The sequence below is a fragment of the Chaetodon auriga genome, chromosome 22 (genome assembly GCF_051107435.1).
Source record: "Chaetodon auriga isolate fChaAug3 chromosome 22, fChaAug3.hap1, whole genome shotgun sequence".
Classification (NCBI taxonomy): Eukaryota; Metazoa; Chordata; class Actinopteri; order Chaetodontiformes; family Chaetodontidae; genus Chaetodon; species Chaetodon auriga.
In genome coordinates, this window is record NC_135095.1 from 10,650,546 (window position 1) to 10,770,345 (window position 119,800).

Consider the following 119,800-nt stretch of genomic DNA (forward strand, 5'->3'; position numbering starts at 1 on the left):
GTTAACCGCTCCATCAACACACAGATTCACCTAAATGAGGATTCACTAGTTGTGTACCAACCACCAGTTGGAACCATTTAAAGCAAAACATCCAACATCACATCTATGGTTTAACCAAAGTTTGATGTTCAGTTCTCAGATTGTTTCATCTGAATAGTCAGGTAAAAGCCACCAGTGGTTCGCACTAGAGAAGCAAATATTAAATTAAAATGGGAAATTTGCACAGCAGGAATGTTAAGACTGACTTTCCGTCTTGCTGATTACGCTGTAACCCCTCAGATTTATCTTGTGACCCCTTGGGGCTTCTGACTCCAGGTGGGATTCTAACTGTGTCTTCTGTGAATCACTATGCATGTAGTATTTGTGTATGTTTGCGAACCTATAACCACCTACGCCCATAATCATGCAGCAAAATGTCAGCCTTGGCATTTTGCCTGTTTGAATACATTTCTGTTTAGATGACCCCGTCGTGATATTTCCAAAAATCCACACTGCAGAACATGCTGAGGAGATGTGAAAAGGCCAAGTTCATTAAACATTCATGCAGCGGCCTGTGGGGGATATCCTCCTCCAGAATTCAAAATATAATATTCATGTTGTCTTCTTCCCTCCTTCTCCTATAACCCCAATCTTTCTTTTGTTGTAGAAAGTGGGTCAAACAAACGTTTCGCGAGGGTAGACCCAGAGCATCTGTGGTACAACCCCCCAAAACCCACTAAACACACACCGCATTAACAACTAGATGACGCATTCCTTAAATACACATTCACATAAACATTCCAAAAACACACACGTCGTGAAAAGCCTTCCCTGCTCACGGTCACACCTCACACATTCTTGTTCCCATTGCTCAGAGATGTCAGTTGGGAATCTTACACAAGCAACAGTATCTGTTCTCAGTTCAGCTCTGATTGTTTGAGTAAGAGCATACCAAGCAGTATTAGCGGCCAGTATCCTTGCATTTCTGTGAATAGAACATCTGTATCCTTCTCAATACGGCAATGGATGAGGATGAGCCTTCCTTAATTACATAACTGGTCGGTTATGTTCTGGCAGCCTTTTGGGTTTTATGCAGTGGATTGAAAGCAATACAAGTTATAAGTTTTCATAAGCCAAAAGGAACTGATGCAATCTAAGTTCTCCTTTATTCACTGTAAAGTTTATTGGCATTGGGAGTTTTGTGCCTTTGTAATCAAAGGTATTAAAAAAAAAGGTTGCTCCGATTACCTCACTATTATTTCTCACTCTCTGTCATCGGCTTTTTTCTCACTCCCGCCCTTCTTTCTCTCATCCACTGCTCCAAAATGCCAAATTTTTCATGTTTCTGCATGAAGTATTACTTCTCTGGGGTGAGTCATCACCAATACTTCAATGCCATGCTAAGCCTAGGTTAGGTGGGGTGGTGCAAGAGTTTCCTGAGGTGTTTCTCTGCCTGTCAATCGGGTTTTTCAAGTTTGACAAAACTCTGTTGTAAGTGCAAGGAGAGCATGTACAGGACAGGCTGAGTTTATGTTCAAATTAGTTTTTTGTTTTTTTTTTTCAAGTTTAGTTTTGATATTACCAAACATAGCGAGAGAGGCTGTTTTCCCTTAAATATGTGAGTGCAGCAACATGCCCTTTACTGAAAATCTGTAACCTCTCAAAGCGATTTTATTGGACTGTATTGAATTGAAGACATATTTTTCACTCTTAAGTGTATTACCAAAACTTTTGATATGACAATACTTAATAATAAAATGCAAAAGTAGCAAAGCCCTTAAATTTTTTGCATCTAAATGATTATTTTCCATGTAATTAAATGCAAATTAATGCAAAGTAAAATGCAGTTGTTGCATTTTATCAAGGCCAATATATTGCAGTAAAGCTTGCTCTGACAACAATATTCATCCTAATTGTGCAGAAATGAAGAAATAACCATGTATAGACTGTGTTTTCATCATGAACAGCAGTGTTTGGTTAATGTGCAGTGTCACTCACAACAGGTGTTACTTGTGACATTCGAGGCTGTCATCTCTCTCAGCTCCATGGTAACTTTCTCTACCCCCATACTGACCCGGCAAGAGATGATAAATGACCTGAGTTAGTTGACACACTCCTGCACACATGCGCAATACATACACCAACACATGCCCACATGAAAACATGCACATACAGTATGTTCATGTTTATATGCAAACAAACAGATACAGACATCAACAAACACACAGGAATCAGGGCCGAGGTGAAACACTGAAGTTCTTTTGTCACAATCAAAATTAAATATTGTGATTGGAGGAGAAGAGAAACCCCTCTATTACATGCGGACTGACAGCTTACCTCCAATTTTAATGAAATTTGTGCTTGAATAATTTACCACCAGGTGACATTTCACACCTGTCTGATTTGGCAGGTGATAACATCTACGGCGATACAAACGTATGCAATGGTTAAACTAAGATAAAGTCATTTGAATATGAGGTCTACATGGAGTATGAAGACGCCATGAGTTTGTTTACACACTGTGCCACATATGAATATATCAGAGTCAAAGGGGGCTTGTAATTTGGGTCATGAAGATTATGGAAGAGCTTGTTTCAAGTTGAGCTCTGTGTTAATCTATGCAAATCAGAATCCCTTTATTCATCAGTTACATTAAAAATATGTTAAGAAGTTTGACTGTGTGAAGTCTACCTGCTACAGACATATATAATGTTTATAGAATTTATTTATGGACAGTTTTCCTCGTACTAATATGTAATTAGCAAACTGATTTCAAACATTCCACATCAGGCTCAGCGAATAAAGGAACAAACCTGCTTTTGATAGCTCTAGTCTTTTTCTTTATAGGTCGGACTGGGAAAAATTCATTTCAAAGTGTAAAATATTTATACAAGCTGCACAAATTCGGGAAATAGAAATACCTCTGGCATGTATTCGTCACAAGGGAAAGTCTTTTCTTCTGTATGACTTCTCAAAGACTGCAATCCTGCAAACAAGCCCCATTTATTAGCCTGACTGAGCATGTTGCAGAAACACCCGTAGGCACATTATCGAGAAGAATGAGCTATACATGCTGCCCTCGTTTGAGGCTACGTACAACAGCCTCTAAATATGTCTGTTTAATTATTGAGCACTGTTTATTGTATGTCAGGTGTGAAAAGCCTGTGGTTTGTAATATTCTAACAATCCACCGTACATCAAGAACAACTGGGTTGTTTCGTTTTGGATCCTGGAGAAATACTGAAATGCATACTTTGAAGCACCTCTTATCCCGAGGCTATCTATAGTAACTGGAGCAGTCTTAATTCTCTTTCATTTTATTTTATTTATAATTTATTGCAAGGAATTAGAGAGACCTGTGTACCATCCCAGAAGCAGGGGGGCAAATCATTTCATGTCCCAGTTTATCATGTTGGAAGTCACAGGGTCCAGATAGCAGCTCAACCATGACCTGACCTCTCTGACTTCGATAAAATAGCACATTATCATCACGAGGGAAATTGTGATTTCCATAATTATTTCATGAACTTCTTATATTGTCCATTTAAAGCCTAGCCTTATCTTTGCTTTAATTCTCGGCTCAGTAATTCTTGTCACAAGAAGTATTGTATGTTATTATCTTCCCAACTTGCACCTTATTTCTTATCTCCTCCCCGTTCTGCACTCGCACACATTCCTGTCATAAAAGCCACGGGCGGACAGGACCAAACCATCTGCACGGACAGTGTGCTGGGAATTATAATGTCATTCATCAGAACTTCCTCACCTGGCTTTTACCAGAATTTATTTACACGTTAAAAATCATTGCATATAAACATTTTATAGTTCGCCGTATCGAAATTTCCTCTTGGTGATTATGTGGGACACCGTTGGGAAACGTATGGCCCCCGTTCCCAGATAATGGACTCGTCCTAACACTGCCATGTTGGATGGAAGTGACTCTGGGCTCTGGCGGCCGGACTTCCCAGGAAAGTTTTTAGTGTTTTCCGTCTTCGCCCAGTCGCTGCAGTTTTGACCTTATTTTAAAGAGGAGCGGGACGTCGCACTGCGTTCCTGAACGGCGTACATTTCGTGGCACCCCAGTCTTTCGGACCCCCGGGAGAAACCGAGCCGGTGTGAGGGGGTCGGAGGAAGGCCACGGATGACCGAGGGATTGTTTATGTATCTTTTTGGATCTCACATAACGAGTTACAGTCGGTGCATACTTTATAAATTGATCACCAATAATGAGTGGACATCCGCCGCAACGGCGGCAAACGAACGTCGGGTCGATACTACTGACAACGCAAGAAAATGAGAGCCTTTTCAACTACCTTGGCAGGAAATGCATCGTAAGTTTTTCCCATCAAATTGTTGTGTGATAGCAGGCTAAGAAAAAAAGCTAATAGAGCTAACTTGTACCGTGTTTCCTGTCCCGAGACGGGAGATAAGGCTAGCTGTGAGGTGTAGGTTCACGGTGTGTTTGTGGCCTACAGTTTCATGTTGTGATTTCGGAGGTTAATGCGTGTTTTTTCCCTGGGAAACACTTGAGACTTCTGATTGAAGAGGTCGGTTTGTTTTGACAGCGGAGGCGACGGGAGGGAGGGCTGGGGGCGAGCGACCGACCGAGTCCCGTTTGGGAGGGTGACATTTGGGCAGCAGCAAGTTTCATTCGAGCCGTAGGCCTCCGCTGGTACGCCTGTAACTTCAAGGCTTGACACACCTGAAATCACCCAGGAAATCCTGAAATTCCGCTGTCACGTCGCCTCAGCGCACCAAGCCTCGCACTGGCAGAGAGGAGTTAACAGTCGGGGGTTTAGGAGCTGCTAAAGCCATCAGCAGGGCAAAGCAATGATTTTTGCACTGGCATTACATAACATAGCTGAACCTTGGTTGTTTTCGGGAAGTGTGTCCACCGAGAAGAATGTGCCGAGCAGACTTGGCTGAGGGCAGCAGCGCTGACTAGCCAGAAGTCCTCCTAATGCGAGACTCCCAAAATCTGACGAGAAAGCAGTGGGAGTAGCCTGCTGTACCAGTGTGACCGCAGTCGAGATCGGTAGTGCAATGTCACGATTCAATATTGTGATAGCCTGAAATTACGTAACGCGTCGAGCATCCAGCTGACTCATTTTTGTGTGTCCTCCTTGTGCACTGTGTCTGCAGCGAGCCCCGTACCCAACAGGCTGCATCAACACCATTACACAACATAGCTTATTCTTATATCTCCTCTACATCATTGACTTTCTCCCTCTTCATGATCTTGCAGAGCAGGTCTTTCCCTCTCATAAGTCAGCCATCCCCACTGGCTGCTGCAGCTGAATATTAACCATCCATTTAAACAAGCTCCGCAGGTAAAACTAATATTAAAAGAGCTTCAGACCAAAGGATGTTTGCCTTCCAGAGTGCATTTAATTTTTTCTGTGGCTCACCACAGTCAAATATTGCCCACACACTGAGTTAATATGGTAGCACACACACGGATCCATACCCTGATGTGCACTGTGGCATAAGTGGTTTAGAGCTGCCAGGCTAAATCGATGACTTGACAGCTATTGAATCAAACAATATTGTGATAATTGATGAATCGGTTTGAGCAATTTTTTAAGACAAAAAGTCAACTTCAGCTCGTAAATGTGACTGTTCCCTGCTTTCTTTACTCCTATATGACAGCAAAGCGAATGTCTTTGGGTTGTGGACAAAAGAAGACATTTGAAGATGTCAGTTCGACCATTTTTCACCATTTTCTGACACTTTATAGACCAAACAACTATTCGATTAATCAAGACAATAATCAACAGATTAATCAACAGTGAAAATGATCCTTATTTGTTGTCCTAAAGCGTTTGCCTTCTGCAGTGTTGTTAGAAGTATCTAGCAGCAGCAGCAGGCACAATGACTGTGACCCTTTGTTTCATTTAATGAATGTCATGGTCCATAAATGTTGCATGCGTCACCGCCACCTTTTTAAGGTAGTAACGCACTTGCATGTCACTGTAAAGTTTGCTGATCTTGTTCTCAGCAATCAGGGCAATCATTGCTAAAATCAGCCTGTTTCCTCAATAAGGTGTGTGTCTTTCACAACCCAGCACATCCTCTCAAAGTTCCTCTTAGCAGCACAGTTTTCCTGCCTGATTTGGACAATCAAATTACTCTCCTGTCCGAAGTTGGTCAGTAGAAACTCTGTCACCCAGTGATTTCAACCAGAAAGAATGTGGCACCGTCACCTGGTATCAATGTTCTTTAAAGATGAGATATGTTTCGAAGTCAAAGTGTCAGATTAATGGATTAAAGTTTGACTGTGTTTGGTGTGGCATAATGAGGTTTGCTCCATAGATATGGGTCAGTCTGAGAGGAGCTGCATTCAACAAGCAGGTAAGACAAAAGCAGACAAATCTGCCCTGCTCTTGCATAGTGTAGACTTTCACGCAGCCTGTTCTCAGGTTACTTCCTCATACTGATCATAGTTTCCTCTAATTGTGCGCAGTGAAGGTGGAGCGCTTGAGTTACGGAGAAATGGCTCTTCCTCCACATGTCAGTCAAGCTCTTCTCATTCTGGGAGCCGGTCATGCTCTTGGTGCGCCAAGTGCCCTGTGTGTGTTTGCATGTTTGCTTTGGAAAGGCGACATTTCCTGTCCCATGACACAGTATGTCAGGCCCGCGTGTGGTCACATGGTGGAATGCCTCCACCTCCTCCTTCATGTGAACACACAGGTTCCTGATGCGTGCCTTTCTACACCTATGTGACCTGTTTGAACCGGTGACAAGTTCCTTCTGCAGTCAAGCAATTGTGTCACTCAGCATGTGACAGAGACATGGAGTCAGGGACATTCCTCGCTCACGAACAGTCCAACGCAACGTTGTGTGTCTGCACAAGTCTTTGCATGCAGAGGGGCTGTGAGACAGACTGTGTGTGTGTGTGTGTGAGAGAGAGAGAGTGAGAGACTGTTGGAGAGGGAGGTCGGAAGAGACGAACATTGTGTGTCTTCCTGACCAATCTAATTAGAATGCCCACCACTGATTTAGTGGTTGACTGAGCCACTGTGCATTATGTAATGTACTTGTTATGCAGAAAATGTAAGAATCACAGAGTCACCTTTACTTTGTGTCTTTGTACTGTCTTCTTTTTAAGATGCACAGCTCCAGTTGGCTCCTGAATTAGGCTTGATTTATTCGAGCTTGTTTGTATACTAGCTAATTTGAGAGTAGCAGAGCTCTGCTTGCAGTCTTGGCAGTATGGAGGGAGATTTTATGTCCAACAGTGACTCAAAGGACAACTTTTGCACAGCATTGCCTTTTAATATTGTTGCTTTAGTAACATAGAAACAATTTTTTTCTTTTTATTCTTTTCTTTCCATTCATATGGTGAGACAAGTGTTCATTCAAATCATTAAGAAATAGATCGGTTATTTTTCTTTATTTCGTGATGTTTGTTTCATTAGGAAAGAGAGATGCATGCAGGTACACACACACACACACACACACACACAGTGGTCTCAGTCATTGGATTTACTCATTGGTATTCCTTCTGCTGTTTTCACCATCAGCAACACTGTCTGACTGGGCAAAAGGTGGAAGGGGTCCAATTCACACTGTGTGTGCGTGCATGTGTGTGTGCGTGTGTGCGTGTGTGTGCATCCAGAATGCCTGATCAGCAGTCCCATCCTACAGGAAGTCCCGTGGTCGGCCTCCTGTGGTGATTTGTGCTGGAGGAGTGGAACATGACTCCTCTTTTCCTCCTCTTTAACTCCTTTTCTAATTTTCTCTCTGTCCTTTCTCCTTTTTTGTCTCACCTTACCCCTTTCATGCCCTCCGCTCCTCTTAGTCACATTTTTCATGTTCCTTCAGCCGTCTTCAAGCCTGTTTTGCATCTCTGATTCTTACTGTACATCACTTCCCTCCTTTCTTACACCTACACTCTCCCTTTCTCCTTCTCTTTCCTACACTGCCTTCCTGCCTCTGCCACCTGTCCTCTCTTCTGTTTTGTCACTCCTTCCCATCTTTTTGTCACCTTTCACTTCCTCTCTGTAGGATCTCGTGAAGAGGTGTAATGGTGCCTAATTTGTGCCAATGTGGAACATCTTGGCCAGATGGATGATGATCGACATTCAGATTTGAGCTATAGTTAGCTTCTCAGAAAGCAAGAATGTCACAAATAAAACTCTTCAAGGCACTGAGACCAAAATTGCAACTCTCAACTTCACACACATTTTGTTCACAATTAGGCCTGATTATTCGTCTTGCTTTCACCAAATGTCCAATGTGAACATATATTGAACATGTATTTCAGATTTTTCTGCGTGCTTCTCTCTCCTAACTTTAAATGTTGTTGATAAATGGTTACAACCATATCACTTGAGAAACAGCTGCCACTCCTTAAGCAAAGAGTGATTCAGTGAATGATTCACTTTCAAAAAGTAGTTAGTTAGCCATCTTATATATAGATGTCTAATCTGATACCACTCTGCCATGTGACCTACCTGCGTTTCTACCTTACATTGCATTTTGGTCACATGTCTGATTTGTGTGCTTTCAGATCTTGTGATCGCACAAAGGTGGAAGAGCTTTATATGTCCCACCACTACTTTCAGGGGAATTGACACCATGGCATCCAAATATTACTTGGTGTATAATTAGTACACATAGAGGCATTAAGTCACGGAGTCTTACTTAGGATATTCTTTCTTTGGTGTTACCTCCACAAATTAGCATCGACTTCTTCCTGTGCATGTAAACTACAGTTAAGATGTCTCCATGGAGGCCGTAAAATACAGAAAGGTTAAGGTGGTGGCCCAGCGTCCCATTGATGAAACCTTTAAGAATTATGTGTGGTGCTTTCTAGTCTCCTTGTTGTGACTGTGCAGCACAGGTGATGAGGTTCATCCTTGTGGCAGAAAGTTTTTTTTGTCGAGTTGTGATGACGCCACAGACAGAGTTCCACTTCCTGCAGCCTGTGGCCCCGTCAGGAGCAATCAGCGCTCCACGGGTGAATGAAACCCCAGGCCCTCAGAGCCTCGACGCCATTACAGTCGCCGTTAGAGAGAAGCAGAACTCATGTTATTCTTTTGATCTTGTTTTTATTACTAATCCAAATCCAAACAATCAAGGGCTGTAAAGCTGCCAAGACACTGAATGTTTGTATAAAGATGAATAAAAATATCTTGCACATGCAGTGCAGAAAGACAAATTGCCTCTCTGACAGCATGGTTTTAAAGTCTGTTAGTGCTGGAGGTGGAAAAAAAGGTGGGAAAAAACAAAATTCATTTAAACCTAATCAGATTATGCAAAATGTGTATTGTTAGCCAACAGATGAACCAAATAGATCCACCAAATATTCATAATTTATTGATTGGTAGTAGACTGGGCTACACAGCTATAATCAGTATCATAACATTGCTGCATGTAGCTAATGTTGTGGGAGAGCACACTTCGTTCTGTGGTGTCATTCATACTGTGAGGTTATACTCTGATTCACAAGGCATGTTGTATCAAAATCAGACGTAGATAAGTTGCCCTTTTAAACTGCAGGAAGTTTTCCAGGAACCTTTGTAGAATCAGGAACTTCACCTGCGTTTTCACTGTAGGAACGTAGTTTCAGGTTTTGTTCCTCTGTCTTAGTTCTTTCACTCAGGAAGTACCCACTCTTGAGCTGATACTTTTCACATTCATCCAGCAACAAATGACAACACCAGGCCTCTGTATATTGTTTGAAGTGTGCGGTAATTCCTGGAACTACCGAGTTGAAAAAGGCCCCAAAGATCACCAGGCATTTCCCGTGTGGGTGCTTTCATCTGTGTGGTAATGACTGTGAACCCTGGACCCCTCCGTGTGAGAAAATCCCTGCAGCAACCTGTAAAACCTCTGGGAGTCTGATTTGGCCTTATGATCATAGATGGTCTGTGTGTGTGCGCACGCTACAGGTGTGTTCCAGTGTGTGTGCGCGTGCATGCATGCCTTTCTTTTCTGCCTTTAACTCCCTTTAACAAACTAAACCCTTAACTAAAAGGTGATGTGTGGCTTATCAGAAGAATTCCCAAACACAACACAAATTGGCTGCATTGTCATTTCTTAGGGATAGTCCACATGTACACTGGTAATTTTTTTAACAGGGTTTTTTCCCCCTTTTTTCTCAAAGAAAAAAAAATCCCATCTGCAAAAGCACTTTAAAGAAAAATCTCCCTCCACACGAGAAGGCTAAAACACAAAAGTATAGTGGAAGAGTAATTGTACATTTATATGTGAACTTAGAAAATGTCCTGTTAGCAATGTTGGCACCTGCACTAAATTGCCTCATGTCAAGACAGGAGATAACGGCGCACACTCTGACTTCAAACAAGGGAGATAACAGCGCCACTTTGAAGGCACAAGCCTAAAACTCCATTTTCCCTGCCCACACGTCAACACTTCAACAGAATATCTTCACCCTGGAAGGAGATTCCAAAGGGTCACTTCTTAATCTTGTGTTAGAGTCAAGCAAGTGGTGCTTATGGATAGGTCAAGTCTCCAGGAAATTCGTGTGTTTGTGCTTTTGTGCGTGTTGGGTTGCTCAGTCTTAATATAGTGTGCTCCCTTCAGCTCCTTGGTTCAGGGTGATATGTACCCTTGGATCTCACTTGTCGTCATCAGTGTCAATCTGTCTCTTAAAACAAAATTTGTCGCAGTTCTTTGTTCCTACAGTGGTACAGTTAGAGGGACAAAATGACTTGTCTCAGTTACTCCCACTGCTCTCATTCTGCTTAGTGGATGTGTCTCTTGTCATTGTCATATTTTCTGTGCTGCTTGTCAGGCATGTGGCAGTGATGGACTCTTTTGTGACAACTGCAGGGCATATCGACTTGACCCCCCACAGAGTCACTGTGACCCTGTCACTCAGTCTGTGGTCATTACACTTAAATGCTGCCCGTCAAACACACGCATCATGAAAAAGCTCATGCAGTCAGGTCAGTTGTGGAACCTGTGTGAACAGCTGTATTTAGATCATTCTTTGAAATTCAGGTCAGGGCACAGCAAGGATGTAACCATTCTTGTTCTGAAACAATTTTTTTTTATAGCTCTGTGTCAGCATCCTGTTTTAACAGAACCATGAAACTGCACCTTTTTATTGATCTCCCCTCTCTTCCTCACATACCTCACAGTGCCTGCAGACAAAAAGCCACACAGCATGCTGCAGCAGCTATCATTTGTCAGGGCAGGAATGTTGTTAGGTGCACAATGAGTCCAGTTTCTGCAAGACACTGGCTTTAGAGTTACGTCATCACCAAACCGATTTTCTGCCCACAGACAGATAGGCCGCTTGGAGGATTTATAAAGACACTTGGTCCTAAAAGATGTACAGCATAGCCCAATTTTGCCAGATGTGCATAGCATGCACTCTTTGCTTCTACCATTTGGAACACCCTTAAAATCCCCCTCCATTGAAAAATATGTTTTTCTTTTTGTTCCGTCGAATGTTTGAGCTTCACTGTGCAGAGTGATGTACATGCAGAGTTTGACACGAGAAGGCTGTTTTCACATTCATCTGCTGGACGTGGAAACTTTCTCTGTGCTGATTGAACATCCTAGTTTAAAGCGGTGGGCCTGCAAGCATGAATCGTGACATCAAAAATAGCCAATTTCTTAGTTAAACTGTTGAAACAACACGTATTTCCATAATCATAGATGCAATTTTAAGGATTTCAACACGAAAATAGAACTGTATTTAGTGAAAAATCCATATCAGAAATGCATTATTAGTGAAACCACAGCGTTTTATATGCATCTTAAAACATATCTGGAGGGGATCTTTAAAGATGGCAGGCTTCACTTCATGTCTGAGTTATTGGACTTGGGGACGCGCCACTGAGGAGGCAACGATCCATAAATCAATTCCCACATTGGTTCACAGACTCAGTGGAATAAGTGCTATTCTGTGTTATACAGTACACACAAACTGTTGCTGCTGTATTTCCATCATCACAGCTCACAGATGGTGAGTTTTGTGAACATGGGCGTTAGGGATTTAAATAGTTGATTAGTTCACAGAGACCTCGAGGCTTATATTACTACCAACTTACATTAGTTAATTAGTTTATAGAGATCAATCTGTTAAGATTCTGTTACAGAAGCTTGGGGTGTGCTGGTTTAAAACCCCTGTGATACATTTGCATGGTTACATGGTTACAAAACACACTCCCCTTATATAAAATGCCTTCAGCAACATGGAATAATCGTGACTCTCCCCCTTTCTCTCTGTCTCTCTGCCTGCAGACATTGTCTTCAGCGGTGGTCCAGGTGTTCACAGCAGACAGGAACTCCAGCTGGAGCAAGAGATGCTGCGGCGTGGCCTGTCTGGTTAAAGACAACCCCCAACGATCCTACTTCATCAGGGTCTTTGACATCAGGGTAAGCAAATAGAAAGCAGCTCTGCACCTTCCATCATTGTGGTTAATGGGTGTACTCGCTGGCGGATGATGATGCTCACCACAGTTAATATGCAGTGGTGGCGTACCGCTTTTTGATATTCATGACGACTCTATATTTTTGTAGTGGAATCTGTGGGATGGCCCGTGGCATTAACCTGTCTGTGGTTGTGATACCGAATTCATATCCTTCATTCAGCCTCCTGTTTGTGTTTTCCCACAGGACGGTAAGGTGACGTTTGAACAGGAGCTGTACAACAACTTCTCCACCTACCTCCCCAGACCGTACTTCATGACATTTGCTGGAGATGTGAGTTTCCCTTCTCTTCCCGTCATGTGAAACAACCTTATCTGTAGAAATCCTGCCTTTTATGTCACATCCAGAGCACTTAATGTGACAAGACGGCGTTATTTGTGGGGCAAACATCTTAGCTGGTGGGCACAGTGGCTCAGACTCCAGCAGACCGTGAGGTATGTGGGAGTGATTGTGGTGATAAGGCTGGAACTGTTCACTGCAGTCACATCCTGGAAACAGGTCTGGAAATTCAGCCATGGAAATGAGGTGGTTAGACAGGTATTTGGCTCGTCACAAACATATTTGTATTGAATATTCAATTCCTGTTGTGCTTCGCGTGTGTTTACAGGCATGTCAAGTGGGTCTGAACTTTGCCAGCGAGGAGGAGACTAAGCGTTTCCGTGGTCACGTGGGAGAGCTACTGGGGAGAAGACAGAGGAAAACTGGTACCACCTTGCTGCTTCTGCCGCTGCTGACCTACCAGCAAGCTTACCTCCTGATCTAACAGAAAAAATGACAAGATTAGCAAATTTTGATCTTGTGTTTAAAAAAAAAAAATGAATGTAGTAACAAGCAGTGTGTACTTTGGTGTCTTTGAAAGGTGTAATAAGAGGTTTTATCTGACCTCTGTGAGATCAAATTAATGTCTAAACTTGTCATTTTTTGCAGTGTTCCACTACACAGAACCAGGCAAAAAAAAAAGTCTACATTTCAGTACATGAAAAACATAAACCCAGAGGTGCTAGACTGATGCTTTCAGCAGCAAACTACTGCAGCTGTTGCCATTTTCTATGTATTGAAAATGGTTCAGGACTGTTTTTTTTTGCCTGGGTCTGTTTTCTATATCATCCAGTCTTCTTCTTCTGATCTATTCCTTTGATAACACACATTGCCGTTTCAGATTTACAGTCTGCACACACGTCATTAAGCTTATACATGTGCTGCCCTGCAATAGCAGATTGTATAATTTTTACGAAACTCTGTTCTTCGTCTCCTCTTTCTTATCTCTCTGAGGAAATGAGCCGTGAATGTTTGTGTTCAGCCTCAAAGACCGAGGATCAAATTGAAAACATATTATTTGTGCGAAGCCTTTCAGATGCATTCTTAAACTTATTATTGCCACTCAAGCTTTAACTTTTCTCCTCACTCGCTTGATTAAGACCGTCCGTCTTCCTGCTTCCTCTTCTGCGGGTCATTTCCTGACCCTTCAGACGGATCCTTCTTTCATCTCTTCCCCTTCAGTCCTCCTGTGTCGGGTGCCTCATGTTATCTACAAGGCTTCCTCTGTTTGACCTTCAGCCATCAGCATTTTGAAGTGCGTGTGTGTCCGTCAATGTCTTTAACGTATTAGTATTTAAATTCTTTGTAGTAATATATATATATAGAAAAAGATAGAGATGTATTGTCATCTATAGACCTTTGGAGTTTATGTATGGACATAATATTAGCTGTCGTGTGTTTGTGTGTGTGTGTGTGTGTGTGTACTGGAGCGTCAGATTTACGTCTCCTAAACGCGCTAACAAAACACTTTGCTTGGCATTTTTTCCGAACACCTTTCCATCCTGTGCATCCTCATGCACAACCCCGCCGAGCCCTGCTCTTTAAAACCAATGAGCTCTCTCGTCTTTGTGCGTCTGCGCTCCGACAGACTCACGTTCGCTTCTCACTAACACAACCCAACGCCACACTGCAGGATTGTAACGGTTTCATTTGTCTGTGTGTTCACAGAGAAGAGACGCGACCCTCCGAATGGTATGTGTTCCACTGTTTTCATGCTGACAACTTCAGAAATAAACAGAAGAGAAGCGTAAAGGCAGAGTCAGAGCTGTGTCTGAGCTTCAGGATCATTCACATTTTTGTTGCAGTTTTCCCTGATGCTGTGCAAACTTCAGATTCTGTTCTATAGCACTTAGCAGGTTTTAAGTATGCATGTTAAAAACATTAGTATGCTGTTGACATACACTACTGTCCCACAATGCAGTGCACAAGGAAATGGAGGAGCTGCTCATAGTGTTTATTCTTTGGGAAAACATTTTGCTTTCTCTTTGGGAAGTCAAGCCTGCCTTCGATATTCTAAATTTGCAGTGCGATTGATGTGATGTGAAAGGCTTGTATTTTTAAGTATAAATGAGTAGTATGTAGTACATTGTGTAAAATGCAAGTACTATGTAGTTTGGCAATTGTCTCATCTGCTTCCTGTCCCCCACTTTACTGTACTTTTACTGCAACGAGTGTCTGCAAGAGTAAGATCCAAACAAGCTAGGAAAACAACAGGTTGTCTGGTTGTAGACACAAACAGGCTTCATATACATGTTAATTAGTATGTTTTTGTTGTGCATAATTTTGAATTGCAGACAGTCAAAATGAGTGGAGTTGTGTAGAATAGAAGAGAAAGAAGGCATCTCAATGCTCTGACAATACACACAGTGTAACATTGCTCTGCCCAGTCGTGCAGTCTTGATCTGTGCTTGCCCTCCATGGCCTGACCCTCACTCACAATGATGACTAAACAGATATGTGGACATGCACACATTCGTTTTTGGACATACAGCATAAGACACGCAGCCTCGTTTTACACAGGAGGGAACCAGTTTTGGACTGACAGACAGCAAGATTTGACCCAGCTGGCTTATTAATATATCTGAGTGTGTGTGTGTGTGTGTGTGTGTGAGTGTGTGAGAGAGAGCATGCAGCCGTGCAGAGGTCATTACCACACAGATGACACTTTGAGCTGCTGCTCGTATTCAGAGCTGCTTAGCGGCATCGGGCCCGTGGGTGCTGTGCTGTTGGCCATGCGTGGACGGACACCATATCTGTTCATACACGACGCACCTGAACCACCTTATGAACCGTTTTGGTTGAATGTTTGACTTTATTTGAGGTCTGCCTGTTCCATTCACCTGTTCCCATGATGCTGTCATGCATAAATGTTTATGCCAGTTTGTTCCTTGGATGGTTTCAGTTTCTGAATAAGTGCGTCTTGTGTGCGAGCTGGTTCATTTCCAGAGGAAGTTATCCCTGTCCTCCCTCAGGAACGTCTTCTCTGCATCTCCATCTGTCTCACTCTCACTTCCCATTACCACATCTTAGCTCTGTCGCTGTCCGTCATCTTCAGTCTGCTTCTTGCTTTCCTTCTCTTCAACCCTTTCCAGCTCTCCCCTTCTCATCATTTGTCCCCATCTGCCCTCTGCTCCTTCATTTAATGTCTTCTTTCCTCTCTTTTTCTCAGCCTTTCTTACGTTTTCTCTCACCCCACAGACTCATCGTGCTTTAGAAACCACCGAGATTAACGTGGGATTATGCACGGATGGGTTTTAATGGTTATGTAAAATCCAGCTCTAAATCCAAACTGATTTGCTGGGATTAGGTGCATTTGTGTGTTTTGCAGGGAGAGGGCGGAGACGGTAGAGTAGATGGGTGGGGAAACGAGCATGGCAAGCCAATCCCAGCATCATAATCTAACAGTGCACCCTGCTGAGATGGACAGCGAGGGGGAATAGATGATGATTGCAAAATAGATACAATATGCAGCGCTCAGACACACAGATAAAGCGGGGAAACGGAAATTTGGTGAACAATTTGCATAGAAGAAAACTGTTGCTGTGATGGAAGGAATGCGAGAGGAAGAATAAACTTTGGCTGGCTAAGTGTTGGCTGGCTCTTTCCCCTTCTGATGGCATTGCTGGACGTCTGCCTTCACAGCTCAGACAGTATGCGTGCAAACTCCACCAGATGTCTAATGAGGATATTCATTGAGTAAATGGAGACTTCTGCACCAAGTCCGTCATAAGTTGGCTTATTTTCTGTGTTTTGGAAACCTTTTGGGATCGTCTTGGCTTTCAGGTTTCAGTGAGTAAGAAACCTTTTACTGAAGAAGACCAGAATCAGTTCTGAAACAAGTGTTTCTACCTGATTACAAAGTTGGGTTAAAGAGGAAGTTGTCCCTTTTGTGGAGGTCTTGGATCCCAGATTTCTTTCTTGACTGAGAAAGATTACCTTTTGTCTCGATATTCCTTGGCATCTCCACCTGAGCTTGTTGTCACCACATCGCTCATGCCCAGTCAGTTTCTACAATGATGTTCTGCACCACCTTCCTATCCGCTCCGTCCGAGGAACTTAACTGTGAGGGCAGTGGAGGAGGAGGAGCAGTAGGAGGTGGAGGTTTGGGCCCAGGAAGCTGCCTTTCCTCCTTACACTGCCTGGTGCTCCCGCAGGACGAACTGTACCCGTCTGTCTCCGACCCCACCGCTCGGCTCTCCGTTTGCTCCAAAGAGCGAGCTCACAAGTTCAAAATGCTTCTCGATGTCAGCATGACCACCTGCGGAGCTGGCAGAGATGGCGGCTGCATTTGGGACAGGGTGAGAAGGCGACGCAGTCGGTCAGCCTCGCCTTTGCCCAGCAAAACTCCCAAAAGTCCCTGTAGTGAGAGTGTTAAAGGTACGTGCTACAGCGAAGGCACTGGGAGGAGCTGTGCTAATTGAACTGACCCCTCAGTGTTAATTGAATTCCATGTTCTTTGGCCGCATGTGTTTTGTTGGCGTCACTGTTAGTGTCCGCTCAATGTTACTGCTTGTTGGCACTTCACATCACCATGTGACATGACATGGGTATGTATGGGACACCTGGGTCAGTTTTGAATTGAGTTTTATTCTTTGGTGGTTTGAGATTAACATCTCCCGTTAAATTAATGATTTTTACATAGCTGGCAGTTTGAGTGAATGATTGATTGAGACGTGCACCATCTGCAGAAGTGAACTCACTTGAATAAATGGAATGAATAAGAGCTGAGAATTAATGTGGTCCATTCGTCACCAAACTGTCAGAAGAAGTTTGAAACAGATTTAAACCTCTGTGTCTCAAAGATGTCGTAAGCTTCGCTGGTTGGATGTGTGGTTTAGTGTCAGTTTTCAGTCTTAACCAATTCTCTCATGTAGTTCCCAGATATTTTAAGCTGTTTTCACACCCACACACCCAAATAAACCTCTCTGTGCCAAACTCAGTCTGTAATAGGCAGTAAATAATGGATTACATAATTGGAGGAACAACGCTGGCCCTGAAAAGCCCCATGCTTGAATTTTTCAAGGTCATTTCTTTGCTAAATTAACAGTGTGAGTGTTGTCACAGTTATGCCAGATATGTCATATGTGGCCCATTTTTGAATGTATTGAACATTTAAAAAGTTTTCATACTCCTTGAGATGCAGTTTGTACATTTTAATGAAACTGCTATTCTGTGCGTTCCACGTGCTGTGTTATTTTGTTATTTAAGCCATAACTTTTTTTTTTTTTGTTATTGTCATTTTTAAGGTCCGACGTTGCCCATGGCTACAGTCGACATCAAAAACCCAGAGATCAGCAGTGTTCAGCGTTACCATAACAACTCTCAGGTGAACAACATTGTGCACTCCACCTTCCCCAAGAGGGAGAAAAAGAACAAGGGGAAGAAGAAGCGGCTGACCAAGGCGGACATCGGCACACCGAGCAACTTCCAGTGAGTCACCGCGGGCGCTCGCAGGGTGGGGTTCATCCTACTTTGAGGGCTGTCTGTCTATATGTGGCGCTACGTGGTAAAAGTCAGAGGATTTGATTCTTACTTGGAACACTTCACCCTTTAACAGAGCTACACTGCTGCTGGTCAGCGTGATCATCTGTCCTAATGTGATTTCATGAGAGATACAAACACAGGATAAACATTTGTAACTATGAGCCCAAAGCACAACATCACATGTCCGTAGGTCTTTGGGTTCATTGTAGACATGTTTCCTATATGACATATTGGCCCCGGAGTCTTATATCCCTCTTGTCCATATAAGTGCTGGTGAATCTGGGCGAGGAATTAATCCCAGCTGTCTTTATTCAGAATCCAATCCTATACAGTGTGTACTATGATTGGTAAAGCATCTGTGCTGTGCTCTCAGGGATGGTCAGCGGCAGCTCGCGTAGCTTTAATGAGTTACTGCAGGTTATGAGTGGGCCATCTGTGTTAAAAAAAGCAGGGGTCATTCTAGATTTGACAGCAGTTTGATCGACCTCGGCATGCGTGTCTCACCTCTTTTTCCTCATTGGGTTTTCTTTCATGTGATCTCACATGCTCTCCGTCTTCTCTCGCAGGCACATTGGGCATGTAGGATGGGATCCAAACACAGGCTTTGATGTAAGTGCAACACAAGAATGGATGTGCGTGATTGTGTCTGTGTCCCTGCACTTGTTGGGGGAATATTTGACCTCCAGATATTCTTAAAACTTGGCCCCTGCTTTTATCTGTTTGTCAGTCAAACATCTCTCCTCCAGACAGATTTTTCAAATTTAATATCGGCTCCAAAATATTAAGCCGAGCTGCGCGGCCAAGTCATCAGGAGCGTTACACAAGGAGATTTTGGAGGGAAGGGAATCAACCTGCATCTGCATAATCCATGGACTCACTCCCAAAAAAAAGCGTCATCAGTAATTATTCTGGATGCTGGATGACGAGCATGAGTTCATGCAGGTCAGAGGATTCGGCTCGTAGATGAAAAAGATGAAATTCAGATGATTTGGTTTCATAAGTTTAATGCTTTCAAGGACTTAGATTGATTTGAATGGGTGACGTCAGGTGAGCGAAGCTTGCTCACCTCTCAAATCCTCGGGCTTAAAGCTGGAGCACAAATGACTGGATTCACAAATGAGTAAGGGCTATATATCTCAGAGTCTTACCAGCTATATTTCTCTTTTCCGATCCTTACGCACCGCACATCCTGTAGAGGAAGTGCTTCGTAGAGATTCCATCCCAAAAACAGTGACCAGTTGTCATCGAAATTGGCAGAAATTAGTATCTAAAAATTCATCTGTAACTGCACCAGGATATGGCATTTAGCAGAGTTAACCTGGAAACAGGATGTAGTGACAGTTAAATGAACGGCGTTCTGTTTATCTTCTCTGCTGGCAACAAAACACAAAATGAAAAACAGAAGCAGCTGAAGGAGGAACTGTCATTACAAATAAAAGCCCTGCTGTCTAACTTGTATTTAAATCTAGGTTAATGAGGACTATTTTCCTCCTGGGTGGCAGCCTTGAAGTGTTACCCCTTCACCAGCAGGTGGCAGCATAATGGCTGATATTGTGGTCTCATTTTTAGACATCTTCATAAAGCGAGAGTGATAGCAAAGTCTCATCCTCAGTCTTTCCTTGAGTGAACCAGTTGATATGTTTGAATAGATTTCTAACAGCCACTGTCAAAATGGGTAATCCACAAATGTCCCTTTTTAATCCTCAACACTTAACGTGTCAGTCACGTAACGTGTTACTGAGCTGCAAAGCTCATAAATACAGATTTAAAGCAGTGAAATCATATCACATCACTAACATATTGAGCACAAAATCATGCATGAGCAGGAATGTGCTCAGACGTGAGCAGATACAAGAGCAAAGCTGCTCTGTTGTAGCAGTAGGGTTTAGTTATCGTGGAGAGGAGGCTGGTATTGTTTTAAATTCAGAAGCCCATAATGAATCAGCTGGTGATGATTTGGCTTCTTCGCTCAGGAGGACACCAGTCTGATTAAATAGACACATGTCTCATCTTCCTCTGTTTCCTATCTCCAGTTGAATAACTTGGACCCAGAGCTGAAGAACCTGTTTGATATGTGTGGCATCTCAGAGGCTCAGCTGAAGGACAAGGAGACATCTAAGGTCATCTACGACTTCATTGAGAAGAAAGGAGGCGTGGAAGCTGTCAAAAATGAGCTACGGAGACAAGGTAAGACAGACACACTGCTGAGACTGCACGCAGTATGAGAGTTTTGGCACCAGGACGTAGAAAATGTCCAGTGAGACTGTTGTCAAATGTGATCTATGCTGACATTTTTGCAGCACACTGATCATGTGGAACACATTTTAAAGGGTGATTGTCAATTTAAGGCAGCCTTAACTAGTGTGGTGGTTGTGTCCCCAGGTCCGCCCAGGTGGAGCGGTAGGTTTCTATGCATGACCCGCTGTGACAGCTCATGACTGTGCATGTGAAGACTGTGATATAACCTAAGAAGTCAGTTATAGTGTGTGCGGTTTCTGCAGTGACTGAAGTCAACTCAGTGTTTTTGCTGTGTCGTTTGTACTTGAGTTGGATGTTCTATCATCAGCTGACTCTGCAGCATTATGACGACAACTGGAGGCACAAGATTCCTGTACGAGGTTGCTTCATCGCGCTAGATATCTGTCATTATTATGATGCAATGATTTGTTTTCATGATTAACTTCTGACTTTCAGACTCTTGCTCTCGTCCATCAAAAACTATGCATATATTCTACCATAATTTTCAATAACAAGATTAACATCAGTTACATGCAAGAAGGCTGCCCCCAGTGGCTTGGTTATGTAACTGCATGATGCTTTTACACTAGCAAGAATCAGGAGACTGACATGCATTTTTGATTACGTTATCAGATTATTACATTGATTAACTGTAACATTTTTTGATGATTATTTTTTGCTGTTTAACTTCCATGTTAGTCAAACTTGTAAACTCTAACTCTGGTCCGTCATATTGTAACCAGCAGTTAGACCAACGTAACAGGATGTTTCTAAATGAATACCTTCTTTTTACAAATTGGCAATGGGTTTTCCCATTTCTTTTTTTTGGGTTTTCAGTTCGACTTTCAGAGCACAGCTTCATCTCATCAATATCAAATGATATTAGGAAAAAATGTGGACCAATACTTTGTCATAGTTTTTGTGAATTATATGCAAGAAGGCTGCCAGCAGTAGCTTCATTATATGATCAAGGCTTTTTTTTTAATTCATAAGTTTTCTTTTTATCTTTCCAGCTCCTCCACCCCCTCCATCCAGAGGCGGTCCTCCACCCCCACCCCCACACCACAGCTCAGCCCCTCCTCCCCCTCCTCCTGCTAGGGGGCGAGGTGCCCCTCCACCACCTCCTCCCTCCAGAGCTCCCATCTCTGCGCCCCCTCCTCCCCCTCCATCCCGACCGGGCATGTCCGCTCCACCGCCTCCACCGCCCAGCCGAGGCTCCCTCCCGCCTCCCCCACCACCAGCCCATGCCTCAATTCCTGTGGCGCCTCCCCCGCCGCCTCCTCCCCCCTCATCTTCAATGCCATCCAGCGCCGGCGGACCGCCTCCTCCCCCTCCTCCTCCCCCACCTCCTGGCCCCCCACCCCCTGCTCCCCCGCTTCCTACGGAGGCTAACGGAGGGGATAGCAGTCAACCCTCATCCGGGAAGTCGGCGCTGCTGAGTCAGATCAGAGAAGGCACCCAGCTGAAGAAGGTGGAGCAGAAGGAGAGGCCAGTATCCAGCACCGGCAGAGATGCACTTCTGGACCAAATCCGACAGGGAATCCAACTGAAAACGGTCAGCATTCGTTCATCACACACCTCTCCATCACCTCTCTATTAACCTGCATGCTGTGCTTTAACTGTGGCTGCTCGTTCTTTACAGAGGGATGATAACACCGATTCAACCCCTTCCATCCCGGCCCCCTCGGCAGGCATTGTCGGGGCCCTGATGGAGGTGATGCAGAAACGGAGCAAGGCTATTCACTCTTCAGGTACAAAGTAACACTGAAACACACTTTCCCCATGGAATTTGTACATGCTGTTGTTAGCACCGCACTTAACGTACTTCAGTTAAACTCACATTACTTCATTCAGCTTTCAGTCCAAAGCAACCAACAATAAGTGCTGATTTAGAGAGCTCTGGCAAAAAAGATGCAGGGTTGCACATCAAAAAAGTTAAACGTGGCTCAGCTGCTGCCGCTCTGCAATGGAGCATCGTCTACACATTCCACATTCTGCACATTCCAGATAAAACTACTGTGCAGTTGTTTAGTGTCTGATTTCTGCATCATAGTTTATGGCCTTACTTTTATATGAAACAGCATTGATTTGAGTATTTAGAGGCTGAACGCCAGTAAGAGTGTTCGTCCACCTGCAGATGGCACTCACAGCTCCATTTGATATGAAAACCAAATTTCAATCAAGTCACTGAATGACTGAGAGGCAGCTATGAGAGGATTTTGTGGAAGTGGTTTATTTCACATTTCATCTGAGTGGATCATAGGAACTGAAGTTACGTGCTTTGAGAAGTTAACCTTGAAAAAAACAGCAGTTGCTTGACACCAGTCTCTCAGACTTAGCGTCAGTTACTTGATGTCAGCTGACACGCTGTTGACTTTCACTTTCACTTCCTCACCAGTCTCAAACAACCTTGTGATTTCTTTTTTCCTCCCATTTTAAGCCTCAGTGGAGGAAACTCTTCTTCTCCGCTAGAAAGCAGATCTTAACATTGATTGAAGTAGAAGTTTTACTCTTCAGTGGAGAAAAAATATACAATACAGATATGTGACATTTATAATGGCCGTGCTTCCACAGAAACATACCAATGTTTTCTGGAAAAGGAAAAATGTTTTGTTTTTTTTTTTAGTCTGTTTTTATTTTTTCATTCCATTGTAAGAACATGATTTCAGCTGTTTCAGAGGACTTGTGAATGTCTTCCTCTCTTCCACAGATGAGGATGATGACGACGATGATGATGAGGACTTTGAAGATGAAGATGAATGGGACGACTAGCGATATTTTTGTTTTGTTTTTTTCCTCCCCTCCCTGACCCCTGGATGATTCTGACACTAAAATTGTTCTTTCTAAAAGGAGATCTTTAATTTCAAAATTCTAAATGTAAATGTTCTATCAATTTGCTGTATATTTTTGTTGCCTTTATGCTTTTTTTATTAATCTGTGCAATACCTCATTTAATCTGTACATGTTTGTCACTCTCATATCTTAGATTGTCTCCTTATCTCCGTCTTTTCTGTCTCTGTCGGCTCCATCTCTGTCTCTTGATAGGAATATGTCACATGTCTCATTTTAACTATGTGCGGGTTTTTCCATTTCTATGCATCTCCCTCTCCTCCTCCCACGTTCCCCAACTCTTTGATGTCCATCACCTCCATCTGTCACTCAGCCATCCTTCATATCTGCTGCCTCCCATCAGCCCATCACACATGTTCCCGCCCCGTCACTCTCCCGTGTTCCCACTCCCCAGACTGACATGTGCAATTTTACATCAAGTTGTCTCTTGAACCTTAGAGTTGAATGTTTTTCTTTTTTTGTTTTTTCTTCTTTTGGTCAGTGATTGAAGGGGGAGGGCTTCCGAAATGAGTTTCCACAAATCCTTCATCAGTTGTGTCATCATTGTTCGTGAGGAGGAAAAAAAATTGAACTATTTTCATACCCTATTGCTCTCTAGTTTATTTTTACTTATTCAAATGATCCTAGTTTAGCACTCATATTTTCTTAAAACAAAGAAAAAAAAGGAAAATGCTCTTTTTTGGAATATTTAGCTTCATTTGCTGTCGACTGTAAATTTGCTCCAGAGTTTGAGTCTTGTTATATTTTTGCACAGATTGAGAGAGGAGACTCGCTGCATGAATACAGGACATTTTCAGGTCTGTATCATTATTGAACATACATATGCTTTAAGTAATGAGGGCAGAATACACTTGGACATGAAGCATTTTAAGCCGTTAACCAACCACACTACAAACAGTTCAGTACATGCATAGAGGTAGCCCACCGCGTCATGGCTGGCTACCTTTTGTGAATTTTAGTTCTTTTTTTATTCGTCACACTGCAGATTCAGTTCAAATTGTGTTTTTCTTTTAATCCTCCTTTTTTTTTTTTTTACAGTAGCAAGCAGAGTATTAATACAGTAAATGCCTTGCTTGAGGAATAAAGACATTTTAGTTTTACACACCGGATGCTTATAATGGGTCCATATGCTAAGTTACTGTACAGGAACAGTGGGGCTAAAGTAGTGTTCCTCCTGTTGTAGACACTAAGTGCTGACACAGTATAGAGAGAAACACTAGGTTCATGGCATTATTCAAACAAGTATCAATATTTTCTTGACTATTCAATCATGAGGTGTAATATAGGAATTGCTTATTAAGAAGAACAGTGGCCAATTATTCCCTACAAAGACTGAACAGTCAGATATCAACGTGTATTTTACCCAGACTGAGTAATATTTCCCAGTAGTTCCTAATATGTGGTTATTTAAAGGTGGGTTTGTCACCAAGGACGCTGAAAATCTGCTTCTTTATTTTTTATTAACGGTCAACTGCAATGGCATGACCCATCCAGTCTGGCTCAGAAGAAAGTAAAAGTTAGGCCTAATGTGGAGACTGGACTTAAGCATTGCTTGCTAACCAGCCAGAGTAGATACGTGTCTCTATGTTAAAGGTATTGTAGCTTACAAGACAGCAGCCAAAAGTGACCATAAAGCAAAAATCCTAAATGCTAACGCCTTCTATAACACTAAAGCAAATGGAGAAAAATCTGTCACAAAGACACATCTGCCCTACAGTTTGCTAACATTAGCTAGCGTATGCTAACCGGTCATACAAGACCAAAAAAGGCTGTAACAGCAGAACCCTTGAGTGTATTGAATCGAGTAAGTGTGTGTCATTGCTAATGAATTCAGCTTTTCATTTTGCAAGCGGAAGAAGGTTATTTCTTCTTTCAAAAGTTAGAATCTGTCTTTAAATCATTGCATTGAGGGGCACCAGAGCTGCTAACTGCTAACCCTTTCTTTCTGTATACATGAAGCTTTGCCCTATGGGGTTTCTCTATGGCAGTCATGTTAGCTCTAGAGTAGTTTTGGTTTTGGGTAGCCTAATTAAAAAGTCGTTTCCTTAAAATAAAGAATTCATTGTAACAGCATTACCTTACTTGGAAAGCTAATTAGCTGCCTAGCACTTAGTGGCTAGGACAAAGAATTTAGCATTTACAGTAGCATTCCAAACAAGAGATGCTAATTATGCACATGCTAACAAGTAGCATGCTAATATGTTGCGGGTTATAGGAGCGCCAATACAGAAATGTCTCAACAACAATGCAACAAATATCCATCAAAAATAACACAATGATGTGAAGATATTTTAAAACTTTTTTTGTTTTGTTTTGCTGCTCGTAAAAGGGCCATGTTCGTGTCCTCTTTAAATTTTGTCTTTGAGAGACAAATTGCCACTTGTTGATGTAAGAAATTACCTCTTGTCAAATATAAAGATACTTTTTGGGAAAATCCTAGCCATGTTTTTGCCGACAATAGCTTCTGTAGGTAACTCGGTTAATAAGATGTTATGGACGCCAAGCCTTATCAATGAGGCTTGACAAATAATGAACTCTTACATTGTACACTCCAATAAAAGGTTGATATTGACATACTTTGGCATTTGGGCTTCTTTTACCGTCACAGCCTGTTTTAATGGATGTTTCTTCACAAAACTTTAGTCATGGGATGCATCATTTGGGAAATAAAACTTATTTCCTGTGAAACTACTGGCTTATTTCTCTATTTAGGGTTTAGACGTCTAAACTTTTTATAGTGAATATCGATTCAAGTCACAAACTTTGTGTACACACAAGCACGATCATGTCTGTCAAGTAGCCTATGTAATTTGAGTGTGTGTGTGTGTGTGTAGCGATGAATACAAGCACCTGCAATGGACAGATCTGTTAGCAGCTGAGCAGAGGATTATCAGCTTTTACTGCTACCATTTCAACCCCCCTGAGCCAGGTAGAAATGAAAGCTGCGAGAGTGAGGGACATGGCACAAGTACAGCTGGTAAAAGAGGGATTCAGGTTTCTTTGTTGGAATAAGTGTAGACCTCCATCATGTGTATCTATTAATAGCAACGCACAGCTATAGAAGTGGATCTTTATATGTGAGAGATACAGAAATAGTTCCTGTTTTTGTCATGAGTCCATCTGTTAACCTTGTTCTCTCATGGAACAGACTGCACACAGGAATTGGATATAAAGTCCTGCATCAGGATTTCTTTAAATCATTTTATGTGCATGTGAGCTGAAAAATACTCAAACTGTAAGAAAAGGCGTGACAACACAAAATGCCTCCAGCGACTATCCTCCAGGGAAAAAAGGCAAAGTGATTAACTAAAAATGACCCTCTCAGTGATATTTTTAGAAGTCGCTGCAAGAGCTGACCCTGTGATTAAGTGTGACCAACACAATAATGACCTAACAATTCCATTCCTCTGCCATTTATTTTTAGTTGATGTGCACATCAGCTGACACCACACTGACCCTGTATCAGTTCCCTCTGCTGCAGTGCTTATGAGAGGGATTAGAGCAGGTATGGCACTTTCCACCAGTGCGGCAGCTTCCACAGAGACCCTGACCAACACATGTGCAGGAACGAAAGCATTTATAGAAGCGACAGAGGACTACTTGTCTTTTGACTCTGTCACTTCATACACTCAATGTTTACTTCTAGCTGATGCAAAATTTCTTAGTTTGAACAAAGAGTTTTTGAGAGTTAATACGAAATGGGGTCTAGATAGCATGAATAATGTTGTACATATTTTAAAAATCAAGCATTATCACATGATTTTGTTGCCATTACCATGCAGCCAGATGCCCACTAGCCTGATCTTAGCTAAGTAAAAGATCATAAGTAGAATAATGGCTCAATTACTGGTGGTGCTAAATTTGAATTTTAGCAGTTCAGTACAGTGGAATAGTTTTAATTTGAAATTCCACAACATTGCATGCACACACTGGAAAGGAATGTGAAGGTCAAAGGGCCTCAGTGTGAGTGAGAAGCTTAGAGGAGATTCTGTAGCTCAGTGTTAAATGAATACATGCAAACTTAACAATTTTGTTGTGGTTCTGAGACTGGTGTTACATCTCCCTGTGGTGCATGAAAACCTCTGTCCTGTCCTGAAAACAATCTTGGATTGGAGGGTAATGCAGTGACCACCCTGAGTGCAGAGACCCCATTTACAGACAGGAAGTCATCACATTATACGGATGAATTTTGTGGAAGGATCCCCATATCGGCAGTTTGACAGATATGACAAAGTGTCTGTGTTTGAATAGAGGAAGTTTTATTCTAAAGACACTCGGCATAAGGAATTCATTGTGCACACTGAGCTGCTGTGCTTGGGAAGGACATTAAGATGGGGGAGTGAATGCATTTAAAACAGGAAATCACTCTAAAAACTTCTGGTATACTTTGGGAAATGGTCTGCTATCATGTCATTTGTATTTGTATTTGTATATGTTGTTGTTGTTGTTGTTGATGTTGCTGCCACCCCACAGGCCCTGACTGTTCAGTCTTTGAACAGCTGAACTGTGGATCCAGGAGCCAGGGAACTCTTCCAATACACATAAACAAATGCAGGACCAGGATTAGGATGACCAGTACTAATAGCTCACATCTCTCAGTCTCTTGCTTTCACTCATCTGTCACCCCCCGTCTCACATGTTCTTGGTCTCTCCCTCCCATCCTGTCACCTCTCTCTCACTGTTTGATGTCATCTGCCTCATGTCAGTCTGCCTCTCTTAGCCAAGCATCCACTTTTCTTGGTTTGCTAAATCCATCAGCTTTTGGTCCTGTCCATCTCAAGTTGTAGACTACAGAAACATTATTTAGATCACTTAAACTACTTTCTAGTCTGTTATCTCACTTAAAGCGAAGCCAAGTGACAGTTGTGGGATAGGAGAGTCATAAAGTCATCCTGAGCCATTGGTCATACCAGAGCAGCTTTCAAAAGCTGCATTGTCTGGCCTCAAAGGTATGATGCAGCCCACATTTGATCCTGTGTTTAAAGTGGTGTCAGTGGTACTCGTACTCAGTGTCTATTCTTTCCCTTCACTTGTCATGCATTGTGCATTGTTCAAACAAAGTGCGCAAAAGCCCTGCTCTAATACGTACTGACTGGAGTGGGTGTATTGTGAGTGTGTCAGAGTGGGAATATGCATCAGTGGTGCTTGACCGGTGAGCTGACTCACTGATAAAAACATTGGCTGTGTGCATTTCCTACGCTGCTGCATAACAGCTTGACCCTCTTCTTTCAAATGGAACTCATCCAGTAACCAAAGAATAAGAAAACAGTCCACATACAGTACTCAGAAAAGTAGTATTGTAAACACTCTATATTTAGAAATCAACACATAATTCCACCTACAACAGATCATATTTACAATTTTACAAGAAAACGTTGAATTAGAAAACTCATCAGTCAACTCATCAAAATACAAATACCATTTTCAGTTATGAATTAATACTTAAATAACTTAAGCATGAGTAAAAGGTAAAGTTATTGTTACAGTGCAAATTTCCAGTATATTTCCTTTCTCATGAGTAAGAATTCAGTTTTCACCTTGTGTTTTCATCATTGTTTGTCACTCCATTATCATCATGATGCAGACTCCCCAGTATCCATGGCAGCAAACAGACCTTTTCTTTATTTCTGCTTGTATTATCGTAGATGATCTGGGACTTCCACCTGGAAAATGGCAACTCTATGTCAGTTTTCAATGTAGGCCATAAAAATATTTCTAAGGCATTCATGCTTTTGAAGAATGGCGGCACTGGCAAAGATAGGAATGAGAGGAATGGACATGATTCAATGGTCATGACTGAGAAAGATCAAAAAGTTAGCAATTAGGTCTTCTGAGGCATGGGTACAAGAATGTAGTTTTCAAACCACACTTCCCATGTCATGGCCTCTTTTCATTAGAGGAAGTAAAACCAATTATGGTTAATTTTTTTCTAGCCAGACTACAACTTCCATCTGTTGTGTAATTCTCATGTTGCATCATCAAAAAACGTTCGTGCAAGTTAAAGAAACATATTTTACATTTGAGGAGATATGCTTTCTTGACATGAGTTAGATGAGAAAATAAACACAACTCTCATTTCTGTATGATACAGGCCTGCTGTGCACAATGCCATAGACAGAAACAGGTTAGCTTAGCTTATCTTAACATAAAGACAGGAAACAGGGGGAAACAGAAACAGGTTAATAACATCTTGTTTGTTTAATCCCTGTGTGTAAAACTAACTGGTTGTGGTTTCAATAGCTGTATCATGTTAATTAGTGAGCTCTGGAGGAGTGTAGGCAGAGTTTGCTACCTTTGGACAGAGTCAAACTGGCTATATCCCCCTGTTCTAAGTCTTTATGCTATGCCAAGCTAAGCAGTCTAGGATTCTAAGTCTGTGATTCAGATACTAAGTATTCAGATGCTTTCCAGGAATCGTGAATGCAGTACATTATACAATATACTCATTTACATGGGCTTCTCATTATGATTGTTGTTTTGCTTGCGAGCCCAGACTTTGCATCAAATCTGTGCGTGATGTCCTCAGTGGCGTCAACAGATGAAGTGTTAGTGGGCTGTTTTGTTGAATGTGTGCTTTTGGTGCGTGCTGCGGTAACGTGTCATATCTGTCTTTATCAAAGCTCCACTGAACAGTTTTCTATAAATACCTGCACTAAGTGGCAGGAATTTCACAGCTAGACCCTGCCATCGGAGGGCAGAGCTGATTTTCCACTCTAATAATGAAACAAGCTGTTGTAAAGCTTCAGCCGAGGTACTTCTTTTCTCTTGTGATAATAACACAAAAACAAACAGTAACAGTAGAATGCTCTCTTATTTGTTTGTCTCATTGTGCTTGTTTTCCGTCCATCTTTTTTCTCTGTATCATCTCATCTTCCTCTCAGGGTAAGAATACTACTTGCCAGGCTTGGCTGACATTATTTTTGGCTATCATTTGGCTTTTCTGTATCTCTCGCTCTCTCTGGCTGTAGAAGCATTGTGATCATGCCACAGTGCTGGCTGGTGGTAAGCAGCCTTTTGCCTGCCCACCCCAGTGTAGAGACAGTACGAACCATGTCAGCCACAGAGATGACTCAGACACCACTGACTCTGTGTCATCCTCATCTAAATTAAACTACTTGTTCAGTTTGCCTGTGGAAGGACACTGCAGTTTCGAATTAAGTACATTGCTCAAGCACTTCTATTTGATGCAGTAAATGGGGGACAATACCACTTATAATGCTGATGACTAAAAACAATTAACTGCAAATTTGGACCATCGCATAGAAAACATCATTTAAACATGTCTATTGTTGCAGTAATCTTTCCACTTACCCGTTTCAAGTGACGGATGCTGCTGTTGCGAATGGACTCCATCAGCTGGTCGTGGGCTGACCTCAATGGCGTGGACGGCCTGCTGCTCTCCTCCCCTCTCCTCTCCACTGACACAGGCCTCAGTGCATTCTTGAGCTCCTTCAGGATGCTACTCGTTTCATCTTTGCCGGACACCTTCAACTTTCCCTTTTTGACCTTCTTACCTTTAGTCTTTGTCACGTTCTTTCTGCCCACCTCGTGCGCCTTGATGACCTCCGCAATCATCCTGGTGGGCTTCTTCTCCCGCTGAGGGGGAGGCGGTGGTGGAGGTGGTGGGGGAGGAGGAGGAGGGGGAGGGGGAGGAGGAGGTGGAGCAGGAGGAGTCTGTTTCTTAGCCAGGTCACTGCGGGGCAGCTTGGGTGAGGACCAAGGAGAAGCTCTGGGTGAGCTGCAAGGTGATGAACGAGGAGTTCCTTTCTAGAGATGGAGGGAGGAAAATGGTTAATTACAAATACGTTTATAACCAGGAAATTTCAGTGTTCTTGCTTATGCTGAAAGTTGCAGGAGTACAGTAAGCAGGGTAAAACTGAAGAGCTCGTCACTGTTAATCACAGAAATGTGGGTTTTGAAAAAAATGTAGAACAAAAGAAAAGCAGGATGCTCTTGTCAGCCATCCTTCCAGACCAATCGAGAAATAATCCTATTTTATAAGACATGTCTCATAATGGAGCAAAAGTACCAGTGCAGTGGTTCTGGGGTTAACAGCTCCCTCTGACACCCCCTGTTGCTGCTGCTGTCTCTGCTCCTGCAGCCGTTTCTGTCTCTGGAGGTCCTGGTTCCTGGTCAGGATCCCTGTCATGCTCATCCTGGGGCCAGGTAGGTTGAACTGGTAGCCTAGTTTGATCAAGGTGCAGTTTTCCCTCAGAATCTTCACCATCTCCATCTCCACCTGTGGGGGGAATTTTGAGGAAGGGAGACATTTTATACCTTGTTCATGCAGGTAGACCAGAACTGCAAAGTAAAGTGTGGTTGATTTGTTCAATTGAGACAGAGAGACAGAAGAGCTAACCTGTCCTCCACACATGTGTCTCTGGTTGTGGAACCGAAGCTCAATCAGGGTGTTGTTTCCTGGCAGTGCTTGAACCAGAGCCATCACGCCCTTCCCAGTCACATAGTTGGACTCGATATTCAGGCTGGTGATGGACGAGTTCTCCCTCAGCATCTTAGCAATGGCGAGAGCCACAGGATCGTCGGCTCGGGTGTTCGCGAGGCTAAAGACCCTCACGTGAGTGTTGGACCTCAGTGCTTCAGCAAATCTGATGAGGGTTTCCTAAGAGACAATTAGGTTGTTTTTATTGTCCAGAACATGGAGAACTTGTCACCACTACTACACAGAGGTCAGAGCATCTCTGATGACATATGAAGTGCGAGGCAGTCTCCTCTTGCCACCCCATATCATCGTAAAATTAGTCAAATAACCCTCTTAGCTAGGCTGCAGCTTTCCATTGAGTATGCTACAGGTTCTTGCTGTGGGTTCCTTGAGACAACAGAAATCTAATCAAAGCTGTTAATTGAGGACACCAGGATTTTCTTCATTTTCCAGTCATACCAAGGGTTCGTACCATATATGTAACTATGCCCTCATTACATAACCATGGCAAGATGCCTGGTTCTAAAAATAAACTGGCGTACAATCAAAAGTTACTCAACAGTAAAGAGCCAGATGCTAGCAAGCTGGAAGCGAACAAATGTCTACCACCGACCAAACCACACTTCCAAACTCATAGCTAATCTACTGCATCGATGAAAGAGTGGAAGTTCGATGAAAGTCTTGATCAAGGAGGTTGTGTACAGAGCTGTTTGGTCGTCTGTGCGTAAGTTAGCAGGATGGTACAAACACTTGTGTTTGTCATAACTGAACGTAGGGCAGGCCTGTTTGAGCACTGATGTGAACAAACCTTTAACAGCACTGCATTCGTACCTGTGAGATATCGTCAATGTTGTTGAGATTGACCTCTGTGAGTTCAGCGTCGTTGCTAAGCACTCGTTGGAGAGCTTCATCGACGACCGTTGGGTTTCTGGTCATGTTTGGATCGGCAGGTGGAGGAGGAGGAGTCAGTCTCATAGGCTCCACCCTCTGTGGCTTCAGTAGCATCGGGGTGTCAGCCCTCGATGCCCCAGAATCCTTCACATGTTCAGGTTTAAATTTATTATCTTCTTCCTCCTCTTCCTCCTCTGTTACAGCTTCCTCCTCGTCTTCACTCTCCTCTTCCTCTTCTTCATCATCCTCCTCCTCTTCCTCCTCCTCTTCTTCCTTCTCCTTTTGCTCTTCATGCTTTTCTTGTTCTTTCTCATTTTCAACATCTTTTTCATCTTCTGCTCCGCTATTTTCTTCTGTCACACACTCCTCCTCTTGTTCTTCATCCTGTATTTTGATAAAGAAAACTATTCAGTGTTTGAAATGCAACAAATGCGGTTTGTGAATGGTTTCCTTCCAATTAGTACTTCAGTTGAATTCTTAGTTTTAACTTTGTTAAGTAATCTGTCTTGAATTCTATCTGATACAATCTCAAACAAGCTGGCTTTGCCTCTGGCACATTCTACAAATGCCAAGTAAATTAAATTACTGACCTGTTTGGGGTTTCCTCCACTTATCTCGTCCTCAAGCAGTCTACGTGTCTCATTTTCCCAATACTTCATGAGGGCCTCTCTGCTAAAGGTGCCTGTTGGGGTCTTATCCGTCTGGTCTCTCTGTCTGAGTCCTATGGGCACATTGGCATCAGGATCAATGTCCGCAAGCTCTTTTTCCAACTCAGCCAGTTCTTCAGGGCTGAGGGAAGCCAAAAGCTCATCCTCATCGACATCTTCGTACTTACTTAGCTCTCGACGGTACCCGAAACAGCTCATGGCCAAAGTGTGATTAGAACAGACCAATCAGTTCTTAAGTTGCATATAGTTCAGTCTAGAACCGAAAATGAAGCAGGATAGAGTTTCCAATAGAAGACAGGGTCCGCCGTGAGGTTGCTGGAGATCCACAGACATAAGGGATCATTAAAAATTCAGAGTCCAGTTGGTCCTTGCTGGGTGAAGATGGTTGGAAGTACTGGATCCAGTCAAAAGGTGCTTCTGATGAGAGCCCACTCCAGTCTGAACCGGATCAATCCTGGCTGGTTGTATTGCTGTGAGGGAGAGTCTATGTGTGTGTGTCAGTGTCCTCTCCTCTCTAATCTCCACAGCTGCTGTTGAGGCCTTAAGAGAGGGATCAGAGGGGAGCGGACCAGAGTGTGGGCCCCATGATGCAGCGTCTTTTTTGGGAGGCAGTGCTCTGAGAGACAGAGCCACAAAAAGCATGTGAGCTCACAGACGGTGTCCTCTCAGCGTAGCAGACTGTCACCACGGCCTGAGTGGCTTTGTTCATGGCCTAAAAAGACCAGCTGGACCCAACAGAATAGAACAGGAAAGATAAACAGAGATAATGTATCTCCCCGAAAACAGCATGGCTCACTGCAGGTCCATCAGCAAAGACAGGTCGGCACGTCTTCCTTTGTTATTGTCAGATCTGGATAGTTTTAAAACTTTCATGACGTGGCCGAGATACATATGGAGGCAGGGACATAGAAGAGAGCTGATTGGTTGGTGGATGTGTTATTATGATCTTTTTTTCAATAGATATAGCTTATGTGACCTCAGGACAAAGGTATGAGCTGAGATATGTGGTCTTCTTCTGTTTGGTTTTCACTTGTCTTCCCCTGACTGGTTGACGGTCTTTTTGACATGAGAGGTACAAACAAACACAGCAAGAATATACACAAAAATAAAATGGATATTTTTTTAAAAAATGTAGGTTTGCTTGAGAGCAGATTTACTCTTACTGGACATGAATCGCTCAGTCAACATGATGACTCCAAATCTTTCAGTCTGGTGCAGAGACATGAAAGAACAGGAATTATGCCGACTGAATGAAGGTCTTTTGAGCAGCTCATAGTTCTATGTGTCATGCTGTTCAGCATTGAGTGACAAGTTGTGGTTATACTCAATCTGGCCCGACACTGTGGTTGTATTAACACACAAAGAGAACGAAAACACTTATATCGCTGCTTATATTTCAGCTTTAGTCATTAAGATCCAGGATACACATCACTACATTCAGATCCAAAACATTTTAAGACTCACAGGTTGCAAAAGTTTTTTCATTTTTATTACAAAATAACAAAACATACTAGCAAAACCATTTTATATTTAAGTAGCAATACTATTATATTTTTTAATTTTTAAACCCCATATTGATTACACACAATAAGTACACTTTTTCTATGTGAAGCATCAACTTGGTGCATGTGATTTCTTTCTTGTAAAGCACTTTGAGCTGCAATTCCTGTGTGAAAGGTGTTATACAAACAAAGTTTATTATAAAGACAGGCCAAAGGGAGAACAATGTTGTCCACCCACTCAGGTGTTTTCACTTAACCTGCTGATTAGACCTCTTCTCAAGGCTGTGTGGGCACAGTCACACTCTGCTTGATTGACATTTCTCCCAAGCACTGTTGCACCTGTTAGAGCGGGACAACTTGCACTTAGATCGCTCTGATTGGTTGCTGTGGTTTGGTGACCTCATAGAATTACCTGCCCACCTTCTCCTTGAGCAATGGTCTAATTAGCGAGAAGTGAAGGCACCTGTGTGGGTGTACAGGGCGCTAAAGCTTTGTGAAACATCCACCCCTAATATCACTCGATGAATGGTAATTTTCCATGTTTGCAGCGTAATCTAGACTATAATAATATTGCACAAGACAGGAATAGAAAGAGAGCAACAAGGCAACACAACTTTTTCCAGTTGTTGTCTAAAATATAGTGCATATGTTCAGGGACAAATTAGGAATTCTTTCACAGCTGATTGTCAAAGAATGTATTCGAAAAATGAGTTGGGAGGAGTCTGGGAGAAAATATATTCTCATAAGGGCTGTGTTTAAAAAGTGAGTAGTGCTTTTTCTTTAATGTTTCAATCACAGAGGTATAAATAAAAGGTTTTCATGTAGAGGAGAGGTCACCACACAGGTCATAGTCTCTGTAGGTCACGTAGGTCTTCAGTCTCGGAGGAAAAGGGACAGCAGCCATGGCTTCAGGGACATTCAGCGTCCTGAGGCTCATGTGACCTCTGATAACCAGTCGACACAAGTGCTGCAGAGACCGTGGCTCACCTGGAGAAACAGAAACATATACCCTCTCCTTCTTAAAACTTTTTTTTTAAAATGCCAGTGGATTAACAGTGTGGATCTTTTTTTGGAAAAAAATAAAGTTTTACTCAGTATGTCAGAAATCTCATCCCACTCAGGCGTCCTCTTCAAGATGCGTTTGAGTTTGGGACAGATGCTGACATGGCTGACGTAGTCCAGGAGAATCCTTACGATGCTGCCAACCAGGTGTGTCAGCCACGACACGGATACAAACTCACAGAACTGGAAGAGTAAAAAACATCAGGGATTTGAGTTATCGCACATGTTGGGTTATTGGCTCATTGATTGGTTGTCTTTGTGTGTGTATCGTTCCACTCTGTATTACTCTACTATGCCGTCTACAGCAGATGTGTGTACATGTGTGCCTGCATTTGCTCTCACTGTGATGACGTTTGGTCGACTGTAAATCTGGTAGGCTTGGTCATGGAGGTCGGTCCAGGTGCTATCCATTTCATCACTGTTACCATGGCAACATTGGAAACACCTACCAGACAGTGTTGCAGAGATGAAATATTCAAGCGTGCAGTTTTATAAAAGACCTTTCAGTGCTTGAATCTGTTAAATATGTCAGAACTCCTTCACTTCACAGATGGTAGACGTACTTGTGAGCTTGATATCCACTGTTGAGCAGCAGTCGCAGCATGGCATGGTCCCTCAGGCTGTACTGCAGTGCTGTGGGGAACACTGTGTTGCTGATCACTCTGAAGTAACAATTCACCTCTGCTCCATAGGACAGCAAGAGCTTCACCAGATCGTACCTGGAAATGGCCAAACAGAGAGGCGCCATCGTTTACTCCCCCACCACACACGTTAAAATGGATGAGCACACATGCATATGTATGCTGCACACCTCTCAGCACGTATGGCGACCAGGATGCATCGTAGTGGGTCCAGGTCAGTTCTCGCTCCTACTTCCAGCAGCGTCTCAGCACAGGTCACGTCACCATTGGAAATGGCAAAGTACAGAGGGGACTTCCGGAGGTCGTCGTAGTTCTCTGAAGAAAATTTAGTTTCAAGCAGGGGACAAGCTGCCTAGGGCCAGTTTATAAGAGGCATTATGACCCTGAATTATTATTGTATGATTTAATAAGATTCATTTCTAAGGTCTTAGACTGACAAGGCTTATCGGGAATCTTTGTTTAAAGATTCATATGTGTGTGGGAGAGTTAGCATACCAGAGATGTGTGTGCCTAGCAAGGCATTGACATTGTATCCTTTCCGGATAAGCAGCCGCAGACACTCAACCTGTCCCCCGTCAGCTGCCGAGTGGACGGGGTCCTGGCCTGAGAGACGGATAGCTTTCTTTGTGGTGATGGGGATGAGAGTCCTCAGGGCTCTACAGGGTGAGAGAGAGCGGGAGGCAAACAGGAAGAGAGTGAGGGACAGAAACAGTGAAAAGCAAATGCTAAAAGAAGAAAATTGTTCATTAGATTGTGGTTTGAGCTACAGTGTTGTTTGGTGGCGGGGCTGAGAAACAGTGATAAACAGAAGGGTCTTTGTGGAAATGGCCACAGTGAAAACACTGCAGAGCTGTGAGGTGCAGAGAGAGACATGTTTCAGTCTGCAGTTTCATCAGTTTGGCTGCAAAACAGGAGGAGAGGAATGTTAATTTGTCTCCAGTCATTCCTTCTGGGACTGGATGACCCTTTAAAACTCAGATCGTCTCAAGCTTTTGGCATGAGAATATTGCCACATTTAATGTGTCAGGATGATTAGGTGCACTTTTGCATTGTCCCACAGCTTTGGGACACGGAGGTCAACTCACAGGATGTGTCCCTCATATGCAGCTCTGTGGATGGGCAGCTGGTAGGCGTAGCTGGCTACATTCGGGTTGGCACCGTGCTGTAGGAGCAGCTCGATACAGTCCAGGTTTCCAGATCCAGCTGCGTCATACAGGACTGTGTCTCCATTACTGGCCTGAGCATTCACGTCACCACCTAGTGGATCGCATGGAGAGGACAACAAGGTCTGATGAGTGAGAAAAAAACATTTCACTCAATTGCTAATAAAAATACAAACATGACATGACATGACGACCATGCTGTATGAGGATATCCAAAGCTTCAGTGTTGCCATATTCAGCAGCGATCCCCAGAGGAGTCACCCCATGACCGTCTCTGGCAGTTACTTTGGCTCCATGTCGAAGCAGCAGCATCAGAATAGCTGGACAACCGACCTGGTGGGAGAAACAGGAAGCAAGGACATGAAGAAGGAAAGATGGTGGAGAAGAAGGAAGTATAGCCAGTGTAGATGCAGTGCTGTTCACCTTTGCAGCTTCATGGGTGGCGGTCCATTTGGTGAGACACACCTGCTCCACAAAGGCCCCACCCATGATGAGGGATAAAACCGTGTCGTACGATCTTTGTCTCACTGCTACAAAGTGTAGGAAACACAAGGAGATACCGTAAAAAGTCACACTAATGAAGGAGTTATTGTGATAAACTTTATTATTGTAATGTGGCAAACTATGAATAACCCCATTTAGGAATATGCTGTTAATAAGGGATAAGCAACTGACTTTGTGTGCATTGTGTTGAGTTTGTGTGGTACCGATCAGCAGAGGAGACTCGTTCCTGCTGTTGGTGTTGTGCGGTGAAGCTCCGTGCTTCATCAGCATCTTGACGTTATCCACCAGGCCGGCCTCTGCTGCCAGGGTCAGACACGTGTCCCCATCCCCTGTCTGCTCCTCCAGGGTCAGGTCTGTGGACGTCGACACTGCTGCAAAAACACCAATAAGAGTAAAGCTGCACACACTCTACCTAGATGCTCTCTTCACTTCGACTTAACGCCCAGCCTGCTCTCACCCTGCAGCACCACGTCCAGGATGTCTTGCTGTGGCTGCACAGCTGCTGCGTGCAGAGGCAGCCGGCCCCTGCTGTCGCTCTCTCTGTAGGCAGACACACAACCTGTCAGCCCCTGCAGGGCACACACATCACCTGTGGAGACACAACCAAGACCCATGCAGGACACACGGGGAAACACTTTGAATACTAATGGTGTGGTCCTCGCCGGTTTGAATGGAATATTGTGCCAGAACAATGATACATGGAGATAATAGGAACCTTACCTTTGTGAATGGCTGCCATTATCTTCATAAAGTCTTCACTGTTTGATTCCTTCCTAATGAGCCAACGGAGAATAGTGGGTCAATTTAGCTAAATCAGTTTTACCCTAGAAACACTATGATAGAGCTTCACAACAGTGTTACAGCTGATTAACAATCATTTAGTCAGGATTTTCTTTCTTTTTGTAAAATGAGTTTACTTTAGAAGTACGTTTGACAGGTAGTACCACCCATAATCCTTTGAGTAAAAGCATTTTGCACACAATTTGGACTCTCTCCTACCTGTTTGCTTGTATCGGACATGGCAGCTTGTAGGCATCTTGAATGCTCTCTCGAATGGCAAACTCAATAAGTTCTTCATTAATGCCTTCCTGCTCAAATTCATCCATGTCTATATCAAGGGACACAACGACAAGCATTACTTTACACGTGTTTCCCTGTAAACACTAAGCTTCTTTCAGCCGAATCTTTGATTGTCATAAAAAAAAGCACAAAATAACGTACTTAAATCATGTTAAAGTCACATGTGTCCATGCTTTGTGCTTTCTCCACGGCTGCAGGCATGCAACGTGTTTATCAGCAAAGCGCTGCTGGCACAGTGTCGCCCATGTCCACGCTTGAAAGGGTGTCATATGTGAGTACACTCGTATTAAATCAGTCATATCTGAGATGACACCACAAAGATGACATTTTATGTTAGTCACATCAATCTGTCTCACCTGTTGATCTGAATGTGTGCCCTCCGGCACTCCGGCTTTGCGGGCCGTGTGTTTGTGCTTTGCGGGGTCCTGAGCCGTCTGGGTTATATTTAGATGTGACCTGCTTCAGGCGACCTGACTCAGCTCGGAGTGTCACGTTTTCGCTTCCAGCTCCAGCGAACAGTGCTCCTTCCCTGACTGCTGCACTGTCGCTTCATTCAAAGGTCAGATGTAAACAAAACACACGTAACTTGTTTGTTAGTATTTATGACACTTAATTTAACGAGCATCACACGTACAAAATATTCTCACTATTGTTGGTATTATGTTCACACATCCCACACAACAGTTATCATAAAGGTTCATCATTTTTAACACATCTGATGCTTTTTTTTTTCTTGAATCTTCTCCTATTGATGTGAGAGTGGAAATCAATAATCAGTGTTTGTCATTAAAATATTATGTAACATCTACATGCTCATACAAGCAATTCAATAACAGCAAAAGGGTATTTAGGTAAATAAGATAAAACCTGGTCAAAAAATTTACATAGATTGTGATTAAAAATGCAAAATCAAAGCACACATTCACACACACACACAACATTAACAAATCGACATCATCATCACCTCCTTTTCACTTTCTAAACAACAGCTCAGGGAATAACCTTGGCATATTCAAAGTGAAATTTCAGAGAACAAGCGCCCACTTTCTCCTGACGACCAAATTGATATGTGGGAGTTTGTGGAAAAAGTCTCAGACGGCGTCAGTGTGTGACACAGTGACTCAGCCTGTAGGCGGCCTCTCCACCGCGTCAAAAGACTTCACCAATCTGTCTGGAGTGAAAGCAGACTGCCAGCCCATCCTCAAGTTTCACTGCACGCTTGGACATCACACACATGCACACAATGAGCTCTGTCTCTGAACTGAAAACACTGAATTTCATGCACTGGATTTGAGCAACCACGGATTCTTGCTCCATATGAGGAAGAAAGTGAGTAGCAGAATGTCTTTTTTTCTGTTTTTTTTTTTTTTTTTTACACAGATAGTTGGTCTTGTAAAATATATATGTAGAGTAGTACAGTGATGCAACTACATCTTATAGCTTAATTCTGACTTGTGCTTGTTAGATAGCAGAATATTTAAAGTAAGAATTTACACTTTTTTTTTGTATTTTCTTTGTGTCTTGTCAGCTTTTTTTCTTGCAATGAAATACAACTGTGTGATGACACAGGATGTCACTGTGTTTCCACTGTGATTTTGAGTGTGAACTGAAATATAACCTATTTGGAAACTGTCCTTCATTTTTCTTTTCATTTTTAATTTTAGTGAAAAAAATTACTAAGAGTAGAAATACTCAAATTAGATAATATTCCTGTAGTATTTAGAATTGGAGTTCATTCTAAAAAAGATGAAAATACTCCTGATGAAGAGTACTTCCTTTAACAGTTGTAGTATTTCTGCTGTAAGATGTTTTTTAGTGCATTAAGAGGTCTGCAGTAACTGCTCCAAATACTGTTGGCTTTAACAAGGGGGGAGTAAAATGGAAGGACCCAGTTTGCTTTCACTCAATATATTGAAAAGGGAAGATCAGCATGTAATCCGACTGCATGTTCACTTCATTCTGCTGCTAGAAAATATTTTTTACGAGAATGAAAATTCCTTTGAAGCCAGCACATTCCTGCCTGTCACACTGGCAACTCTGAAGTCTGTCCATTCATCACGTGTGAGCTCTGTGTGTGCTCTGCATTTAAAATCTTAATGCCTCACTGTAGCTGTTACTTATGTTCTTTGTCATTTTGCACTCCTGTGCATTTGGTCTCTAACTCAATGGTGCTGAAGTGGCTCTATTTATTATGATAAAAGAGGTAAAAAAGCATCTGCCGTGCAAAAATTGGGAATTTTGGATTACGATTTTATTTTTATTGACAATTAATCTGCAATGATTTTCTTGATTATGTCATTTATGTTAAAAGAAAAGTGAAAAAAAAAATTGTCCAGGCTACTATCACTAACAGTCCAAGATCTAAAGATATCTTGTTAACTGGCATATATGACAATGAAAAACAGCAAATATTCATATTTGAGGAGCAGCAGTTTCTAGTTAAAAGAAACATGACATCCAGCATTGTGTAAAAACAAAATCAGCATCAGCTGATTGTAATCATTTCTATAAAGTAGCTCACCTGAGTCCTTGGTAACAAAATAAAAGCGCTAAACTTTAAATCCTCTGTTTAAGAAATATATTGTGCTCCTGCAGTAAATTAATTAGATAACATAAAACTTTGAAGAAGGTTGAAATATTGGTCTGATTTATCTGCTTTAACACAGTACGCAAGATTTTTATTCAGCAGCATGCATGTGAGCATTCATTGATATACAATAATAAATACTTTTTATTATATACCTACTGCAATGTAAATACACTGTATGTGTTTACATGTTATATGAACTTTCTTGTCCTTCAGATCTTGAAAGCACCTTGTCTCCTCTTGAGTCTCTTCACAAGTTTGAATCTCTGCTCTGCAAAATTTGGGACGCCGATAACTGATGATGTGAGCAAGCTGTCGTTACTGGTGAGATTACTGATCACGTTCATATATGACATTTGTATTTTTGCCATATGGTCTTTTAGTGTGTGCTCTGTATGTTGAGAAGCTGTCCCTTTGAGATCACTTATGTCTTTCTTTCTTTCCGTTGTAGAAGCAGAATATCCCCTCTGATTATGAGATTCCTGTTAGTTACATTCCCAAAGAAGTGGTATGTATGAAGAGGTCAAAGCAGAAATAATGTGAAACAGTCAAACACACATGGAAGAAACTGGTTTTAATACTGAATGAGGGCTGTTAATTTCCCCAGGCTGGCACGTGCTGGGTGGTGTTAAATATCTATCCTTTGGAGCAAAGTCTTCGGAAGCTGGCCAACATGTTTGGTGCCATCTCCTCCAACAAAGAAAGCATAATTGTCTTCATTGCCATGCTGAAGAGTTTACGCTTCACCTTTGACCACGAAGAACTGGTAAGTAATCAGCAAGAGGGTTTGCCTGGCAGCATGGAAGACATCCATGTTGTCACTGTCCCGTTGCCTGCCAGAATGAAATGAATTTGTACATATTTGTAATTCTAATTTAATGATTTGAATTCTGCTTCTACGACCACATAATGTGCAGTGAGCTTGGAAAAATGTCAGTATTTAACAAGCACATTTTACATCATGAGTTCATGCTTTGCAGAGCGAGAAAAGGGACAAATCTGAAACATGGATTGTGCAAATAAGCGCTGCAGCTCATTTTAGGGGGGAAATGTTTTGGACATTTAGGGGCTGCTTTGCACATCTAATTGCGTAATTGAGTTATTTCAGGATTGCTTGTTGTTGTCTGATCCCCCAGGAAACAGCGATGCAAGTCTTCCAGTGTCACTATCGTGAAGGGAGCTTAATGTCTGGTCTTTACTTTGACTACATCAAAGACATCTTACATGCCGCCTCGCAAGGAACATCCGGCTTCTCGTGCAAGCCACCGCCGTGCCTTAATCCACAACAAACACCAGGTACATCATTCATTTGCATTTATTTATTTATTTTTATTTATTTTTTGATTTTTTGAGTGGAGGCCTGAAAACACTAAAGCAGCTTAATAGCCTATTAGTGGGCAGATATTGATTTGGGGGTCAAGGACACACAGCTGCGGACAGGAATCAGATATGTAACCTTGAACATGCAGCCAATAAAGGTAATTAAAGGAATTATATGATCAAAAGATGAATCAAAAGCAAGTCTCATGCCTGCTAAGTACATCTGACATCACAAAGGGGAGGCAAAGTGAGTATTTCTGAGCGAGGAAACAAACTGCACATACGCTTGTGACCAAGCCAGAGTCCCACCCAAATCCTCCCGACCAGTTCAATAAATAAACATCAAGAGGGCTGACCTACTATCAGATTTCTGAGGCGTGACTGTGGGCAGTAAAATTTCCAATAATTTTTCCTTCATCCAGGGGGTCTAGAGGAGGGTCGTGAGTACAGCTGGTCGAACAGAATCCCCTTGCTTCTGGCTCTCATCCCCTTCACAGCTTGTGTTGTTATCCTACTGTGGCTGGTAAGTAAGTGAGCCAACTCCATGTGGACTACTGCTGAAACATTCAAATGGATTTTAAATCATCTTTAAGACACGAGGAGTACAAAGACAAACAGAGTGCAGCTTTTCAATAGCACTGTCATAACATCACATATTTTAATTTGTCCAATAGTTGGACTGAAAAACTAATGGCATTCCCATCAGTTACACTTTGTGTTTAGTGCTAATTAGAAAATGCTAGTGCTGTATTTTTACAAAGCTGTTACAAATTATACATTAATGCTAATACAATACATCCTTAACACACTCAACCCTGCAGTTAGCTACAAAGGTTAAAAGCTAATTATCAAATGTTAGTATGCTAACACGCTAAACTAAGATGATGAACATGGTAAACATGCCGGCTAAACATCAGCATGTTGCATGTTGAAAGTAGCATTTAGCTCAAGGCCTGACAGAGCAGCTAACATGGCTGTGGACTCTCGTTAAAAGACAATTTGGGTTTTATTCTACTGCACTGTACTGTAAAAGCTCCCTTTTTGCTCTTTTATTACTTGAACACAGTTTTCACATTATTGAGGCAGATAATTGCATGTATATATAAAGGGTCAATAATGTCAAACTCAAGAGGCATGAATAGTTTCTATACCACAGTGAGTTGCAGTTTCAAAGACTTGCCATTTTCAGCATGGTCTTCATGTTTCCATCTCCTCAAGAATGAATTCTCGTGGGAGCCATTTCATAATTATTTATTCAGAGAGGAAGACATCTTTGGTACACCCAAATGGTTCTGTTGCTTTTTGCCTACTATGAGAAACCTGAAAAAACAGGCCTTGGTCGTAAGTTTTCCATCAGCTGCACCGAGTCTTGCGCCTTTTCCTCTCTGTGGGTTAGTCTAATAAAGCCCAGATGATAATGTGCCTTCATTTTCATGAGCACTTCCAGGAAGGCAATTCTTGCAAAGTTAACAACTGTTCATCAAATATTCAGGAGTACTTTGAGGCTCCATTATCACCTAATGTCATGATGTCCGCTTTGGAGATTTACCATCTGTCATTTGTTCATCATAGAAAACAGGATAAAAGAACACTGTTCAGGGCGCGAGTGTGATTTTACATCTTTCTTTTTTATTTTTAGGCCAAGTCTGGAAGGCGTTTACCAGTCTGCAACATTGAAAATAGCCAAATGGCACCTTCTGACATGATCCCAACTGTGTCTATCTCCATCCCACTTCAAACACTCACCCACGCTGCTGACACTCAGCCAGTGGGGGAGGTGATCCCTGAACATGAGAGTGGATGAGGCATGACTAACAGAGGAGGGAAATCTGGACGACAGTACAACAACTCACTCTCCAGGTTGTTGTGCTTATTGGCAGGAGGAGCCTGCTGGATAAACCAGTGTGGTCTGGCACTCTTCCTCTGCTTTCACTCGTCTGAATGCATGGACCTGAGCTACAAGAGAAAACTCACCTGCTGAGAAGGCAGGCCTATCACGACATTCCTCAGGCACTTCTAGCACTTAACCATCCAAAGAGGTTGTTTGGGACCAGAGGAAGAACTCTCGACACGGTGGCTGGTTATCTGCCAGAATGGCTGGTGGAGCACATTGGCCAGTGTTAACAGCATTTGGCTTCGGCCTCCTCTGAGCATATCAAGTTGATATTTTCGTTCCTGCCACTCTGAACTGGAGCCTCAAATCAAGATGGCATCGCACTGTTTGGAGGATGTCATTTCATTCTGAGCTGGGACCCCTGTCAGCATTTTTTTTTTTCATTGTGGCCTGATGGTTACACAGACTATCTTGTCACTGCTGTAGAGTCACCAGTCAACACACTGAATCCCTACATGCTCATAACTTCTACTGAAATGCATTAAGTTGCAATGCAGCACTGCCTTTAGCAAAACAGCTAAAATGCTGAAATCACCAGTAAAAGGCAGATTGAAGACGCTGCATTTGATCTACTGCAGCTTGTTGTTGACATTATTCTGATCTGTGATCTGACACGCATTGCCAACCTGCTAGTCACAAACAACACGCCAAGCAGTTCAACAAGCGTCCTGCTTTGTGTATCAAAGATCTGACCAGATGGCAGATAGCCATCGCCAGAGGCACTTTGAATCCCGTCATTGTATTTCAAAGCTGTTGCCCAGTGATCTATAGCTGCTGCTTGGCCCCAGTGAGTGTGTTAGAGTTTTTAATGCCTTATTCACTGAGTCAATCATGTTCAGTCATGAGAACATGACTCCCCGAGTGTTAGCGCTCTTGTGCTGTATGTGTCAGAGAGAGGGAGCGAGAGACAGGACAGGCAGGACGAAGGAAAGTGAGGGAGATAGGGATAGATAGATGGACGGACGGATGAGCTCAGTGAGAAGCATAAGGAGGGCTTGTTCTCGTCACAAAAGAACTGGCCGTAGGCTGGAGGAAATACCAGTTACAAACACGACTGATGTCGGCAGATCCCTATGAATCAACAGGCAAAGAATCTCTGCAGACCGCAGGCTATGTAGCCTCATCTACTGAGGATTGTTAGTATTTCAATAACAGTTTTCTGTATTCTAATGATTTACTTCCAAAGCACATCACTGAAACATGGAAAGACATACCTTTATTAAAATAAGGTCTACAACTGTGTGTTTTATATCCTTCCTGGCGACCAATTTGTATCATTTCCTTTTTTTAATGTTGTGAAAATGTGTATTTGTATTGTGTGTTAGATGTTTTAAGTTATTTTGTTACAAGGTAAACCACTTACGAAATGTAATGAACTTTTTGTACAAGTGTAACGTTGCAAATGCAAAACAGACCAATTCAAGTCATGAATGTACAGAGGGTAGACAAAATACTGTGAAAACACATAACTTTGAAGTAATCAAACCATTATTGCAAAGTGCACTGCAGCGGTGGGTCATGTAGTTTGGTGCCAGTAGCTATATTTCTATTTGTAGTCACAATTTTCAAAATTTCTCTGATAACTGTTGTTATCTGGCTCATGTTGTTTTGATAATTCACATAGAAAAGTGCTGGTTGTCACATGTCTTTTATGTCTGGCTTATTGGCTTGCTAATAAATACCATATGACCCACATATGTAGCACTTGATAATGGTGATTTATGTATTTTTTAATGAAATGTTTTATGATGTGGAAACATTATTTTGTCCACCCACTGCAAATGGCCCATGAGCAAAACCCTGTTGTCAATATTATATGTGTATGCTGAGACTATTTGTCAGCATTGTAAAATATAGATATCAGTACATGTTAATAATGTTGTAGTGACAGTACACAATTCAACTCCAACAAGAGGCAAAGTTCACTGAATGGACAACAAGACTGTTAATAAAAGACCCCCATTCTTGATTTTTGAGGGGTAATAACGGGATCTCAATCGCTTCTCGGAGCAGAGATCATTAATGTAGAACTTTGTCATTGACTCAGGCCTTTCTGTTCTGTGGTGTCATTTTAAAGAAACCCAGATTCACTGACAGGGGTTTTGATGCCTTTTTTCATTGATTGCACAGATCATAACAATAGCACAAATAAAATGTTTTGCTGATTAAACTTGTAATAATAAAAGTGCATTTGTGGTTATAATGCATCACAAGGAGCGACATGTTTGATCTTTTTATGCTCCTTTGTTTTCACTGGACAGCTGTTTAATCTTTTGTTTCTAGTAAAACTGAAAATAGATGTGCAGAAAGAAAAAGTATACAACAAAGTCCTCAGCATCTGTCATGATTAAAAATTAACACAAACTAGGTCAATGGCCATAATAACTATGTAGCCAGGGTGAATTTTCGTTTCTGGGGTCTTCGCTCCTTCCCAGCGACTTCAAAAGACCGTGCTTTTATTTTATATAGAAATATCCGCCGGAAACACTCAGACTTTTGTTTTGGAAAGCCGCTACACAGCGGTCGCCATTATTCTTCCTGGCTTGACGGTCGGAAGAAAGACGGTTATATACTTTAAAACATTATATTCTGTGGTGAAGTGCAACATTGACAGCTTATTTGTGCAGTCGGTTGATTCACTAATGAATTAGCGACCCGCCCTGAGCACAGAATGGAGAAACGGTCCGGTACTACAGGTAGGTAGCTAAGCTAACGTTATCAAGCTAACAGTAGCAGCCGCCTTGAATGGTGGTCAGAAACGACATGCAGCGTACGCCATCTGTTACAGTAAACTGACGGTTTGATCTAGAGCCCAGGCCAACATGCGTGTAGGAAAGCCTTTTCAGTTATTTTGGCGATGTTTGGTGGTTAGCTAGCTAACACGCTTCAGCTGGGACTGCCCAGGCTGTTTGATTTCAATGAAACCACCCTTCCCTCCGGATGTCCTGGTCGGCTACTTCGTCATGTAATATCGGCTAGGATGATCACCTAAAGTGCCAACATGCCACCCACGCCATCTACTTGAAGTTTGAATCTAACTCCGCTGCAGTTTGGCGGTCATTTTCTTCACGACTGCACATGCACACGCAAACGTGCACACGCCCATCCTCTCTGCGGTTTTCAAAGCATGTCGTCAGCGCTGCAGCGCCCCCTACAGCAGCCTCACCTGCAAAATCCAGTTCAGCTGGTGATCGATTTGCAGGAAACACATGCATTTTGTAAACCCAGGGGGAGAAACATAGTATGAAACACGAAGTTAAAACAGTTCTGGGTATATGTGCTCATGGAGGCTTTTCCTTGCACAGCACAGTGGAGAGATGCAGCAGCAGGTGGTGATCAAATATTAGATCTATTTAACTGTAACATCAGGTGACCTGTTGACATTAAACTTAGCCAGTTTCAAACAAAAATCGTGCTGGGTTTTCACACGTGCTAACATAAAATCCACTTTTATGCTATGTTCTGCACAGGTGTTGGAGGCGCCCTTCCCCTGGCCTCCCTTCGCTTGATGGCTTCCCCTCTGCAGCTGACGTACTCGTACATATGGCAGGTCATACGACAGAGAAAAGTGAAGCTGTATGGGAAAGTGGAGGAGTTTGTCACCATGGTGATGCAGACTGTTCCTGAGCTCATGAGTTTCAAGCAGACTGCCCAGCTCGTCCTGGGTTTGAGAGCAAGGGTGAGAGTTTATCATCTACCTTGTGTGTGTGTACGTCAAACAGGAGACTGTGATTCACATAAGCAGCAGATATCAGTACAGCGAATTTAACTGGTTAGAGATAAAACCAATCAGTGATGCAAACTTGCAAGGGTCAGGGCTCAGTGTCATGTATAATCTCTGTCTTGTACTGCAGATCATTTTGGATTTACTTCACAAAGAAGGCCCACCAGATGCCAGGACTATTCAGACTCTCATAAATAAGTTGAAGGTGTCTGCATCTTCAGGGGTAAGAAGTTTCTGAGAAACGCATGGTGTATTCTTCAAACACAGCTTGTGTTTATTTTCATTCAGCGCACTCGGCTGTAGAATCCCAATGTGTGAACTTAACCTGAGTTACGGTGTTTCCTGTGTTACAGAAGGACTCAGAAGTGGAGAAATCGCAAACAAACTTCATGGTGCTGGTCCAGAATCTGCTTAAAAACCCTGCCGAGAGGAAGCGCTTTTTCCAGGTACCCACATCTGTCTGATTGTGATAGTAAATAGTGCAGTGTTTGGTTGTCATCACAAAAAGTTATTTTTCATTTTAAATACACGCTTGCAGTTCAACTAGATTTAGATGCTTTGTGGCTTTACTTGAATCTGACAACCTTTTCCTGCTGAATTGTCCTTATGTGCAGCCTTGTCACAGGTTAATAAATACATTGTCTGTATTTATTAACTTGTGTTTTTGTTTATTTTGTCTGACAATGCTGTGAACATATAAATAATGATTTTATCTGCAGCTTGGCAATGACATCTGGTCAACACAATATTAATTACCGCGGTCAGAATCTTGTTCTGTTTGCTGCCAACAGAAACAAAAAATGGTGTAAATGAGAACAACAGCACCATGAATTTGAATGTATTAAAACAGTACACGTGAAGATGTAACAAATCGAATTCATACAACTCTGCCTCACAATTTCAAAGTCACAATGTCGTTAAACTCGTTCTTATTTCTTTCTCTGCAGGAAGTGTTCCCTGTTCAGTATGGTGCAAAGTTTGATACGGCGCTGCAGGCTCTGACTGCCGGTCTGGTGTGCAAGCTGGAGCAACTTCTTCCTGTTCCCAATCTCTCCCAGGTATGCACATGTGCTGTTATTGCATTTTGACATTTACGCAGTGACAGCTGGGAGGAGTACTGTTTTCAGTGCTCAAAATGAAGAATTCACTGTTTAGTCTCTTTGACTGGACCAATTTCAGGTATTTTAAAGTCAGACTTGAACATATTTTACATAATGGCAACCACGATTGAAGAAATTCTGAAGGTTCAGCTTTTTTCTACAGCAGCTTTGCTGAACTGTATAAAATGTAGAGCCATGAAGACATAAAAATGTCATCCAAACTAAGAGATCAAGTGAAATCTATACTGTAAACTCATTCATTAGTTCTATTTCCTGCCTCTCTATCTCAGCTTGGTACCATGATCTCAACTGAGCCCACAGTCCTGGAGGCGTGTGGAGCCTTTGTCCCTGACACCAGCGACCTGAAGACTCTCCTCCTGCACCAGCAGGCCAAGGGACTCCTTGGTGTTAAGGGTATAGATAGTTTGTTTGTATGAACATACAGTATGATGAATCATAGAAAAAAACTTAATATAAAATCATTAGATAGAGTGAATGAATTTGACGAAATGTCCTCCATTTGTGCAGCAACCATCTCGTCCTCGGTGGGCGACTGTGTGCTCTCTTCCCTCGCCTTTCGTTCCAAACCAGTAGAACCACCAGCACGACCAGAATCACCGAAGCAGTTAAAGGTCACCCTCAATGAAACAAGCCCAGCCTCCCTCAGTGACACCGAAGACTTGGGGGTGATGTCAGATGAGCCTGACAGCCCAGCAGCCCCTGCTACTGGACCACAGAGGAGAGGGCGATACAGTCAGAAAACAGCTGATGGCGGTACTGCAAAGGAAAAGAGTGTGACAGCAGCAGCCCAGACGAAGAATTCGGCACAAGAGAAGAGTTGTACACAAGTACAGTCTGACACAACGCTGCAAAGCACAGAGCAAAATGAAGCACCATCAGCACCAGAGAAACCAGATGCACAGCGGGAGCTGCCTCTCAAATCAATCCCCTTCAGGGTTGTTCAAATGCCGGTCAAACCCGCTGCCTCCATACAGAATACAGGCAGCGCTACACCAAAAGATGGCCAAAAGCCCCAAACCCAGCGAGTCACATTGCATCAGTGGGTGTCACAGATTGCCACTAATTCGCTCTCACTCCCAGTCCTGCCACCCCTTCCTCCACCCAGGCTGAGCACAGGGGATGACATGACACCAAGCATCAGAAGAAAAAAGCAAATTCGGCCTCCAGCCGATAGATTCAATTGCGGTGTGTGCGATAAGAGCTTCCCTTATCAGTCCAAGCTAATGGACCACGAGCGCATTCATACCGGAGAGAAGCCTTTCATTTGCACGGCGTGCAACAAAAGCTTCAGAACACAGGCGTTCCTCAACAACCACCTGAAGACCCACAGCACAATGCGTCCGTATGCTTGTGGCCAGTGCGGCAAGTGTTTCACCAAATTGCCAAGTTTGACAAAGCACATGCTGGCCCACAGCGGCCAGAAGCCCTTCTACTGCAACATCTGCAACAAGGGCTTCACGCAGTCCACCTACTTCAAAAGACACATGGAGTGCCACACGAGCCAGATGACGTTCCCCTGCAAGCACTGCACCAAAAGCTTCCCAACCGCGTTCAAGCTGTCCAACCACGAGCGCTGGCACACCAGAGATCGTCCTCACATGTGCGAGCGGTGTGGGAAAAGGTTCCTCGTCCCCAGCTTGTTGAAGAGACACATGGGCTACCACATCGGCGACCGCCAGTATCTCTGCTCCCAGTGCGGAAAGACCTTCGTCTATTTGTCTGACCTGAAGAGGCACCAGCAAGACCACGTGCCCAAAGCGAAGATCCCCTGCCCCGTTTGCCAGAAGAAGTTCTCTAGCAAATACTGCCTGAGGGTTCACCTGAGGATCCACACCAGAGAGAGACCCTACCGGTGCTCCATATGTGAGAAGAGCTTCACTCAGGTCGGGAATTTGAAGGTCCACATCAGGTTGCACACCAACGAGCGCCCGTTCAGCTGCGATGTGTGCGGCAAGACGTACAAGCTGGCGTCCCATCTGAATGTCCACAAGAGGACTCACACATGCAAGAAGCCCTGGACGTGTGACACCTGCGGGAAGGGATTCTCCGTCCCCGGCCTTCTGAAGAAGCACGAGCAGCTGCACACGAGGGATGCTAACCCTGACTTCTCTGGTAAACGGAGACACAGGGGCAAGCACAAGAAGCACTCCCTCAAGAGGAAGTATGATGAGGAAGACGAGGGTAGCGATGATTATTAGTCAAAGAATTTTTTTGTAAGTAGTGGTCTGATTTGGGGTTTCAGGGCTGATGCTGATCACTCGTAACAACTAATCCCCCATAATTAAAATTGGCTAATTCAGAAAGCCACTGTATATGAGATAGTTTGGGTCGTGAAAATAGATCTTGAATGATGTAATTTGTTTTCTGATTAGTCAATTTGATTTGGAATTTGAGTTAGAGTGGGTATTGGTTAGCTCCGGTTGTTGTAACTAGGTCATGTGACAAAATGTTACCCTAATCTTTGCTATTTGACAGATACAAGGGTGGCTTTAGAGAATGTTTGATCATTTTCTGATCTTTTTTAGAGCGAAATTCTAGTTACAAAAAAACATTTGGTGGGTTTAAAGAAATACTATTTTCCAAACATTTGCTTTTCAAGAGGCTACCTGAATATAGCCGACATTTGAGAGAAGGGCGTCATGCAAACAATAGGATAAAAGTACTTCCATGCATGTGACTGTACATAATTTTCTGCTATGTAATAAAACATTGAAGCGTCCATCAAACGGGGATTAAGGATTGGATGTTTTGACTGTAGCCTCAAATATAAGTGTTCAATGTAAGCCTACTGCCAGATTGACAGTTCACTGCTAACCTTTTCTTTTGCTTTGATCACATTTACCATCACTCTGCTGCGATACAGATGATGGAGAGGTTAACAGTGCATCATCACATTGCATGAACTGTGTGGGATGGGTGTGAGAGTGAGTGAAAGAAACCGCTTTCACTGTTCCCATAAACTAACCTTAACGTCAGTACATTCAACTCTTTCTCCCGCTCCAGTCAGTAGAGGTTTAATAATAGCAGTTGTGATGTGTTCTTTTCTACTCAGCACTAATATGAATAACTGCAAATTTTTTTTGTAACATTGCAATTCATAATCTGGAAGTTTTGTGACACATTTTAATTTTTCAATTATCAAGACATGTACTTTGAATGTAAATAAGGTGTCAGAGTGCATAAACAAAAACATCAACACAGGCCTTGTTTATATATATAAATATATATTTTCCTGGGGGCCCTGCAGAGGTCTGGACTGCCCCACATGTCCTCAGATCTCGCCTCTGGTAGCATCACTAGGAAACATTTTTATCTTTGTTACTGTACCATTGTGGAAATTGCAGTGATTAAAAACTACTTTTCCCACACACTTTTATATGTAACCCTGAACTAAAAAAAAAAGAATATTACTCTGCTTTTGTTTTAGAGTAAGAATAGTCTGATTTGTATTAGGATTTCACTTTTTACCAGCAGTAGATGCTCAAACAGTGTTGAATTAACACAAGGAAACATTAAGTGTGGACATAATAACCATGGAGGTGTGTGATAAGGTTGTGCTTGTCTTTCCCATTACTTATCCTATTGTGAGCAGCCATGTATATAAGCCATTAAGTACTTGTTCTCAGTATTTCTTGTTTTTGATGTTTTGCAATAAAAGAAACACACAGGTCAAAGGATTGTTGTCTTGCCAGTTTGTTATCTTGTAATTTTTTATTTTAATTCCACTGCAGTCTTGATGAAGTTGGCAATCATGAGCCCGGAAATGAAACCTAAATAGATGTAACAGTAACAGTAGCGATGACTTGACGTATTAACGCCCTCTATACAGAGGGCGCATTTTGCAAGGCCAGTTCGGCATATAATGACCGCTTTCCACTGGCCCAGTGAAGCACATATCCGGCCAAGCCGTTAAGACACGTCACATTCTTCATGGCTCGGGGCTCAACCGTCGACTCCACCCTCAACCACGCTGTATCTAGGCAACGGTCGTCCGATTGGCTCAAATAATGTGACGTCATCCCAGCGACGAGCGGAAGGCGCGCCATTTTGAAAAGAAAAAAATATTAACGTTGACCAGCTGCTTCTGCTTTTAGTTGTCCTCGTCTTAGGAATAAAAAGAGAGATAATGACATAGTTCGACAGAGTCGAAAGAAAGAATAACTGCAACGTGGAAAGAAAGCAAGTGCCAGGTAGACTGTCCGCCATGGGTCTGAGTCGCTGTGTGAAGCAGTGCACGTTAAAGACAAAGAAGCTTAGAAACTAGAAGAGTACAGTAAGAAAAAAAACGGGTTCAAAGGGAAAGCCTTCAGATGATACGACGCCATGGACTCTGACATGAGTGAAAGACTAGCTACAGCTACAACAGAGGACAGGGAACAGTTAGCCACCATGATGCCCGAATTCATGACCTCAGACATTTAACAGGTGCCATTGTTCTAATAGAAAAAATATGTATACACTTAGCTTATTTCATGGTTTTCAATCAACCAAATAATCATCTTGATTGAATGTTTCACTTTTGTAGAAGAAATGTCATGGGCAATGACAAACATTACTGTCAGACAGTTGCAGTGTGCATTTACTTGCAGGTCATGAGTAGGTTAACAGTATAAAACACACACATTACAAATGCAAAATACATTAAGCACTAATGAGTCTCGTGTTTTCATCACACATCCAATAAAAACATCTTTCCCCACTGACAAAACCACAGTGACCCCTGCTGCAATGCAAATGTCAGTCAAAGACAAGCAGTTGCCAGACTAAATGGATGTAACATAGGATAAGAGATAAATACACTTAAGCTTATTTAAAGCACATATATACCACTGATAGTAGGTCAGTCTAAAACACTGGTCTTCATTGTTGAACGCTGCTTTGTTTTGAAGGTTTCCCATATGCAATTTCAAACAAGCTACAGCAGGTGTTGCTAATGAACACATCAGCTTTTCCCCTGTGAGGTGAAGCACTTTGTGATCCCTTGAGCTGATAATGCAGCTCAGGAACAGCTTCTGTGTATAAAATGGAGGACCTTTTGAACAGTCTGAGCTCCCATCTCATGTTATTGGGGCATAAGAAACAACAGAGGAAAAGTCAGTGTCAGTGTTTGATTGTGAAAACAGATCTGATTCTCAGGTCACTGCTTGTCTGTGTCCTTATTGCATTTAATGTGTGTCTTTGCCTAGGACGTGGTCCAGTGTTGTAATGTGCTACATTTTGGAAAGGTGGAGGAGCTGGTGGGGTTGGTGACAGAGCTAGATCCAGAGCTGCTGATGCCCAGAGACAAAGTGCAACTCCTGCTCAGAGCAATTTAATTTACCTTCAGCACCTTGATAAGGCTTTAGCGGTGAGCGAGATGGGGTAACATGGTGGGACAAGCTCCTCAAAATCCAAATTAGGTATGGCATTCCTCTTTTAAGCTTTTAAGCTTTTTAGTCCTTTGAAAGATCATCAAGGACATCCTCCATGGACCTCCACCTTGTGCTGCCTGAAGCAATGATCTTCTTCCCTCTCATGCTCAGGGTGGGCCCCATGTTTTTCAGTCTTTATGACTGCACTGCTTCTTTGACTTCTTTGAGTCTCCTCCTCCTGTTGCAGAGACCGACCAGCTCCTCTGCTACTCTTAACCTCATCATATTTTGTTTAGTTCTCTGGTTTGTCCACTATTTGTTCCATTTGTAACATACAAAACATTTTCTACTCCTGTTGTCAACTATCTAATGAAAGCCCATGTAATGAAAATTAGAATGATTGTTGACTGTTTCTACTGATTAATGATGCATCTTGTAGATTGGTCAAAAGGGACGCTGAGTTGCTCTTTGGAAACTGACATGTTCATTGTTGTCCCGTTTGTTGGTTTGCTTTTAGTAACGCTTAACAAGAATTGGAGGAGCTGGAGAATTCAAAGTCAAAGCTTGAGGAGGTTCATGTCTTGCTCGTGGACACAGAGGAAAGAGGGATGTTTTTCAAGGTCAGACACTCTGAACCTCACTACCATAATAAAAAAAACAGCTGTGTTTTGTTGCATTTGCAGTACACGTTTATGTGTTTTGCGTTCACTTTATAGACTGCACATTGACTCAGCACTGCACCTTCTGTCATCGAAGAATGTCGACAACTGGATTTGGGACCAGATCAGCTGTAGGCGATTCTGCACTTCCCCCAGCAACAGTCAGGGAGCACAAACAAATGTAAGTCACCTTCTACAGTGCTTAAAGTAAAACAGTGAAATGAACTCTGGCTTAAAGCGTCCATTTACTGACTGCAAAAGTGATGCTAGAGTTTCCATTTTTCAGCACAGGAATTTGAGCATGAAGCGTTCTTGGTGTTTAAGTGCCTAAACCGATGTGAGTAGAACAAAGCTGGATGGCCATAAGACATGTTCTCTGTTGAAAAAGGTGTTTTTTAAAAGTTTTTCTTGCGTGTAAATGATATGCTGAACAAAAAACTGTGAACACGCAAGATGACCATCACCTGAGGGTCAGTAAAAGTGAGTTTATCTCAGCCTCTGCTGTGCATATTTTGCCTGCTCTTTTTTAATGTCTTTTGTGAGTCCCTCAAGTTAATTAAAAGCACAATGCTGAATCACTCAAGTTCCTCTTTTAAAAGTTACTACTTGTGTGTCTCCTTAATACACAGTGTGTGAGGCCATACCCTTCCCTAAAACAAAAAGACACACAAAATAATTAAGTAAACACAACCAGATATCATTATTATCAAGTGTAGTTTATTTATATCATCAGGTGTTAGTTCAATTTCTATAATAAAAATATCAAGCTTTGTGATTAAAGGTACACCACTCACTCTCTGACAAAGCAATAATGCCCTCTGACATTATTATATGCTTCTGTTTAACACCCGTTTGAAAAGAAATCCTGTCACCCACAAGTGTTCGTGCTGAGAAAAGTCTCACTGTTTTTCCCCTTCCTCATTGCTTCCTTGGGCGGAGAAGTGAGACTGTTCTTTAGTCAGTCCGTCCTTTTCCTCCACCTCTGTTCTAACTGGTGCCATGTACTGTATATTTTTGTCAGTTTCAGCGTCACTTATTCTTCTCAGGAGCCCCCTCTCAGACAGCCACACAGCCAAGCGTGATACTAGTAAAATAGCCCCGATGCTGATGAGCATGATGGCAGTGCGAAAAGGGACCAAATGGTATCGGTAACCGTCGTCTTGTATCTTGTCCCACGGCAGGGGCAGCACTTCAGGGAGGCCTATCAAGGGTTCCCCTATCAGAGCTCTCAGCAGTAGTGCCAACACAAAGCCAGAACAGGCCCCGTAGTGGTTCACCCACTGAGATAAGTAGAAGATGCATGTCACCTGGGGAGTCATCATTGAATACAAGACGTCTGCACTGACGATCCAGAACAGGTGAGCAGAGCTTGTTGCCATGGCCAGGCCTGCTCCCATTAGTCCGCAGAGGAGGACTGACACCTTAACCACCACAATAATCATTTTTTCTGATGCCTGAAATAGAAATAATAGAAATTACAAATAATTTAGAAGCTGTCAAATTGTTTTTATTAAACCAAAATGTGGGGCATAACAAACCCCGCAGTTTTAAGCATATCATCTTGTTAAATTTTTGAATATATTTTTCTGCCTTCAGCCCATTTTACCCAGTCTGTTAAAAGCAAGAGTGGTGCTATTATTCCACCTCGTCGTAAAATGTGTAAACTGGGAATGGGGGGGGGCACTTTTGTTTAATCTTGAAGCCGGCAGCTGAGGTAGGAACAGAGTCGGAGCAGGGGGAAGCAGCAAGTCTTAGCAAATGTTTGGCCTTTTTTGCTATTCAGCCACTTGTGCTACTTAGCAAACATTAGCTAATATTCTAAGCAATGATGGTGAACATGTTAAATCGTGAAAATATTAAGTCTTTTCATGAGCTCCACGTGGCTAAATGTTATTTATGTCAAAATTGTATTTTTATTGTGATTACAAATTTATTATATTTGCCATCTAGCAGGTCAAAAAATGGATGCCAGAGTATGATTAGTGGTCATGTGAAGTGTTACCTGTTTGTAGATGATGTTCTTGAAGATATTTCGGCCCAGTTGGGAGGAAGCAGACAGAAGTGCAGAATCGACTGATGACATCACAGCAGCAGTAAGTGCTCCCAGACCAACCAATGAGGTGTAGAAAGGGCAAAGATGCTGAAGGGTAATTGGCAAGATCGCACCAGATTGTCCCTGTTCATATGGGCTGGGTGAACCGTAGGTGGTCTGGTTCCAGTCTGACAGACAATAAAAGCATGAACTTAAAACAAACACTATTCAAAGGGTTATATAATATATGAGATGGATTTGGTCTAAAATACATCAACATCAGTTGGCCTAGCATTCTCTTACTTATAGCACAATCAAATGCTTATTCCAAGATTGCCAACGATAGCAAAGACAAAAAGGACATAGTTCAATGTAGGTACCGGTAGATGCTGCCGCTGCCCCGATGATGAGTGATGGGATGCCAAGGATTGGACATAATACTGCTGCAACATAGCAGGTGATCTTAGCCTGGGTGTCGGTGGCTATGGACAGGACTCTCTGGTAGAAAGCCTGGTAGCAGATCCCTCCAATGGCCTTGGAGAGGAATAAAGACAAGATTTCTTAGGGGATTGCAACAGAGTTAATGTTAAAATCTTGTAATTGGGGGGTCATTACACGTGTCCATTACCAACAGCAAGAGGTCATCTATCCAGCGACCTGCATCCTCCAGCTCCAGCTTGCCTATCCATGGCTTCTGGTACAACGTGGTTACTGCAGCAACAGTGATGTTAGCTGAGGAGGGGCTTGTCAGGATAAAAGGCACACAAAACCACTAAACATATGGAGGAAAACAGGATACAGAGTTACAATACAGTATATCATTCCTGCATAGGTCTATGAAAGAGATATACAGGCACTGTGTCATGTGGACATAACTACAGCCACACTAGCTCTATTTAGATTCTAATGTCAGCATGCTACTGTAGCATGCTCACAATGACAATGCTGACATGTTGATGTTTAGCAGTTATAATGTTTACCATGTTCCCCATTTTAGTTCAGTGTATTAGCATACTAACTTTTGCTAATTGGCACTCAACACAAAGTACAAATATTTTGCAAGTAGATAAGTCATAAACGAAGGTATCAGATAAATTGAATTGATGATGATGATGGTACTAAAAGAGAAGTCATTCTAATTCATCAGACAAGGGACCATGAATATCTGCATCAAAATCCAGGGCTATCCATCCAGTAGTTATGGAGATATTTCACTCTGAACAACAAATGTCAACCTCATGATAATGTTGGAAAGAACATCAGGGGATCACCAAAGTCAGCAGAATTTACCCCTTTGGGACCATTACATTTGTACAAAATTTCATGGCAATCCATCGAATAGTTATTTGAGTCTGGACCAAAATGGTGCACAGACCAACAGACCTCGCTAGGTTAAAAAAATCAGCCATAACTGATTCGAATTTTTCCAAAAATGTAACGATTTTACCAAGCCAAGGAGCATGAAGCTAAGCTGGATGACATCAGTGTAGGCCACAGAGTACAGTCCTCCCATTAATGTGTAAATGATTGCTACAGCAGCAGAGATGGCCACAGCTGGGCTGGAGGGGATATCCATGACCACACTTACTGTCCCTCCTGTAACAAACATACGTTCAGAGTAAGGCATACACAGCTTTCTCAAAGCAACAAACTAAAACTTATGTAATTTATGCAAAGAGCATAAACCACCAAGCAGCATTTACTGTGTAGTATGTTTAAATGCCAAATTGACTCAAAACTTGACTGTCTTTAACATAAACTCTATAACACTAAAAATAAACCATCTGCAGCACGCTTTGCATCATACTTGTCATCAATATTAGCACAGATTTTTCAGTATAAAATCATACAGAAGATACTTTTACACACCACTGAAAAGAATTTATACTCTCAAGAGCTCAAGATTTATAATTGAGATTTAGCTTGATGCAGATTTTGCAAGAAATTCATTCATGAAGTGATTTCTGACTTACCCAGAGCACCGAGGATACATGCGATCCACAAGATATCGGCAATGATAATGGGAATGAAAATAACAGCAGCTACAGTGTTGCCATATTTGTTTTGAAATGGGTCCATGATGGTGACATAGTTCTTCGACCGAATAGGTTTGACAAAGAAGAGTGCACCTAAAGTCACACAAACAAAACATCTTTAAACTATTGATTTTCAAGGAGTTTTAGGTGTGTCCATACCCTTCAAAATACACTTTAAGCAATGAACACACAGCAAAGAGTCCATTGTAATTCAGCACACCTTCCTCAGTGACATTAATCACCAGTAAAATTTCTTCCTTCATAGTTCTGTTTTCATCAATAAGTGCAGAATTAGTGCAAAATAATACATTTATGAAAGCATTAAGAAGCAGCCTATTGACAAAAAAAAATATTAGCTATCAATACCATGTCTGGAATAGATAGATAGATAGATAGATAGATAGATAGATAGATAGATAGATAGATAGATAGATTTACTGTGTATTTCTGAGTGATTATGGAGTTAGGTTCACTATGTATCACTAATTTGCATCTAAGCAGTTGTATTTGGCCTCACTCACCTATAATCATGTTCAAGGCTAAGGCAGGGGGTCCAGTGGCCCACACCAACCCCTTTGTTGGGTTGTAGACCACTTCAGCACAACTCAAAATGAAGCCTCCTCCCACCCAAGTGGCTGCAAAACATTAAACACACACAGGCAGTGTGAAAGAAAATTCATGGAAATATAGCTGCCAGGGGCAGTGATCAGGGTCCAAGCAGACTGTGAGCATTTGGGTGCTTGTTTCTTAATTAATTTCCAAGTGCTGACATTTAAGGCCCCATTGATTGACTATGATCGTTTAAGTCATGATGTTATTATCATCATTGCCATTGTTATACCTGTCATAGTAAAGATGCTGACCCAGGTGCTTAGGTTGCGCCCTCCAACCATTGTGATTTCACTGCGATTTCCCGTGCACTTCCTCTCTTCACGTTTGGACTTCCTGGATGCCCAAATACCAGTGCCCAGTATGATCATGTAAAACACTCCCATAGACAGCAGTCCTGCCCAGTTTACCGCCATCCTCTCTGTCTGTGGGGAAAGGACATTGAGCATGCATGGCTTGCAGCTAATATAACATACAGTAAATTTACATTTATACTTTCCACCTTCGTAGACCACACATGCTGTACCTGAATGCTTCTCACACAAGGTTAAAAACATTTGCTTCCTATGCCTGTTTTTATATTTGCTTGTCTCCCAGGAGTAATAGTGGGGGTAACATTTAAGATAACTCAAATTACTTCTTTGTTGAAAAATAATGCTGTGAGTTGTGTAGTGTAGCGTTTGCTGATGACCAAACAGGAGCCTAAACACAACACTTAGAGAGGGCCTTGAGAACCTACACTGTAAGGAGATGATTTGGAGGTTCAGGGGTACACAGATGAATTACTAGTGGACCACCAGGCAGTGATTGAATGGCTGGTGAATCTGGTGTTGTGCTTTCAATGGCATTTCCCAGCAACATGTAAAAAGTCTGTACGTTATGGCCACTATGTGGCTAGATGTTGAAGTGATTAAGTCAATTTATTTTGTTGGGGTTGTCTTTGATCAGTTACTGCACTTGAAAATAAGGCAGGCTGTCAGCAAACACCTGGCAAAAAATGTCAGCAAACACCTGGCAAAGAAACGCGTTCCTGTTCAGACAGGAACTCTTCCTGTCTGAACCTGAAACATAAACTTATCCAGGGGCGGCTGTGGCTCAGGAGGTGGAGTGGTTGTTTACCGATCAGGAGGTCAGTGGGTCAGTCCCTGGCCTCGGCAGTCCACATGCCGAAGTATGCTTGGACAATATGCTGAACCCCAAAACTGCCCCAGTTGTGTGAATTCATATGTACATCACTTTGGATAAAAGCGTCTGCTAAATAACTAATTGTAATTGTAATATCTAATCGACATGAACTAACTGCAAAATGTTTATAATCAGTGGTTCATTCATGTCAATTATTTCCTGGACTAACTCAATCATCAACTTGAAATGCTTCACGGTCAACATTTCATCAGACTTTTCTACATCTTTGCTGTCAAAAATGAACAAGTTTGCCAAGAAAGGGTTTGATTCTAGCTATATAGCCTCAGGGATAATGTTCATGAGATTACCAGGATCTGGTGGTGGAGATCTATTTTATGTTGAGGGGCAGATTCCAATTGTCTCAGAAATATTTTGAGTACTGAATGGAATATGGAACCAGCCAACTGGTTGTGAGGTGTGTTTCTTCAAGAATAAGATGTGGAAAGGAGAAACTTTAACCATCTTAAATTTGTCAGACTCTGAGAGATTCTTTGGAGGTTTAGACAGTTGACATTTGTAAATATTTTATAGTATATTCAAATATACTATTTGTTAGTATAGCAATATAACTTAAATCTGTAAGATGAACATTTAGCAGCACAGTGAATTTAGAAATTGTACATATAAATTTCTGTGCAGTGTGAATTCAGAAAATGTACATCTACTGTTGATTTTATGAATTTACACAGCTTCTGAATCTTTTGCATTCATGTTGCTTGGGTTTATTGCTACCAGTGCTGGTATGAATTTCTGCTATTAAACTTACAGCAAAAAATAATGGTCCAAAAGTAAAGGAACCCGTTATTTGACATTCATACTTTTCTTTCACTGTGAAATAAAGCAAAAATCAAGATATATGTTTCCTCTCATAATAATTATTAAAATAAGGTAGTTTGGATTACCTGTGTTGCCCTCAGGAATTGAGATTGAGTTGAGAATGGTGTAAGTTTGAGTTGAGATCCTCAAAGCCAATAGTCACAACAGTGAGGGGGAGCAGAGAATACTGTCCTTTGGGTGGTAGACCAGGTGTAGTTTTAAACCTTTTGCTCATCAACTGAAAAGTGTGTTTTCAGTGTCCAATTTTGCACCTCTGATCACACCCAACGTCATGTGTGCTCTCAAGCCGGCCCCCACCAAGAATGATAATTGCCTCTTTGTTGCTCCACCTACAGACTGTCAGACATTTAACATAGAACATTTTGTATGATTTCCTTTATTTAGCTGCCTTCCAACTAAGTGCTAATGTCATCCTTTATCTGCTGGATGTGTGAATAAGCGACTGTTAGCTAGCAAGTTCATCTAAACTTCAAAGGTGATTAGCGTCTATACAGGGATGCCAGCTTCTCAAGATTTGGTGTTGGGCAATGGCTCCATTTTTTGAGGAGGTCTTCTGTGATGTTATCTACCACATTGGTCATTACTCCTCAACCCCCAGGAATTTTAACAACTTCAGCAGCCAAATTCACTAAGTGATGAACAAGTATGGTTGATCATCCTACACACCAGCCTCCAGACCTCGTAGCCTAAACTGGGAGACTAAACCGAACCAGAGACTGTTTTCCAGCATTATAGTGAAATGTGGAGTTGGGAGGATTAAACAAAAAATGATGTTCAGACTTTGTCCTGTTTGCACAGAAGCCTATTTAAGATGAAGGAGTGGCTTTGAGGCTTTCACTTACTTGGTGTGAGATTTGAGAGATATGAGAGTTTGTTGGAAACCGTGTTAAATCAATGATGTGAAAACTATATTACTGGATTTCAGGTGCAATTAGGTTCATGATTTTGCATTCTACTGACCCACAAGCCCACAATATTGGGAATCATATTACACGCCCCACCCCCCCGTCACCTGACCTTCTCTTCCCATTCCCACTCATACTCTACCAGTTCATCCCAGTTGCTTTGTTGGGTTTTGCCGTTACCTGATTATTTTGGATTCACGCCTGCTTCTTGTTGGATTCATATGCCTGTTTTGGGCTGCCACTCTGACTTTGACCCTTGCCTGCCTCATGTTACTGTAGCCTTTAATAATATGCCATAAAATAAATCATTGATCTGCATCAGCCCCGGCCAGCCCTCAGCATTTGGCTCAAACCTCTCCTACCCAGCTTGCACCAGTCTGGCAGTCATCATCTAGATTCTCTGAGAATCTGTACTAAAATGTTGCACATTTACAAACTGACAGCATATTCTGCATTTACACCAGGTACAGGTTCCTGCAGTGAAGCTAAATAGATGAGACACTCTAACTTATCATTAAATATCTTATTGCAAGAGTTTGCTCCATTTCATTTTATTTCCAACTGTTAACACACAACAAATAATTTTTAATTTAAATTAATTAAATAAGGTTTACACCAATGAAATCTCTGTAACGAAGTGTATAAATTCCCCTTTACAAAATACTACTACTAATGATGAAAGCCCATATTGAAATGAAAATAGCACAGACAACACATCAAATGTTGAAACTGAGAAAATTCATTGCTTTTTGAAACTGATCTCCTCACAGGCCAGCAACACGTTTCAAAAAAACTGGAACAATGGCAACAAAAGACTGCAAAAGCTGTGAAAGGCTAAAAGAAAACAGCTTGTGGAACATCTCACAGTTAATTAGGTTAACTAGCAACAGGTTGGTAATGTGACTGGGTATAAAAAAAGAGCATCCCAGAGAGGCTGAGTCTTTCTGAAGTGAAGATCGGGAGGGGTTCAACACTCTGTGACAGATTTCACTGGCAAACAGTGCATCAATTTAACGATAATAATTCTCAATATAAAATTGCAAAGAATTTGAAGATTTCATTGTCTACAGTACATAATCAAAAGAAATCTCAAGGGACAAGGCCAAAAACCAGTATTTGGCTGTGATGTGCAGGCCCTCAGACGGCACTGCATTGAAAACACACTCCAGAAACCATTGTCTGTGAGCACAGTTCATTGCTAATCAATAAAATACTGGGTGCAGCCGTGTCAATAATCCCTTTAAGAAATTTAGTGGGAATAATATCAAGGCTGCATCTGGTTGATTTCGAGTGAGATAGAAAGGACAACAACAATTGTTCAGGATTGTTTACATAACTCTGAATGTCCCTGCTGGAATGTAAAACATTGTCCTGGGGCTAATTTCTTATCTTAAATCCCTGAGTCTGTTTCTACAAAAGTTTAAAAGCTGTCATTCTGACAGTGACGAGGAGGGGGTGATGACCCAGTGTGTTACCTTGAATAAAATTTTGGGGTTGGAGTGATTTGCAAAAATTAACTGAGAGAAGAAGAATGCCTTTTGGTGATTCTTCACTGCATCTTGCCAGACCTCCGGACCAGTTTTTCATTTTCACTTGGTTATACATTTTGTACTAAACACTGACATTGGCAGTGAGCATTTCTTTAACTGTGATTGTTGCTTATGTAGCCATGAATATAACAGAAACTAGAATATATATGTGTATATCATATTGTATGTATATGTATAATAGAATTAATTAGAGCCAAATACTTGACTAGTATTTAAAGAGAAGTGCACAACAGTCAAAGACATCGCTCACATGCACACTTAGACAGTTTAAACAAAGCATGGCACAAGGCCTGAGTGACTGATCCTGACACAAAAATACTCTGCACTGCATATTTGATGCATCAGGAGACTGAAGAGAGATCAGCCAACTGTGACCTTCAGTCGCAAAAGTCATTGATAGTATGCGGGTAGTATTGCAGGTATCCTAGTTACCACTACTTACTTGTAACTGTATCAGCGGAGAAAGACCTCTGTTAATGACTGCTTTGAGGATCATGTTCTGGCCAGCTGTAAACGCACACTCTTTGTTAGTGGTGCTTCATCATATAGCGTTCATGTTAAGGCGAAACATCACTGCCTTGATATGCAGTCTACCGGAATTTGGATGTCTTTTTACTGACTGGTGATTAAGAGGACAACAGAAACATTATGGGACAACTGTGTGCCTTCTTCAGCGTGAGTGTAATGGTATGAAAGGACACAGACATGACTGCTGAAAAAGGCTGGACAGAGAGAAACACAATGGAAACCGTCAATTTGTTCTTGGCTCCCATGTAATGGGATGGATGCATGTCGTGCTTTTTGTCTTAATTTACATATCAAATGGCATTCTGGAGATCTGTTTTGGGTTTTTTTTTTTATTTCAGAGGAAAACGCTTTGAGGATTTAATTATCTTCCAAGAAAGAATAAAGATGGAGGTGAAAAACAAGACTGTGTTACTTTGAAATGAGTCCTGTACTAACAGGACATGGATGACCTCCCAGTCAAGCGCCAAAAGATCACCTTGTCATATAAAACCGTGGACTTCTACCTCAAACTGTTGCTGCTGCTTGAGAATGTTAAGCACAATCAAAGTTTCATGCAGCATTGTCCTTTAACAAGGGAAGTTTGTAAGTTTCCCAACTTCACATCTGAGGCTGGGTCCCCCTTTTTTTTTAAGCTGCCCATCCCTGCAACCCCAGGACACCTGCAGCATTACCAGGTGAGCCGAGCACTGCTCAAACATAATAAAACAGTCTTTGGGTGGATATACCTTCACAGTTCCACCAGTACTGTCACAGTTGGAATATCTGTCTATATCTATAGAGTGTCATGTAGTTAGAGACATGTGGAGAGACAAAGAAAGTCTCCCAAGCAGCGTGGTAACTCAAGCTCTTCGACTCTATACAAGCATGCACACGCGAACATACATGAAAAGAATAATTTGATTGAATCTAGTAATACTGGCTTTGCTTTTCCAACAGCTATCTCTGGCTGATGGAGACAGCCCTTTGCCCCGCTGGATGGTGTTCAGGCGACAGACTAGCAGTCTAGCTGGCTTGGCTCTGAGTGAGGATTGTGGGATATACCACCTGAAAGTGTCTGTTATTGGAGAGCAGCGTGCTGCAGGCTTTTATCTGCACATCCTAAACAGAACAGTGACTGTCAAGGACTCAGCAAGGTAAGAGAGCTGGAAATCACTGGGAGAGAAAGTATGCAGCCATTTTTTAATCTTCATAGCACATGGATTTATTGCAGTTTCTTTGTAAGAAAGAAATACATTCCTGCATTGGAGTGTTTTGTAGTATTGAATATTGTATTTGAATACTCCAGCAGTTCGACTGGGCTACTAACACAGAGAATGACTAAATGCACCTGCTGACAGGACCATGACAGTGTTTTTGTCTCATTAAGATGCTTTTCGGTCACCACATCAGTGTTTGAATCAGGATTTTAAGAGAAACTTTCTTATTTCTGAATGCCCCATGAACTGTCAGAAGCTTGGAAACCAGGCGTCAATCTTACAGGTGCCCGCTGAGCCAGATCTGGACCCACTTGGGCAACATGTGATCACTTTTTTTGACAGCAAAGTTATATCTATGGACAGCAACCATGTTACGGCATGTCATCCTTTCCCCAGAAAAAAACAAGAGTGCGAAAACTGAGATGATAATTTGTGAACAGAAAACAAAAAAACGCACAGCTCAGGCAGGGGAGAAATCTGAGGAGAGATCAGTGTGTATGTCAGAAAACGCCTGGCAAAGAAACATGCCCACATTGCCAGACAGGAACGCTTCCTGAGGAAACATAATCGAGTCTAATCGACATTGAGAACAAACTGCAAAGTGTTTATGAACCTGAATGGTTCACAAGAGGAGGCGAAAGTGTTGGTCATCAAGGAAATTACACAACTGGACAAGTAAAACATCCCCTGGTTGAACAACAACCAAGGTAATGAATGAGCATAAAGTGTGACTGACATTCAAAACATTGGCAAAGAATGTCAGATGTCAATTATTTCCTGGACTAACTCAATCATCAACTTAAAACGCTTCACGATCAGCAACATCAAAATAAGACTACATCTTAGTCTACATCTTTGCTATCGAGTTTGAAAAGAAAGGGTTTGATTCTAGCTCACTCATGATTCATGAAATTACCACAACAGCTGGCTGTCGAAGGATTGAAGTTATATAGAAGAAAAAGGACAAATGTGGTGGAATGCTAAATTATTTTAGTAAAATTTTCCTCTTAAATCAATATCCAGTATGCTGATCAATGGTTAACACATATGGGTGACAGGAAACCTGACACCTTTAGCTCTTGCCTGGATGAAGTTTCCTCTCTGTGACAGCTTTTCTGACAGTATGTCTTGGGGTGTTCCACAAGGGAGTTGCTCGGGGCCACTTTTATTTTCAGTATTTGTAAATGATTTACCATATCTTGTTAAAAAAGCAGATGTAATTATTTATGCTGGTGACTCAACTTTGTTTTATGCGTCAGCTTTAGCAGAGCTGAGAGAGAGTCTATATTTTGAGTAGCATGTTGCTACTAAATGGGTGAAAATGAATAAATTAGTATTGAACATTGCCAAAACTAAATATACAGATGCTACTGTCTTTGATTGTTATTTTTTTATTATTCTTTTTTTTTTTTTTTTTGTAGTGACCTCAGGTCATTAGCTTTGTCGAAGCTAATGTGGATCCAAATAATGAATAATGAATGTCATAATGAAGCAGCATGTCACTGATGAACAGACAACACTTGTTAGTAGAATCAAAACACTGCTTTTAAGATACAAAGAAAAAATACATTATATTGACAGACCTATGCTTTAAAATGAATGAAAATGGGATTTTGGTTTGTCTCTGTGTCTCATAGGGATACATTGCCCTGCTCTGAGGGGGAAATTACCATCTGGGCTAGCCTCCTACTTCAGTTGAACCCTGTGACTCTTAATGCCAGCCAGCGTATTCATTTGGTCAGCATCATGGCTGACTACCTGCACCTTCCACTGGGCTTTGTCCACCTATTTTCAAGAAGAAAATTCCTCATACAACACGAAAAGAAGCTCAGGGTTTGCAGCCAAGGTGGGCTTGAAGAGAAAATTACTCGTGGTAATGAAAAACAAGATGCCTCGGCAGATGTTGCTCAGCTTCTGTGGCGTGTTGGCTGTCAAGGAGAAGAACAACAGTCTGATTTAGTCAAGATACTGGAGTACAGTGTGACAGCAGGAAGGTTGGCCAGGTTGCTGGAAGCTCCAATTTTGGGTTGGAGGGTGCTTTGTGCATCTGGAGTGGTCCAACATAAAGTAAAGAGAGACTTGCATAGGTCATACAGCAAGGATGTTAGCGATCGCCTGGAACGACATGTATCTACTGGCAAAATGATTTTTCCACTTTTGCACCCATTCATCAGTGCTGAATTTGGCAGCGCTCATTCAAACTGGTTTTCATTCCACAGTTCTCAGGAATATATCAATCAAGCTGGACTTTCTACCTCAAAAATACAACCTCCTGGCTGCAGTGAACTTGCACCAGAGGTCACATCAGACACCTCACTAATTATTTCTGAGTGTTTCTGGACTACAGAATTATTTCATACACCCTTTTTGCCTGAACAGCAAATCATCATATCAACAGTCAAGAATTTTGTTAGGGAACCTTCAGCTGACATTGCTCTTTCATTGTTACCGTCATCCACACTACACAGTATTTACACCGCACTGCCGCTGACCCCAGACTCTTACAGTGTCACCTCCATGCTGACACATGAGGTGGTCGACAGAAAATCGCTCGCCACTTGTCTGACCCTCCGACCCCAACCTAAGGAAACCCCCCTCTGGACTGGTGCTTTCACAGCCAGCCTCACTGACTCAGAAAGTCCTCCCACACTGAGCTCACAGGGTAAGTCTGCTGCTGTTGCCTTCTGTATGACTACATGGCATTGTTCTGGGTGCTTAGTCATTCAAGTCATATGTTGTAATGACTTGACCTTGTTTGAAAGGGAGCCCACATCTGAATGGAGCTGAATGAATAGAGGAACATATGGAGTTATGTAGTGATGGAAATGTGAGAAGCATGAATGACATGGAAAACAAATGACTATGTTTTGTTTTGCTTTGTTTTTTTAAATCGTACTTTTTATTATTGTTTCCTTTTAGGGCAATGACAGATCAAATCAACTGGTTACAAGCATTGTGCATTTCTCAAATTGTAACAAAAAGATGTAATAAAATGTAAGGAAAAAAAATTCAAAACAGATATAAAAAGGCAAATACAGGTAAATCATAAACAAAGGGATAAATTAAATGAATAGATAATAGTAATAATAGTAATAGTAATAATAATGATGATAGTAATAATCATAGTCATCATAAATAAATAGGTAAGTAAAATTTAACCAAAGAAAAGAAAAGAAGGAGAAAAGTGGATAAATGAGTGACGTTAAAAGATGTTGATGCATGTACACATAAATAAGTGAAAAAAATATAAATAATAATAATAATGATAGCAATAATAATATAAGAAGAAAAAAAACTCAGGAGGTCTATATGAGCTATATGCACAATGCAAAGAAGACAAAAGGAGACAATGTTTTCTCTACTAATGTGTCCCAGTTATTATCGTTAAAGGCAGTCAGAGCTCAGGCTTAGGTGATACTTTTCTCTGTGGGTTTGTCTCAATGATCAACATTGTTAGTATAAGAAGTTAGTATAACAGAATAATTAGGTTTGGTGACTGAGTGAAGAGTTGTTAGAGCTTTTGCTTATGACTGCATATCAGTGAAAGAATAGCTGGATGAATTAATGAATGGACAAATGACGTACATCCTTTAACAATCCCAGACAATGACATTCATGATTTGATTTCATATTTTCTTGCATTCATGGAACTCATATTTAAAATGTACTGAATTGTTGCATTTTCTCTTTCATAGGTCACTTCATCTATAACCAAGGGCCAATTGAAGACCACCACACTACCAAACCCACACTCCATAACCTCCCATCTGTTTCTCATCCACCTCTAGCAGAGAATTATAATCACATCCTGCCACTGAGCTCCAGATTAAAGTCAATACAGTCACTGCCACCATCAAACAACATGCCATCGACTCAGCTATTTCCAGATGTGTCACCAACCTCATGTTTAATGACCGAGCAATTCTCAATAACTCAGCACTCTGGTACAATCCAACATCTGTCCTCAGTTCTGAATCAGGATTTAATGTCTCAGCTAAATGTAACAACTCAAGATGCGTCATCGACCACTTTAACGGCTGAGCTGACAGTGTCTGGACAAACTGAACTGGAGCCTTCGCTCTCAGCATCCTTGTTGGAGCCCTCAGTGGCGACGCTTACACCAGCTTTACCTTCTGAGCTTGGCTTTTTCACTAGACAACTTGAGACACCCAGTATCACAAATCCAGTATTTACAGTGGAGTCTCTCAAAGCATCACCATCAATGATGCCACTGTCGCAGACATTCTCTAAATCTTTACCACCTGTCCCATTTAAAGAACAAGCATCTGTCAAGTCAGCTCATGAGAGTCTGCAATTCATGACATCTATGGAACAAACACTCAATACACCGCAGCTTAGGGAGTCTCAGCAAGTTTGTAGGTTTTCCCACATATCCTTCATCACTGGAATGACAAGCATGGATTTAAATGCAGCAGCCCTGACCTCATTTGTTCCAGACCCAAGTGTGACCCATCCAGCTCCTTTTTCAGTATTTCAGAGCACAAGACAAGTGTCTCAGGACCATTTTGATCCCACTGCTCCCTCTGCTGTCCAAGAGCCATACATTACATCCTTCATTCATCAGATTCTCAGTCTTTATCCTTCATTCCCCACATGTGGCCAATCTGTGGCACAGGATCATGTCTATGTCAATGGTTGCACCTCTAAAATCAAAAGCACTTACCTCGAGAGCACAGTGGAGCACATGCTGGACGTTTTGACAAGTTATTCAGAAGATGAGAAGTACTGGACTGCCTTTCAATCACAGTTTTTAACGTCTGATTCAAGTGGACAATTCTTTTTAACCCAGATGTCAAATCCAGTGATGCATCTGTCTGCTAGCATGACTACAGAAATAAACCAGGCAACAGCAACTCCACAAATGGACATTTCAGACTGTCTTTCTCTGGAAGACAGTGGCTTCTCAGTAATCACACACACATCATTAGCACCGATGTCATCTGTCTTCAGTGGCAATTGTGTCAGTATAGAGAATTCCTTGTTAATCTGCCAGACAGACACCAGTGGACCAATCACAAAAGGACGTCCCACGCAGCAGATTCTGAGCACATATTTGAGTCCATTTTATGGGATGTTAACCACATTATTAACATCATTACAAGCTGTAGGCCTGTCTTCTTGTAGAAGTCAGAGCTCAGTTCACCCAACATCTTCAGCTTCCATCTCAAGTAAGTACCATCAAGGACACCGTTACCACTGAGCAAGTGAAACTGGTTGCAGTGGGCAGCTGCCTGTGAACACCAAAAACCAAAATATATTCTAGGCTTGATAAATAAATGCATACAGACATGAATACATTAACAAAGTACCTTTTTATTAGTTAATGCATTTACCTGTTGACAGATATGTTTATTCAATATTTCACTGCAATAATTTAAATATTGTTTTTGTATATATTACAGGCTCTGTGAATCTTCCACCCAAAGTGCTGCAGTCTATTCCGGTATTGACAGCGACTCTTGGCTTCCCCTTCCACTACTCAATCCCACCTAAAACCTTCCTGGACCCAGAAGATGGTGAGGCAGACGCTCTTTCACTGGAGATTAGGTTGATTGATGGGCCTCCCGTCAGTGTTGGTACCTGGTTGGCACTGGATGGTCTCGAGCTTCATGGTGTTCCTCTGGAGGTGGACCTGCAGTTTGCTCCTCAGCACCTCCTCCTGGCTGCCCGGGACAGCCAGGGCCTGAGTTCCTGGCTGCCTCTGACCCTGGATCTCCGTCGTAGCCCTGTTGACCCCTGCCACGTTTTCACCCTGACAGCTCAACGCAGTCTTCACGCCATCCTACGTCACCGCCATAGGGTCGAGCTACTGCTGAGAAAACTGTCTCGCTTCTTTAACAGCTCTGGCAACCACCACCTCTCTGTTGTTTCCATGAGGCCTGGGTCCACTGTGGTGTCCTGGTACAACTACAGCTTGTGTGGGGTGGATCGTAACAGACGCTGCCACACTGATCAAATACGGAGCATGTGGTTGGCAATGAGGTCTGCAGATGGATCAGTCAACCCTGCATTTCGCGAATCAATGCTTCCAGAGTTCCCCATCACTAAAGTTGGACCTCTGAGCTACAGACAAAACTGTTTCTCCACTGCTTCTCCTCCCATAGTTGATCCATCTACCCCTGCTGGCCACACTAACCTGACTCCAAGCATAGGCACAAACACTTCCCTGAGTCCCACCTCTAATACTTGTGTCCCTGCAACTCCAGCTATCACTGCCACCTCCCAACAGATGAACCACTATCAGTGGATGGCTGCCATGTTCACAGCCCTCCTGGTTGTCTGCCTTCTAATCCTGATTGTCCTCCTCGTGGCTGCAGTGCTCATTTTCTGCAAAGGTCGCAGAAGGTCAAGAGCGACCGCCATTTGGCCTGCAAGCAGGGTGCTTTCAGTTCAAAGCCGGGATCTAAGAGCCATAAGACCGAGGCGGCCTCCGCTGTTCCAACCTGAACTGCCTCCACCACCACTGAGACTGTGGATCAGCTTCTCACAAGGTGACGAGGGGCCATCAACACATGAGCAAGGAAGGAAAACTCTTAGCAAGGCGCTACAGCCTCGACCTCCACAGTATGACTTTAAGTATCTAACATCAAAAAAAGCTGAATTCAAATAAAATATGATTAGAAATTTGTAAAAGAATACATTATTAAACTTAAAACGATGGACCCTGCTCACGCAGACCAAAACAAGCAGCAAACACGGACGTTTGTGCCCTATTTGGACTTTGGACAATTACATTTAATACACAAAAGCCGACAGCAAAACTCTCTATTAACAGCTTTTATTGCGTTACACAATATGTGAACAGCATATCTACAAAATCATGGTTAAAAAAATTAGAAATTCCTCGTTAGAGTTCACGGTCTATTTCATCTGATGTCCTTGTTTTGGGAGGATAACATTAAACACTGTGGTCCGCAATCTCATCCTTGGCAGGGGGTGAAGCAATGGATCGGTGGAAACATCATCTGGAGGCTTTGCCATTTTCATGAACGTCCATCCTGTGAATCGGGAAAATGGAAGAAATGAAATGTTAGATGTGATCTGATACATGATCTGTTCATTCAATGTAAGAAAAATGTTACACTGATAAACAAGATATTTTGCAGTAACACACCCGTTTTCGTCTTTGAGCTGCTGATACAACTCAAACTTGTTGTTCACAGAGCTCACTCTTCCAACAAACTCTTGGTGCTTTCTGGAATTGGCTGCGGTGATGCGGTTGGTCCACATGGTGAGAAGCGAGACAGGGCCTGCAGCAACAGAAAAAGAAAAACACACCCAGTCAGGCCACAGCAATCAGCAGGCTTTTGCCTTATCACTCCTACTGGTTTTCCTTTCATATTTTTATTTAACATGTATTTAAGTGGTTGGTCTGTGGTATTAAAAAACAACCCTGCGCTGCCAATCGGTGCCCCCTCAAGTTTTTTAAGAAAGACCCAATTATATTACATTGTCTGAGCTGAGACCAAAATGGGAACCTGGTGTCCATCTTGCCTACAAAGTTTTTAAAAAGTGGAAAACTGCTTAGTGAGCATGGACCCTGCCAGCAGTTTGTCAATGTCTTCCTCATGACAGTATTTTTGAGGTGGTTTGTGGTACCTTTTGCTCTCTCGGGAGGCTGGACCTCCTCTGTGGACAGACGCGGCTTCTTGTTGAGCGGCTCCGGAGAGTCCGGGGAATCCTTGATCACCTCCGACTCCTGGTCTTCTTTATCCAGCAAACCCTTTAGTCTACAGGTTAAAAAAAAAGACAGTGAGAGGACAGAAAGTTTCGTGACCACCAAGATTCTTTTTGCCACTAAAGTTAGGCAACGACCTTAGCACCACTGACCTCTCCGAGTCCTGCCAGCTTTTGTCTTCTGTGTCCTTGCTGCCGTTTTTCTCCGTCCTGTCTTCCCTCTCCTCCCTCTTCCTGCCTCTCTTCTTCCTCTCCTCCTCCTCGGGAGGTTTGCTGCGGCAGGCGATGATGCAGTCCAGTACCCGCTGGTGTCTGTCTGTGTCTCCGGAGTGAGTTTTCACTAACGTTTCCAGCTCGTTCCACATGATGCGATACTGTTCGTCTCTGGGAAAAGTTACAATGCAGAAACATCAGCGACTCTGCTGACTTACAGAAATTGTGATGCTCATTTAACCAAAAAACAAGATGTAAAATGTTTTCGAATAAATACCTCTTGGGGCCTTTGCCTCTGGATCCTACAGTGGAAATAGGGAGGGGGTCGTTCTTCCTCTCCATGTCTACCAGGTTGTACACTGTCTTCTGACAAGTCAGGACGTCCTCCTCAGACAAAGTCTCTTTCACTATCAGATTAGCCAAAGGAACCACCTAGTGGAGGAAAGCAGGAAGACGCAGGAATGAGCTGGAGGATGATGATGTGGGCCAACATGGAGGCACAGAAACATGGAAAACAGCATTCTCCAAATGCTCACAACCCCCAGTAGGCAGATTATCTTTCATGTGCAGATGTTATCATCCAGGAAAGGCAAAGCAAATAGTTTGGAACGTGATGGAAGCTTCACTACGATAGAAATGTCTGGCAGAAGAAAATCAAAGTGAGGACGGAGTGTCTCTGCGTGCTGCTCACTGCCTGCATGTTGAAGATGGTGGTCTGGGAGATGATCATCGGCCAGTATCGGGTGTGACGTTCCAGCTGAGCTTTGGCCCTCTCGGCTGGTAGTTTCCCAGAGGGATCATGGGAAGACTCAGACACAGGAGTGAGCCGGTTCTCCCTCATGAATTCACCAAAGTCCTGAAACAGACCAAAAAAACTGTTATCATTTGAGGATTACTGACATATGTTGAAACAGCCGGTATGAGTTGAACGTACAGTGATGCGGTAGTCTGTAACTCGGCCCCCGCAGCCCTCGCTGATGGAGGGTGGGTCCTCCAGGGTGGAGCGGTTGCTGTTGAGCACATGCAGGAAGATCTCACCCCCATGGCTGCTGAGCATGTGGCTGATGACCTTTGACCCCGACTTTCTCGGCTGCTCCAGCAGCACAGATCGACCTGTGGTCACCCAAGAAGAGAGGCAGCCGACCAACAATTAGTCTGCAGATCGATTCAAGGCAAGGACAACGGACACAGTACAGATCAAAACGAGGATTTATTTATCTTACCGTTTAGGAGGAAGTTGGTCAAACATGACGAGGGACGACTGTTAACATCTGTAGGGGAGATGCGATAGGCTCCTGTACAGTAATGCAGTTCTGAGGTGGAAAAAAAAAACACAAATAGACAAAATAAATCAAGTCAATGCTGCCATCGATAAGTCTAAAGCCTAAAGGGATATAATACTGTACGTCTTTTTCCTGAATTGCTACTTGTTGATCGCTGACTGTGCCCACCTATGCTGTTGGTTCGTGGAGTGCACCATTTCAGCGTAATCGTCTCTTTGAGTCCGTTTTCTCGAGTGCTGGTGCCAGCCATATGCAAGTCTCCTGCACAACACAAAGATGACATATGATGGTCAATTTTTGATGAAAAACTAAGCATACAGAAAAATCGCGATGGGTGTCAAACAATCTGCTTAATCTTGTGCAGTTTGAAGCTCTTATAATGAAAACTCATGTTCACTGATTTATCAACACCCACCGCTTTTAATGAACTCCAGATGAGCGTCTCTGTGATGCAGGAGCTCGACGTCATAATTGGCTGATGTGTTGGCATGCTGCTCTTCCTGTCCGTCCGCAGAGACAATAACAAACACAGGTCAGCATGGAGTCCACTCTTAAAATGTTTAAATTTATACACAAACACACACACAAGCACAAACACACATCAACACTGCTGATTTCATGTTCCAAAGGGCAAATGATAATGGACATAGTGAAAGAAAAAGGTTTGCTTGCTGGGTGGCTCAAGTCAGTCTTCTTCTATTCTCATCAGACTAGTGTTTAACGCAAATGTGCTGAGATTCACACAACGCTGAGCCTCCACCCGTTTGACATAAATCATGGATTCCCAGTCTTACAAAAGCAGCTTTAGAAAATTTGGACCCAAGCCTAAAAATGGAATCAAGCAACCATTGATCTAAAAACGAACTTTTTAATCATAAGCTGTAAATCTGAGCTTTCTACACTTGAAAAAAAATGGCAGCTTGATGCAGAACCATGAGTGGTGTAGTGGTGCCTGAAGAAGTGGGAATACTCTTAATTTCTGCCTTTAATCCAAACCCCAACAGCACTGATGTAGCAACGTGAGGTTGTTTATTATTCTGGGAGTAAATTTTTGATTGAGTAGTTCATGTCATCCTCCCTATTAATTACATCAGTTGAAAATTCCAAAAGCCATGTTTTATTGCGCTATTATATTTGAGGTTAACCAACAGGGCAGACATTTTTTTCCTAGGATGGACAAGGCATGTCCCACCTTACTCTGCCTCTGACTGGCTTACCCTGATAGTCAACCATAGAAGACTAGCCATTCAGAGACAGAGTAGGGCGGGTCATGCCTTTGCCATCCTAGGGAAAAAAGATTGTGTGCTCACAGCACTCCACTTAGATGTGCATCACAGGGGATGTCGAAGTGGATATATGCAATGCAGACTGAAAAATAAGTAGAATATACGTCTTATACCTGCACTACAACCACTGGGAATCATGTTTAAACATTTAAAGGTCAGGTTTCAAAAGAATTTGTTATCCAGACAGCAACAATGGACCACATCAAGACACTAGGAGTGGGGGGATGAGTGGGAACTGATGAGGAAAACAGAGACCAGGGGAAACTTTGGACAACTTTTAAGGTGTGAACACCTGAGAGACACTGACAGTATTTAATAACTCAGAAGAGGCAACACTGGTCACAGATGTTTGGATATAAAAACATTTGAATACAATGTTCATACTCTGCTTTTTTTTAATGAGAATTTGGCAGAAATATATCAAAACAGCCAAAAATGGTTGATTTTTCCGAAACTATTTGAATTATTTTAAAACAAATGGTGAATGAATAAGGTCATTACATCATTTAGTTTTTTAAAAGGTTAATTTCAAGTGTGGATGCTTTTCCACCAGACCCCAAAATCTGTATTCCCTGGGTGTCCACCATGAGACCAGAGTTGCCTGTCCTTCACTGGAGCCTCACCAGCAAATCTGTAGACCAAGTGTCACATCAAAATAAATGAATGACACTGTAAGCCTGTTGCAACAGTAGAGCTCAAAACACATACTTCAAACTAGGTGGTGTAAACTCTGACCCTTCCTCACTTTGATGTGTGTGTGATAAGAGTACTAACCTGGTCGCAAACATTTAATGTGGGCTAGCAAAACAGAAAATACAGCATGAAACCAGCAGCAGATTCACAGTCATATCAACATGCAGATGAGATAAACAAAAAAAGATGAGACTGCAAAGATGCATGAGTAATTACAGGTGAGGAAGGGCTCATACATAAAGATTAAGCAGGAAAAAAAAAGAGTGAAGGCTGTGAGAGAAATTTAAAAAGAGCACTCAATCAAGTGAAAAGAGGGAGTGGTTCACTGCATTCTAGACATGACAACATTTTTGTACTAGCAAAAGGAAAAAAAATGGAAAAGTTAATGTGAGTTTTAATTTTGGCAGGGCATGTGCACGGCCAGACGACGGGCAAGAGGCCCCTTACCTTCATGGGGATGTTTGTTATGGTGGTGGATGCCAAGTCAAAGTGCTGCTGGACCAAAATGTTGAGTTTGGTGGCCAGGTGGCGGCCAGCGCGAACGCTGTGAACCTCGCTGGTGAGCAGAGGGGAGATCTGATGCAACGAGAGAGGAAGATGAGAACGAACAGCTGAGACGTGGTGTCAAAATCCAGCATTAACCTTCACGTTTTCCGACAGAGTGAAAACTACGACGGCGGTTTTCTTCCTTGTTAGCACCCACCTCTTTCTTCGGTCGGTCGGACACCAGTGTGTCCTCACCCTGTGGGTAGATGTGGACAAGAACCAGGTCACACTGCTGGATGGCCATCAGCCTAAAACACACAACATTGAGTTAGAGGTAAGAAAACAAACCAATGAGTCATTTATCACCTTCTCAAAAGTGGAGAATCGCTGCAAAAACACTGTGGTAAGCCATGCCAGATATGTATCGAGTAGGAGAAAATAATCAACACCGTGTTTCAGCCTATTCAAACCACATTACATTCTAAATCATTTTAACAAGGGAGTAACACATTTCTTCGCACATCGTCTGATACTGACCTGTCTGAGCCCGCCGCCAGCTTGTTTTGTTCTAAAATGGTTTCCTGGATGCAGTCTTCCAGCATGCGCACATGAGTATCACTGTACGGTAAAAACCCAAACAGAGCACTACATTAGTCTTTAATGGTATAACATACCACGAGCTTACTTTAGAAATATCTACTAATAGGAAGTCAAATACCACAGTCAGACTTGATTTGTGAAATTTTCAGTTGCTGTTGACACTATCAGATCTACTTTTATTTTTAAGGCTGTTTTTGTACTGGACTTGATTATATTGATGTGTTTGTAACATATTTATCCTCTATATAAGTAAATGAGGTGAATAAACTGTAAGGAGCATCAGACATACTGAATCTAGCAGAATCTATCAACAACTGGCCGACAGGCTGCTGTTGACTGTCTGCCATGTTACTAGCAGTGTTTACCTTTTCGCATTGGTAAGGCAGATAATACGCCCCCTATTGGCAACTCTGTCGGCTGTGTCCATCAGAGAGGTGCGCCTCTCGTGCTGCAACTCTGTGATCTTGCATAAGGACTCCACTGCAGCTACCAGCCCATGCAGGATGCTGCAACATTCAGGGTCCTCATGTGGGTTGGGTGGCCCAACAGCTGCCAAGGCTGACATGAGCTGCCACAGAGGAGGAGAAGTGGCATAATCATATCGCAAGTCCAACTCTGAAGAAGACTTCTGCTAAAAAGTGGTTACTGATATGTTGCATTTCTCCAAAATGTGGCTAACTGGAGCTGCTGAAAGTACAGCTTTAAAATGTAATGACAGTCACTGTGGGGACGATGTACACTAAAATTCATACGGGCATTAAAATTACACTTGTTCCAGTGTGACTGAGTTTGCGTGGGCAGTGGATTACCTCATGAGTGCTCTGGTCTTCCTGCCTCCAGCTGTTCAAGATGTGGAACTCTGAATCACTCACGATGTAATTAATCTGTAGAATAGAGAGGTGGCAGAAAATGTGAACGGCAGTGTTGATGTCATCGGTAAATACATTGGTTAAAACTTTCGAAACATATGATCATATGTCCGATTTCCCCACTTCCCCATCACTTCAGTAAAACTGGTGGTGGAGAAACAGCTTGAGCTAAAACATTTCAGTCTGTGTTTTACAAAAAAAAACAAGAAGCTAACCAGTTTGCCTCTTGGATAAATATCGTAGAGGATCCGGCAGTACTCCATGGAGCACTCCACAGCGCAGGTCCACAGGGACTTGGACACGGGGGCCAAAGGAATAACCCCTTGGGCTCGACTCTTCGTCAGCACGTCACACTCCACCTGTTGGCGACTTGACTCTGACATGTAGGGACAGTGGTCCACCACGAACACCGTCTTGTGAGACACCGAGAACATCTTGGTTTTGCCAATCTGCAGCATGTACTGATCTGTAAAAGTAACAGGAAAATAGCACCAATGTTAAACTCACAGAGTGTAAAGATACAATATCCACACTTAATGTCCCTGTATTCTCAATGAGGAAAATAGCTTGTCAGCCAGGATTTAGGCCGTTGTGACACTGTAGATTGAAGTGAGTGAGATCACGCGCTGAAAAAATCTGGGTGTGAGAGAATACATGAAAGATTGAATTTATTTTTGTATTTCATGGGATTATTTTGACGCAAAAGATTTAGACCCAAATTCTGACATGTATTTCCGGGAACATCTTAAAGTACAATCCCATGGTTAAAAATATGCAGTGTAAAGTATGTGTAATAACACAGATCTCCAGAAAGTGGATTTAAGTAAATACGCACAGCCTTACATGACTGAAAAATATAAGATAACAAATCCCAAACCTGAACATAACAAAGTCCACGTTGTGCAGTATGCTCTAAGTGTAGTGTTAAATGACATATCTAGCGTTAAATGGTATCGAAATTACCAAACGCCTCAACATTGCACATTAGAAACACATCTTTGCAATTGCAAAATCCTTTAAATCACAACCAGTCTCACGAGACGCTATCGATGCCCCAACATCGTTTGCAAGCTAACATTAACTACTAGCTAAGGGTGCATGACACTGAGCACCACGTTAGCCTTTTAGCTAACACTAACCAGAATCATTTGTTTGCTGATTCACGTTTATTACCAGCGACATAAACTCTTACCCATTGTGGCATTTGCGTAGTACTCAGCTAAATGTTTTCTATTTAATGCACTTCTAAGAGGTCATCATCGCCTGACTCTTTTTACACACTTGAAGTGACTAGCACAAACAATACACTTATCCGTTACAGGCTAGCAGGTTTGTTATTAGCGGAAATGTGTCCAATGGTGTTTCGTCACAATTTCCCTTCCCCTTGTTGCTGAGCCGCATTGGTTCCTAGCCCCATTTGTAACCTCAGCACCCCGTACGTTATTCTGTGATTCCTCCACATAAAACGCCCAGAAAAAAAATCTACAAATCTTTATATTTTCCCCGTTATACATCAGTGGGTTGAAACTTAAAATATATTTCGTTCTCAAACAGATATCTTCTGTCTGGCCGGAGTTATCACACATTTGCCTGAGGTGAAAGAAACACTTAAAATGAACCGTTGCTTCGCTCGGTTCTCTTCTGGTGAGGCAGGTTATGACCGGAGAAGTCTGGAAATATTGGTATCAAACATTGGCTTGGCTTCGGGTAAACATGCTGTCATTACAGCCAGACAGCAGACACATATGCGTCTTTAAAATGTCTTTTAAGTGACAACTCGCCACAGGATATCGTTACCGTTATTTGAATGAATTAGCGGGATAACGAACAAAGTTCAGGGCTCGCTAACGGAGCTCTGGTTGCCGGCGTTGATGCTAACTGTAGCCAAACATCTGAAAAAATAAATAGATGTGTGTGTTTTTTGGACAGAATGCCTCACCATTTTCAACACACTAAACAATGTTTAAGTAATGTACAATTTTTTTCTACATAGTTTTGGGTGCCACAGTTGTAATTAGCCAGCGTCGCCACCGATTTTTGAGGCATGTGAAGTGGGCGTAACTAGGGCTGTCAAACATGGCTGAACAACATCGACGCCCTCCTTCTCCTCCGCCTCCGACCCCACCCGTTCGATTTTCACTGTCTCAAGTCACAACTTGCCTGAAACTTTACGCGGCTGAGTAACTGTTGAGAAACAGAGTAAAATGCGCGGAGGACGGGGCTGTGCTTTAAGGCTGCTGTGACATACAGTCGGCTGTCGGTTAGTAAGTGAAGTTCTTCTTGTGATGTGATTGAAACCCCAGACAAGGACCATGAGCAGCAACGACATTTGCGAGATGGACTCCATGACTGAGTCTGAGGAGATGGAGGGTGATATTGCACTGGGCATGATCGACGAGGAAGTTGGTGAGAGAACAATGTAGATCATAAGAGATGTGTTGTCCTGGTGTGGGTTCATGGACGTTGTCTGGGTGTAAATCCCGCTGTCTGGGATACTGTGCAGCGGAGAGTTGTAATACATCAGATAGGACATAATCACATCTGGGAAAGTTCGCTCCTTCATCACTTCTCTTCTCTCTGTTCCCAGGTTAAGAAGTGATGCTTTCATGGGTGTTGGCTTTTTTTTTAAAAGCAGCTTGTAAAGATGCTGAAAAGCGCTGCAACATAATCAGTTGCACGTGCTCTTGTTGCGTTTAAGTGCACGTTTAAAGTAGCTTAAAGTATGAAAATGCCACACTTTCCACTTCACTGCATGTATTTTGAATATAGTTGTTGTTACATTGAGGATAGGGCTGCATCTAACAATTGTAGTCACTGTTGATTAATTTGTCGATTGTTTTCTCAATTAATCAATTAGATATTTGGTCTATTAGATGGTGAAAAACATTGATCATTGTGTCCAAGAGCCTCAAATGTCTTAGTTAACTACTAATCGATTAATCGTTACAACTCACTTAAGTAGGAGATCTGCTTGAAACCGGTGGTTCATGATTTCCCTATTGACCACAAACACAATATTGCTCTATAGTACATGATGAAAATGTTATGGCCTGTGTACAGCAGTCTGTTTAACATTCAGATCACGCACATGGCATGTGAAACAGAGTTTCTGTTCACCACCAGTGGAGGTGTGGCCCACACATTTTTAGTAGGGCACAAGCTCACCCCGCCGTAACCGCAACACAAGTGACTGCAGGAAGCAGATATTGGACCGTCACCAGTTCAAAAGAAAGCCAGCTGGAATACCTGTTTGTTTCTAAGATGTGTGGTGTGGCTCCTTGTATGGCTGCAACTCAGGAGGCCAGAAGTGATGGCATCTCGCCGCACTCTTTTGTCTCTTGCATTTCTTACATTCCTGACACCACCAACTGAAACTGCGACTTAACTTTAGAGTGGAATAATAAAAGCTGCTGTGAAGTATGTTGCCCTGTCTGTACAGCTGTCAGCCCACGCGCTTGTATTTCACAGGAAAGATTTCCCAATCTGTAAGCTGCTTTGTGTTTTCTCTTGTCCACAGTGACATACCGTCTGGTACTGTATGCATTTTTTATACTCACAGCTCGCTGAGAGACAAATGGTCCTTTGGGTGAACTTGAACAGTTGCCAGTGATACAGTATTTTAAAAGGCCCTGACCATATGGAAATGATCAGCGCTTTTCACACTAGATCACAAAGGCCATGCTAAAGTACACTCTATTTAATGGAGCCTATCTTCACTTGTAATGAATTATTAATGCTCACACTTTATTGTAGCCTGTGATGCTGGGATGACAGTGGAAGGAAATGCAGATGTGCAAAATGGACATTGTGGTGATACAGGAGGTCTGATTTTTAACATGTATTAGATTTTCTGTGGTGTTGGTGCAGGGTTACTGTAGGTCAGTGGGAGGGAACAAGGTTTCCACTGCTGCAAGCATGGTTCAATGAATATAGATAATCGCTGATCTCATTTCACATGCAAAGCAAACAATTATAAGCACTAATTACTCATACTGATGCAAGATCTGTGGGGCTGATGCTGAAAAAAGTTTCATGTCAGACAGAGGGAGCAGTGGCTGGCATTAAAGTTTAAGAGTTAAGTGTTTCTGTGTCTTTTCGGTCTAAGAATGTGTATCATGTACCTTTATGTTGCACAAGATAAAAAACAGTTTGTCACAAAAAAGAATGATGCTTTTTTTTCTGTTTGTCTGGTCTGTTTTCATTATTTTGTGCGTTGTTATGGAGGATGTTCTCTAGAGAGGAAGTGAGCTGGGCGGGTGGGTTGTGGCAGGAAAGCAGATTTTTATGGGCATAGCTTCAGCGTGCTTTTCAAAAGAATCATACTCACTGACTCACTGTAGGTTTGATGACTCAGTAGATGGAGCACATTTTATTTATTTTACACACCAAAGTGGGGACTGCAGAAAATAGACATCTGGGTGCTACAGAATGACCTCCAGTCCACAGCAGACAACCAAAACACACAGAAAGAGGAAATCAACTTTTTTTTCCCTTTTCCCCTTCGACCATTACCTCAGTGATATGACACTGATGATACAGTTTATTATGAGGATTTAGGCCGACAATATATCACTGTAAAAAAAAAATTGGATTTACGGTTAACCAGCTGATATTAATATTCCTGTATCTATCAGACATTAAAAAGCCAGACTGTTGGAAGGTATTAATAAGGCTGTATAAAAAGAACAATAGCCTAAGGTGCAGTCATTAAAGACAAGCTGTTCGCTGCAGACTTTGTCGTATAACAAGCTTTGTTGGAGTTCAGAGTGTCAGGCTGGTGGAGGACTTTGTCAAAGGAAAGTCTCATTTGAAGAGTTGGGTTTCCCAGGGTGTCACTATGGTCTGTGTTTGGAAAACAACATCTGTCTTCTGTTAGCTTCCTCATAGTGCTCTGCTTTATGTGGAAGGATTGCAGGACTTTCCATACTGGATGTGGTGTCATCTGTTTTGTAATACAATTATGAGGCTTGTAACAGTGCAGGACAGTGGGGTGATAATATTGATTTTGCTTCGTTTTGATGTGGTCTGTGGTGTGAATACTGTGTGCAGATTCCTGAAAGAATAGTTGGAACAACAGTGCAGCAGGTGGTGACCTATATCTTTTCTTTTTCCAGAGAGTAATTTAAGTTTGTGGTGAGTGCGTAGTCGAGTGGAAGCTGTTAAAAAAATAAACGAAAAGCAGCAGCACCAGTGTGACATTTTGAGAAACAGGCTTTTCCAGGAGGGTCACTGGCCTTTGGAAATGAGCAGCAGTACTGCTTCAGTGAGCGCCACAGTGGTAGAACATGAATATTGTCCTGGTCCGTTCCCAGTTGTGAGTGTATGAATGTGAAGTAGAGCTTGTGAAGTCAGCAGCACTGTCACTGGCAAATAGAGATGAAACGAGACAGAGTCTGCAGCCATGCTACTTAGCCCTGCAGGGCTTTGAGCTAAATACTAACGTCAACATCCTACAACTGCGATTCCAAACAGAGTTGGGACTGGGGGTAGTAAAGTACTCAGTGTCTATGCTAATGTTTAGCGGATATATTGTTTACCATGTTCACCATCTAAGATCAGTGTGATAGCATGCGAACACTTGCTAATTTCCACAAAGCACAGCAGAAGATGATGAGAATGTCATGAGTTTTGCAGGTAGCTGGTCATAAAACAAAGTACTGGACGAATTAAAATTTAGAATTCAAGTGTTAGACTGACATCGCTGCCCTTTGGTCTGTGCCGCTCTGTTCTAACAAGCACAGCTTCTGCTGAGCTGCAGGTAAATGGCAGCTGAAGCGGATGTACGATGATGTAACCTTAAAAGATCCGTCCCACACAGGTGATTCAGAGGAGCACTACATACTTTCATAATGTCCCTCTCACAAAATAGCAATTAAGGTTAAGAGTTTCAGCTGACCATATCATTACTAAGAAAAGAAGTTAGAAATATTACAGCCTAGTTGCAGTACATTTCTATCATTTCTATACTTGTAATACAAATGTACAGCATATTATAGAACATTTTCAGCTTCAATAACAACCTTTTTCAATCTACTGCATTTTTTTTTCATCTTTACAATGCATCTACAATTTGTTTCTGAATTATAGCCCCAGGTGAGTTAGTGGTTCATATGTACTGCCAGACAGATTTCAGGTGACCTCGGTGTGTCACATGATCCCTGTGGCATTCCAGCTCATTTGTGTTTTTCCACAGTATTATATTAGTTTGCCACGTGCGATCGATCATCAGTGGTGAAAATGAATATATGATCCAAACTGTTGAAATCTGATGAGGGAGCAGCCTGATGTGTCTGTCCATAATTACAGATTATCATGTCTGAATTCACTTTTATGTGTTTGGTCTGTGTTTGACAGTGTATCCAGAGGAGTTCTTACCAACATATCACAGTATTAAAGAAGGAGCAACAGTAACCAAAGCACATCTGGTGAGTAACTGTAGCAGCACATCAGACACTTTATTTGTATCTTTCAAATATTATCTGTTTTTTTTTTTTTAAATGATTATTGTCTGAAAATTGTGGTACAATTTTATAGCTAACAGAGGGGAGATATTGAAGTCACTGGAATCACACAAATAGTTACAGATACTTGCAAGAGCTGTATTAGTACCTAGTGGTGTTACCAGCCTGATTGTGTGGCAAGAGAGAGAGAGATGAAGGGCGGGTGTCATAATGTTTGTTGACTCTTCCCACTTCTCCTGCATGGCTTATTTCACTTGTTAAATAGGTTTTCCAAGGTCTGCTTTTCACATTGTCTCTGCGCAGGCCACTCACACACAGTCCCTCCCCTGTCCCTGCATCATGTATGACATTATGGAGGAAGAGGTGTACGAGTATCAGGCCGCCGAGCTGTCTGACGAGCCTTGTTTTTGTCCTCAGGCGGAGTTTAATGACAAACCAGACTCCTTGTTCTTCAATGACGGCGTGAGGAAGATCGACTTCGTCTTGGTCTATGAGGATGAGGATAAGAAGGAGTTTGAGAAGAGGCACACGTTCCAGCGGCGCAAAGTAGGTCCCTCGTTTTTTTGCAAATGGTGCTCATGTAAAAGTAAAGTCATCTACTCACAAAAGTACGCATCTTTTTGTTGCATGTTTTGAGAATTTTTTTGCTTTTATTAGACAGCGTAGAGAATGGCTTAGAATATTAAATAAAGAGTTTTTAAATTTGGGGTTTTTAAAGTAAGATTTGATAGCCAGTCACTTGTCTTAATGAATAACATACTGTTTTCACTCATGGAAATGGCAGTTTTTAATCAACAACATGAATAGGATGTAAAACAAATGAATTGTAGCGGTCAAAGCCGTGACTCAAACAAAACAGGATAGAGCCACACTTTTGTCTATTTGTAAAGGGGGAGGACGTTCAGCACAGAGTGCGCAATAACGCTTTAACCTTTAATTATCGAGGAAAGGGAACAGCTGAGCATACATTGTTTTTTGGAATTGCTCTCTACTGTACTTCCCATTCATTCAGTGTTTATCTGTGAGTCGTTCAAGAGCAGCTGCCGATTGAATCCCCTGAGGCAAGCTGTGAAAATGAAGAGCGTCACTTCTCCATTTACACCACCACAACCATGCCAAGAGAAGTCAGATCAGATCAGAACAGTCATGAGTGTCCTTAACTAAACTTGAACTTCATCAACATTGAAATGTTGATGAAGTTCAACACATATGTGTACAAATTAACAATGCTGGGGTGTGTTGTTTACTACTGCTGTCTTTCACAATAGGTTTATAGTTAGGGTTGTGCAATATGATGCATGTAGCTTCACAGACTGTCACCTGCACTGTTGCAATCGTAACCCCCAAGTGATTTTGAAATGGAGACTCTGCCCTGGGTGTAGCGACTCACAGAAGCACATGTGTAGAAGCTCTAGCTGGTTGTTACTGCTGTAGCAGGTCAGAGCTCATGAGACTCCTCACCACAGATCCACCGGGTCTGAGGCAATTCCTCATTTTTAAACCATCCCAAAGCAAACTAAGGCCAGTCAGGGATGAGAGGTGCAACAGTCTCTACCAGGCACTCCCTTGACTTTGTTTTTCCAGAGCCAACACGGATCAAACACAAGTTGCAAAACCTTTTTCTGCTCTGACTCTAACTGCTGCAAGGGCGTGGTTCACTTCAGATGCTGTTAGCTAAACTGTTAGCTTGAGATGGTGCTAAATTGACTGATTATGTTTGCCATTTTTTTTTCCAGGCACTTATTATATTCTGTGTGTGTCATGAAATCAGGATTGGCTAAGACAAACAGTAAAGCTATTTGACCTCTGCTGGCCCTCAGAGGTATTCTTTAGAATGAGGCTGCCATGATGTGTATAGAGCTTGACTCGGTTGATTGATCAAATCACTCATCCAGAAGTTCAAAAGCAGTCGGACAAGAGTATTTCATAATTCTTTTCATTGTTCCTGTTTCATACTTCTCTGTGCTAATTCAGAGTTTTCGTTGTGTGTTTCTTGGCTTGTGGAAATGCTGTGCAGCCAGCATTCAGTGCACTGTATTGCCATATTTGGTGACATACCACCAACAAGAACCTGCTCTGACTTGCTCGCAGTGTTGTCCTGCTTTGCCACTATGTGTAGTGTAAATATTGTCTATGTTATGGAAGTGGAACATGTCCAAATATAACTTAGCTTCCAATTCCAGAGCTTGTTTTAAATGAACATAATTAAAGGTCATTTTAACACAAAACACGGAAGCTCATTGAACTCTTTTCTGTTCTTCTCTATAGAGGCGACGCGAGTATTTTGAGGCCAGCCTGATGAAGATGGGAATGGAGCTGGAGGCTACAAAATCTGTAAGCAGACTGCACTCTTTGACGGTTTCTCTTAAATTATCATTTATTTAAACTCAATCCGTCTCTGTGTGCGGCAGGTAGTCGATGACAAACTGCTGTTTTTGAAAATCCACATGCCGTGGGACGTGCTGTGCACCTACGCCGAGGTCCTCCACATCAAGCTCCCCATCCAGCCCAACGACCTGTCCTCCCAGCCCTCCCCGTGGCGCTTTTTCTCCTTCATCACCAAGTACTTCTACCCCAGCGAGGACCTGATCACCAAGGAGACCGAGTTCTTCACTGCCCCCTTTGAGAAAGACCGTCTGGACTACTTCTACGTCAGGGACAAAGACGCCTTCTTCACTCCGTCCATGAGGAGCAGGATGGTAAAGTCGTCTCATGTCGTTGCAGCCCACATCTTCTTTTCAGATTTCAGTTTTATTTTGAAGGATGAGGTTAATCTAAGGAGTTCTGCGGGGTTGTAAACATCAGACCTCTTCTTCTTCCAGGCTTATTACATCCTGAGTCGTGCCCCATATGAAATACGAGGCAGCGTAAAGAAGTTTGGCATCACCAAACTGCTGGATGGTGGCGTGTACAAAGCTGCCTACCCCCTCCACGACGTACGTGATGTCATTTACCTCTTCCCTCTTGTGCATGAGTGTTTTATTTTGAATCAGCATGTGAAACGATATGTTCAGTCTTTCGGTGAACTCCTGTATAAATTTGATTTTCCATGTTGACTATTTCAGTGCAGGTTCAACGTCAAGTCCGAGGAAGAGGGCTGCCCCAATGAGAGATTTCTGCTCTATCAGGAATGGGCTCATCCCAAAAGCTTCTACAAGATGCAGCCACTTGACCTCATAAGGTGAACACAATCTTTTGTGTCCTCTTGAAGTAGAGTCTTTCAATTTAGCTTAAACTGAAAAGTCTCTGATCCTGTGTTGGACTGCAGTAACACTTCCTGTGTGCTCAAGCGGGACCAAAATCTGGACGTGTGTTTCTTTGAGTTTAAGTAAAAACACATTTTTTTCCCCACAGGAAGTATTATGGGGAGAAGATTGGCATTTACTTCGCCTGGTTGGGTTTCTACACAATCATGCTCGCTCTGGCTGCTTTTGTGGGCCTGGGTTGTTTCATTTATGGATACAAGACTCAAGAAACCAGCACCTGGAGGTACACTCCCTGAAATGTCCCCAAGAGATTTTCAATTACTGCAGCCTACTGTTTATCTTGGTTCCATTTTGTAGATTCCCCTGTCTAATAATCTCTGTTCTGTGTTTAAAATACTGCAGCAAAGAGGTGTGTGACCCTGAAATCGGCGGGAAAATTGTGATGTGTCCACAGTGTGACAGGGAATGCAGTTTCTGGAGGCTGAACAGCACCTGTGAGGCTTCAAAAGTGAGTTTCTACTTTATCCTCTCATTAATAGCAACAGGCAAAAATTATCTATCAGCTAGTAAAACATCCTCTAAAGCAAGGAGTTTCTTGATAGTTAATATATTGTTATCATGCGATTTGTAAGTCTTGATTTTCATTCTAAAAGTAATATGCATCATAGGAGTGGAGGGTGATGTAAGTTGTTAATTATCCTAACACATTTGAGAAACACTTTCATCTGTAGTTCTGAACATTTGAAGCGAGACTGTGAAACTTTTTAAAATGAAATGACACTTTTTTTCTCTTTTTTACGGAAAGCTGAATTCATCAGCAGTCAAACACACCCCAGCTCATTTCAGCGCCCTCAAGGTTTTTGCTGCTACAGCCTGATTTGGATGATGAATGTTATGTAATGTTAGCAGATATACGTGGACACATGTAAAGCAGACGTTACAGTCAGTTCAGGCTTTGGGGGTTTCTCAACTTACGCAGCTTTTAGCATTTTACGTTATTCCATAATTGTCACTTGAGGCCTAAGTGGTCGCTGTTAAATATGTTCTCTTTCATTTCTGCGGATCCTTTTTAGATTTCAGCTCCTCGCGTTGTGTTAAAGACAGTTTTTACTGCACCAGCAAACAATGCCGTTACAGAATTTCCATATTTAAATGTTTACGGCCGCTGTTCTCCTCAGGGGCACGCTGACAGTCCTTTTTAGAACTGATTTGCATGTAAGCAGGATACAACTGTGACAGTTTTGACCTCCATGTTTCTCTTTTGTCTCATCTTTGTAGAAACTTTGTATATTTGATAACTTTGGAACGCTGGTGTTTGCAGTTTTCATGTCAATCTGGGGTAAGTCAGACCCAAGCTGTATTTCTAACTTACAATTTGAAATGATTTACCGTACATGTGTGTATATGGGGGAAGGCACAGACAATGCTGTTTCCTTCTTTCTTATTACTGACCCGCTTGTTTTTTCCTGCTCCTGTTCATTTCCCGGCTGTAGTTACTTTGTTCCTGGAGTTTTGGAAGCGCTACCAGGCGGAGCTGGAGTACGAGTGGGACACTGTGGAGTTTCTGGAGCAGGAAGAGCCGCCTCGTCCAGAATATGAGGCCAAGTGTATCTATGAGAGGAAAAACCCTGTCACAGGGGTAAACCACCACACAGACTTTTTTTTTTCCAGCTAATCTTGTATTCCATAGTCATAAAACTGGATTAGTCTTCATTTAAAACCAAGCAGGAAAAAGCTTAAGATGGCTTGTAAAAATGTTGGAGTTTTACGTCATGCCATGTTGTTGTTGACGTCCAGTATTTCTTTCATTTGTGATTTAGATAAAAGAAAAAGTCCCCTATACAGCCTGTGGACGATGTCTTCGGGTGTCGATAGGAATTGGGACAGTCTTATTCTGGGTAATGTAATTAATGTCATATTTTCTTACTTTTTTTCCATGCTAACATTTTACTGTTTCCTGATGTGTAATTCACTAACAATTTCCAATGAATACTGAATAAACATGTCATTTGTTAGTAATTTTAGTGAAAACATTACCTCTTTTTTTTCAGTTTGAAAACAGAATTAATCTTGTTGTATTGTGTCCTTTAGATTCTGTTGATCCTGGCGTCCATTGTGGCCATCACTGTCTACCGCCTGGCTGCCTTTTTTGCCTTCTCAGCTAAACTCAGAGCTCAGGACCTGAAAGAGCTGGAACCTATAAAGGAGTATGTGACGCCTCAGATGGCCACGTCTGTCACGGCCTCCCTCATCAGCTTTGTTGTAATCATGATCCTCAATATTCTCTATGAGCGAGTCGCCATCTGGATCACCGACTTTGGTGAGTTTGAATTACACTCCTGCCCAGTGCTGACTTTGCATGTGGTTTATTCCTGAATCCTGTCTTATCTGTCGCACAACAACAGAGCTCCCGCGGACCAAGACAGAGTATGAGAACAGCTTGACTCTGAAGATGTTCCTCTTTCAGTTTGTCAACTATTACTCCTCCTGTTTCTACATCGCCTTCGCCAAAGGGAAGGTGGTTGGCTTTCCTGGAGAGCCTGTTTATCTCCTGGGGAAGTACCGGAACGAGGAGGTACAGTTTGTCCACCAAGCTGTTCCACGTAGAACTTCATCGTTTCTCAATCTTGACTCTTACTTTGTGTCTGGTCGTCCCACAGTGTGATCCTGGTGGTTGTCTGATCGAGTTGACGACTCAGCTCTCGATCATCATGGGTGGAAAAGCCATCTGGAACAACATCCAAGAGGTCTTGCTACCGTAAGAAGTCAGAATCTAAGAACATTTTTTTATGTCAAGCATAAAAAACAGGTGTCAAAGCCGAAGCCAATAGCTAATCATGCATTGATTTTCCATTGTTTTACTGTTACTGTATTTGATCTCTTCCAACCCTCCACAGGTGGGTGAAGAATTTGATTTTCCGCTACTGCACCAATGTGACCTCAGAGAAAGTGATTCCTCGCTGGGAACAGGACTACCGGTTGCAGCCTGTTTCCAAACTCGGACTCTTCTATGAATATCTTGAGATGGGTGAGAGGAAAAAATGTCTTCTTCAGTCTACACGAGTTTACACACAATAAGTAATCAGTATAAATGTATATATACCTGGAGCAACTGAATCCTGGGCAGTCTCAACAGCACCTGTCTCGTTATACAGTCATCCAGTTTGGCTTTGTGACCCTGTTTGTGGCCTCCTTCCCTCTGGCTCCGGTTCTGGCTCTGGTTAACAACCTGTTTGAGATTCGGGTTGATGCTTGGAAAATCACCACTCAGTTTCGCCGCGTCGTGCCGGAGAAGGCCCAGGATATTGGCGCCTGGCAACCTATTCTTCAAGGCATCGCTATCTTGGCTGTGGCAACAAATGTGAGTGACTGTTTACACTGAATTCTACTGTGATATAATACAAGAGCACTTCTGTTGAAAGTGTTTCTTTGCCAGCCTCTCAACCTAACACAGTCTCTTGAAATACAACAATCACAAACTTCCGACTCAAAACTGACCACGAATGTGAATATTTACCTCTCTTGGTGTCTCGACAGGCCATGATCATTGCTTTCACATCAGACATGATTCCACGGTTGGTCTACTACTGGTCTTTCTCTGTGTACCCGTATGGAGATCAGTCTAATAACACCATGGAGGGCTACATCAACAGCTCACTGTCTATATTCAACACTAGCGACTTCTCTGAAAGCAGCAAGCCTCTGGGCACATTTTCCAACATCACCACCTGCAGGTAGGAAGACGGAGCATTGTACTATGATTATGAAACTCTTTACTACACATCTTCTGTATTACTTTATACATGAAAGGACACATACATGATTCCATTTAGTTTTAAAGATGTTATTGATAATATTCATGATTAATTATTCACTAAACATATTGGGAGCAACAAAACTCGAGTTTCACAGTCATCTGTTGCCTTTGAGCAGAGCAGCTGTCTAGTTTTCACACAATGTTGCTCAATCAGAAATCAGAATCAGAATCAGAAAATTCTGCTCAATTCTGCTCAATTTTATTTATGTAAATTGCAGGAATGACCAGAAATAATGGTGTGACGGGAACTTAAAAAATACAGCTTCATCATATGTGGACAAAAAAATCTGGTGACAGTTGTGGCAAGTTTGTGATCTGAAGGAAACTATTAAAAAATGTTCCTCTTTAGGTATCGAGATTTTCGGTATCCTCCAGGGCATCCCAGGGAGTATCAGTTCAATGTCTACTACTGGCATGTGATCGCTGCCAAAATGGCTTTTATAATTGTCGTAGAGGTGAGTATGAACATAACAGGAACCGATTATGAAAACATGAATTATTAAAACACACTCACGGAGGCATCTCCTTCCTCTCCCCGCAGCACATCGTTTACCTTACCAAGTTCATCCTGTCCTACGTGATCCCAGACGTCCCGTACGCCGTCAAAGAACAGATCAAACGGGAGAAATACTTGACCCAGGTGATCCTCCACGAGACCAACCTCAAGCTGGTGACCAAGCGTTTGAAACCAATCAAGGACGAGATTGTTAAAGACACAGAGGCCAACTTTGCAATGGAGGAGATGGAACTTGGCCTCTGACAGTAGAGGGAAATGCATGGAGGAAGAGATGAGATGTTCCTTTAAATGGCAACCAACACCTTGTGAACCAGTGATAGAATTAAGACCCAAAGCAAGGTGTTGACCTTTGTAATGAATAATGTGGAGCAACCAGTAAGACAAAAGACATCTGTGTCCTACGAGGCTGTTGGACAAAGAAAGGAGAAACCACTGTTGTCTAGTCTTCACCCCTGCTTACTGTCCTCTGTCCCCTCTGAGTGTCTTTTTTTAAATCAGTGCCTCACTTTGAAGCTTCACACTAAACAACACCACCCCTGTGGTGGATGAAGCATGAAGAACAACAGAACAATCCCATCTCAGTGTTCACTCACTGGCTTTTTCTTTCAGCAGCATCACATGGTCTTCATCAGCAGACAGAAATTTGCTCAGTTGTCATGTTGAGTTTCTGTCCACTCGTAGGACATCTCATCCGTGCTGGCCTAAGACGTGAGCTGCAGCACATGTTTGGTTGAAAGCTCTGGAAGAAGCTAGTGTGTTGACCTTGATTTGGGATTTCTGTGTGTGTGTGTCTTCCAGTTTTATGAGCACAGTAAGTTTTAGGTTGGCTATATCAGCACTGCAGTGTCTCACTCCGTCCATTGTCCTACATGCTGGAGGCAGAAAGCTTTCACCACACGAAACAAACAAGTGCCGCTGCGGGTTTTCCTTTAGTGCTGTCACCATGAAATATCAGTATTATTATACACACAAATTGCACCACTTTTAAATGCAATGAGTATTTTTTAACTCTTGCATTTCTGTTACTAGAACTATAGAGCTGTAGTGATGCACCGAACAGCTCATGATGTTACACAGCGATGAGGTACCAGGAGGTAGAACAGCAATGGACTCACTTTAAGCCACATATGCTGACTAAGGCCTTGACCACACGTATACGGATATTTTTTCAAATGTATACATTTCCCCCTCGCATAAAAAAAGAAAAAAGAACATTCTGAACATTATGGGCATGTGCAAGTTGAGGCAATGACATCGTTGTTTGTGTGTGAACGAGAGGTGCAAACACAGAGGAAAAGGTTTGTTTTGCAAAACATCCATATATATGTGGTCAAGGCCTTCATGTGCCGTGGATACTAGTTTACAAACCACAAGAATGATTTGAAACTGAATGTTCTTTTGTCAGGACAACAAAGTGTTTAGTCTTTATTTTTATTTGAATGGATGAATCGCAGCCCTGTGAAGTGCCTTAGCTGATGATGGGAGTATATTTTCTCTTCCTTTATGCATATACTCACATCTGCGGGACTGTTTTGCACTTACAGAGTCCTTGTCCTGCGCTATGGCCGCTGCACTGCACGACATTTTGACTCTGTTATATCCTGTGATGGAGGCAACACAGTGAGTCAGTCTTCTCCTGTGTCATTGCTGAAATATTAGCTCGTTACCTCAGCTGTATTATTGCCTCTCCTTGTGATTTAAACAGTGGTACTATAACCACCATGTATGTAAACAGTATCATGTACCAGCAATATCTGATGATGCGTGTTTGTCTTACTGTTTTATACAAATAAATCGTTTTATATGAAAATTGTTCCTCAAAACTTTCCATCAATGTATGTTTTATTGGCTTTTTATTCCGCTTCAGGTGGAATTGAGCCAAAAGCAACTAAAGCACATAATTACTGAAGCACTAAAAGTTGAAATGTGTTGAAAAAAACTCTTAAAAGGTTTTCATGCCAGAGGTGTAAGCATTGCCTGTCAGGATATGACTTCATCTGCTGTATTAGCCATGATCACAACATCTGCATGTACTGAGATGAAAAGAACATCTTATTTGATTATTATCTTTATCTTGCTATTTCAAGAAAAGCTTTTGTCTTCCAGAGAAAATGAGATAATGAACTCATGATCTCAAAATTAAAAATGTTATTGCAACCACAGCTACTCTCTGCACATAAATCACTAGAAATACATTGTGAAAAGAGATAAAATGAAATATATACAGTATATGAACCAGCCATCCGGGTCATCATGTCAGACTCTGATGACCCCGAATTTTCCTGGGACTTACCTGAGAGTGACCCAGAGAGCACATTAGTCTACTTTTAGTTGCTCTGCACTGACTTTCTGTAACTGTTATTACTTGTGTGTGTGTGTGTGTGTGTGTGTGTTTGACGTGTACAGAGGCACAGGCGTATGCACCTGATTTTCAAAATAAAACTCCTTTCAGACTCTGATGATCAATAAAATATTTTTTGTTCAGTCTCTCTGTGCGGCCCGGTACCAAATGGCCCACGGACCGGTACCGGTTGGTTGGAGACCGCCGCTGTACATCATAATGGAGGAAGAGGAGCATGAGCATGAATATTCAGTTTGCGATTAACTCTGTTAGCATGCAGAAAACTGACTCCAGTTGTGTATCTGAATATTTTACAGTCCCAAAGAGGTTAATAGGAAAACCCAGATCTTTAATAACTGCGGGTTTTGAGGCTTGACTGACAAATTGTACAGAAGTACGTTTAAAAAAAAAAAAGCATTTAAATCATAAATCTGTCCTTTCCTGACTTGAACAAGGACAAGTCAGTTAAATCAGTCACTGAAATCAGATATAACATGAGTCAGTCATGGCACTGTCATGCTAAAACTCCAAGGCCAGAGAAGCATTAAAATCTTCACAAATGCAGCTTCTTTTGCAGGGCTGTTGTTTTGGATCACACTAAGGTGTACAGGTAATAACTTTGCCTTTGACTCTCCTGCAAGAAACCGAATGATATCATGCTGTGAGAATCTCCATCACCTGCCAGACGCATTGTGCAACAGTTGCTTCAATCTGGTTGGTCCAGAAGCACATGCCAGAAACTCTGGGAACAAAGCACACAATTGCAAAGAGCCCACAAGACTGCATGTAGAGGTCTGAGTGTATTTTCTTTTATTGGTGTCCTGGTGATGTCCTGATTTCACAGTCTGCTGCTGGGCTTTACACAGTATTTTTTAACAGTTAAGCATTGAAGCACTACTGCGTGTTTGAAGACATCGAGGTTGAGTGGTCGGTTTTACAGCGCGACCATATTTTTGATCAGGCAGACGTTGCAACGCTCTCTGACGCCATCTAGATGCGACGCAGGACCCATGCAAACTCACATGCAGTCCCACTGTGTGCATCCCTGAGCTGAAGCAGTGTGCACAACAAGCACACGTTGTAGATTTCCCTGTATTTGATCGTTAAACCACACGGTTTCTCCACAATGAGCTCCCAGATCACTTGTGTCGGATGGGTCGGAAGAGGCGTTGCAAAGGAAACCCCGGACAAAGTAAGTGGCTTACATGTCGGGCTAGCTAACGTTAGCCCAAGTTGTCAACATGCTAGGCACACTGTGCTAGTGTAACAGTTTAAATGGCCGAATTTCGAAGCCTACTGGCTGTCACTTACATTTGAGCTATTGTTTCATCATAACCTGCCAACACAAAGACTGTCGTGTAATATAATACAACGCGTTTTGTGTGGTAACAGCTAGCTAAATGTCACACTATTTAAGACTGTGTAAAAATACCTTAGCGTTAAGATAATTGGACATTTAAATATAAATGAAAATACTTTAAATAAGTCAACGCAGTGAAAATGTTTAGCTTTTTTAATTCCATTTTCAGGTTGAGTTGAGCCAAGAGGAGCTGCAGCGCATCATTACTGAAGCCAAAGAGGAGCTGGGGTATGTTGGGATACCATCACTGCTGTCTGTGCCTGTTTTATCGCTTGGTGCCTCAAAGTGTCCAGATGTCACAAGTGGAAGCATTGGTCGTTAGTGGGAGCTGAACAAGATTAAAATGTTACTGTTTTCCCCCCAAATTGCCAAACATCTGTAGCTTGCTTCATATTAATTCATTTTGCTTTCATCTACTCCTCTAAATCAGGGAACTAGCAGCTCAGGATGAAGAAGAGGAGGATGAAGGGATTGCCACTGAACAGAATCCTAACAGTAATATGGCAGACATTGATGAAAGTCCAAAGGATGAGAATAAAGAAGAAAAGGAGGAAGATGACGAGCTAGCAGAATACGACCTGGATAAATATGATGAAGAGGATACAGGTTAGGGGGTGTTTACTGTATTTGCAGTATGTATTCTCTCAGTTAATAGTTATTTTTTACCAAATTTTTATGTCTGTTTAAACTTAGTTGTCTTGTTTAGACTGACCTTGTATCTACTGTTCGTCTTCAATTTAGTGACCGCTAGCCTCGGCGACAGTCTGGCTGGGCTCACAGTGTTCAGCTCTAATGAGGAGGATCCTTACATCACTATCAAAGACACAGTGAGTGCCCTCAATCATCACGTGCATACAGATTCACTACAGTTGAGAAAATGGTGAGAAACTAGAAGTGTAAATTTGTTTTCCAGTGCAGGGATGTTATTAAACCTGTGAAAACGCCATAATATTGTAGCTCTGGTGTTACTTTCAGCTTTGTTCTTCCCTCTAGGATCAGTATGAGCGAGAAGACTTCCAGATCAAACCCAGTGACAATCTCATCCTGGCAGGCCGGGCAGACAAGGACTGCTGCAATTTGGACATCTATGGTAGGTATCTTCATATGCAATATAATGAGATGATAATGAATATTCTGAGGATCCAGAAAAACATCTTCTTGTGGTTTGGCTAGTGACGTTCTAGCTTAGAATGTCAGCTAAATAACATATGTGATGTAGATATATTTGTAACTGTTGATCTCTTGCGTTACAGTTTATAACTCTGAGGAGGAATCTCTGTATGTTCATCATGATATTCTGCTGCCAGCTTATCCACTGTGTGTGGAGTGGCTAAACTTTGACCCCAACCCTGGAGAAGGACCTGGTAAGAAAATATTACCTTCCTCTGATGAATACATAAAAGAACAAATACCTAATTTTATCTGTTTCATGTTCGTATGCCACTGTACTTACCCGATCGTGCTCTGGTCTCTCTTCTCCAGCTAACTATGCTGCTGTCGGCAACATGACCCCTCAGATAGATGTGTGGGACCTGGATGTTGTGGACTGTTTAGAGCCAGTCTTCTCCCTGGGAAGCAAAAAGGCTGCCAAGAAGAAAAAGAAGAGCAAGAAGGTACAAACGTGTTCTTATATAAGCAACTGTGTGGTCAGAGTGGGGTCTGAAAACTGTAAATCTGTTAGTAAATGTTGTATGTTAGCAATGGTTTGTTGACTTGATAATGGAAATAACTGGAAATTGAATGATTTTTCTGCTTTTTTTCCTTTAGAAAGTATGAATGTCTTAAATTTTCAACACTGATGACAGTAGACATCTTTAACCTGCTCCCCTGCACTCTTTCCTGCTTTGTTACATATCATTAACTCATTGCTGCCTGTTTTCATTGATGCCAGGGGGCAGCAGCAGCAGAGCCTGTGGAGGGGCACACAGATGCAGTGCTGGATTTATCCTGGAACAAACTGGTCAGGTCAGTATTTGAAGCCTCGGAGCATTAACTGACATGTTTCAATATAATGTAGTGCTGGCAGAAGATCATCCAAAAATGCACTTAATGCTTCTCAAATGCACATTTCTTCTGCACGTTCTCGGATTAATTCATTACCCATGAAACAAATCCACTTTCTCTGCATTAGAAATGTGTTGGCCAGTGGATCAGCAGATGACACGGTTGTCTTGTGGGATCTCACTCAAGGCAAACCAGCCACAACTCTGCGCAAGCACACCGATAAGGTATTCAATGAGAAAAATTAAGTGTAAATTTGGTATTACATCCTCAGAATGTGCAGGTTTCAGCATCTGGAAAACAAAATCTTTTATCTTTCAGGTTCAGACTTTATCATTCCATCCGTTTGAGGCACAGACTCTGATATCGGGATCATATGACAAGTATGTGTAGTCTGGTTTTGCCCTTAGTTTATGGACGGAGGAGACTTTGTGAAGTGAGTTTGAGATGAACATTTTCTCTTTTCAGGACAGCTGTCCTGTATGACTGCCGCAGTCCAGACAACAGCTTTCGCATCTGGAGGTTTAGTGGTCAAGTGGAGCGTCTGGTCTGGAACCACTTTTCACCGTGCAACTTCCTGGTAGGGGCTCAAATTCTTCTGCTGCTGCTGATAACAAATATAGCTGGTGTGTATGCTAATGGTGATTGTGCAGTAAACCTTGTTTATCCCTCTTCTGTGGTTTCTTCTTCCTGCTCAGTGGTTAACTCGGGGTTGTGGTTGTGTTTCAGGCCAGCACAGAGGATGGATTTGTCTACTGCCTGGACGCACGCTCAGATAAACCTGTTTTCACACTGAGAGCTCATGATGCAGAAGTGTCAGGTAGGTAGAAATGTGCGGACGTGTGTGTGTGTGTGTGGGTGTGTACATGTACATGTACATGTGTGTACATCAAAGGAGAAAAACCAATCCACCATCCAAAGTTTTTTTTTCCAATGATTTGGTTCTTGTTCCTCCGCACTCTGTGGTGAGACTGTTGGCCATGAGTCACGTAGGAGGGATGGAAGCACGGGTGAACATTGTTGGCACATACCAGAGAAATGTGGGAAAACTTGTGGCTGCTTTATTTTCAACCCTTGAAAACATTGTGATGAGTCCAGTGAGTCAGCAGTGAGCCTTTCTTCTCACATGCTTTCCACCATTTAATTTGCATGTGGGTGTATTGTGAGCGTCCGTTTTAGGTGTTCTAGCTCTGTGAAGGAAGGGTGAACCTTGCCTCTCGCACAGTGCATGCTGGGATAGGCTCCGGAAACCCTGCGGTCATGAAGAAAAAGAGAGCGTAGAAAAAAACTGGGTGAAAGGATGGAGGAGTTGTCTGTGAAACCAAAAAGGTTTTGGTTTCAGACTTTTGCTTCATGGTGAGCCTCATGTCTCTGCAGGTTTGAACCTGAGCAGCCAAGTTAAAGGATGCCTGGTCACCGCATCAGCTGACAAACATGTTAAGATTTGGGACATTTTGGGCAACAAACCCAACCTGGTGCACTCACGGGATATGAAAATGGTAAGAACACATACACAGCGTGTAGATGTCAGATTGTTTCACCTTCTCTCACTGAAGGGTTGCAATTCGTTGTAGAAGTATTTTGCAGGGTCAAAGACCTGAAGTTTGGTAGATTAGTTTTAATAACTTGCTTCTCCACCTGCGAACAGGGTGTGCTGTTCTGTGCTTCGTGTTGCCCTGATCTGCCGTTTGTCTACTCCTTCGGGGGACAGAAGGATGGCCTGCGGATTTGGGACATAAGCGATGTTGCAGCAGGTAAAATTTACAACAAATGTGTTTCTGTCTTTCCTTTGTTCTTTAGATGAAACAATTTGCTCCGTTCATTTAAATCCTATTAAAATGTAAATAATTTGACACTTTATTCTTTGAGAAACATATCTATTCCAGTTTAACTTGTTGGTTTGCCAGATGTATTTCCTTGTTAAGCAATTAGGTGATAGGCAGTGTCTGACCTTTATGCATGAAGTCAGGTGGTAAACTGATAATGCTGACTTGTTACCGTGATTGTTTGCCTTCAGTCGCAGAGGTATTCGGCAGTCGCGAGCGCCTGGTGGTGAACACGGGATCACAGGCATCCAGCACTGCAGCCACAGCAGAGATGGACGTCTCTGAGTGACGGATAACAACCTGTAAACATGCATAAACCGAGCATCCCTGGAAATGCATCAAGCTGCTCCTCATGTTGCTGCATTCCTCGGTAGTGCAGCGCTTAGAGGGAGAGGTTTGGAAGACATGAAGCTGCATTCATGGAAGATTAGAAAGGTCGGCCAGAATGCACACTGGACCGAAAACACCAGAAAAACTTGTTCTGCTTGTTTCTCAGAACAGATAACCGTGGCTTTGTACACTCAAAGATGTGTTAAAAGACAAGAACATGTTTCTTATATTCATATGAGTGAATATTCCCAGGAATTTCTTTTTTATTTTTTATAGGGAAATAGTGATTCAAATATTTGAATTTCTTTGTTTGAATTGTTTATTACTCTGAGATCTCTTTCAGTTTCCCTTTCACTGTACATTAACAAATGTAATATGCTACTAAGCCTACCCTAATCAAACCTGGGTATGGCTTAAGTATTGGAAATTAATAGACTCTTTAAAATGTTGTATATTAAATAAATTAACAGTTTATAAAATGTGTAAACCCTCTGTTATTTGGAATTTGCAGCCCTTGGAGGATGATGCACAAAGTAAATGATAATTCTGTCCAAAATGGATTTAATGAACAAATTAATGAACTGAACTCCCCTTAAGCAAGAGCGGTGCAGCCTCTACGTCCTCATCTAAGATTTCTTCGCTCTTCAATTTGAGGTGGAGTTTTCAGTTTCATAAAGAGGATGACAATCCAAACATGTTAATCATATGCTTTCACAGCCATCAAAAACTGACTGAATCAATACAGTTCATTGTTCATATATTAAAAATGAAGTGCATACACAGATATCAATTTAACATTTAATTTAAGATATTACATTACATTTTAAATCAGACACCGTTTCAGTGTAGCCATGACTTTGCCTGTAGGATGCCTGTACTGTAACATCATCCAGCTCTGCGAAATTAAAATGGACAAAACTCTTATTGTGTTTTAAATAACATTAGAAAATAAGATCCACAAGAAGTAACTTTGTCAGTAATGTAAAATGGCAGGTTTGGGGAATGGGTTGGATTTTCTTTTGGAGACTGGTCTGTGCCGGTCTCTTGAAAAGTGGAACTAAAGCTGTGTGAGTCCTCAGACGGAACTATTACAATGATGCACAAGCGAGTTTAACAGCATGGCGTCGGGTCATTTGTGCAAACTACACAGTCTCCTAAGGCGACTTTCTAACGGCACAACACTGCGAAGTGCACAAAGTGAGTTGTTTTCTTGCTAGTTTAACATACTGTTTGTTAGAGGTCTTGTTAGTTTACCGCTTTTAACCGTTAAGGCAACGACGGCGGGAGTAAAAGCTAACAGGGGCTAACCTTGACAGTATTATGTTTAGCTAGCAGGTAAACATTTGGATCTTGGTTAGCATTAACGGTGTTTCCAATGTCAGAATCGTGTTTCCTTTAATCAAGTCGATAGGACTGTGTGAATTTACAGTACAGAGGAGTTTAGCTACATTACCAAACTGGACACTTTTAGTTTCCTCTTCTGTTAATGGTCAACCCTCCATGCTCACATAATTCTAACATTGTTGGCCCTGCCGTTACGTCTTGTTGGAGGGACGGCAAACCAGACTTGACTGTCGAAGGACCTATGAATAGCATTAATGATGGTCTGCAGTGGATTTATGCTGGTGTCAGGTAGAAATTTGTCCTGTTAATGACGTTAGTTAGTGTTTCTCACCTGTTTGGTTGTCTGCTGCAGCATGTTTGGTGCCTGTGCGACAGAAGTCCAGCATCAGTGGTCCTTCACTTGATGCCTCTAACAGGTATGTTAAGAGTTGGATGTCGAAATAAGTTAAAACACGTATTTGGTCTAGCTATGGCAGTAATATAAACCCTGACACGACAAATAATTGATGCAATCTGCGAACCTCACAGCCAGATGTCAGTAAATCCTCACACTGATCCTTTTAAAGCTAGTTATTGTCATGATGTTTCTTACATTTCCGACGTATGATTTAGTCTGCAGTGAAGCAGTCGGCTCACTGAAGTATTACATATTAATTTGCTAAGAGGATACTCTTGAATTCAGTACAATAACCTTCTAATTTCTTGATTTAGCAATGTGGAAATTGGTGTTACTTCAGATGGGAAAACCATAGTGTGCTACCATCCGACTGTCGACATTCCCTATGAGCTTACCCAGGTAAGAAAGGGCTTTTTAGCCTCAGATGTCAGTGTGTAAGTCATGACATAATCTATATCCGATAATGTCATTGACTCGGCATTTGAGAGAGACATTGGATGCTCCAGTTTTATTGGAAGAAACCCTGCAGATTCTCTGTCCTCTGCAGCTCATTTCCATACCTCTGTGCTAGAGGATGTAAAATTTATTTTCAAGGTCTGTGTGCTTTAATTAAAACCTCTTCATGAAGACTTGCTATGCTAGATTTCTTCCCTTTCCTTTCTTAATTCAACAAAGCTTATAAGGCTTTTGGCACTGGGTGAAGCAAATAATACTGAAGTACTGCAAAGCTTCACACTGCTGTCACAGATGTCCATCAGTTAGACATATATCAGTAATGAGCACAAAAAGATGATGTTGCAGGATTGTTGTAAATTAACATGATAAAATATGTAAGAGTTGTTCATAACAGTGAATCTTTGCAGCCTATAGAACGTCCAGACCCCGTGACCAACCAGGTTGAGACCCACGACCAGGTTTTAAAGGCCCACCTCAGCAAGGAGGTGCTGAAGGACAAAGCGGGGCCGACTATAGAGGAGTTGAGCAAGATGTTTTTCACCACCAAACACCGGTGGTACCCAAAAGGACAGTAAGTACACAAGTAACACACAGCATTGGCAAAAGCCTTTGACACCACTCTGTCGATATTTGTCAAAATGAATTTTCGTCTGTTTCACTGTTCACAGGTATCACATGAGACGCATAAAGAAGAATCCCCCAAAGGACAGATAGTCAAAGGCCAAAGTTCCAAAACTGCTAACTATGTTTGTCTGTGTTGTTGCAATGATAATAAACTGTTAAATATCAAATCAGTTGTCATGAGTTTTTGAGTCAGCGCTGCCACAATGAAATCACACTTCTGCTTTGTTTTGTCTACATCCACAGATTTTTTTTAAGTCTGCATTAAGAAATCATGTAAATAAACTGTAGCTCTTCACGTTAAGATACCATGAAAAAGACTTTCACTACAGACTCAGAAACTAAAAGCAAGACTTCTATTATTATTAATTATCTTTTGACATTTATCAAAATGAGTTTGGAGTTTTTGTTCATCCTAACAAATGTGTTTAACAGTGTAAGCAGGAAGTACAACCAGATCTGTAAAATATGAAAAATGTAAAACACAAAGGGAACAATCATGACAATATTTAATTTATATTATTATCTTTGTTTTTATGTATTTTTAGAGTCTAACAAATATGTAAAGGCTTGAAGAGAGAGAAAACACATACTTCCTCTTCCTATCTTTCAGAAAAATACTATTTGCATTTAAAAAAAATTGGCTTTCATAATTATCACATATTTAATGGGGAAGCTTTAACTTATAATGCTTTATAATGATGGAAATTTCACTGAAAATCTGACCAAAATTGAGAAGTAAAACCACAACAAATAATTATATTTTTTTACACAATCTTTCACACCATCATATTTTCTTACGTCATCTGAAGCCACCGGAAGAGTGAGTTAACTAGCCCCGCCCCGGCAGCTCAGTCAGTCCAACCTGAAGAGAAGGCGAGTCCACGGCTAAAAATATAATAGCTAACACAAGATGGCCGGTTTGCCTCGTAGGATTATTAAGGTACGCTTTACACCGGACAATGTATATAAATATTAATGAGCCTATGTGTGAGTGTTGTAAAGATTATTTGGTGAGAATATGGACGTACAGTTACTGCTATCCAACGTGTAGCCTGACGTTAGCGCCGCTAGCACAATTAGCTCTTATCTAGCTAGTTATCAAGCTAGCTCGTTGGTCCGTGTCTGCAAGTGTTTTGTTTGCCACTTCCGTTTACTCCCGTTTGCTGAGATCTGTGGCTGAATTTCTGTACGAATAGATGTGTTGGGCTTACTTAAAATGTAGTATTCTCGTTACTGGTTTGCTAATTTGCAGTATTAATGAATAAATTGTGACATTTTGTTGTAGTCGTCCTATGAATGGATTCGCTAAGTAAGCTAGGCTAGCAGCTGTAGCTTTGGTGAATGGTGACTACACATGTCTGGCGCTGATGTGAAACGCTGCCCTTAAGGTCTCAAAACATTTAACCGCATGTAGTAAAGCAAATACGCTAGTGTTGCTTCTTTTGTATAAAACGAAACGGAAATATAGGCAGAAATTTAAGGCCTGTTGCGTTGCGGTCTCCTCCCTCAACCTCACCGCAACTTCACTGGGCCAGGCCCGGCGGTGGGCGCGATCAGCCTTTTCCGCCTCATCCAGCAGCTATCTCTCAGGTTTAGCAGGTTTTCAGTCAGTAACACGACAGGGCGACAACACGACACAGTTTCCATTAAAGCGATCTGTAGTTTTGAAGGGAGGAAAGAATAATACTTCTATAAACACTGAACCCGTTTCCTTCCTGTTGACTGCAGATGTTTCAGTGCACCTGCCTCATCAAAATGCAGAAATGTGAAAAATGTTCCACTTCCTCCTTTTTATTTCCACTGTAGATCGGCTGCTAAGGGAAGCTCAATACTTAATCGATTTGCTGTAAAACTCCACTTTTAATAGATTAAAAAATGCAAACATACCAAGCAAACTAATAATCTGTTTTCTGAATTCTTAAAATGGTTGATAAAATAATTTAGGTCTGAAACAGCCAGTCGACTAATTGATTGACAGAAAATCACATGGCAATTGATAAATAAATGATTAATCGTTTTAGTGATTAAGTAAAAATGTTAGAAATGCACTGATTAGTCTTTAAAATGTGGATATTTGGTTGCTGAGTTTACCTTATGTGACAGTAAACAGAACATTGTATTTTGTCATTTACGTTCTTTTATATGATCTTATATGAAGTCGATTAATTGAAGACAATAATGGACACGTGAATCTAAAATGAAAATTATGTTAGTTGTTTCCATAGTTTAGATAGATGATAGGTGTGTGTGTGCTTCATCAGTCATTGTACAGTATGTGTGAAGTGCTCCAGCCCTCACCTGCCTTTTCATTTCTGTGTTTAATAATAGCTTGTGAAATGTTGGTTTGTGTGTATGTGGTTGAGTGTGGAAGTGCATGTGTGACTAAGCAGGGTGAAATTGTATGTCCTCATCCATTATTCACTTGAAAGTCTGTTGTCTGCTGACACCTCCACAGGTCTTCCTGCAGCAGTTTTTTTTTTTTTTTGTCTTCTTTTAACTCCAAAGTCAACAACGGCGTCATGTTTTTCTCATTCTGACCACACTCAGGAGACACAGCGGTTGATGGCAGAGCCTGTTCCAGGGATCACGGCTACACCTGATGAAGGGAATGCACGTTACTTCCATGTGGTCATTGCAGGGCCTCAAGACTCTCCTTTTGAAGGAGGCACATTTAAACTTGAACTATTTCTTCCAGAAGAGTATCCCATGGCAGCTCCCAAAGTGCGATTCATGACCAAAATCTACCACCCCAATGTCGACAAACTGGGAAGAATATGTTTAGACATTTTGAAAGGTAAGAAAACGTAAGAAAGAAAACTCTTTTTGTGGCCTCAATGTGGAACCCAACTCAAAAGAGAGAGCATGTTTTTCACAGAAATTCATAGCAATAAGTAGCATCATAAACCATTAAAGATGCACTTAGTGATTTCTGACCAGTCTGAGGAAGTAAATGTCTTTGCAGAGGCTTTTATGTCAATCTGACATACACAAGTGATCAAGTTACTCCCAGTGTGTTAGGAAGCAGCAATAACAGAGCATCATGGGGATCCCACTGGAGCCTTGTTTCACACCACAAATTATGTTCAATTGTTGCTGGCCTTACAGAAAAATGTCAGGCAGGGGAGGAGAGTGTGTTTGAGGCAGTGGCACAGCTGCGAGGCACGGTATTAAACTGGCCCTGAGGCTGAATTATAGTATTATTATTATTATTATTATTATTATTATTATAGTACTGGTAAGCTCCAACATTACCAGTAGTTTTTAATGTTTTGTCGTAATTTATTGTTATGATGCTGCATCTCCTCTGCTTTGCGTGTCAGGGCTGAGCTCTCCAACTACACTTGTTACTATAGTGCAACAAAACCTTCAGGAGTAAAAAGTCAGTACTTTACCAATAGACCTGTCCGTCAAGCATAAACATGTAAACGCACAGAAAAGCAATATTTCCACCTGGTCTGTTCACACTCATCCACTGCTGCTATGTTTTACACAAGCACAGCATGCTAGCTCGGCTAATAGCGAACTGTTTCAGTCAAGTGGAGACAAAAGCTGTCTGCAATTTGCAAAATTTGGCAAATTCTCCTCCCCCTGCCAGCGGTACCTTCAGATAGAGATTCACATCAGCCGAGGGAGGAGGACAGAGGACAAAAAAAAACAACTGATACTAATTCTTTCTTCACTTCACTCAGTGTTGTGATGTCGGGAATATTATTTATTTTATTGACATTTTCGATGTGTTCAAAGTTATATTGTGACTTTGCTGTTGTAAACATTAGTGGAACAGTTAAGGAAGGCTGTGTTAAGTTGCATGAATTTGCCTTTTTCTGTATAACAGAAGTTTACATTTGGGTCACCAAAAATGTAATGAATTGTCCACCAGATTTATGGACTTGATGGTCTGTGGGCAGTGCTTAAAAATAATAGCATCTTTCCCTGTTATGTAATAGATTTGATCAATTACACCTTTCATTCACTGATAGCCTGACTGCAGTCGTTTATATGCTCTAAATGTCACATCTCAGCAGCTTCGACTGGCACAATAATTCTCAACTAACAAACCAGTGGCCTGGTGAGCTTACATCTGACTTACACACCAGCAGTGTCAGGATTGACTCACAGATTTAGTTTTTATTGTCGCAACCAGAATTGGGTAAAAGAAAAGAAGAATGCTTTTTATTATGTGAGCTGGCCGAAGAGCAGTTGGTTGTATTTGCAGAAATATAACCTTTGGGACGAAGCCCCAGGAAGCAGATGTGATTACAACCATTAAATCAAGTTTTGAGGTAAACAAACTCGAGGTGTAATGTTTATTTGGCAAGCGCGGAACAGACAGCAGCAGAGAGGTGGCCAGACTTGCTATTAAGTGATAAAGAAAATATTGGAACAGACTGTGATTTGTGGGCACACTGATCTGGGATCTCGGAGCATTTCACATGTCATCCACGACGGCTGGCATCTCTGTCGCTGGCATGTTGTAGCGGAAGTTTCGCTCGTTTTGCAAATTTGATGCTTAAGCTGTCATATTTGTCTCTTGTTGCATCTTTTTCTGAACTTCCCTTCTTCCAGATAAGTGGTCTCCAGCCCTGCAGATCCGTACAGTGTTGCTATCTATCCAGGCGTTATTAAGTGCTCCCAATCCAGATGATCCCCTGGCAAACGATGTCGCAGAGCAGTGGAAGAAAAACGAAAGCAGTGCCATCGAGACAGGTGAGGATTTGATTTCTGTTCTTGCTCAACACTCATGAAAGCACCCGCTATACTGAACTATATTGCCACTGCCACAGGTGGTTACAGCTTTCCAGTATTAAAAATGCTTTGGTAGATGGCAGCATCATTAGCCTAATTCCAGTCCGGTGTTGTTTTGGGACTGTGTTAACAACATAATCTGACTGTAAATGCACACAAATATGGCAGTAAACATGAATGAAATTGGCTAAGATTCCAAAAAAAAATCACCTAACAGGCATTTCTGCAAATGAAATGTTTGTCCATTGTTTCAGAATACTAGAATCTTTAAACTGGCCCCGGTGATGCATGTGCTGACGTGGTTGGCTTTAGAGTATTGAGTGATTGCTGCAGTTTGCACCTTGATCACCGTGTTGGAAGCCGGCGTAAAGGAAGCGGAGAGGCTTGTCTTTATGGCCGGGCAGCATGGACTGCACAGTGGCAATAAAATAACTTCAGCTCTTATACAGATGATGTGTATATATGTTAGAAGCAACAGTGTTGAGTGGCTAACAAGAAGTAAAAGCCAGACTGGAGAATGGAGTGAAACCAAAATGGTATCAAATGGGAGCAACAACATCCATCATAACATTTATGGTTTCAGTTTTACTGTATGGTTGGTGTATACAGGACCTGTCTTGTCATTTTTCTTGAGTTGTCAGTTCGTGAAGCTTTATTTCATTTATTTTCTGATGCTGTTTCACTCTTCAGTGCAACAGATTTGCATTCTTTGTAAGTTCTCATGCAAATGTGTAAGCAGAGAAATTGAAAGAATGCTGCAGCACAAGCTTAATAGTTTGGATTTATGGCTGTGTTATGAATTAACCTGTCGTTTTTTTTTCAATTCATCAATTGTCTAGCTATTAAAAATAACACAGAAAACCAGCAAACCTCCAGATAAGAGGATCTTATTGACAGATTCATTGACAGCAGCTGTTTTGTTCATTTATTGTCATTTTTTAAAAGGGAAATATATGAAAAACTTGTTTGTTCCAGTTTCTCACATGTGACTTTTTTCTGGTTTTCTGTGATCGGAAACTGGATTCCTCTGGGTTTTCAACTGCTGGCGGAACAAAACAAGCAACTTGAATACGTCAGCTCTGCTTTGAAAAGCCATCGATCATCAGAATCGTTGATGGGTTTTGTGTCGATTTGTGTCGAACTGATTTAACTCTTTGTAAATTCGACATTTCAGTAGGCTGACTATTGTTTTGGGAGTTTGTTTTACCGAACACATCAGTGTAGACTCTGCAATGCTTTCTTTACCCACAGTCCTGCAGCATATCCCCCTCACACCCTCCACCACCATTTTATCTCTCTGTCTGTCCCCCAGCCCGTTCTTGGACCAGGCTCTACGCAGGCAGCAGTAATAGACCATCAGCACGTTGACTGTATGTTTTTAAATTGATGATGTACGGTTGGTGTAAACAGACCTGTCTTGACCTTTTTCTTGGGTTTTCCGTTCATGAAGCTCGACTTTTTGCTGCCATTTAACTGTTCGGTGTCTTTTTGTCTCGTGCGAATGCCTGTTGAATCCATTAAAAGTCCAAAAATAGTTGGAAAATGTCCATCATGATCTCTCAGTGCCCACAATGATGGCTTCACATTGCTTGTTTTAGATACTCACGTTTTGAAGGGCATGAAACATAGAAAACCAGCAAACCCTCAGACGAGAGCATCTGGAAGAAGATATTAATCAAGAACAACTGTTTTGATAATCAATTCATTGTTTAAAGTCGTTTTTTAAAAGGAAAAATGCCAAAAAAAAAAACTCCTTACGTGTGAATAGTTTCTGGTTTTCTATGAAAGGAAACTGAATACATCTGGGTTTTGACCTTCTTGTGTAACAAAACAAGCAACTTGAACATCAGCTTGGGCTTTGGAAATCTTTTCTGAGAGCAGTTCAGTCGTCCATTAGACGAGAACATAACTGACAGATTAATAGATGATGGAAATAATCTTTCATTTTGGGCATATTTGCTTGAGAAACTCTCTAAATTTCAGTTACTTCAGGCTGCGCTTGATCTGGGAGCATCTGAGTACACTCTGCAACACTTTCCCTTCTCCACAGCCTCGCACCATAACTCCCCTTCACACACCGCCCCCCCCAACCCAACCACCATTTTATCTCTCTGTCTCTCCCCCCTCAGCCCGAGCATGGACCAGGCTCTACGCGGGCAACACTGAAGTATAGAAGAAGAGTGACGAGGCGTCTGAATGTGATCTACAAAATGTACTCCTATTCTGTCAACATTTGAATTTTACGGACACAAAAAAAGAAAAAAAAAAAGATTATAAGTCCAAATCTATTTGAAAGAAATGAGATGTACTGCTGCAGACCTCTGGGTGACTTATTTTCCTCTCTAAGACGCGTTAAATGTGTGTTAACTTTTTTTTTTGTTTGTTTGTTTTTTCCTTGTGTTGCTATTTAAATGCATGGACAGAGAATGACACCCTCCCCACTACAGTCTGAAGAATAACATGCAATATGCTGTCCCAAACTAGGCACATACTGGTACGTTTGCAAAATCTACATTAAAGCTGTTTTTCTTTTAACACATTATTTGTCTACACGTCTGTACGGCTTTTGTTAGAGACAACATGTTAGTTCAACACAAAGACGGCGCACAGCTCTTTTCTCCCCTCATGTATGATAACGTTTCTCTTGGGAGTATGGAGAGTTTTTGGATTATAGCCCTTATATTAAACAAGAAAGTCTGATTCCCACTCACACAAGACTGATTGTTAAGTCAGTGGTGCAGCTACTGAATCTTGCGAGCACACAGGGCACTTACCACCGAGCTCAGAGGTGAAACTCATCACGATATTCGCACAGCAAAGACGATCTTATTTGTAAAATTGGACCTAAAAGCGATTCAAAGGGTTCCACACAGGAAGCACTCATTCAATCCCACACGAACCTTTGGAAGACACTAACTGCAGCACAAACCATGTGAGAGTTTTAAGAATTAGACTCTGAAAGAAAAATAACCAACTGAGGGACGTTCATTCCAGTTTTTACTGTACAATACACTTGAAGACGCCCTGGTGGTCACAGCTAACATTTAACAGCGTCAGTTTGTGGCCCAGCAGATGTCATTTTACCTGTTTTCATAATCTTAACATTGTTGTTGCTTTGATAAAATACACTGTCGTTTAATCTAGGTACCTACACCCAGACCACATCTTAGGCGTTTCTTCAGTCTGTCGAACTGTTTTCTCGGTTTTCTGACATCTGTTTAAGTTCCAGGAAAAGTCTCTTCAAACCCTGATGGACAGTTTGGGGAGGGTGAGCAGGTTTCTTTCACACGCTTTAAAAAAACAACTCATTTCCAACACATTGAGAACGGTAGAATGATTCTTTGTGCTGTAAAGGAACTGTACACTTGTTGTAGCAGACTACTAAAATGTGTTGAAATTGTCCTTTTTTTTTTAATGGGTGTGGGATGTTCCGCTGTTTGTTTTTATTTTTTTAACTGTTTGTCCATGCTATCTATGTTGCCTGTTCTCTATTTTATTTTCAGTGTTACTTCATTAAAAAAAAGGCATGTACCATAATTAAACTGATATCAGGACAGTTGAGACTAGTTGTCTTCAGGGTGTTTGTGAGAGTCGAGGCGTCGAGTTGTCTTTAAGGGGAAAGTTTTTTTTAATGACTTACAGAGCTGTTTGTCACCGTTCCTCAGTGGGTCTCACCTGCTTTTGCTCTTTTTGTGATACTGATCTGTGATGATTATGCAAATGAATTTAATTAATTGGGTCATTGTGGCTGCAGAAAAAGTGATATTCCAAATAAAAATTATTCCAGATTAAAGGTTTTATATTTGGCTCAAAATTACACATGAAACCTTGTGTCCAGCTCTAGATTGGGATTTGTTAACACGTAGAAAAGACCCTTAAACTTTCCTTTTTAAAGATGCTGAGTTGGTGGATCAGTGTGACAACAGATCGCCCTGTTCGTTCAGACCCTCTGTGGTCACATTGCTTCTTGGCTTATCTGAGGGAAGACTGTAACATTATGTTGTAGTAAAACTATTTTTGTTAGGCTTTATTTTTTTTTTGGTTCATCTTGTTTCTTGCTCTTTGTTGGAGTATCACAGGCTCGGTGTTGCTTAGATTTGTTTGTGTCCTGTCCTCACCCAGAATGAATAACTAACTGTTTCTAACTGCTACATTTACTCAAGTCTGGAAGATGGAGCACGGCTTAAAACCTGGTTAATTTATTGTTTCCCTGAGGGACTTGACAGTAATCTAAACCAAGATACAGTCACTCACTGGATTTTTGAAGCATCTAGATCAAAATATTGAGAGATCAAACTCTGATTAATCAGCTCCCCATGTGTAAAAAACAAAAAAAACAAAAAAAAAACGTAAAAGAAGAGTTCTGTCGGTAATTTCAGTACATTTGCAAACATGGCTCTTCAAATACTCTGTAAATAAACTGAGTTAAGTAAGTAGAGGCTCGTCTGGTTTATGTTGTGTGCAGTTTGTGTTCTCCTGGAGGAGAGAGGTTACAGCTCAGATTTAAGTTATGGAGGGTGATTATGCAGATCACTCCCACGCGTTTATGTCTCATGTAGGAATTTTGCAATCTGAGAATGCGTCTTGTTTTTATTTAGTTTGCTCTGACGGCTTTTTAAGGCAACCATTTAATAAATTTCAAATTGCAGCCCACAGAATCTGATTTAGGTGTCTGTTGTTTAATAATGCTTTAATCAGAACAACTGCATAAAGATTTTGCATGGATAGTATGAAGTTGTGAAGCATTGCTGGCACACTGAAAGTCTACACCTGCTTTATTTGCCGGAGGTAGTACCGTTTATGTCCAGCTGAGGGAGACATTGACACTTGAACAGTAGTCATTCATGCAAAATGTTTTCCTCCTGTTTTTATGGAAACATGCATATATCATGTCAAATTATCACAAACTCAGGTTAATTTTGTTTTTATGTGTGAACATGAGCACATGTCAAATTCAAAAACTCCACAAGAAATACATACAAAACAGCACAAAACTCAAGAAGTACATACAAAACCCCATAAGAAATATATACAAAACAGGATGAAACACAGTTACCACAACACTGAATGACAAGCACGAGATCATCCATGACTACATGACTCATCTCTCTTAAAAACCTGTTTTAACTGGGGTTAAAATGATCCTGTTAATTATCCATTTTAAGCTCTGTGGGTAACGAGTTCCACAGTTCCACAAGATGGCGCTACAAACAGATTTTACATGGACCAGACAACATGCAGTCCCTTGTGGTTGCTAGGACAGAGGCACCTCATAAAAATAATGATTTTTTTATGACCGCCTGCAGACATTGGGATGTGTTCTTCCTCGGGCTTTCCATGATTTTCTGCCAGGTATCTTTAAATGACATCTTCTCAGCAGCATCATGTGAAGAAACAGGTTATTTGTCCAGTTAAGATGTTTGGATACCTGAGCAAACAATCCATACACTTAGTCTGCAGCATTCATTTTCGGCCCTCTTTACCACAGCAGAGGCACCTGTCCGGAGCTGTTTTCCTCTACAGAAAGCAGCGTTTCGCAACGTTTTATGATCATAGCTTGGTTTATATGGCAACAGTGAGTCATTCAGGCTGGTATGCAGCCATTCTTTGAGTGGAATTGCAGGAAATGATTCCCCCCACTATCTGAAATATCTGACAAAACATTAACTAGTCCCAGAAGCTGTTGTCTCTGGGAAGGGTTTGTTATGGCACCGACCATCCTGAGAAAATCTCTGGTTGAACTGATGCTTTTTTAAAGTCTTAGTTTCCCAAGACACATTTTATATTTACAGATAGGACCTCATGTGTGACCTACTGGTACAAAAACACTACAGGGTCACACGTGTTGATGATAATAATAATAATGTATAGAGATTTTGTGGTCTTACCTTTTGTGAGTAATTAAAACAGTTAACCATCAAGCTCAATTTGTAAATTATTTATCCAAACTTAATATCGGCCCTGCTTTTAGTTTGACCATATGTTTACACCACATTTTAGGATTTTAGCCAACTTGAGTGACAGGACAGATGAGTGGCCTTTTTAACGTATGACTGTAGAACAAGAGGCAGAAACATGAGACGTTAATCTCACGGGAAGAAACCATCACCAACCAGAGGAACCTGAAATGTTGGGCTGTCGCCGGGGTTTTAGAAATATTCGGGCCACGTCTCCTCAACATAACAACCTCCCTGGAATGATATTTAATATATGGATTATCCATATTTGTGAAAACAGATGTACCTCTGTGGTAATAAAGATAACAAACTGGCTTTTAAAGCCACCTGGAATAAAACAATGGGGGAAATATGGTTTTCAAAAGTTTTCAAAATACCTCCCTGTAAAATCTCACCATGTGTTCAGTTTTATTTACAGGATGCTAAGCTTCCCAGTTGCTAAGATAGCATCAGTAGCATCTGCAATTTTTTAATTTGCGCAACTAAGATTTTATAAAACAGCAACCTGCAAATCTGTCATATAATAATTATTATTTTAAAGAGACCAATATGAAACATTTTAATGTGTGAACTAGTGAGCTGTAGAGGTGCTGGCATGCTAATTTTGTTACTTTGGGCAGAGCCAGACTAGCTGTTTCCTCCTGTTTCTAGTCTTGATGGTAAGCTATGGCTAACGGGCCGCTAGCTGTAGCCTTATATTTAATTCACGGATATGAAGCAATATAAGACGTTAACTGTCGTGAGGTTTAGAGATAATGGGAGGTGGATTATGTTACCTCTCGACAAAGCTAGGCTAGCTGTTTCCTCCATTTTCCTGTCTTTACAGTAAGCTAAGCTAACCTCCCGCTAGCCTTATATAACTAGACAGATATTAAACAATTTAATATGTCAGCTAGTGAGCTTTAGTAGGCGTCCGGCTAGCTGTTTCCTCCTGTTTGTTAGCTAAGGTAATTGGCTGCTAGCTGTAGCTTTACAGTTACTAGACAGGTATGAAACAATATTGTATGTTAACTAGCAAGTTTTAGAGGGGCTGACAGGCACATTTTGTCACGTTTGGACAGAGCCAGGCTCACTGTTTCTTCATTTTTCCCGTCTCTATGGTAAGCTAAGCTAACTGTAGCTAGAGAGAGAGGGAGATTGCCAAAATAATCCAGAAAGTAAACTGACACAGATCACTTTTTTTCCTGGCCTCAAATGCAGTGTAATTCATCATGTAAGCGGATGACAATACAGAGTTACAACTAGCGTGATTACTGCCACAGATGACGTGAAGCCAGCATCCTAAACATAGCCCTGCTCCTCTGCCAGCACGGATCATCTCTCGTTTTGATTGCTGACTGCAGGTGAAAACATTCTCGTCACATGCCGCTAATGTCGATCTGACAGTTGATGATAAACATCCTGTTTTGGCCGTCGCATGTCATCGGCATCAGCACTTATTTGAAGCCTGACACCTGTGCTGGTCAGTAGTTGTGTTGTATGGTGTTTTTTGAAGTTTACAGCGTGTTGAAATGATCTGTTTATTATAAGAGCTGATGGTTTATGATCTGCTTCATTCATTTTTTTTCCCTTTTTTTCTTTTCTTATCTCTTTCCACCACTCCTTTCCCTCTGAAGTTTCTTTCCCATTGTCTCCTCCCACGCTTTCTCTTCCTCATCTCCTTTCTTTCCTCTCTTCTTCTCCTTCTTTGTTCACTCCTCTTTCCATCCTCATTTCTTCCGTTCCCCTCCTTACTTTTTTCCCCTTTTTTCCCTTCTCTCCTCTCTCATTTCCCTCTTCCTTTCCTCTCCTCTCTCACTTTTCTTCCCTCTTATCCCTCTTTACTCTTTCCTTTCTTTCATCTCCTTCTATCTTCCTTCTCCTCCCATTTCCTCTGCGTTGCTCCTGATTTCCCTTGTCCCTCTCCTACCTCCTTTCCTTCTTCCTGTCCTCTGCTCTCTCCCTTTTCTCTCCTCTCTTCTCCTTACTTCCCTCTCCTCCCACTTTCCTCCTTTCCTCTCATTTTCTTCTTTCTTTCCTCTCCCCCCTTTACCTCCTTTAAGTTCCCTTGTCCTCCTTTCCTTTCCCTGTTTCTTTTCTTCCTCTCCTCTCCTCCTATGCTGCTCCTGGTTTCCCTCCTCTCCTTATGCTCTTTCTCTCCTCTTCTTTCCCTCTTTTCCTTCCCCTTTCTCCTCTCTCCATTCCCTATTCCTGTTTGTTTATCTCCCCTTTTTCCTTCTTCCCTTCTCTCCTCTCATTCTTCCTTCTTCTCTCTTCTTCCTGTCCTCTCTTTTCCCCTTCATCTCCTCTCACCTCCCTCTATTTTCCTTCTCCCCCTCTCCCACCCTTCTCTCCTCTCTTCTTTCTTTCCTCTCCCCCTCCTCCTCTCTGTCCCACTGCAGATGAAGTGGAGGGGGACTGCAGTCAGAACCCTCTCACCTGTGCCCTCTTGGTGTTATATAACCATCCTTATTACTCTCCCATGCGTAAAAACAAACACCAGTCAGCCTAAAGGGAATCCCTCCTTTGACCACAGCAGGTATCTGGAAAGATTTCAGTCTCATCCTGTATCTCTATGACTTTTTCAAGAGTTAGTTTAAGGTAAAGGACGCTCTCTATTACACAAGACCACTGCAGTGGAATGCTAATGTACTAACAGTGCTTACAGTTTCCTGTAAATGTAAACAAGAACGGAGCCTTTTTCAGCCATTTTTAGAAGTTATTTAAGATTATAAATCCTATTTGTTTGTGACATGAACTAGTATCCTCAGTATAACCTCATGAACCTGTGGCTAAACTCTTAGTCAACGTCTGATTTCTGTGTTCTGTGGATACAGCCTTCAAGTGCGTACGTGCGTGCATGCAATATTTCATTTCGCAATACACAATGCAGAAAAAACAATATTGCAATGTCAGTTCTTTCCAATATCATACAGCCCTTGTGTGTGTGTGTGTGTGTGTGTGTGTGTGTGTGTGTGTGTGTGTGTGGTAATGGCATGGATTCCTCTTCTGCTCCTGTGAGTTTTTTCATCCAGAGTGAGAACAGGCTGTCCTGCCTGGGCCATCCTTCCATTTTCCCGCTCCCTCTCTATATATAACAGCCACTGCAGACACGATATAAGGGCATGTTTATAAATGTGTCTGTGCCTCTGTTTGTGTGTGTGTGTGTGTGTGTGTGTGTGTGTGTGTGTGCATGTGTGCGTGCCTTTATATGCTTGCAGAGGCCCCAGAAAATATAAGGGATTGGTGCTTTTGATTGAAACGTCCAGCCAGTCACATAATATGAACAAGACACCTGTGCAGTGCCACCACTCCGTCTGTATGTCTGGTAGCTGCAGCTTTTAACTTGCTGAAGTAAAACCACAAGGTTCCTCCTCCCTCATATTTTTTTTGCTCCTCCATGCCAACTCAAACACCCATAAATCAGCCCAGACTCGTTTAGGAGCCTCATCTTCCCGTCTTTTCTCCTCTCGCCTCCGTCCATTTGTCTCCTGATGAGTGTGTGTTTCCTAAGAAGCATGCGTGAACATCTCTCTATTCCGTCAAACAAAGATCGATGTTTAATTAACGATTCTTAACAAACAGCTCCCCGTGGTTGGTGTTGAGGTTAATGGGGCAAAATCATCAGGCTGGACCACTCACGCCCCTTTGTGTTGTTTGGATCAGTGATCAGATACTGGAAATAATTAAGTCTGAGTGCTGATCTCATCAGATCCTGAAAAGACGCAACCACACCCACACACACGGGCACATACACATAACGCACATATGGTCATTAGGGACTCAGTGGTAGTCTCGCCCAGCAGTGTTAAATGTAAATAATTAACAGTCTCCTGTCATTCCATTTCATTATGGGGCCTGAGCAGGGAAACCACCCAGGCATGAAAATAAACCCACAACTGTGCACTAATAAATGACATGTTACTGTATCACAGGGAGACACACCTGCGTAAGTCACGCTGGTGCTGACAATGCTGATCAATAACTTGTCAAACAGTGTGCTGATAGTGAGGTTTTAGCGCTCAGGGTTCAATATGTCTTGTTGGTTTGGCCGATTCGTGCTTGAGTGAGTTTCCATGCAGAGATTAGATTGATACAGACTAGAGATTGGCTGATAGTTAACAGTTAGTGCTCCTCGGGATCAGTAACATTGATTCCCCCTGTGTGAAATTTCATTTGGTAATCAAATCAGTCCATGATTAGGATTATTCAAAGTTTGACACCTGTGAGGAGAGAGAACAGCTTTCAATCAGAGGACCGAAACCTGCATGTTATCTCATGTTTGTCATGCTGATGTGTTGCTAAGGTGTCCACCAGGGACTCATGAAGAGTGTATTTATCAATACCAAAATTGGAATTGCATTTTAGGCATTGATCCAGTAGCAGTCTTGGGTCAAGACTAGAACATCTCACCAACGACTGCATGGACTGCCAGGTAAGTTCAGTTCGTCCATCAGCTTCAGCTGTATTTAGTGTTTACTGCTAATTAGCAGATGTTAGCACGGTAACTAAACTAAGACTGGGAATATGGTGCATCCTGATTCC

At 42.0% G+C, this 119,800-nt stretch overlaps 11 protein-coding genes across 15 annotated transcripts; 7 read left to right on the forward strand and 4 right to left on the reverse strand.

Moving 5' to 3' along the window:
* Positions 1-3,882: 3,882 nt before the first annotated feature.
* LOC143314826 (actin nucleation-promoting factor WASL-like) lies at positions 3,883-25,854 on the forward strand. Of its 3 annotated transcripts, XM_076722040.1 has the most exons (11): positions 3,883-4,310; positions 12,202-12,336; positions 12,577-12,663; positions 12,998-13,094; positions 14,377-14,400; positions 17,955-18,138; positions 18,759-18,801; positions 20,226-20,379; positions 21,444-21,985; positions 22,073-22,181; positions 23,141-25,854. In XM_076722040.1, exons 1-11 carry the CDS (start codon positions 4,206-4,208, stop codon positions 23,200-23,202), a joined length of 1,542 nt encoding a protein of 513 aa, XP_076578155.1. In that variant the 5' UTR covers positions 3,883-4,205; the 3' UTR covers positions 23,203-25,854. The 3 variants fall into 3 exon arrangements, with proteins under 3 accessions (XP_076578155.1, XP_076578156.1, XP_076578157.1); XM_076722041.1 differs by lacking the exon at positions 14,377-14,400; XM_076722042.1 differs by lacking the exons at positions 3,883-4,310; positions 12,202-12,336; positions 12,577-12,663; positions 12,998-13,094; positions 14,377-14,400 and adding an exon at positions 16,612-17,085.
* A 2,824-nt stretch (positions 25,855-28,678) lies between these two features.
* On the reverse strand, positions 28,679-33,477 carry lmod2b (leiomodin 2 (cardiac) b). Its single transcript, XM_076722448.1, has 6 exons — positions 33,202-33,477; positions 32,552-32,995; positions 31,640-31,900; positions 31,310-31,519; positions 30,592-31,047; positions 28,679-28,943 (listed from the first exon to the last, which is right to left on the reverse strand). Exons 1-6 carry the CDS (start codon positions 33,475-33,477, stop codon positions 28,917-28,919), a joined length of 1,674 nt encoding a protein of 557 aa, XP_076578563.1. The 3' UTR covers positions 28,679-28,916.
* Positions 33,478-34,886: 1,409 nt separating this feature from the next.
* On the reverse strand, positions 34,887-39,392 carry asb15b (ankyrin repeat and SOCS box containing 15b). Its single transcript, XM_076722575.1, has 14 exons — positions 39,373-39,392; positions 39,151-39,259; positions 38,872-38,924; positions 38,609-38,740; positions 38,355-38,522; positions 38,071-38,177; positions 37,842-37,980; positions 37,570-37,741; positions 36,980-37,140; positions 36,655-36,799; positions 36,407-36,562; positions 36,186-36,288; positions 35,873-36,026; positions 34,887-35,768 (listed from the first exon to the last, which is right to left on the reverse strand). The coding sequence occupies exons 2-14, from the start codon at positions 39,255-39,257 to the stop codon at positions 35,599-35,601; spliced, it is 1,767 nt and encodes a 588-aa protein (XP_076578690.1). The 5' UTR covers positions 39,258-39,259; positions 39,373-39,392; the 3' UTR covers positions 34,887-35,598.
* A 1,024-nt stretch (positions 39,393-40,416) lies between these two features.
* Positions 40,417-47,207, forward strand: LOC143315042 (uncharacterized). The gene is made up of 7 exons (XM_076722464.1): positions 40,417-40,560; positions 42,035-42,142; positions 42,270-42,326; positions 42,426-42,584; positions 42,955-43,114; positions 43,561-43,661; positions 44,778-47,207. Exons 1-7 carry the CDS (start codon positions 40,549-40,551, stop codon positions 44,940-44,942), a joined length of 762 nt encoding a protein of 253 aa, XP_076578579.1. The 5' UTR covers positions 40,417-40,548; the 3' UTR covers positions 44,943-47,207.
* Positions 47,208-47,530: 323 nt separating this feature from the next.
* LOC143315279 (uncharacterized) lies at positions 47,531-53,282 on the forward strand. The gene is made up of 7 exons (XM_076722892.1): positions 47,531-47,728; positions 48,503-48,711; positions 48,887-48,979; positions 49,110-49,202; positions 49,704-49,814; positions 50,147-50,270; positions 50,385-53,282. Exons 1-7 carry the CDS (start codon positions 47,704-47,706, stop codon positions 52,073-52,075), a joined length of 2,346 nt encoding a protein of 781 aa, XP_076579007.1. The 5' UTR covers positions 47,531-47,703; the 3' UTR covers positions 52,076-53,282.
* A 3,504-nt stretch (positions 53,283-56,786) lies between these two features.
* Positions 56,787-60,980, reverse strand: LOC143315249 (high affinity choline transporter 1-like). The gene is made up of 8 exons (XM_076722850.1): positions 60,797-60,980; positions 60,477-60,590; positions 59,893-60,048; positions 59,367-59,515; positions 58,548-58,691; positions 58,300-58,453; positions 57,890-58,107; positions 56,787-57,341 (listed from the first exon to the last, which is right to left on the reverse strand). Exons 1-8 carry the CDS (start codon positions 60,978-60,980, stop codon positions 56,787-56,789), a joined length of 1,674 nt encoding a protein of 557 aa, XP_076578965.1.
* Positions 60,981-73,548: 12,568 nt separating this feature from the next.
* ints13 (integrator complex subunit 13) lies at positions 73,549-81,258 on the reverse strand. Of its 2 annotated transcripts, XM_076722825.1 has the most exons (18): positions 81,086-81,258; positions 80,109-80,359; positions 79,834-79,908; positions 79,390-79,592; positions 78,962-79,042; positions 78,642-78,732; positions 78,386-78,514; positions 78,020-78,043; positions 76,375-76,459; positions 76,128-76,220; positions 75,900-75,989; positions 75,611-75,789; positions 75,368-75,532; positions 74,954-75,108; positions 74,617-74,847; positions 74,386-74,516; positions 73,901-74,036; positions 73,549-73,784 (listed from the first exon to the last, which is right to left on the reverse strand). In XM_076722825.1, exons 1-18 carry the CDS (start codon positions 81,087-81,089, stop codon positions 73,748-73,750), a joined length of 2,160 nt encoding a protein of 719 aa, XP_076578940.1. In that variant the 5' UTR covers positions 81,090-81,258; the 3' UTR covers positions 73,549-73,747. The 2 variants fall into 2 exon arrangements, with proteins under 2 accessions (XP_076578940.1, XP_076578941.1); XM_076722826.1 differs by lacking the exon at positions 78,020-78,043 and having other exon boundaries at positions 81,086-81,235.
* Positions 81,259-82,002: 744 nt separating this feature from the next.
* Positions 82,003-96,302, forward strand: ano6 (anoctamin 6). Its single transcript, XM_076722574.1, has 20 exons — positions 82,003-82,299; positions 86,248-86,318; positions 86,772-86,900; positions 88,623-88,688; positions 88,766-89,053; positions 89,177-89,290; positions 89,420-89,535; positions 89,709-89,843; positions 89,963-90,068; positions 90,839-90,899; positions 91,054-91,199; positions 91,381-91,458; positions 91,652-91,880; positions 91,966-92,135; positions 92,221-92,318; positions 92,458-92,588; positions 92,716-92,921; positions 93,098-93,294; positions 93,727-93,832; positions 93,919-96,302. Exons 1-20 carry the CDS (start codon positions 82,206-82,208, stop codon positions 94,135-94,137), a joined length of 2,760 nt encoding a protein of 919 aa, XP_076578689.1. The 5' UTR covers positions 82,003-82,205; the 3' UTR covers positions 94,138-96,302.
* A 918-nt stretch (positions 96,303-97,220) lies between these two features.
* pwp1 (PWP1 homolog, endonuclein) lies at positions 97,221-102,235 on the forward strand. Its single transcript, XM_076722311.1, has 15 exons — positions 97,221-97,427; positions 97,765-97,823; positions 98,026-98,201; positions 98,337-98,422; positions 98,589-98,685; positions 98,849-98,959; positions 99,078-99,208; positions 99,487-99,560; positions 99,727-99,823; positions 99,918-99,979; positions 100,065-100,176; positions 100,326-100,416; positions 100,974-101,095; positions 101,245-101,350; positions 101,614-102,235. The coding sequence occupies exons 1-15, from the start codon at positions 97,362-97,364 to the stop codon at positions 101,709-101,711; spliced, it is 1,488 nt and encodes a 495-aa protein (XP_076578426.1). The 5' UTR covers positions 97,221-97,361; the 3' UTR covers positions 101,712-102,235.
* Positions 102,236-102,839: 604 nt separating this feature from the next.
* mrpl42 (mitochondrial ribosomal protein L42) lies at positions 102,840-104,740 on the forward strand. Its single transcript, XM_076722495.1, has 5 exons — positions 102,840-102,949; positions 103,449-103,512; positions 103,808-103,892; positions 104,357-104,520; positions 104,618-104,740. The coding sequence occupies exons 1-5, from the start codon at positions 102,871-102,873 to the stop codon at positions 104,661-104,663; spliced, it is 438 nt and encodes a 145-aa protein (XP_076578610.1). The 5' UTR covers positions 102,840-102,870; the 3' UTR covers positions 104,664-104,740.
* Positions 104,741-105,409: 669 nt separating this feature from the next.
* Positions 105,410-113,755, forward strand: ube2nb (ubiquitin-conjugating enzyme E2Nb). Of its 2 annotated transcripts, XM_076722024.1 has the most exons (5): positions 105,410-105,513; positions 107,121-107,367; positions 109,140-109,280; positions 110,632-110,689; positions 111,449-113,755. In XM_076722024.1, the coding sequence occupies exons 1-4, from the start codon at positions 105,484-105,486 to the stop codon at positions 110,685-110,687; spliced, it is 474 nt and encodes a 157-aa protein (XP_076578139.1). In that variant the 5' UTR covers positions 105,410-105,483; the 3' UTR covers positions 110,688-110,689; positions 111,449-113,755. The 2 variants fall into 2 exon arrangements, with proteins under 2 accessions (XP_076578139.1, XP_076578140.1); XM_076722025.1 differs by lacking the exon at positions 110,632-110,689.
* Positions 113,756-119,800: the final 6,045 nt, after the last annotated feature.

What these genes read in the sequence shown, in the direction of transcription:
- LOC143314826 (XM_076722040.1), top strand. Translation starts at nt 4,206, where the DNA reads ATGAGTGGACATCCGCCGCAACGGCGGCAAACGAACGTCGGGTCGATA. An exon ending in GAGAAGACAGAGGAAAACTG is followed by an intron (nt 13,095 to 14,376) that starts GTACCACCTTGC and finishes GTGTGTTCACAG; the next exon opens with AGAAGAGACGCGACCCTCCG. An exon ending in GGCACACCGAGCAACTTCCA is followed by an intron (nt 18,139 to 18,758) that starts GTGAGTCACCGC and finishes CTTCTCTCGCAG; the next exon opens with GCACATTGGGCATGTAGGAT.
- lmod2b (XM_076722448.1), bottom strand. Translation starts at nt 33,477, where the DNA reads ATGAGCTGTTTCGGGTACCGTCGAGAGCTAAGTAAGTACGAAGATGTC. An exon ending in ACATTGACGATATCTCACAG is followed by an intron (nt 31,901 to 32,551) that starts GTACGAATGCAG and finishes ATTGTCTCTTAG; the next exon opens with GAAACCCTCATCAGATTTGC. An exon ending in GCATCCGTCACTTGAAACGG is followed by an intron (nt 28,944 to 30,591) that starts GTAAGTGGAAAG and finishes GCCATTTTCCAG; the next exon opens with GTGGAAGTCCCAGATCATCT.
- asb15b (XM_076722575.1), bottom strand. Translation starts at nt 39,257, where the DNA reads ATGGATGAATTTGAGCAGGAAGGCATTAATGAAGAACTTATTGAGTTT. An exon ending in GCATATGAGGGACACATCCT is followed by an intron (nt 37,141 to 37,569) that starts GTGAGTTGACCT and finishes CTCACCCTGTAG; the next exon opens with AGCCCTGAGGACTCTCATCC. An exon ending in GCTAGGCACACACATCTCTG is followed by an intron (nt 36,800 to 36,979) that starts GTATGCTAACTC and finishes AATTTTCTTCAG; the next exon opens with AGAACTACGACGACCTCCGG.
- LOC143315042 (XM_076722464.1), top strand. An exon ending in TGAGCAAGCTGTCGTTACTG is followed by an intron (nt 42,143 to 42,269) that starts GTGAGATTACTG and finishes TTTCCGTTGTAG; the next exon opens with AAGCAGAATATCCCCTCTGA. An exon ending in TAATCCACAACAAACACCAG is followed by an intron (nt 43,115 to 43,560) that starts GTACATCATTCA and finishes TCCTTCATCCAG; the next exon opens with GGGGTCTAGAGGAGGGTCGT.
- LOC143315279 (XM_076722892.1), top strand. Translation starts at nt 47,704, where the DNA reads ATGGAGAAACGGTCCGGTACTACAG. An exon ending in AGGTGTCTGCATCTTCAGGG is followed by an intron (nt 48,980 to 49,109) that starts GTAAGAAGTTTC and finishes CCTGTGTTACAG; the next exon opens with AAGGACTCAGAAGTGGAGAA. An exon ending in CTGTTCCCAATCTCTCCCAG is followed by an intron (nt 49,815 to 50,146) that starts GTATGCACATGT and finishes TCTCTATCTCAG; the next exon opens with CTTGGTACCATGATCTCAAC.
- LOC143315249 (XM_076722850.1), bottom strand. Translation starts at nt 60,980, where the DNA reads ATGGCGGTAAACTGGGCAGGACTGCTGTCTATGGGAGTGTTTTACATG. An exon ending in AGCCTTGAACATGATTATAG is followed by an intron (nt 60,049 to 60,476) that starts GTGAGTGAGGCC and finishes GTGTGACTTTAG; the next exon opens with GTGCACTCTTCTTTGTCAAA. An exon ending in AGAACATCATCTACAAACAG is followed by an intron (nt 57,342 to 57,889) that starts GTAACACTTCAC and finishes TTTCTATTTCAG; the next exon opens with GCATCAGAAAAAATGATTAT.
- ints13 (XM_076722825.1), bottom strand. An exon ending in CTGGCGGCGGGCTCAGACAG is followed by an intron (nt 78,733 to 78,961) that starts GTCAGTATCAGA and finishes TGTGTGTTTTAG; the next exon opens with GCTGATGGCCATCCAGCAGT. An exon ending in GCCTCCCGAGAGAGCAAAAG is followed by an intron (nt 74,037 to 74,385) that starts GTACCACAAACC and finishes CTGTTGCTGCAG; the next exon opens with GCCCTGTCTCGCTTCTCACC.
- ano6 (XM_076722574.1), top strand. Translation starts at nt 82,206, where the DNA reads ATGAGCAGCAACGACATTTGCGAGATGGACTCCATGACTGAGTCTGAG. An exon ending in AGTTTTCATGTCAATCTGGG is followed by an intron (nt 90,900 to 91,053) that starts GTAAGTCAGACC and finishes TCCCGGCTGTAG; the next exon opens with TTACTTTGTTCCTGGAGTTT. An exon ending in CTATGAATATCTTGAGATGG is followed by an intron (nt 92,589 to 92,715) that starts GTGAGAGGAAAA and finishes CTCGTTATACAG; the next exon opens with TCATCCAGTTTGGCTTTGTG.
- pwp1 (XM_076722311.1), top strand. Translation starts at nt 97,362, where the DNA reads ATGAGCTCCCAGATCACTTGTGTCGGATGGGTCGGAAGAGGCGTTGCA. An exon ending in ATATCGGGATCATATGACAA is followed by an intron (nt 99,980 to 100,064) that starts GTATGTGTAGTC and finishes TTCTCTTTTCAG; the next exon opens with GACAGCTGTCCTGTATGACT. An exon ending in TTTCACCGTGCAACTTCCTG is followed by an intron (nt 100,177 to 100,325) that starts GTAGGGGCTCAA and finishes GTTGTGTTTCAG; the next exon opens with GCCAGCACAGAGGATGGATT.
- mrpl42 (XM_076722495.1), top strand. Translation starts at nt 102,871, where the DNA reads ATGGCGTCGGGTCATTTGTGCAAACTACACAGTCTCCTAAGGCGACTT. An exon ending in TTCCCTATGAGCTTACCCAG is followed by an intron (nt 103,893 to 104,356) that starts GTAAGAAAGGGC and finishes GAATCTTTGCAG; the next exon opens with CCTATAGAACGTCCAGACCC. An exon ending in CGGTGGTACCCAAAAGGACA is followed by an intron (nt 104,521 to 104,617) that starts GTAAGTACACAA and finishes CACTGTTCACAG; the next exon opens with GTATCACATGAGACGCATAA.
- ube2nb (XM_076722024.1), top strand. Translation starts at nt 105,484, where the DNA reads ATGGCCGGTTTGCCTCGTAGGATTATTAAG. An exon ending in TGCCTCGTAGGATTATTAAG is followed by an intron (nt 105,514 to 107,120) that starts GTACGCTTTACA and finishes GACCACACTCAG; the next exon opens with GAGACACAGCGGTTGATGGC. An exon ending in AAGCAGTGCCATCGAGACAG is followed by an intron (nt 109,281 to 110,631) that starts GTGAGGATTTGA and finishes TCTGTCCCCCAG; the next exon opens with CCCGTTCTTGGACCAGGCTC.